The sequence below is a fragment of the Euprymna scolopes genome, chromosome 19 (genome assembly GCF_053919585.1).
Source record: "Euprymna scolopes isolate OS-2025 chromosome 19, ASM5391958v1, whole genome shotgun sequence".
Taxonomy (NCBI): Eukaryota; Metazoa; Mollusca; class Cephalopoda; order Sepiida; family Sepiolidae; genus Euprymna; species Euprymna scolopes.
Window position 1 is genome coordinate 88,017,024 of NC_136500.1, and position 144,179 is coordinate 88,161,202.

The 144,179-nt window shown below is 34.0% G+C and overlaps 2 protein-coding genes and 1 pseudogene across 2 annotated transcripts in view; 2 read left to right on the forward strand and 1 right to left on the reverse strand.

Moving 5' to 3' along the window:
* The window catches only part of LOC145240168 (uncharacterized), a 98,194-nt gene extending 95,475 nt beyond the window's left edge, over positions 1-2,719 (forward strand). Inside the window, exon 9 of the mRNA XM_080103757.1 lies at positions 1,742-2,719. Coding sequence (XP_079959883.1) covers positions 1,742-1,839 — 98 coding nt within the window. The 3' untranslated portion in view covers positions 1,840-2,719. The remainder of the gene's footprint in view (positions 1-1,741) is intronic.
* A 51,251-nt stretch (positions 2,720-53,970) lies between these two features.
* Positions 53,971-107,487, reverse strand: LOC145239824 (uncharacterized). Its single transcript, XM_080103356.1, has 2 exons — positions 107,273-107,487; positions 53,971-54,418 (listed from the first exon to the last, which is right to left on the reverse strand). The coding sequence occupies exons 1-2, from the start codon at positions 107,418-107,420 to the stop codon at positions 54,129-54,131; spliced, it is 438 nt and encodes a 145-aa protein (XP_079959482.1). The 5' UTR covers positions 107,421-107,487; the 3' UTR covers positions 53,971-54,128.
* Positions 107,488-129,490: 22,003 nt separating this feature from the next.
* Positions 129,491-129,644, forward strand: LOC145240462 (U1 spliceosomal RNA; annotated as a pseudogene).
* The last annotated feature ends 14,535 nt before the right edge of the window (positions 129,645-144,179 follow it).

The window sequence follows — 144,179 nt, forward strand, 5'->3', positions numbered from 1 at the left end:
TGAAAGCAGTATTTCATTTTAGGACGCATCTAGCTCTCATACAGGTAGAAGACTTCTTCAGGATTGAAGTACTTTCTGGAGCAATAGAATCGTCCAATCATTTTTCCAATAATATTAGCAATAGATTTGATGTAAATATTTCATTTCATGTTTTGGAGGAAAGTCAATTCTAAAAACTTATCCAAGTCTTCTTACTGAAGGGCAGCATTCATTTTGACTCCAGAGAAGTGAGAATCCGAGCATTGGTGGTAAAAAAAACAGAAGCTTGGTTTTGAAGGCGTTAAAAGTAACAAGAGACGTTTCAGCCGTTTGACTCAGTTTTTTTTCATGGATCCCATAGATTCTCCTCACTCATTTATGCAGAAAGGGTGGTGGCTTAATCACATGGTAGATCATTCCTTTCACCACTTATAGCGGTGAACTTTAGATTGGTTTTCGTCTGTCTCTTCTTTGATCTTTTCATATGTTATTTTATTGGTAGGGATGCCACAATGACAAGTAAAATTTATCTGGTACCACCCACTACTATTGAGATTTTAAAATAGGACGAAGATTTTGTGTTTCTTTGGTTGGTGGAATTGATGGATGAGCTGTTTGGATCTTCTTCATTTGTACTGTGAAGATACCGTCTTCAATCAAGATTTCTTATTCTTTTTCTTTTTTTTTTTACATTCGTTCAATCCAAACAAGGCATATTGTCACTTGGACGTAAGGGGCTACTATTTGAAACCATATTTACTGGGGACTATGTGAGGAGATGAGTGAGATGTTTGTTCACTTACATTTAAACTTCTGCGTGTTAATACAGTCAGAGAAGCATAAACAGAGAAAGAACCCCAAAGTCTAGCAGTTTGAGAGAAGAAGCTATTAGAGTAAATAGTTTTCCGGCATCTAGGGACTTCAACAGTGAAGGAGTGAGATTTTGCTGCTAGATGAGTTTATCAGATGTACGTACATCAAGAGCGTACAAGTGCAATGAGAACACATTCCATTAAAGTACTTGTAGAACAAAAACAGGGATACAACATTTCGGTGATGGGACAGAGGCTGGAGTTTGGTTGATAGTACGGGACCTATTAGTTTAGAAACTCTGGCCCTTCTACAGAATCGGGACGAGATTTTGTAGTCGGTAAATGGAGTTTTCAGATAACAAAAAACAATGGTTTCAACTGAGTTTTTTTGCCAATTCTAATAAGTCACAATGGTAGCTTCCAAATTATGCAGTCGAAATTACCTGAATATTACTGAATTATTAAGCAAAACAACTTTGTGTTAACAGGTGAAAAATTTCCGCCATTTTGTTTAAATCAAAACAGGAAATAACTTCCCTTTCGAATTCTCTGTTTTTACGATCGTTTTTATCAAATTCTATTTTTTATTTTCTTTAATAATTTTCTACCTTGTCGATTTTCGTAATTTTCGGATATAATCATCTTAAAAATATGAGGAATGCGTAGATACCATTGTTTTCATGTAAAATTCAGTATTATCATTTCCGAAATTTCGTCCCAATAGTGTAGAAGCGCCGAAACTCTTTTCTTCTTCTTTTTTTTAATTTTTTTTTTATTTTAGAGGCAGTCTTTTGCAAAGTCTTTTTAATTACTTTAATACAGTTATTATGTTTTGAGAAGGGGATATAATTGATTATATCGCATTGTTTATTAATGAATAATGAATTAAATATATGAGTCTTTTTTTTTTTTTTTTACTAATGGCTTGTTTATTCATTTTATGTTTTTAGAACGAGCAGATTTGACTTTGTGGAAACAGAAAAAAGCAGAAGACAAGAAATTTGGCACCAAACGAAAGAAGAAAACAACAAAGAAAAAGAAGAAATGAGAAAAAGAATCGCAGAAATATAAAAACGATTGTTTTAAAAGAAGAGAAGCAAAGCATGAATCATTTAAATTATATAAAGACAAAAGAGGAATGGAAAGCATCGAAAAACACTTAAAGATGTACTTCAGCTTATGCCTAAATGTGCAAGTGACATAAACCTTATAATAATCAGTTATAAATTATCTCCCTTTATTAGAACTTTTCAATGCTGGCACGCAAGAAATAGAAGCAAGGTTTCATATGTCACATCAGTGTTTAATTCGGATAGTTGTTTATGCATCTGAACGAGTCAAGTATGTGTTCATGTTTATATAATTCTATGTATAGGATTCACTCCTAAATTAATTCACCTATCTTTATGAATTTTGGAACATAGATGCTAAATATAACGTTGGGTATTGTGGGCTGCATTTAGTTTAATAGTGCCAAGAGTGTGTGGAAGCCGACGCTTTGTGAAAAATTCAGATACCTGAAGGTTTCTGAAATTTTAACCACGGGTATTAAGACTGCAACTAATAAATATTCCTAAAATTTCAATTTCTTTGGAGTATTTTAAAAGACCTTTTAGGGATTATAATATAGGCACAGCATGCCATTGGAAAATCCAAATATTTCAGATTTGCATTAAATTTGATCCACAGGCATTAGACACCAATTGAGCAAGATTCCCCGTAATTTCATTTGTTTTTTTCTTAAGACCTCTTGACGTTTAAGCTAACAATTTGAAAAGTTTTCTAGAATAAAAATGATCTAATATATTTTCTGCGAAATAAGAATAAGGATTCTAAACATAAGGTTTAGTGATACTATTTTTAATCTTAATAATGAGATACAAAATTGGTGAAAAGCTGTTCTGTTCGGGGAGTTAATTTTACCCAACAAGAAACAGATATTCTTCTAGTTAGAGTACAAAGTAAACACCACGCTCCCTTGATTTCTAACTTTAGCTTTGTCCCTCGGGCTAAGATCAAAGTGTACTATCTGTTCTGATGCTACACTTAAAGTTTTTCTACTCGGTTAGTGGAGGAGAAATCTTTCATTACTGAGACAATTTGCATTTTTGTTCCTTTTCTCCACATTAAAAAACGACTCTGGTGTCTAACTCTGCCCTCACGGTGAGGCAAAGTAAATAGGAATACTGTGTGCGATTTATAATAATTTTCCATCTGCCCTTTTATCTGATGCGTCATCACATGCAAACTGCTCATCAAAAATTTCTGAAATTTTCTGTGGACTCCAAAGACATATTGATCCCTTAATAGGGGCGTTTGAAGGTAGATTAAAGTCAATAGATAGAAAATGACTCGTGTTTGTATTGTGAAATTACTGGTTTTATTATTTAATAGCAGGCCGTCCGACGTTGTCCAGTCGTAAGGTTTGCTTTAATATGATATTTTAATTCATGCATGTATTTATTATTAAAAAGACTATTTTCTATCGATTATTATATTAAACCTGATATGTAGTAGTGAGATCAAAGCTATCAAAATATATACATATGACTGGGTGCCATCAGCTAGAATCGAAACCAAAATATACAACTTTCCACACTCATTCCTTAGCCTTTTTTTTTTTTTTTTTTTTTTTTTTATTTATATATATATATATATATATATATATATATATATATATATTATTTGAAATTAATGTTGAAAATTCTTCAACGGGTTATTTTAAGGTACAGATGGAGCAAGGATAGGGTTAGCTTCTGTTCTTTTAGTGAAGCAGGTAAAGTCTCGTAAGCATAACGTTTTTTTTTTGGAAACTAACTTGGGGAATGGTAAGTATACACTCAAATTATTATGAAAAAAATGGACCACCCCTTTTCAAATAATGGTTAGAGTGTTCGTTAATGGTCCAGGAGACCAGGGTTCAATCTTTGGTCAAGTCATATCAAAAACTCAAAAAATTTCATTTAATGCCTCCTTGTTTAACACTCAGTAGAACAAGATGTGAATCAGGAGAGCGCAGAGAAATGCAGGAAAAAAATGTGTTACCTTCTCTTACATCTCAGTACCGTAGCCAATGTAAGGGCACTATGATCAGCATACTTATGGGATTTAAAGTAAAAGAAGAGTGCAAAGTGGAACTTCGGTTTGCCTTTGTTGTTTTCTTGCCTTATTCTGTCCTTTAGTCATCACATTCCATGAACGATGTTTCTGACAAAGGGGGAATAATTGCTGCTTTCTATGTCGAGATCTATCTATCAAACATTTATCGTTGACTGGTTTTTGCCCTTGAAGTAACATTTTTTTATTTCATTTTTTTTTTTTTTTTGCTCCTTACATCAAATGGTTTCAAGCTTTGTCTGAAGCGATTTCCATACAAATATATCAGCTTGATGTGGAAACTATTTGACAATTAATTTTGAAAAATCGATTCCACAAGTAAGTTTTTATTAGAAGAAGGGGGCTGTAAAGAGGATACAGTTAAGAGTGGGTTTTATTTTTTATTTATTTTTTTTTTATCTATTTGGGGAGGGGGGTGAATCATCTCCAATCATTGAAAAATCTTTATTTTCTGAAGACTGACTTCCTAAAACTGGTCCCATGCTTACTCATAATATGAAAAAAAGGATATTTTTTTCTTAATTTTTTTTACTATTATGCATGTTAGGGTGGGTGGTACTACTACTACTACTACTACTACTACTAATAATAATAATAATAATAATAATACTGCACAATTTATAATGTCATCTGTTCCTCAGCTGCTGGGGTTGGTTGCTTTCTTGTCGTGTCATTGCTAGTGTTGACGGCTACTCTCCAGACATTACAATCATTGACCAGGTGCTCTTTGATGTCTAGAGCATGGAGGTCAGCCTCGATGTTGTTCAGCCATAGCTTCTTTGGCCAATCACGGTATTTGCCTCTGATATCAAAGAACACCACCTGTATTGCCAAAGGCTGTTATCCATTTTCTTCGCATGGCCAAACATCTCAATCTTCTGTGTCTCAGAATAACTTCCAAAGAGGAGATACCAAGATCTTCTCTCAGATCGGCTATGCGCCACTTTTTCATAATTTTTCAAGAGCAGAAAAATCTCATCATCGCATTGTTGTTTCTTACAAGCTTGTTTGTATCATCAATAGTGGCAGCCCAAGTTTCAGTGCCATGAAGCATGACTCTTTGAACATCACCAATAAAACCTGTTCACGAGACTTCAGGGATATGCCATTGTTGGTCAGAATGGAAAAGAGATCTGTGAACTTTTTCAATGCGGATGATATCCTGGTTGTGGGAGCATTTGTATAGCGGATACTCTGTTTTAATTCCAAATAAAAGCCTAATTGGTATGATCTGTGATATTAACCATTATTTGAACTGTAGACACTCTATAATTGAGCGGGAAACAAATAGATTTCAGAAATCAACCACTACAAAAAAAAAAAAATAAATAAAATAAATAAATAAAAAAAAAAAAAAACAATTACCTCCTTTCCAGGAGGTTAGACACACAAGCAGCGTTTCTGTGGAATGAACTGGATTTGAATTTGGTACACCTACATTTCCTGTCAGTGTTGTTAACCACTTGGCACTATGACCGCCAAAATATCACAGAAAAAAAAAATAATAATAATATATACACTCGTGAGCAAAAAAAAAAAATGGGCCAAACAAATTTTATACATTTTATTGCACTAAAAGCTATATTGAACAAAGAACAATTGAACAAGGTAACATAAACGAAACTAATAACACAGAACAAGACATTTACTTTAATAAATGCTTAGGATGGAATCGCATTCCCTTTTGATTTCTTTAAAAGATCAATCCTTTTAGACATGCTCTCAACCAAAGTGAAACACTGTGAAAAGGAGATGCTATTCCATTCACTTTGCACAGCTTCCCACAGTTTGTCATTATTCGAAAAGATTCTTCCATCCAATGCCCGAAATATTATGGACCAAATATTCTTGATTGGGTTTAAATCGGGGCTTTGACTTGACCAAAATATCATATTAATTGAATTATCAGAAAACCATTTTTTGTGACTTTAGCAGTATGTGCAGGGGCATTATCGTGTTGAAAAATAATGTTCTGAGATATACCCAGCTTCTGGATACTTGGTAACAGTCCTGTTTCTAATATTTGAATGTATTCCTTTGCATTGATTGACTTCTCACATTTAATAAGTTCCCCAACTCCTGCTGCAGTAAAAGTTACCCATACAATTATCTCTCCATTCCAGTGTTTAATTGTCGTTTTTATGCAACTTGGTGAAAATCTTTCTCCAGTTCTTCGATTGCACCATTCCGGAGCATCAGGAGCATCACTAACAAGACAAAATTTTGATTCATCTGACCAGAAAACATTCCTGAACCAGTCTGTATCTTTCTTGCCATAATACAAGAAAAATCTCTTTCTATCATTGATGTTTTTCTTAGATAAAAATGGCTTCTTTGCACACCTTTTAGAAGAAAATCCCATTCCTTTCATTTGTTTAGATATTGTATATCTAGAAAGAGAATTTCCAGCCCCTGCTTTGAATTCTTTGCTATGGTCAACATAAGTTTTCTTTCAATCCTTCAAAACAGTTAATTTAAGCCTGTGGTCATCCTTCAAAGTGGATGCTCTAGGGCGACCAGATCCCGATATCCCTTTTACGAAGCATTCGACTTTGAACCTTTAACCAATTCGTTTCACTACAGAAAGAGATGTTTTCACTTTTTCTTTTCTTAAAATATAAAACATCTGCTTGTAAGTCATTTTGGACTACCTTAATCCTGCAATTCGGTTTTTATCTCCTCGCCCAGATGCGGTCTTACCATTTTTAGGATTAATTTTTCCACTTATTATTATATGCTATAATAATAATGATCTGCAAAATAGAAATTTTCAGTTAAAATTAACAAAAATTCATGGAAAAATATTGAAAAATCGATTTCTTCTTTCTTTCACTCTTGGCCCATTTTTTTTCTTTTTTTTTTTTTTTTTGCTCATGAGCGTATATATATCATTAAAATAAACCAATTTTGTCTTGAAAGAAATGAATAAATGACGTCACATTTTAGCACTGAAACTTTAAAAATTTCATTGACGAAATGTGATTTCGCCTGGGACACACAAACATTCAGTTTTATTAAGAAAATTAGTGAACATTTTCAGTAAAAATTACAGAAAAACATTGTTTTGCCAGTGTCTGCAGTAATATTAATATTCACAAATAACGTCTCAATCACGAAAGTTAAAAAAAATAAGAAAAAAAAGGGAAAACTAATAAAACTGGAAAATGTTTTTAAAAGTAAAAAAAGAAGAAAAACGTGTAAATCTGTATAAAAAGAAGATAAGACAAAAAAAAAAAAGAAGAAAAAAGAGAAAACGACTCATTATAAAAATAAAGTGAAAGGCTTCTTTCCAAATTAATTTCATATGGCAAAGTGGTGGTGGCGGGGGATGTCGAACTTACTTTATTGTCTCCCTTGCTTCTAAGCCTCTAAACACTTACAATTGTTTTGTCCGGCAATTTTTTACTCACTCCCTTTTGTGTGATGGGATATATATATATATATATATATATATATATATATATATATATATATATATATATATATATATGGCTTTTTGTAGCGACCAAATGTAACTGTTTACTTATATATATATATATATATATATATATATATATATATATATATATATGCATATATATATACATATATATATATATAATGTAACTGTTTACTTTTATATATATATATATATTTATACATATATATATATATACATATATATATATACATATATATATATATATACATATATATATTAGAAAGTAAGCAGTTACATTTGGTCGCTACAAACAGCTATCTGTTTCAGTCAATGAGACTTTGTTAGGTAACCCTGAACTATCTAACGTTAAGTTTATTAGTTCCTACTTTTGAATATCTCAAGGCTGGATATATATATATATATATATATATATATATATATATAATTTTTTTCCAAGGTTTAATATATTAAAATCTATTAGTCAATGTACATATATCAATAAGAATTTAAGCCACGTAAATTGACTAAAATATTAAGCAACATGATTGGCATTTCTGTGATCGAGCATTCATATATACTTGCAGCAACCAAAACAACACGGAGAAAGATAACATCATATTATTAATTAACAATATTAAATTGATTCAGTAAAAACACGAGGAGACCGTACACACTGCTTGGTACAGTTAATAACAGAATGAAAATGTGTTAAGATACGTATTAACCCTGTATTCTTTTCAACTTATCTGATAAGGTGTTTACCACGAAAATTTTTAAATCACATAAAAGTTAAAATTGACTGGTTGATATCGAAACAATTGTAAGATTCGAAAAAATACAAATATGATGTTATCTTTCTCCTTGTTTTTGGGTTTTTGCAAGTATGTGTGTATGTATATATATATATATATATATATATATATATATATATATATATATATATATAGTGATCTTTATTATGGAGTGGTGATTAAATTGAAATAATATTAATGAAGCAATAAAATGTAAATAAAATGAAGAAACATATGTATCGAAAGTTCTGTTTGTTTTCAAGGCTCAATAAACCAATAAAAACCACATTTATTAATATTGTTGCCATTCTTTACTACTGTTGCATTATCACCCCCCCTCCAAGGAGAAGTCAAACGCTTTGTGTGTTAGAATATAATAAAAACTCGTCTTAACATTCACAAGCAACATGAATTGGAACAAATATATTGTGGATATTGTCAAGACTGCTGCAAAGCAGGGGTACTCTCTCTACCATACTAGAAAATTACTCACACCTGAGAGTATACTTCTTTTTTTTTTCTTTTTTCTTATACAGGAAACACCACTTATCAAGGCCTGGAGGCCACTCGAGAATAAAGATTAATGGGTATACATTAGTCATTGTGATTATAGCATAGTAAACATAAGTAGTGGGAATTTTGTAGATTAGATTACTTAAGGGGACGGTTCATCAAGAACTTGTTTACGTTGGACTTGAAGACAATCAGATTGTAGTCAGCTGGAAAGCAGGCAATCGGAAGAGAGTTGCACAGGCGTGCATTTCTAAGAAAGAAGCTTTGTTCATGGAGTATACATTAAGGTTTAGGCACAGATAAAGAGGGTGGGAAATTATTGATAGTGGTTTTGGCTAGACGAGTGTTTTTCATGAAAGTTTGGCAAGTGGGGGACCATAGATTGGAGCTCAGACGAGCACTTGCCATGCAAATAACAATAAAGCAGAGACAGGCTCGCAACGTCTCTGTGGGAAAGAGGTTGCAGGGAAGAGAAAGGGGCATCCCCCACTAAGCTATGAAGTCTATTTCGAACTCTGTCAAGGCAGGATAAGCTTTTCTTGCAGCTCATGCCCAGATGTGGCAACAGTACTTCATCGTTGGCTGTACCTGGCTTTTATACAGGTAGAGAATTGCATCAGGCATGAGATATCTACTGGAGTGGTAGAAGGATCCCACCATTTTTCCAGCGACCTTGACAATGGATTTGATATACGTGTTCCATTTCAGGTCAGGAGTAAAGGTCAGGCCCAGAAACTTGTTAAAACATGAAGCCTCCCCAAGACGAGAGCCATTCATTTCAACCCATGCCAAATTGGCATCAGAGCGTAGATGATGTAGAGATAAAAGCTTGGTTTTAGATGCATTAAAAGTAACCAGCCACCTCTTTCCCCATTATACCACATGCTCAAGATCAGAGCAGAGAGAATCAGAGAGAACTTGGGCGTTTACGGTCTTTGATATGCTACCATAGATTTTAGTGTCGTCAGCATAAATGTCTACGAATGATGTAAGGATGTGATTTGGAAGGTCATTATTGTAGATCAGGAAAATAGTTGGGCCCAGGATGGACTCCTGTTGGACTCCAGCATTAATACTGAAAGCTTCTGATTTCTGTCCATCAATTACTACTCTTATGAACCTATCAGAGAGAAATGATTCAATAATTGAGAAGATATTTCCAGCTATACCATAGCTGGAGATCTTATGAAGTAGACCTTTATGCCATACATTATCAAAGGCTTTTGATATGTCAAGAGCAATTGCCCTAGAGAGGCAGCCTCCGTCGAGAGAGTCACTAATCCTATGAGATATAACCGTTAGCACATCTGCTGTAAATCTAGCAGAACGGAAACCATATTGTACATCACTAAGAAGGTTATTTTTGCTGAGATGATTAACTACTTCTCTATTTAACACAGATTCCAGCAACTTACTCATGATGCACAGGAGACTTATTGGTCTGTACTGAGAGAGAGGAGCGATCACCTGAATACTTACTGATGAGGTTTTCCAAGGTGATGGGAAGCATTTCTCGTTAAGACAATGCTTAAATAACTTTGTAAGTATGGGCTCTAGTTCTGGTTGAAGCTTTTTGAGCACTATAATTGGAATGCTGTCAGGACCAGTTGCTTTACTGGAATCAAGGTTTTTGATTAACTTGGTTACATTGTGTACAGATATTTGTATGTCGCATAGCGTGTTTTCTGATACATGAGGAAATATTGGGGATTGGTCATAAAGGGTAGAATTAGCTGCAAAGATCTTGGTAAAGATCTTTGGACTTGACGGACTGAGCATACAACTCTTTCGCATTCTTTATTACTTTTTTACAGAGGTTGCTGGTGGATCTGAAGGTGGCTTTAGTCTCAGTAGATCTATTACGTTGGAAGCAATGGAAAAAGTGATTTCTGTGTGCAATGGCAGCAGCACATTCTGGAGAGAACCAAGGCTGGCTGTTAGGTTTTTGCTGGAACTTTTTCGAGGGTATGAAACGGTCTATACCTACAATTAACCATTCCATCAGGTCTGATACTATAGAAGACACATCTTTTTTAACATGGAATGCAGAGGTGGATCTGATATAAATGTACAGAAGCTCTTTCAGTCAGCCATGGAGTATCGATATACTGTATGATGGAGAGGTACATCTAAGGACCTATTACATTTCGTTTTTATCTTAACTGATACAACAGAATGGTCGGAAGATCCCAGTGGAGACAGAACGGAAGATGAACATAGCTCAGGGGAAGTTGAGAAAAAGGTCTAAGAGACTTGCATACTGGCCATCACTGTCGGGGACACGGGTGGGTTCATGTACAATCTGAGTGAGGTCATAAGCTATAGAGAAAGCGTGACAGAACCTCCCCTCATCATCAGTCTTGTGAACATTGAAGTCTCCACAAATGTGAATGCTTGCTGAGGGTTACGCAGACAGGACGTGGTCAATTTACTCAGATATGCTTTTTAAAGATAGTAACTCCACTGTTGTGGGGGTGATAGAGTGCAAATATGTACATGGTAGTGTGAGCAAGTGCAACCCGGAAGCACATATAGGGTAAATTACGATCTTCTCTGGAGATGTCCCTGCCACATGGAAAGTCGTCTTCTTTAATGTAAATACATACTCTATGCCCATGGTGATCTTGGGGGTCGGGTTTAGAAGTTAAGTTAGAGTATCCTTTAATTACGAACTCATCTAGGGAAGTAGTTGGTCCAATGCCAGTTTCGCTTAGGAGTAATAGGTCAGGTTTAGTCTCCGATAATAGAGTTTGAACCTCTGGAGGGTTGGAACTTAGTTCCCTGATGTTGGAGAAGGAGACATGGTAGTGAGGGTCTATGTTGGAAGTTGGAGATCTGGGTTTGATAGAGTATTTTTTCTGGAAACCTTTCATGATTGGGATTGGGATTTAGTAAGAGAAAAAGAAATGAAGAAATTTTTTTTTTTTTTGTAGCACATGATAAGGTAAAGCCAATTACCCACTAATATGGCATCGAGAGGTCTCACCAGAAGCTACTGCATGGTCCAGAATCCTTTCACTAAATGGCAATACAGCAGCCCCAGTACTTTGCACCTGCTGATAGGACAGCCTCCTCAGTGGTTAATCCAATGTTCGGGTCCCTGACTATCAGGCTGATAATGTCAGCCCAGTTAAAACATTTACCTCCAGCACCCTTACTAGTGACATGGCCACAAGGATAGACAAAAAAAAAAACCAATATAATTTCCAACATCTCTAACAACTGTTCACACAAAATACTGCCAACCTAGTAAACAGCTTTTTCTTCTCCCTTTGTCAGAAAAATTACTCATTGAAAAAGATGAGGACTGAGGGACAAATAAGGAGCAGTGAGAGTAACGAGAACTGCAGATAATGCATCCACAATGTATTGTCTACTCTCCATTATCCTATATCGCCACAAAGCCACCACATGCACATGCATGGATTATTGTTGCCATATCTAGGCTGGTACATCTACCATTTGCCTCCTCCTCTCAGACAGTTAAAAAAATGAGTCTCCAACTTAATAAGTCCCGCACTATCAGCCAAACTTCAACTTCTGTCCCATCGCTGAGCCTGTTTTACAAGTGTTTTAATAGAATGTGCTCCAACAAACGCGAAGCAATTGTACCCCCATGACGTATGTATCCCCGACTAACCTGACTAGCAGCAACATCCTCTCTCCTAATCCACTCTTTACACTGTAGAGATCCCTAGATGCCAGAAAGCCTTCTATTTTAATAGTTTCTTCCCTCAAATTGCTAGACTTTCGAATTCCCTCCCGGTTTCTTGTTCCCTTGACTGTTCTGATATGTAGAAGTTCAAAGTGTAATCTGAATAGACATCTCACTGCTCAACTCCCTATATAGTGCCCCTGTAGATATAGCCCAAAATACTAGCCCCTTATGTTCACGTACCACTGTATGTTGTTTGAGGTGAAAAACTATAAAATAACCAAGTCAAGCATGCATTGTCTCCCGTGAGTGCACAGTGAACGAGGCAGAAAAGAATATGACTAAGTCCAGCATTTGTCCCCCCCCTCCTCACCATTTAGCTCCAAAAGTGCTCAGGGGACGTCATGGAACATGATTATTTTTTGTTAATACTGGTTGTTTCCTAATTTTCAAGCAAGATTTATCTAAAACAGAAACACAACTTTGTATGTGTGAGAGTGAATGAGAAAAGAGATTGATAGAAAACCCATCTCACTACACTTGGCCAGGTTTCGTTTTCTGTCCCTCATTAATCTTTTGCCAGATAAAAGAGTGAGAGTTACGTGACTTCCTCACGTACAGACAGAGGTGGCTACTGACTTTTCTGACCTTTTCACTGAAATAACAACTCACTTTATGTAGCAAATAGACACTTTTATTATCATTAATAACAAAGATGCCTGTCAAATGCCCTTAGTCGATCTGGAAAAGGTGATACTTATTCTTTTCTTTCTCTGATAAATTAGACAATCACTCAATTAACAGTGGCAAGTGTAATCACAAGGTTCGCAGAGATGGATACTAAATAAATCCACATTCATCTTGACCCACAAAATGAACTCCCCTTTCTGAAAATCTGACGATTGAAGGTTCTTAATAAGTTGCAAAAATGTATCTATAATTTGATTGGCTTCATCCTTTTTTCTTCACTGCAACTTCTCTCTCACTGACGTGATGTTGATAGTCTCAATCTTTTTTTTTTATATAAATACTATTATGGCATGTATTCTTCAGAATTGTCTGATCTATTCCCTGCTTCTTTTGTTCCAGCAGTTTGATTCACTGGTCTAGTTGTCTCCATCAATTTACTGTTTTGATACCTCATCATAATACAGCTTCTTATTCCAGTAGCTTGTTTCCAAGAACTGCAAGGTTGTGGAACTCTCTCCCTGCTTACTGTTTTCCTACTGACTACAGTCTTGGTCTTTCTTTTAGGACTAAGATCAATAGGCATCTCCTGTCTTTGCAATAATCATCTTTAGTTCTTGTTAGCTCTTTACATCAAGTGGCTTTATACCTTGTCCCGAATGATTTTTATTATATATATATATATATATATATATATATATATATATATAACTATAATGCTCCTCGTCTTGAGTTGAGCATATTGAGAAGTGATACACGAATTACCATTAGCATATAAGCGACGCTCTTTGTGTAAAAAAATCGAGCAGAGGTAGTTCGGACGATGTCAAAACATCATTAATCTCACTACTCCCTCGGCAGCCGCCAATAGCGTAATGGTTAGGAACCTTGACTGTCGTACAGATGGTCGGGTTTCAATCCTGGCTTGAGGTAGTTGCTTGTCTAGCCGCACTGATGAGCTGTGAAACAGCGAAACAGTACTGTATGTGGATGACTATATATATATATATATATATATATATATATATATATATATATATAAAACTAATCTGTCTATTTACTTTTGTCTTGCTTTTGTATTTATAAAGAGTTTAATCTGTATTGATAAATATGTGTTATAATCAGTATAACCGGTTTAGGATGGGCAAAACTAGTATCAGGAAACAAATGCACATAACAAAGGATACACCTTTTTGTATGGTGCAGTTGAATATGCTGCACCTATCGATGCAATTTTTGATTTGCACTAAACTGAATAGAATACTTTATCAAATTTGCATAGGGCGGTGGTAGTATTAATGCCTTTACTTTTTTTTTTTTAATTAATGAATCACCACTTGTCAAGGCTGAAAGTCACCCAAGGATGAGAAGGATTGTTCCTGCGAATGTGTTCACCAACCACAAATATGTTATTTTGATAAAAACAATTTATAAAAAATTAAAATCTTCAGTTTACTATATCGGTTGTATACAAAATTCATAGATTACAAATATGCTGAATTTTTCTTTTAAACTAATGAACCACTGCTCAAGCATAAGGGAGATGAATAGTTTATCAATTTAAAGATGGAGAATGTTACAGTAGAACCCCGGTATACAGCATTAAAAATTAATAACAATTAGTACAGTATATAATACACATGTATATAATCAAATAACATTATAAATAACACCATAAGATGGGGCAAATACCATAACCAGGTGTCGGAAAAAACATCTTATTCTACACGTAACCTGAAAAAAAAACGTATCCTAGCGCCACCATAGAAGAGTATTGAAAATACTGAACTGAATGAATGAAAGTCGATGACATACAAGCACGGTTTATGACATATACTTGTAGCCATTTGAATTGAAGTCTGCTGGGAAGCAATACTGTAGTAACGTGTTCCACAGATGAGAGGTCGTTGGAAAGAAACTTTGTTCATGGAAATTTCTTTCGATGTTTTGCACACAGAGAAAAGAAGAGTTCTTAGCAGTTGTGGTAAGAAGACGAGTTCTTGCTGTGAATGTTTTCACCAAACACACAAATGTTATTTTATTTATTTTGAAAAACAAGCTTCACTTGTGGCTAGAGTATTTGAAAAATCAATTATAAAAAGTGATATTCTCCTGATGGTTGAAGGTTCAATTCTCAGTGTGAGCAACCAAAAAATACAATTACGAATTACTTAGGACCTCTATTTAATCATGGCTGATGGAACGAGAGCATGCTACCCCCATGAAGTAAATAAAGCGTTCCATTAAAAATTCCATCCAAATTCCCAAGTTCGACAGAAACATTCCCAAGTTTAACAAGATATACCAGAAGAAGGTCGGAGGTTACATTGATTGAAACGTTGTGAAAATGACACTCAAGATGAGAACAGTAATCCAATGAATCCAAATAATATGAATGAGAATGGTTTATGATGTGCAGATAACCATCTGCAAGGAATCAATCTTATAGTAATGTGTTCCACGGATGAAAATTTCTTAGAAAGAATGACCTGCTGCAATGTCATGTATTTGTCTCTGCATCTGAAATCAACCATCTTTTGTCAGTGGCCGGATCATCTTTTATAGGTGTAATAACTATTACACAAATTGTATGGTTTCATTATTTGTTTTATATTTCTGTATTAAGAGATCATGCATGGACCATGATATTTATTGTCTATATTTTTATGTATACTTAAATCCCATATTAGTTGCTATATCTACTAGCTATTACATAATAAAATTATTGCAGATATTCTCATCTGGACTAAAGTTGCAAGAACAGATGCCACATACAAATAGAATACATTCAGAGTATTAGCCACTATCATATGTACTTGTCGCCCAGCATTGCAGACGCATTCAGTCCTTATATTAAATTGTTATATTGCATCTGACGAGCACCACCATCATAATTGCCATATCTATTTTTCTCTCTGCTTATCAAGTCTTACCACCGTTAAAAGTTGACACCGTGTACAATTCTACATTTTCCTACGTTGTTGGTATTGCACTGCTACTTAACTGCTTATTACATACACAGACAAAGCATAATCTTTTCGTTTTCCTATACATAATTGTTAAAGTCTCCCTTGACATCGTCCACTCATTCTGATTCACTGCATTTGAAAGATTCTATTATTCTAGAATCCTATTCTTACCTATATTACCAAATGCTTACTCAAATTGAAATTTGGCTACACTATACGTAACTTGTTACATTAGTATGCTAATATTTTTTATTGCATATATATATATATATATATATATATATATATATATATATATATATATATATATATATATATATATATATATGATTGTTGAGCTGGATTAAATCCGACGATATGAAATAAAATGGAGGTGGAAGGACCTGGATACTCAACGTTTCGCCCGATTTATGCGGGCTTCTTCAAGAGGGATGGTCATTGACGAGAGAGTCGGAGGATTGGGGCTATATATAATGATGGGGGAGAGCAGCGTGTTTTCCTTATGTAAATTAGATGTCATATATACATGTATATACATTTTATGAGAGAAGAACTAATTAGAGTAACTAGTGTAGTGGATTACGTCTAAAAGATAAAATATCGTAGAGATTAAAAATTGTGTTTGGAAATATAGCGGTGATAGATTAAATAAATAAAATGACACGAGATTACGAAAGAATCGTTTTTTTTTTTTTTTTTTTTTTTTAAATTAGAAATAATTGAATTGGGATAAAATAGCGCAGTAACTTAAAAGATGGTATCTAAAAATAAGAATAGGAGGTGATAAAATGGAGTCTAAAAATAGATAATGATAAAATGCAGTAAATAAGTAAAATAAAAATAAAATTAAGTGAAATTACGAATTTTTTTTTTTTTTTTTTTTCGCGTTTAACCGGTGTCTAAGTTGTTTTCTTTGATAATTATTTTCGACAGAAAGGGAGCAACGTGGAAAAAACCTTTTCTTTGCTTAATTATTTTGCTGGAATGGGAGATTATAGCTGACTCAATTAAACGTCGTGTGGATCTGTTATGTATGTGTTTAAGGAAAGTTACTTTGTTAAAATCAAAATGGTGGTCGTTTTCCATGATGTGACAAAATATGGCGTTGAGTGTATTGTTGTTTTTTACATCTCTTTTGTGTTCATATATTCTTTTATTTAAATTACGTTGAGTTTCTCCTACGTATATTTTTCCACAATCAAGGCAGGGTATGGAATATATTCCGGCTTTGGTGTTAATGTTGGTATTAGTTATAATTTTACGTGTTAGATCCCTAATTGTTAAAGAGTTTAGTTTTGTTATTTGAATGCCTGTCTTATTTAGGTTCTTATATATTGTGTCGTTGTTTTTATTAGTTGGTAATGTTAATTGTCTGTTGTGTATCTGGCTATTTAAGGAATGGTCTCGGTTTCGGTTATGGTAAATTTGTAGTGCTTTTCTTTTTGTATTTGCCAAAAAATGTTGAGGGTATTGCAAGTTCATGAATGTACGTTCGATATACTCAAATTCTTCCACGATGTATTCTTCACTACATATTCTCAGGGCCCTAAGAAAAAATCCTATTAGAATACCTCTTTTTACTTTATCATCGTGATGAGAGTAAAAGTGTATGTAATCATTTTTATTCGTGACTTTCCGATGGACTTTAAAACTTAGATGATCATTGTTATTTATGATGTTGATGCCTAGAAAAGGTATGGAGTTGTTATTTTCTCTTTCATACGTATAATTAATAGTGGGTTCAATCTTGTTTAATTTATCAGTGATATTCTCTATTTTGGAAGATATAGGGAGAAAAATTAAAATATCATCAATATATCTATAGTAGGAGGTACCCTTGGGCAATTTATATTTCATGGGTCCGGTTTCGATGAATTCTAAAAATAGACATGCCAAAACCCCACTTAGAGGGTTACCCATGGGCAGTCCAAATTTTTGTTTATAGCAGAGTCCATCGAATGTGAAATATGTCATATCAATGCATATACTTATAATTTTAATTATATTATCTATCGGCAAAGGTAATTTAATTTTTATTTTATTTAAGTGTTTTGAAAGAAGGTTGAGACATTTCTTGGTAGGGATATTGGTGTATAAAGATTCTATATCGAGACTATTCATGGTTTTATTTTTCATATCTATGTTTTTTATCTTATTAAGAAGGTCGCCAGAGTTTCTTATATGGGAATTGCTAATTGTGCCCAATAATGGCGTTAGGAGTTTTGTGATCGCTCGTGCTATCTTATGGGTGGCACTGCCAATGCCAGAGATGATTGGGCGTATTGGATTATTATTTTTATGTGTTTTGGGTAAACCATATAAGGTCGGGATTTTAGGATGGTATTCTATATAGGTAGTCCATATTTTATCATTATGTATTAATTTCTTGTAAGATTTGTTAAATTTGTCTATTTCTTTATGTATTATTTCGGAGGTAGTTTTTTCATATGTGTGTTTATCTTGTAATAGTTGAAGTATTTTATTTTTGTATTCAGTTGTTTCCATTATTACAATCCCCCCACCTTTGTCAGCAGGTGAGACGATAATATTATGGTCGTTAGCCATGTGTGATAATGCATTTATGTATCGTTTTGGTAGGGTAATATCCCTGGTTTGGGCGGTGGTCGTGGATATTATACCCTGGATGAAACCTTTCATAAAGTCGGTATCTTCGTGTTTATAGTTTCGAGCGATTGTGTTGGTTGTTATCTTTGGATAGATTCCCGTTGCAAATTTTAGACCAAGGTTGAGGGCTTCTGTCTCGGTGTTTGATAGTGGCCGGTTTGTAAGATTTTGTATGAGTTTTGGTCGTCCAATAGAACCCCATTTGCTGTTGGAGATTAGATTGGATAGTTTTTTGTTAAGTTTTCTGTTGTGGGTAGAGTTGAAAGATATAATCCGTCGTTTAATTTTAGAGGTTGTATTCCTAGAAATAGAGTGGTTCATGTGTAGATCGTCTGCTAGTGATTTGGCAATAGTTCGTAAATAAGTTGCTTTGTTTCTAAGAGTTTGTGCTGATGTGCTTAGATACTGCTCAATGTGTTCAGGGAAAATATGGTGGGAGGATTGGAAGATCTTATTGGTACATTTGGGAATGACCTTCTCGTCAATGCATCGTTGTAAGAAAGAACTCCTGTTTGTGTTGGAGTGAGCTGCGATCAGTGTGTTAGTATATTTACGCAGCTTTCTTTTGTAAAGTTGTCCTTCCATTCCGACAGTATGATTGTTGAGCTGGATTCCATATATATATATATATATTGATAATTATAAAACACTGCGAACCGTCCGGCCGTCTTTGCTTGCTTGGATCTTATCTTTCCACTATCGGGCGATTCCATCTTTTAAAAAAGTGATGAGAGGTGATATATATATATATATATGTGTGTGTGTGTGTGTGTAAAAATTCACCTGTTATCCCTTTTAAAAGATGGTATCACCCAATAGTTAAAGACAAGATTCAAGCAAGCAAGCTAGGACGGCAGGACGGTCCACAGTGTTTTATAATTATATAGATATACGACAAATTAAGGCACGACAAAGGCACAGAAAGACACAACAACTGACTCCTGATAATCCTCTATTCATGCAATTACATGTAATTTTTAAGGCCGAACATTATGACTAAACCCGTTTTGTTGTATATAGAATCAGCGGCAATCAGTGGTCATCACAGGTTGCTCGAATGATGTCCCTAAATTGCACGAATCAGCAGAAGCCAATTGTCGTACCTTAATTCGTCATTCATAAGTAGTAAATTACTTAACAATCCCTGCAGTTTTCTGTAAATCTGTATTCGGTACTTGTTTTAAGCAAGACTTTACAGAAAGGAGTGTATGCCAGGCTCATTTTTCATCCAGCCGTGGGGAGGTAAGTAAATAGGGGCTTATTTGAAATTAATGTTGAAAATTCTTCAACGGGTTATTTTAAGGTACAGATGGAGCAAGGATAGGGTTAGCTTCTGTTCTTTTAGTGAAGCAGGTAAAGTCTCGTAAGCATAACGTTTTTTTTTTTGGAAACTAACTTGGGGAATGGTAAGTATACACTCAAATTATTATGAAAAAAATGGACCACCCCTTTTCAAATAATGGTTAGAGTGTTCGTTAATGGTCCAGGAGACCAGGGTTCAATCTTTGGTCAAGTCATATCAAAAACTCAAAAAATTTAATTTAATGCCTCCTTGTTTAACACTCAGTAGAACAAGATGTGAATCAGGAGAGCGCAGAGAAATGCAGGAAAAAAATGTGTTACCTTCTCTTACATCTCAGTACCGTAGCCAATGTAAGGGCACTATGATCAGCATACTTATGGGATTTAAAGTAAAAGAAGAGTGCAAAGTGGAACTTCGGTTTGCCTTTGTTGTTTTCTTGCCTTATTCTGTCCTTTAGTCATCACATTCCATGAACGATGTTTCTGACAAAGGGGGGATAATTGCTGCTTTCTATGTCGAGATCTATCTATCAAACATTTATCGTTGACTGGTTTTTGCCCTTGAAGTACCATTTTTTTATTTCATTTTTTTTTTTTTTGCTCCTTACATCAAATGGTTTCAAGCTTTGTCTGAAGCGATTTCCATACAAATATATCAGCTTGATGGGGAAACTATTTGACAATTAATTTTGAAAAATCGATTCCACAAGTAAGTTTTTATTAGAAGAAGGGGGCTGTAAAGAGGATACAGTTAAGAGTGGGTTTTATTTTTTATTTATTTTTTTTTTTATCTATTTGGGGAGGGGGGGTGAATCATCTCCAATCATTGAAAAATCTTTATTTTCTGAAGACTGACTTCCTAAAACTGGTCCCATGCTTACTCATAATATGAAAAAAAGGATATTTTTTTCTTAATTTTTTTTACTATTATGCATGTTAGGGTGGGTGGTACTACTACTACTACTACTACTACTACTACTAATACTAATAATAATAATAATAATAATAATAATAATAATAATAATACTGCACAATTTAATGTCATCTGTTCCTCAGCTGCTGGGGTTGGTTGCTTTCTTGTCGTGTCATTGCTAGTGTTAACGGCTACTCTCCAGACATTACAATCATTGACCAGGTGCTCTTTGATGTCTAGAGCATGGAGGTCAGCCTCGATGTTGTTCATCCATAGCTTCTTTGGCCAATCACAGTATTTGCCTCTGATATCAAAGAACACCACCTGTATTGCCAAAGGCTGTTATCCATTTTCTTCGCATGGCCAAACATCTCGATCTTTTGTGCCTCAGAATAACTTCCAAAGAGGAGATACCAAGATCTTCTCTCAGATCGGCCATGCGCCACTTTTTCATAATTTTTCAAGAGCAGAAAAATCTCACCATCGCATTGTTGTTTCTTACAAGCTTGTTTGTATCATCAACAGTGGCAGCCCAAGTTTCAGTGCCATGAAGCATGACTCTTTGAACATCACCAATAAAGACCTGTTCACGAGACTTCAGGGATATGCCATTGTTGGTCAGAATGGAAAAGAGATCTGTGAACTTTTTCAATGCGGATGATATCCTGGTTGTGGGAGCATTTGTATAGCGGATACTCTGTTTTAATTCCAAATAAAAGCCTAATTGGTATGATCTGTGATATTAACCATTATTTGAACTGTAGACACTCTATAATTGAGCGGGAAACAAATAGATTTCAGAAATCAACCACTACAAAAAAAAAAATAAAATAAAATAAATAAATAAATAAAAAAAAACAATTACCTCCTTTCCAGGAGGTTAGACACACAAGCAGCGTTTCTGTGGAATGAACTGGATTTGAACTTGGTACACCTACATTTCCTGTCAGTGTTGTTAACCACTTGGCACTATGACCGCCAAAATATCACAAAAAAAAAAAAAAATAATAATATATACACTCGTGAGCAAAAAAAAAAAAAAAAAATCGGCCAAACAAATTTTATTGCACTAAAAGCTATATTGAACAAAGAAGAATTGAACAAGGAAACTTAAACGAGACTAATAACACAGAATAAGACATTTACTTTAATAAATGCTTAGGATGGATTTGCATTCCTTTTGACTTCTTTAAAAGATCAATCCTTGTAGACATGCTCTCAACCAAAGTGAAACACTGTGAAGAGGAGATGCTATTCCATTCACTTTGCACAGCTTCCCACAGTTTGTCATTATTCGAAAAGATTCTTCCATCCAATGCCCGAAATATTATGGACCAAATATTCTTGATTGGGTTTAAATCGGGGTTTTGACTTGACGAAAATATATTAATTGAATTATCAGAAAACCATTTTTTGTGACTTTAGCAGTGTGTGCAGGGGCATTATCGTGTTGAAAAATAATGTTCTGAGATATTCCCAGCTTCTGAATACTTAGTAACAGTCCTGTTTCTAATATTCGAATGTATTCCTTTGCATTGATTGACTTCTCACATTTAATAAGTTCCCCAACTCCTGCTGCAGTAAAAGTTACCCATACAATTATCTTTCCATTCCAGTGTTTAATTGTCGTTTTTATGCAACTTGGTGAAAATCTTTCTCCAGTTCTTCGATTGCACCATTCCGGAGCATCAGGAGCATCACTAACAAGACAAAATTTTGATTCATCTGACCAGAAAACATTCCTGAACCAGTCTGTATCTTTCTTGCCATAATACAAGAAAAATCTCTTTCTATCATTGATGTTTTTCTTAGATAAAAATGGCTTCTTTGCACATCTTTTAGAAGAAAATCCCATTTCTTTCATTTGTTTAGATATTGTATATCAAGAAAGAGAATTTCCAGCCCCTGCTTTGAATTCTTTGCTATGGTCAACATAAGTTTTCTTTCAATCCTTCAAAACAGTTAATTTAAGCCTGTGGTCGTCCTTCAAAGGGAATGCTCTAGGGCGACCAGATCCCGATTTCCCTTTTACCAAGCATTCGACTTTGAACCTTTGACCAATTCGCTTCACTACAGAAAGAGATGTTTTCACTTTTTCTTTTTTTAAAATATAAAAAATCTGCTTGTAAGTCATTTTGGACTGCCTTAATCCTGCAATTCGGTTTTTTATATCCTCGCCCAGATGCGGTCTTACCATTTTTAGGATTAATTTTTCCACTTATTATTATATGCTATAATAATAATGATCTGCAAAATAGAAATTTTCAGTTAAAATTAACAAAAATTCATGGAAAAATATCGAAAAATCGATTTCTTCTTTCTTTCACTCTTGGCCCATTTTTTTCTTTTTATTTTTTTTTTTGCTCATGAGCGTATATATATCATTAAAATAAACCAATTTTGTCTTGAAAGAAATGAATAAATGACGTCACATTTTAGCACTGAAACTTTAAAAATTTCATTGACGAAATGTGATTTCGCCTGGGACACACAAACATTCAGTTTTATTAAGAAAATTAGTGAACACTTTCATTAAAAATTACAGAAAAACATGGTTTTGCCAGTGTCTGCAGTAATATTAATATTCACAAATAACATCTCAATCACGAAAGTTAAAAAAAATGAGAAAAAAAAGGAAAACTAATAAAACTGGAAAATGTTTTTAAAAGTAAAAAAAGAAGAAAAACGTGTAAATCTGTATAAAAAGAAGATAAGACAAAAAAAAAGAAGAAAAAAGAGAAAACGACTCATTATAAAAATAAAGTGAAAGGCTTCTTTCCAAATTAATTTCATATGGCAAAGTGGTGGTGGCGGGGGATGTCGAACTTACTTTATTGTCTCCCTTGCTTCTAAGCCTCTAAACACTTAAAATTGTTTTGTCCGGCAATTTTTTACTTGCTCCCTTATGTGTGATGGGATATATATATATATATATATATATATATATATGGCTTTTTGTAGCGACCAAATGTAACTGTTTACTTATATATATATATATATATATATATATATATATATATATTAGAAAGTAAACAGTTACATTTGGTCGCAACAAACAGCTATCTGTTTCAGTCAATGAGACTTTGTTAGGTAACCCTGAACTATCTAACGTTAAGTTTATTAGTTCCTACTTTTGAATATCTCAAGGCTGGATATATATATATATATATATATATATATATATATATATATATATATATATATATATATATATATATAATTTTTTTCCAAGGTTTAATATATTAAAATCTATTAGCCAATGTCAATGTACATATATCAATAAGAATTTAAGCCACGTAAATTGACTAAAATATTAAGCAACATGATTGGCATTTCTGTAATTGAGCATTCATATATACTTGCAGAAACCAAAACAACACGGAGAAAGATAACATCATATTATTAATTAACAATATTAAATTGATTCAGTAAAAACACGAGGAGACCGTACACACTGCTTGGTACAGTTAATAACAGAATGAAAATGTGTTAAGATACGTATTAACCCCGTACTCTTTTCAACTTATCTGATAAGGTGTTTACCACGAAAATTTTTAAATCACATAAAAGTTAAAATTGACTGGTTGATATCGAAACAATTGTAAGATTCGAAAAAATACAAATATGATGTTATCTTTCTCCTTGTTGTTTGGGTTTTTGCAAGTATGTGTGTATGTATATATATATATATATATATATATATATATATATATATATATATATATATATATATATATATATATATATATATATATATATAGTGATCTTTATTATGGAGTGGTGATTAAATTGAAATAATATTAATGAAGCAATAAAATGTAAATAAAATGAAGAAACATATGTATCGAAAGTTCTGTTTGTTTTCAAGGATCAATAAAACAATAAAAACCACATTTATCAATATTGTTGCCATTCTTTACTACTGTTGCATTATCACCCCCCCCTCCAAGGAGAAGTCAAATGCTTTGTGTGTTAGAATATAATAAAAACTCGTCTTAACATTCACAAGCAACATGAATTGGAACAAATATATTGTGGATATTGTCAAGGTTGCTGCAAAGCAGGGGTACTCTCTCTACCATACTAGAAAATTACTCACACCTGAGAGTATACTTCTTTTTTTTTTCTTTTTTCTTATACAGGAAACACCACTTATCAAGGCCTGGAGGCCACTCGAGAATAAAGATTAATGGGTATACATTAGTTATTGTGATTATAGCATAGTAAACATAAGTAGTGGGAATTTTGTAGATTAGATTACTTAAGGGGACGGTTCATCAAGAACTTGTTTACGTTGGACTTGAAGACAATCAGATTGTAGTCAGCTGGAAAGCAGGCAATCGGAAGAGAGTTGCACAGGCGTGCATTTCTAAGAAAGAAGCTTTGTTCATGGAGTATACATTAAGGTTTAGGCACAGATAAAGAGGGTGGGAAATTATTGATAGTGGTTTTGGCTAGACGAGTGTTTTTCATGAAAGTTTGGCGAGGGGGGGGACCATAGATTGGAGCTCAGACGAGCACTTGCCATGCAAATAACAATAAAGCAGAGACAGGCTCGCAACGTCTCTGTGGGAAAGAGGTTGCAGGGAAGAGAAAGGGGCATCCCCCACTAAGCTATGAAGTCTATTTCGAACTCTGTCAAGGCAGGATAAGCTTTTCTTGCAGCTCATGCCCAGATGTGGCAACAGTACTTCATCGTTGGCTGTACCTGGCTTTTATACAGGTAGAGAATTGCATCAGGCATGAGATATCTACTGGAGTGGTAGAAGGATCCCACCATTTTTCCAGCGACCTTGACAATGGATTTGATATACGTGTTCCATTTCAGGTCAGGAGTAAAGGTCAGGCCCAGAAACTTGTTAAAACATGAAGCCTCCCCAAGACGAGAGCCATTCATTTCAACCCATGCCAAATTGGCATCAGAGCGTAGATGATGTAGAGATAAAAGCTTGGTTTTAGATGCATTAAAAGTAACCAGCCACCTCTTTCCCCATTATACCACATGCTCAAGATCAGAGCAGAGAGAATCAGAGAGAACTTGGGCGTTTACGGTCTTTGATATGCTACCATAGATTTTAGTGTCGTCAGCATAAATGTCTACGAATGATGTAAGGATGTGATTTGGAAGGTCATTACTGTAGATCAGGAAAATAGTTGGGCCCAGGATGGACTCCTGTTGGACTCCAGCATTAATACTGAGAGCTTCTGATTTCTGTCCATCAATTACTACTCTTATGAACCTATCAGAGAGAAATGATTCAATAATTGAGAAGATATTTCCAGCTATACCATAGCTGGAGATCTTATGAAGTAGACCTTTATGCCATACATTATCAAAGGCTTTTGATATGTCAAGAGCAATTGCCCTAGAGAGGCAGCCTCCGTCGAGAGAGTCACTAATCCTATGAGATATAACCGTTAGCACATCTGCTGTAAATCTAGCAGAACGGAAACCATATTGTACATCACTAAGAAGGTTATTTTTGCTGAGATGATTAACTACTTCTCTATTTAACACAGATTCCAGCAACTTACTCATGATGCACAGGAGACTTATTGGTATGTACTGAGAGAGAGGAGCGATCACCTGAATACTTACTGATGAGGTTTTCCAAGGTGATGGGAAGCATTTCTCGTTAAGACAATGCTTAAATAACTTTGTAAGTATGGGCTCTAGTTCTGGTTGAAGCTTTTTGAGCACTATAATTGGAATGCTGTCAGGACCAGTTGCTTTACTGGAATCAAGGTTTTTGATTAACTTGGTAACATTGTGTACAGATATTTGTATGTCGCATAGCGTGTTTTCTGATACATGAGGAAATATTGGGGATTGGTCATAAAGGGTAGAATTAGCTGCAAAGATCTTGGCAAAGATCTTTGGACTTGACGGACTGAGCATACAACTCTTTCGCATTCTTTATTACTTTTTTACAGAGGTTGCTGGCAGATCTGAAGGTGGCTTTAGTCTCAGTAGATCTATTACGTTGGAAGCAATGGAAAAAGTGATTTCTGTGTGCAATGGCAGCAGCACATTCTGGAGAGAACCAAGGCTGGCTGTTAGGTTTTTGCTGGAACTTTTTCGAGGGTATGAAACGGTCTATACCTACAATTAACCATTCCATCAGGTCTGATACTATAGAAGACACATCCTTTTTAACATGGAATGCAGAGGTGGATCTGATATAAATGTACAGAAGCTCTTCCAGTCAGCCATGGAGTATCGATATACTGTATGATGGAGAGGTACATCTAAGGACCTATTACATTTCGTTTTTATCTTAACTGATACAACAGAATGGTCGGAAGATCCCAGTGGAGACAGAACGGAAGATGAACATAGCTCAGGGGAAGTTGAGAAAAAGGTCTAAGAGACTTGCATACTGGCCATCACTGTCGGGAACACGGGTGGGTTCATGTACAATCTGAGTGAGGTCATAAGCTATAGAGAAAGCGTGACAGAACCTCCCCTCATCATCAGTCTTGTGAACATTGAAGTCTCCACAAATGTGAATGCTTGCTGAGGGTTACGCAGACAGGACGTGGTCAATTTACTCAGATATGCTTTTAAAGATAGTAACTCCACTGTTGTGAGGGTGATAGAGTGCAAATATGTACGTGGTAGTGTGAGCAAGTGCAACCCGGAAGCACATATAGGGTAAATTACGATCTTCTCTGGAGATGTCCCTGCCACATGGAAAGTCGTCTTCTTTAATGTAAATACATACTCTATGCCCATGGTGATCTTGGGGGTCGGGTTTAGAAGTTAAGTTAGAGTATCCTTTAATTACGAACTCATCTAGGGAAGTAGTTGGTCCAATGCCAGTTTCGCTTAGGAGTAATAGGTCAGGTTTAGTCTCCGATAATAGAGTTTGAACCTCTGGAGGGTTGGAACTTAGTTCCCTGATGTTGGAGAAGGAGACATGGTAGTGAGGGTCTATGTTGGAAGTTGGAGATCTGGGTTTGATAGAGTATTTTTTCTGGAAACCTTTCATGATTGGGATTGGGATTTAGTAAGAGAAAAAGAAATGAAGAAATTTTTTTTTTTTGTAGCACATGATAAGGTAAAGCCAATTACCCACTAATATGGCATCGAGAGGTCTCACCAGAAGCTACTGCATGGTCCAGAATCCTTTCACTAAATGGCAATACAGCAGCCCCAGTACTTTGCACCTGCTGGTAGGACAGCCTCCTTAGTGGTTAATCCAATGTTCGGGTCCCTGACTATCAGGCTGATAATGTCAGCCCAGTTAAAACATTTACCTCCAGCACCCTTATGGCCACAAGGATAGACAAAAAAAACCCCAATATAATTTCCAACATCTCTAACAACTGTTCACACAAAATACTGCCAACCTAGTAAACAGCTTTTTCTTCTCCCTTTGTCAGAAAAATTACTCATTGAAAAAGATGAGGACTGAGGGACAAATAAGGAGCAGTGAGAGTAACGAGAACTGCAGATAACGCATCCACAATGTATTGTCTACTCTCCATTATCCTATATCTCCTATATCTCCACAAAGCCACCACATGCCCATGCATGGATTATTGTTGCCATATCTAGGCTGGTACATGTACCATTTGCCTCCTCCCCTCAGACAGTTAAAAAAAAGAGTCTCCAACTTAATAAGTCCCGCACTATCAGCCAAACTTCAACTTCTGTCCCATCGCTGAGCCTGTTTTACAAGTGTTTTAATAGAATGTGCTCCAACAAACGCGAAGCAATTGTACCCCCATGACGTATATATCCCCGACTAACCTGACTAGCAGCAACATCCTCTCTCCTAATCCACTCTTTACACTGTAGAGATCCCTAGATGCCAGAAAGCCTTCTATTTTAATAGTTTCTTCCCTCAAATTGCTAGACTTTCGAATTCCCTCCCGGTTTCTTGTTCCCTTGACTGTTCTGATATGTAGAAGTTCAAAGTGTAATCTGAATAGACATCTCGCTGCTCAACTCCCTATATAGTGCCCCTGTAGATATAGCCCAAAATAGTAGCCCCTTGTGTTCACGTACCACTGTATGTTGTTTGAGGTGAAAAACTATAAAATAAACAAGTGAAGCATGCATTGTCCCCCGTGAGTGCACAGTGAACGAGGCAGAAAAGAATATGACTAAGTCCAGCATTTGTCCCCCCCCTCCTCACCATTTAGCTCCAAAAGTGCTCAGGGGACGTCATGGAACATGATTATTTTTTGTTAATACTGGTTGTTTCCTAATTTTTAAGCAAGATTTATCTAAAACAGAAACACAACTTTGTATGTGTGAGAGTGAATGAGAAAAGAGATTGATAGAAAACCCATCTCACTACACTTGGCCAGGTTTCGTTTTCTGTCCCTCATTAATCTTTTGCCAGATAAAAGAGTGAGAGTTACGTGACTTCCTCACGTACAGACAGAGGTGGCTACTGACTTTTCTGACCTTTTCACTGAAATAACAACTCACTTTATGTAGCAAATAGACACTTTTATTATCATTAATAACAAAGATGCCTGTCAAATGGCCTTAGTCGATCTGGAAAAGGTGATACTTATTCTTTTCTTTCTCTGATAAATTAGACAATCACTCAATTAACAGTGGCAAGTGTAATCCCAAGGTTCGCAGAGATGGATACTAAATAAATCCACGTTCATCTTGACCCACAAAATGAACTCCCCTTTCTGAAAATCTGACGATTGAAGGTTCTTAATAAGTTGCAAAAATGTATCTATAATTTGATTGGCTTCATCCTTTTTTCTTCACTGCAACTTCTCTCTCACTGACGTGATGTTGATAGTCTCAATCTTTTTTTTATATATAAATACTATTATGGCATGTATTCTTCAGAATTGTCTGATCTATTCCCTGCTTCTTTTGTTCCAGCAGTTTGATTCACTGGTCTAGTTGTCTCCATCAATTTACTGTTTTGATACCTCATCATAATACAGTTTCTTATTCCAGTAGCTTGTTTCCAAGAACTGCAAGGTTGTGGAACTCTCTCCCTGCTTACTGTTTTCCTACTGACTACAGTCTTGGTCTTTCTTTTAGGACTAAGATCAATAGGCATCTCCTGTCTTTGCAATAATCATCTTTAGTTCTTGTTAGCTCTTTACATCAAGTGGCTTTATGCCTTGTCCCGAATGATTTTTATTATATATATATATATATATATAACTATAATGCTCCTCGTCTTGAGTTGAGCATATTGAGAAGTGATACACGAATTACCATTAGCATATAAGCGACGCTCTTTGTGTAAAAAAATCGAGCAGAGGTAGTTCGGACGATGTCAAAACATCATTAAACTCACTACTCCCTCGGCAGCCGCCAATAGCGTAATGGTTAGGAACCTTGACTGTCGTACAGATGGTCGGGTTTCAATCCTGGCTTGAGGTAGTTGCTTGTCTAGCTGCACTGATGAGCTGTGAAACAGCGAAACAGTACTGTATGTGGATGACTATATATATATATATATATATATATATATATATATATATATATATATATAAAACTAATCTGTCTATTTACTTTTGTCTTGCTTTTGTATTTATAAAGAGTTTAATCTGTATTGATAAATATGTGTTATAATCAGTATAACCGGTTTAGGATGGGCAAAACTAGTATCAGGAAACAAATGCACATAACAAAGGATACACCTTTTTGTATGGTGCAGTTGAATATGCTGCACCTATCGATGCAATTTTTGATTTGCACTAAACTGAATAGAATACTTTATCAAATTTGCATAGGGCGGTGGTAGTATTAATGCCTTTACTTTTTTTTTTTTAATTAATGAATCACCACTTGTCAAGGCTGAAAGTCACCCAAGGATGAGAAGGATTGTTCCTGCGAATGTGTTCACCAACCACAAATATGTTATTTTGATAAAAAACAATTTATAAAAAATTAAAATCTTCAGTTTACTATATCGGTTGTATACAAAATTCATAGATTACAAATATGCTGAATTTTTCTTTTAAACTAATGAACCACTGCTCAAGCATAAGGGAGATGAATAGTTTATCAATTTAAAGATGGAGAATGTTACAGTAGAACCCCGGTATACAGCATTAAAAATTAATAACAATTAGTACAGTATATAATACACATGTATATAATCAAATAACATTATAAATAACACCATAAGATGGGGCAAATACCATAACCAGGTGTCGGAAAAAACATCTTATTCTACACGTAACCTGAAAAAAAAACGTATCCTAGCGCCACCATAGAAGAGTATTGAAAATACTGAACTGAATGAATGAAAGGCGATGACATACAAGCACGGTTTATGACATATACTTGTAGCCATTTGAATTGAAGTCTGCTGGGAAGCAATACTGTAGTAACGTGTTCCACAGATGAGAGGTCGTTGGAAAGAAACTTTGTTCATGGAAATTTCTTTCGATGTTTTGCACACAGAGAAAAGAAGAGTTCTTAGCAGTTGTGGTAAGAAGACGAGTTCTTGCTGTGAATGTTTTCACCAAACACACAAATGTTATTTTATTTATTTTGAAAAACAAGCTTCACTTGTGGCTAGAGTATTTGAAAAATCAATTATAAAAAGTGATATTCTCCTGATGGTTGAAGGTTCAATTCTCAGTGTGAGCAACCAAAAAATACAATTACGAATTACTTAGGACCTCTATTTAATCATGGCTGATGGAACGAGAGCATGCTACCCCCATGAAGTAAATAAAGCGTTCCATTAAAAATTCCATCCAAATTCCCAAGTTCGACAGAAACATTCCCAAGTTTAACAAGATATACCAGAAGAAGGTCGGAGGTTACATTGATTGAAACGTTGTGAAAATGACACTCAAGATGAGAACAGTAATCCAATGAATCCAAATAATATGAATGAGAATGGTTTATGATGTGCAGATAACCATCTGCAAGGAATCAATCTTATAGTAATGTGTTCCACGGATGAAAATTTCTTAGAAAAAATGACCTGCTGCAATGTCATGTATTTGTCTCTGCATCTGAAATCAACCATCTTTTGTCAGTGGCCGGATCATCTTTTATAGGTGTAATAACTATTACACAAATTGTATGGTTTCATTATTTGTTTTATATTTCTGTATTAAGAGATCATGCATGGACCATGATATTTATTGTCTATATTTTTATGTATACTTAAATCCCATATTAGTTGCTATATCTACTAGCTATTACATAATAAAATTATTGCAGATATTCTCATCTGGACTAAAGTTGCAAGAACAGATGTCGCATACAAATAGAATACATTCAGAGTATTAGCCACTATCATATGTACTTGTCGCCCAGCATTGCAGACGCATTCAGTCTTTATATTAAATTGTTATATTGAATCTGACGAGCACCACCATCACAATTGCCATATCTATTTTTCTCTCTGCTTATCAAGTCTTACCACCGTTAAAAGTTGACACTGTGTACAATTCTACATTTTCCTACGTTGTTGGTATTGCACTGCTACTTAACTGCTTATTACATACACAGACAAAGCATAATCTTTTCGTTTTCCTATACATAATTGTTAAAGTCTCCCTTGACATCGTCCACTCATTCCGATTCACTACATTTGAAAGATTCTATTATTCTAGAATCCTATTCTTACCTATATTACCAAATGCTTACTCAAATTGAAATTTGGCTACACTATACGTAACTTGTTACATTAGTATGCTAATATTTTTTATTACATATATATATATATATATATATATATATATATATATATATATATATATATATATATATATATATATATATATATTCTCTCCTTTTTTTCTCTCTCCTCTTTCTCTTCCCTGATCTTTTTTATTTATATTTATGTCTCGGAAGTAGAGTGAAAAGCATATCTTATTTTTCTTTTATTAATATTATTGGAATCTTTTCTTTTTTCCTTGTACACATTTTTGTGAATTATTCCATGGATTTCTGCCTTTGGATTATTATGGACCATTTTCTTCCAATTACGGGATTTCCTTGGATTTTACTTGTACAAATGGAAATTCTTTTAACTTTCTTGAAGTTTTACATTTGGATTTTACCGTCACTGGATTTTTTATCTTCCACCAGACTATCCATTCATGTGTAATCACCTTTTTCTTCACCATATTCCCTCTGCTTCACTTTTTTTGTTTTCAAGTAAGATCTTTGACTTACTTGTTGTTTCATCAAATACTTCTGCATGCAAAATCCGATCCCGCATTTTGCTAATTCCTACCCTCTGATGAGAAGGAAAGTATTTCTTCGAAACTCCGCGGATTAAGGACTATCCATTTATCTAGTGTTTCCTTTTCAGATTAAATATGTTTTTAACTCATTTCAAAGTGTTTTTTTAACATATTTTATTAACTGTTTGTTCATATATATATATATATATATATATATATATATATATATATATATATATATATATATATATATATATGAGAGAGCGTATTTTAAATTTTTTTACCTTTTTTATTTCCCCCATTTGTGTGCAAAACTATGTTTGTGTACGTGTGTTGCTGCACGAGTGTCTCAAAACAGAAACACGCCTTATTTGTATGTACATTTGTTTGTGCGCTTGCCTTCGTTTATAAATGCTAACCATATTTCTGTTGTAAAATAAATTGTTCAAAAATAATATAAATAATATTATATAACCATTTCATCTTTTAACTAATCGATCCCCTGAAAATTTTGTCGGTGTGTGTGTGTGTTTGTGTATCATATTTTACGTTATTTTTTCCTTTTTATTTCTCCCATTCGTGCAGGTCCTGCTAATAATACATATTAGTGCAAAAAGAATGTGGATATCGATTTGATGAACATTGACAAAATCATCAGGACGTTGAGATGGTTGATTGTCTACACTCTTCAAACTATTTTTTGTTCCAGAATTATTGAGATGAGGATTGATAATTTGGATTATATAAACTGCTATTCTTGTTTTGATTATTATTTTCATGTTTCGGACAACATAACCACTGCCTTCATCAAGTGCATGTTTTCCAACTTGTGAATTTTTATATTGAACTTCGGAACTTACATGGAATTTTGAACTGAACCAATTATTTAATGCCAGAGGGTAGATTGTTCTCAGTCCATCAACAACAATAACAATGACATGACACTTTAAATAACTTTGCAGCATAATGACAATCTGATACATGTTACAGTGTCTGTGGTATTATGTGACACGTCACATCCTCTTCCAGTGGAACAGGTGATAAGTAAGTCAGGTGGTCTGTTTCTCTCTTGCAAGAACATCAACTATGTTGCATGTTGAAATGTGAGAACCATGCTCTCTTTTGAAACTCAAACTGTGACAATCCATACTCTCACCAAATATGGCGTTGAAATTGCGTGTCTTCCTAAAGTTAAACTCCCTATTTTGGGTCTGTGATAGACATTGAGAGGACCTACCTCAGAAACGGGCGAGAATCTGTCTCGGCAGCAGGCTGAAAGACAGAAAAAGAAAAAAAAGAGGCCCAAGATGGTGGCTGTAGTCTTTTAAAGCCTCCGGTCACATGTAGATCTCTAGCAGTCTCGTGTGGAATATACAAATTGGGTGTTTCTGAAACATTATAAAAGGCGAGTCGCTTGGAGGAGTGGGAGAAGCGTTTAAGACATGTGAATAGAGAACGTCAACGTGTATCTCGTGTTGTGAACAACGAATTGTACTCGACTCAGTTTGTGACTAGCGAACCTCTGCTTGACATTTTAACCAAATGGTTTTGTTGCTTTGCTCATACAGTTATCTAAGTCCCAGACTCTCCCGCATCGTATAATCTCTCTCAAAGTGTGGTTTCTGATAAATCTGGCTATCATGGTGTCGCTAATGCATTAAGTGCTGTGATCTTGGAATGAGATCCAATTTCTGAACACTTTGCTCAAATTCACTTTAAGTTCTCAATCTTCAACATCATTGCGGTATAATATGCACCTATGTTTGAGAATGACTACTCAAGCAAGAATGATTTCTAGAGTGCCCTTTATTGTGCAACATGCCCCTTCATTGTTAATCATAGCTGGTGACTGGAATGCTCAGGCAGGGAAACGAGATGAATTATTGCATGATATCATCAGACCCTATGGATAAGGCAATCAATGCTTAAACTGCAATCAAATGATCAAGTTTGCCTCGTTTGACTGGTAGTTACAAATACATGCTTCCAGCACCCACAATAGTACACAATAATTTGGTATTTGAATGATGGTAAATTATCCAGCCAAATTGTATAAGATGGAGCAGCTGTGTTTTAGACTGCCACGTGTTTAGAAACCTGAATAGTTCATGCTATATGTTTGCACGCACCAAGCTTTGACTGCGATTGAAAGCTGTCTCAATCTTCATTGAGATTAGATGCCAGTAAGCTTCAATGCCATTTTGTCGCTGCACGTTTTCAAGTTGAAATTATAAAACGCTTCAATGGTCTCCCACTGCTTGATCCTGACATATCGCTGAAGATCATTGATCCATTTGTAGAGGCAATGCCCAAGAAGTAGTTCAAAAAGAACTATGTGCTTCTAATCATCTTCAAAAAGAATGGATCTGACAACATACACTTGCTCCGGCTGAAGAAACACTGAATGCAAAAAATGACAATGAATTGATTTTTCCTGTCTTGATAAAGCAAACATCTTGTTCTGTGAAATTTGATGGTAAAAAGTTTTGGAGTGCAATATCATCCCAAATGGGACCAGCAGCAGCAGCAGCTGTAGGTGATTTGCAAAAGCTATATCATCTTCTGAAGTCGGCAACAGAAGGTGTCGTTGTTGTAAATGAAACCTTTGCTCAATAAACAAAGAAGCGTTATAACAAATCTGGCAGAAAGATACCAACATTGGCATCAGCACAATGCGAAGCTGTTAAACCATGACTGTTCTACACAGCGCCTTCCTTTTAATCAAGAAACCATGATTCCTTATGAATGTGATTACGACGTCCGCACAGTCGTCAAACTCGAAGAAGTCATAAAGAAACTGAAAAATAACAAAGCTGCTGGTGACGATAGGTTGCCAGCTGAGACTTATAAGTGTGATCCAGAAACTATGGCAAACTGGCTCCATCCAATTTCCCATTCCATCTGGAACGTCGAAATATTCCCAATAATTGGAGTGACTTGATTCTTCAAAAAAAAAAAAAAAAAAAAGCAACAAGCAAGTATACAATAACTACAGGGATATTAGCCTAATTGATGCTGCATCCAAAATTTTTGCGATTATCCTCCTTGGATACTTTCAGCAGGAGCATGATGAGTACACTAGAACAAACCAATGCGTCTTTTGTCTTTTGCAGGGCAAGGGTTGTACCGACTAAATTTTTATGTGACGTCAGGTACTGGAGCAACGCTGGTGCTATTAAAAGTCAACTATTGTCTGCTTTGTTGATTTTGCAGCTGCATTCAACTCTGTTGATTGTGAATGCCTGTGGGAGATTCTAAGACGTGATGGGTCCCCTACAAAACTGCTCAACCTAATCAAAGCTTACTACAAACATACAAGAAGCATGATCCATTGTTACTGCAAGGATTTTGATTTCTTAAACGTCCAGTCTGGTGTTCGCCAAGGTTGCATTCTTTCTAATTTTATTGACTCGATCAGAGACTAACCGGCATTCTAGGTGTGCAAGTTGAGCAAGATTTTACAGTCACTGATCAAGACTTCGCTGACAACATTACAGTATTAGGTGAGATATATGCAGATATCCAAACTGCACTTGATGGTATCAGTGGAGTAGCGTTGTGGGTTGACATGAAAATTCATACTTCAAAAACGAAGGTTCTCTCAGTCAGCATCATTCTACCCCATCAAGTTACTATAACCTTTAATGGGATATAGTCAAAGAGGTTGACTTCAAATACCTTGGTGCCACTTTCACTGCCAATGGACAGGGGAAAGATGACATCTTAATCTGAATCAGCAGGGCTTGCTCTGCTTTTTGTTGGCTCTAAAATCGCCTTTGTGAAAAGAAATTCAGCTAACGACCAAATGATCTGTCAGACTCTTGTTCTCACGATCCTTCTTTATGGGTGCAAAACCTGTACCCTACGAATAGCTGCCATTCAAAGGTTGGAGGTCTTTGATTGGTAGTGTCTTCGGTGAATTCTCGGGATTTGTATCTCCGACCAAATCTGAAACAGCAGAATCCACAATCTGAATTTCCTAAACTTGGGGAAGCACTTCTTGTCAGGAGATTCTGATGGTTTGGACATACCCTTCATTATTCATTAACTAGCCTGATTTATTTAATAGCACCAACACAGCTGCTGGGATGGTGCAAGACGATGGAATCGTGAATAGCTGATGAGTTGGCAACGGAGAGATCAACAACAGACTACCTTGATTTGTAATGCAGCGAATTCACTTGGGAGCCGACTTAACCCAGTCCGGGTGAATGCCATCATAAGTAAGAAACTTGGTAGAAGTGTCAATTATTATCATGTGTAGTAAGGAATGGACTCTTCCAGCTTTAGAAGACAAACACTTACAACTAATTGTTATTCAATGCCTTTACCATTGCACTATAGATCCATAGGCAACAATAACTAACAATAACACTACAACAGATGTGTTAATGGTTATATCTCATAGGATTAGTGAATCTCTCGACAAAGGCTTCCTTTCTAGGGCAATTGCTCTTGACACATCAATGGCCTTTGATAAGATATGGCATAAAAGCCTACTTCACAAGATTTCCAGCTACGATATAACTGGAAATGTTTTCTCAATTATTAAATCATTTCTCTCTACTAGGCTCATAAGAGTTGTGGTTGATGGGCAGAAATCAGAGGCCCACAGTATTAATGCTGGAGTCCCTCAGGGCTCCATCCTGGGCCCAACTATCTTCCTGATCTCCATCAATGATCTCCCAAAACACATACTTAAATCATTTGTTGACATCTATACTGATGACACGACCATCTATGGCAACATATCAAAGGCTGTAAATGACAAAGTTCTCTCTGATTCTCTCTCCTCTGATCTTGAGCATGTGGTACAATGGGGAAAGAGGTAGATGGTTACTTTTAATGCATCTAAAACCAAGCTTCTATCTCTACATCATCTACGCTCTGATATCAATCTGGCATCAATTGAAATGGATGGCTCTCGTCTAGGGGAGGCTCCATGTTTTGATAAGCTTCTGGGATTGACCTTTACTTCTGACCTGAAATGGAACACGTACATCAAGTCTGTTACCGCTCCAGAAGATATCTCACTGCTGACGCAATTCTCTATCTATATAAAAGCCAAGTACATCCAAGGATGGAGTACTGTTGCCACATCTGGGCAGGAGCTGCTAAAAACAGCCTATCCTACCTTGACAGAGTACAAAATAGACCATGGCTTAGTGGGGGATACCCTTTTCTCTTCCCTGCAACCTCTCTCCCACAGAAGAGACGTTGCGAGCCTGTCTTTGTTTTATCGTTATTTCCATGGCAAGTGCTCGTCTGAGCTCCAATCTCTAGTCCTCCCTTACCAATCTTTCACGAAAAACACCCATCTAGCTGAAACCACTGTCAATAATTTTCCCTATTCTTTATCTGTGCCTAAATCAAAATGTAGATTCCATGAACAAAGCTTCTTTCTTAGATGTGCACGCCTGTGGAACTCTTCCGTTTGCCTGTTTCCCACCTGACTACAACTTGGATGTCTTCAAGTCCAAGATAAACAAATTCCTGATGAACCGCCCCCTTAAGTAAAACACTTTATCAACTCTCCATTACTAACGATTACTACGATATTATCCCATTGATTACTGTACACGCAATAACCCTTATCACTGAGTGGCTTCCGGGCCTTGATAAGTGGTGACTACTATGTAAAAACAGTCATGCCTGAGAGAATGTGAACAATCTATCCAATCTATATTAACTGAGTTCAGTTTAAAATTCTGTATAAGTTCTTAGAGTTCGAAAATATGAACCTGAAGTGTTCCTCTTTCTCGCCAAACGATATCCAGTGAATGATGTCACCAGATTTGTCTGCTCTGGGTCTCATTTGGTCGCCGGGACTGGGCTTTTTCTTTGATATGGGTTCTGTCGAAAAGGATGCCACTTTCGATAGAGTATGCAATCCATTGAGCCCTGATTTCTCAAGTCGACATCACTGGAACGTCGAGGTCATTTCAAGCCAAAAGAAGAAAAGAATAACAAGTCTATAACTGGGCTTGTTGTAAAAAAAACAAAACAAAAATAAACCAGGATAATTATTCACTGAAAGTTACAAAATTTTGATCATTCATAAGTTTTTGACTCAAGATGCAAATGCTTGGGGACTTACAACTTCTATTAGTAAAGTTGGGGCGGTCAACCCTAGGTCTTAGGGCTTGTCTCTTCACAGTGTGGAGTCAGTGGCTTGGAACTAAATGAGACTGGAGTCCAAGGTTTTTTTTCTTTGACTGATGTTGGTACACTGGTGGTCAGGCAGAATAACTTCGACCACCCCGAAGGAATAAGGTTAACTGCTTTTCTTAACAAAGAAGGTAGCATTGAGATGAGACTTGTCAAATTGTCAAAAGGCAACATTTTTTCGAGATATCTTTATAATCCAAGACAAATCTTTTTCAGCTAGTGCGTTTTTAATGGCTTTTTATGCCAACTAAATTACCATGAAATAAAAGATTTCTTCTTTATCAATTCATTATATCCACAAATAATTGTGTGTGTTAAATCAATACTATAACAACCTTTCTTAAAAATGCTTTTCATCATCATCATTATTGTTACATTCAACGACACTGTCACAAAAGAAAATCAGAAGCTCAATTGGCTGAAATCAAAATTAGAACAGTTCAACTAACCCAAAATATACTTAATTTAATGAAACAGTTTAACAAGCGAAGCATTCATGATCCCTTCTGAGTACACAGTGAACGAGGCATAAAAAAAATGACTAAATTCAGCATTGCCCCTCCCTCCCCATTTAGCCCCAAAAGTCCCCAGAGGACGTCAAATCCTGGTGAAAATGAACAAACGGCGCAGTTTTAAGCCTTAACATATGTAAATTTGAGTTCTACACCATGCAAAAAAAAAAAAAAAAAAAAAAAAAAAAAAGAAATAATTAAGTCTATCATTTGCCACCCTCCCCATTTAGCCCCAAGGCCTTAACATATTTAAATTTGAGTTCAGCACTATGCAAAACTGCTAAATAGACATGCACAGAAAATTTTGGACAAATATGGTAAAATAGTCCCAAAAAATTGAGTGTTTTTATTAGCCCTAGAAGAGCCCCTGGGGCACACACACAAGAGTTATCACGAAGTATTGACAAACAAAATTATATAGAAATCAGTTAATTACAACTTTTCAGAAAGTTTTATAAAAATCCGAGGCATCAATTTTTTTAAATAAGCACAAAAGTATCAATTTTAGCCATTTTAGCCCGAAAGGCAGCCCTAGGGGGGCAACTGGAGTTTTCCCCGGAAAATCCGTGCTGTTACTTGTTTACTCATATTATGTTTAATGTTTGTGCAAAATTTTAACAATTTCAAGGTGTAGTTATTGAGAAAAATGCGGACAGACGAACAGATGAGGGTGAATTTACAGGTCCACCCTCCTTTTGTTGGGGGGCACCAAAAGTAGATACAATGTATGTTATTTACTTTAAACCATGAATTCTTGTTAAATAAACAATACAAAGCGTGAACAAAGGAATATCGACTTGAATGGATAAACAATAATAAAAGCAAAAGAAAAAAAAAGAAACCAAAAAAATTATTTTGGAGAGACATTGGAACATTCATGTTGATGTTAGCAGCTATGACAATGTTCTACAATAAATATCTTGGTGCTCAGCCCAGCCAGGATACTGTAAAGGATCTGACAGTGTGATAACATTATCGATATATTAATACGATAGCATGCATTATTTTCCGTGTCACACTTACATCCGGGTTAATTGTTATGTACTTCCATTTCTTGCCATAAATAATTTTACCAAAAACTTCATAAGTTTTGGTTTCAGTTTCGATTATAGCTAATGGCACTCCAATAATCTATTTTTTTAAAAATAATTTTATCAAGAATTCTTCATAAGTTTTGGTTTCGGTTTCGATTATAGCTGAAGGAACTAAAGTTTTATATATATATATATATATATATATATATATATATACTAGCAAAATTACCCGTCGTTGACTGGGTTCAAAAACAGCCTACAGAAAATGGACTCTGATTTATGAAAAGGAAGGGTTGTAAATTTGGGGTATACAAAACCAAAGCAAAATATGATGAAAGTAAAAATAAAATAGATAAACCCCATAATTTATTATACCATACCTGTTCACACTGAAAAACTTATCACAATATTCTGTGGATCTATATTAAAAAACCTTGTTAAACTTTGTGACATATTTCCATTCTATGGAGGTCAGGTGCGAACGAACACCCCATAATTTTATAATACCATATTTCTTCAAACTGAAACATAATTATCAAAGTATACTTATGCAGATAGATATGAAAAGTCTTTATTAAAGTTTGTGCCTATTTCCATTCTATGGAGGCCATGCGCGAACGCAGACCCCACAATTTTATTATACCATCCCTATTGAAGTTAAAACATACTTATCAAAATATTCTTATGTACATCTATATCAAAAACACTTGTAAACGTTTTTTTAAAATTTTTTATTTCCATACTTTGGAGACCAGGCGCGTACGTAGACCCCACAATTTTAATAAACCACCGTTCTGCCAGATCAAACATACCCATTCCTGTGTCTCGATACATCTTCTATCATTATATGTAATCAGTTTTTTAAAATAGTCAACCATATAGGAGCCTATTCGTGATCAGACACACACAAAGCTTTATATTATAGATATAAGTTTGGGATTCGGTTTCAATTCAAGCTGATGAACTAAGTCATATAGATATATTTTTTATTTTTGAAATCACAACTTTATGATATACTAGCGAGGGATACCCGGCGCTGCCCGGGTGCTTGTAGGTGTGTGTGAAAAAAACTGGAAGCCTTCACGCGCATAGTAAAAAAAAAACAGGTGCCCGTGAAAAAAAAAATGAAACCTTGACAACGCGCAGCTGGAAAATAGTGAAGTGTGAAAAAAAAAAAGGTGCGCGTTTTTGATTGACGTGACGCGATAGGTATTCAGCAGTTATGATTTTGTGCGGGACAGTTTTTAAATAAATAAATCGGTTTGTTTGTTTTAACTAAGTTTGGGGAAAACCAGCTTCCTGTTTATTAGGGTGAGTGTCTCGTCTCAAAATGAAAGCTATTGTCTGATATGATGAAGTCGACATTGAACAAACGTTACTTAGCTCTCTAGAGACCACTGGCTCTGGGCCGGTGTTTATTTATTTGCTTCCCCACTTAGGCACAAGGCCGTTTTTTAATGTGGAGAGAAAGGGAGGGGGGACCAGCTCCCGAGAGGTGAGAAATGGGAGATGGATAGTCACCATTGGTATGAAGGGTTGCCCCTTCATTGACCAAGGTCAGATATGTGGGGTTACCCCCACATATTATCTGTGCTGGTCTTTGCTTGCAGCATGTCGGAACAGATACTACACTTTGATCTTGTCGCCCATGGCCACAGAGGGCCGGTGTTTATTTATTTGCTTCTCCACTGAGCAAATTAGGCAGGAGGCCGTTTTTAATGTGGAGATAGGGGGAGGGGGGAGGGAATGGGGATCCAGCTCCCGAGAGGAGGGAAGTGGGAGCTGGATTAGAAACTGTTGGTATGAAGGGTTGCCCCTTCAGTGACCAAGGTCAGATATGTGGGGTTACCCCCACATATGGTCTTTGCTAGTCATAGCTGGTCTTTGCTAGTCATAGCTTTGCAGCATCTGCCGGAACAGATACTACACTTTGGTCTTGTCGCCCGTGGCCACAGAGGGCCAGTGATTAGAGTCGAGTTTCGCTTTTTGTTTATACCGAAAACCGAATGTAACGCGTGCCGATGCGGGAAATGTGAAATAATTAACGTTTGAAAGTCAATAAAATTAAATAGACAGGCGAGCTCCGTGGTTAAGTGTGAGATATTACAATTTATAGATGATATAAAAAGTTTTAAGAAGTTGTGAACCGAGCGAGCGCTTCTCTGACAGAAGCCTTTTGTGGACATCGAGGAGAAGCGTACATACATACATACATACATACATACATACATTTTTGCTTTTATATATATAGATAAAAATCGATCGAACATTAACTCTATAATATACAAAATCTGCAACAATTAAAATATCATATTTAAGTGTATTTTACGACCTGGCTATGCTGGGCATCCTTGGATAAATACTTTTGCAGTTTTAACAAAAGAGCTACAATAATATCAGAGTGTCTCCATTTATGCTGAATATCTACAGAATGCCAACATCAATATATTCTATATGAATCAGTCTCCTGTGGAATTTCCACAAGTTCTGCTAGTTATTATTATTATTGAATACTCAATGGATCTTGGAGAGGAACCACCAGTTGTCTAATAATATGCTGCTTCCTTACAACTATTGCACAATAATCTTTCAAGTTAGATACGCACTTCAAAGTTTGAAATGATTATGAAATGTATGTGGAGGATGGTGCAAATGCTCTATAATTCTTTCAAAGATTTAATGTTGGTGGAATATTGTACAATGCTCATGCGTTCCAAAATGCTTTTCCAAAGAGTTCTTGGAAAAATAAAACTAAACGAACAGGAGTTGAAACAGATATATCGAGAGTATTGCCAAGGCTGCTGTGAAGAAGGTCGGCTCTCTCTACTGTGCTAGAAAGTTACTTACACCTGAAAGTATCCTGTACCTCTACAAGGTAACCATTCGCCCATGTATGGAGTATTATTATCACATTTGGGCTGGTGCATCTGCTACTAGTCTCTCGCTCCTGGACAGGGTTCAAAACAGAGTCACCAGCCTGATAGGTCCTGAACTGTTATATTAGCTTCGACATGTCTCATTGACGAAATGTTGCAGCCCTCTGCCTGTTTTACAATTATTTTAACGGTGAATCCTCTGACAAACTACAAGCCCTTGTATCCCCCCCCCGTTGTAAATACCCCCGACAAACTCAACAAGCAGCAAAGTCCCATCCCTACACAGTAGAGATCCCTAGATGTAAGAAAGCCTTCTACTCTAACAGTTTCTTCCCTAGAACTGCTAGACTTTGAAATTCCCTTCCGGGGTCCTACTTCGCCAACTGTACTGACATGCAGAAGTTCAAGTGTAATGTCAACAAACATTTTGCTGCTCAACTCCATACATAGTATCGCTGATAGTAGCCCCCTACATCAAAGTGGTACTGTGCCTTGTTTGTGGTGAAAATGGAATTTAAAAAAAATTCTTCCTTTGCAGACAATTAAAACAAGTTTTTGATACTAACCCAAAAATATTAAATAAAGCATTAAAATATTTTCAGAGTATTTTTTTTATTCTTTCAGAAGATGATTATGAACCATTTTCATATGACCTGCCTCCATAGATTGTCTGGTATCGTTTTTGCCAAACAAAGAGGTTTTAGCTTGGTCAAACCTTCAGTTAGCACACACCATGTTACAGCAGTGCCAGGTTCGTTGGGAAGGTCATATATACCGAGTGCCTGATTCAAGACTCCCAAAATAGCTCCTGGGCTACAAAGGGGGGGGGGAGAAATTGGAGAAGGACAGTAGAAACAATTCAAGGACAATCTAAAGGTCTCCCTCAAAGTTTGGTTTGTATTCTAACTCATTGGAAAAACTAACCTGACAGATGTTCCTGGTGTGTCACAATTTACAAAGGGGCTACAATTGCTGAATCCGCATGCAATGAATAATGTAAGAGGAAATGTGACACAAGTGTGACCTGATGGGGACCGAGTGATGCAGAGTGACCTTGCTAGTCGACACGAATTCAGAGGAATTCGCACGGCTGAATTCTAATGATGATGATGATGGTTTGATGTTGTTTTAAACAGAAATGTCTATGGGATTTTGTCAGAAAGGAAAAAAAAAACAAATGATAATTGTTTTATCTCATTGCTGTTATATATCTGTTAAGAATAACTCCAAAAAGGGGGAGGGAGGAACGACTGATTTGATAAAAACAAGACACTTGGCGAATCGGCGTCTTTCTTTTTGCTCTGGCAGCTGATCCCTTCCCGTGGACTGACGGTAGATGAAGAACGGAGAACTTGGTAAAGGAAAGAAAACTGCCAGCCCCTTAAGTTGCATGACTAGGCCAGTGTGTAACTATTATTTGTAAAGTCAAGACAATAATCAATTCTATGTTAAGAAAAACCAATTAAGTTTTGACTTTTTTTTCTTTAATTGGAAACGCCGTCGTGAATGCAATATATTTCTCCGATAGCCCAGAAGCTGATTTGAAAGCGGAACCGGAGAGTGACCGACAACGACAAATTCGATCACTAGACGAAAACACAGGTGACACCACAGGTATCGGCTACAGGTGCATCTCAACCACGAGCCTATACACCTGAGCTGTGCCCTGTAGGGGTTACATAAGCATTTTAATAGTGGATGCTCCGATGAACTACAAGCTCTTGTACTCTTTCTATGTAAATACCTCCGACAAACTCAACAAGCAGCAAAGTTTCACCCCTACACAGCAGAGATCCCTAGATGTAAGAAAGCCTTCTATTCTAATAGTTTCTTCCCCGGAACTACTCACTTTTGGAATTCCTTTCCGGGTTTCTGCTTCCCTAATTGTACTGACATGCAAAAGTTCAAGTGTAATGTGAACAGACATATTGCTGCTCAATTCCCTACATAATAGCCCTGCAACTTATGTCCCTGATAATAGCTCCTTACATTAAAGTGGCACTGTGCCTGGGGTGAAAATATGTAAAAAAAAAGAAGACAGAGCAGTCAACAACTCTTCTACAGAATCATCCCACAAATGTCCAACAGATTGGGGCATGAGGTCATACAAAGATCCCGAGGATTGTTTGTTCATTTGTAAAAGAAACTTGTTATCAGTGGGGAATAACTCGTGCTCAGACAAAAAAATAAAAAAAGGTAAATTGAATTACATTCTTAAATCAGAAAGGGCAAGTTAATCGAATTAATGATAAAATTGTTATTGATCACGTTAAATGTATCTATTTCCAAAATGTTCCATTAAATATGTTGGATATTTATAATTCATATTGGTGAGCATAACCGTTCTTGTGCCTCTAAGTTCAGTGTTGATTTATCCTCCATTTCGAGCAAGTCGCACTCATTCTTTCACCTAAAAATCTGAGAAACTATTTACATTAAGTCTTTGAAAGCTTCTCTTTGTAAAAAAAAAAAAAAAAAAAAAAAAATCTCTTAGGACTTAATGTGGTTTCTATTTGATTCTTTTCCTTGTTTTCTTTTTCTCCCTCACACTATTCTCAATAGTTCATATTATTTTTAATCATAATTCTTAACCTCAAATTAGTTTTGTTGAGCGAGGTCTGAAACCAGTTAGCCCTTTCATCCTTTTTTATTTTCATCACATCAAAAAATAGATTTGGTTTTTAGATAGCCATAATTAAATTCTGTAACCCCCTCCCCCAAATATACATACATGAGAGAAAGAAAGAAAGAGAGAGAGAGAGAGAGAGAGAGAGAGAGAGAGAGCAGTTAAACTATTTGAGTAAAAATATTAATAAAAACAACACCAAATTTCTTTTTTAAAAAGTGTATTATTGCAATAAATGTAATAATAAGGTATACATATCTCGTAAAAAGTAAAGTTGATATTAAATATAAGTGCATTTCAACTCTTATAAAAAGAAACATTCAGTAGTTTTTATGTAAACAATTCTCTCGAGGTTAAAGCCAGAAAATGCTGGCAACAAAGATTTTCAATTTTTAAAAAAAAAAACTCTGGTATGACAAAAACAGCTGGAAAAGAACATGGAATCCGTGAAAAGAGTCCAAATCCTAGCTGAAACAGTTCCGTGTTCATGCCGTACTAATGCCCATTAAAGAAAGGCACGGATCCATCTCTTCTAGATATAGGTAAAAATGGGCTCTCCTAGTCTTCGTTGGCAACCAATCTAGAAGACAATTTCTGAATTCAAACCAGGCAGTTGGATGGCAACTTTAGTATATTAAAAAAAAACAAAAAAAAAAAAAAAAAAGCATTTTTTTTTTTTTTTTTAAATCAATCTGTATAGCTAAAAAGTTGGCAATATAGACTGTTTTCAAAATGTACAATTGGACAATAAACAGTCTGGTGAAAGTTTGACAAGCCAAGCAAAAATATTAATTTCTCATCTTAATACACAACTATTTCGTCTTTAAGCTTTATGTCAAAGACAGTAGGACATACAGTTGGCAGCCAGTCTAAGAGAAAGTACTCAGAAAAGGAGTCTTTTCTGGCAGCACCGTTAGATGCCATTGTATATTGGTTCCTGAAATACCTGGTGACAAAGTTTGGTGAAGATTAAACTTGGTGAGCTGAAAGTGAATTTGATTTATTTTTAAAGCTGTTATTTAAAAAAGCAGAACAGGTTGAGCTGTCTTGATTTAATTGATAGCCAGTTCATAAGGACATTTTTGAAGTCTAATTGGAACTGGTGCTCCTTAAAAATGGGTGAATGGTTTATTTCTTCAACGGTTTCAAAGGCAAGATAATGCCGATGTTGATTATTAAAATGTATGGCTTGACTGATGCGAGTTTTATGGTAAAGTTTTAATCGGCTTAGGAAACTGGAAATTAAATGAATTGTTTTCATGGAAATAATACCAGAAGAATTTAAAAATATGATGATTTCTTTTTTTACGAGTAAAATAGTAGAACAGACAGAGTTTTCTAGCCATGGTTGGCAACCAGTCTAGAAGGAGCTTTCTAAATTCAGAACCTCTTGAAGTAATAGGATTGTAATTTTGGCTTTCTTTTTGATATTCCTTGAAGCCGAGAAAATGTAGGTTAGCTCTTGAAATGAATAGCTGACAAAGAACAGGAAAGATTCAGGGATGTTTCAACTTATATCTAGCCAGCCATGAGTGAATTAAATTGCTTGAGATAAGAATGCAAAGGATGTCTTCATGATACTTTGAAGCACAGATATGATTCAGCTGTTTTATAACTTGTTTACCATTTTGAGGATATTTATTGCTGAACGAATACCTATCATAAAAACACTTTATTGTACACAATTTATTGAAGACATGTTGCTTGTTTAGCCATAGCTTGGAGAGGAGGAGTTATACTATTTTCAATGATATTAATGCTTAATTGAATATAATAGATCTAATAGGATTTGAAAACAATATTGCAATATTGGGAGGCCACCTCCCAGCCACCGAGTGGTGGATTGAGAAACATGCTTCAGACAGCTAGCCATAAATCACCAATAAACAGTCCCAAACCAACTGGCAGTTCATTCTAGAGGATGGTGCAGAAGTTGTCCAAATCAGATGTGTCCCCATGAAATGCACAAGATGCCTGTGGCAAAAGAATGAACTTTGGCGAGTGTTATGGATCTGAAAACCTAACTGGCTTACTCCAGTGAGGACTACTGACCTTGCCTGGTAACTCACTCCCACACACAAAGTGGATAAAAAAGAAGAAAAAGTAAACAAAAGAAAAAAAAAAAGAAAAACTCTTATTAAGAGAATCAATTTAAAAAGAGACAATTATTACCCATTTTGGATAATTTTATAGAATCACTCCAGTTTTTAATCTAGCTTTTTTTTTTTTTTTTTTAATCTAAACGTGTGCCCCCTTCCCTATGCTTCAGTGACAATATGTCTTGTTTGGGGTGAGTACAAATATTAAAAAAAAAAAAAAAGAAAAGAATTTAACCAATGGGAAAGAAAAAAGTTTGGAGACAGGAGTAATTCTATAAAATCATCCTACATGAATGTTTTCATTCTTTTTTTTTTTTGCCGTTTTGTTTACAAACACATTTATGATATATAATACAAACACATTTATGATATATAATACAAACACATTTATGATATATAATAATCAATATTGAAAAGACAGGCATTCATTTTTACCTGTTAAAAATTTTGCCTATGCAAGTGAATATTTGGTTCAATGATATATCAGATGTGCAGTTATGAAAAAAAAAAAAGGGGGGGGGATTTTTTTTGGTTTAGGAGCACAAATCAATCATGATACTTCCCTCTAAACTAACTTTAGTCAGAAATTACTCTTTAATTAAAAGCCTATAGTTTTATAATCACTTTTGAATTTCATGTGGCTGCAGAGTAATCATTGTTAATCGCATTAAAGAAATAGCCATGTGAAATTAAAAGATTTCAAAGTCTTTAAATTTAGAAGTTTTGCAAGATTTCAAAAACAAAATGTAACATACAATCAGATTATTTTTTCTATTATGCAGTAATATATCTTTTAAACAAATTGACAATCGGGTTAAAACTAGCTCTAATGTATATCGTTTTATGAATAAACAGGATTAATTCAGATGTAATATTAAAAAAAATTAATCTTTATATTTTTGGAGAGATATATCTAATGAAATATTTAGATTTTTATCTGTACATTAATATATAAAACATAGAGCCAGTTTTTTTTCCTATTTAATTGACCATCATAGTTTTGTCGAAATGTACATACTTAAAACTATTAAATCAGTCAATTCTGGTGAATATTGATCAACATTCTTAGAAACAAATTTCATTTCCAATCGATTTCATATTTAATTACATCAAGAATTTTGCTTTGATTAATAATATCATAAAGAAAGTAACTCTCTCACAACCCAAATTTCTCTTCCTGTCACAATGACACTGAAGAACATTGGAAAAAAAATTTAATTAGAATGATTTTTTTTTCAAATTTCACTGCTAATACTTTTCCTTTCCTTCTTTTTGATAAGTGATATCTCTCAAATGAATGTTATTTAACTTTTTTTTTTTTTTTTTTTTTTTACATGGAGGTCACCTCTTATCAAGGCCTGGAAGCCACTCAGGGATAAGGGTTATTGCGTGTACAGTAATCAATGAGATAGTATTGTAGTAATTGTAAGTATTTGAGATTTGATTAAGGGAACGATTCATCAGGAATTTACTTATGAAATAACATTTTTTATATGTATATTAATAACAGGAATGCAGTGGTCAAAGTGATGTTGAACTTGGTCATTACTAAAATAGGTGACCATTTGGGAATACTAGGTGTTATATGTATTCTTCATTTATCTCAGCATTGTTTCCAGTTATACTGAAGTTTTCCTTTTCACTGGAATCAAGCAATGCTGACTCAAGAGGGGTGTGGTTGGGGATGACACAACTCGTTCCACAATTAAATGTGCACATTTCCAGGGGGTATCCATTGCCTCTTAAAACTGAACGGATGTTATAGTGGTCAAATTTATAACATGCCACCTTGCTAAGATGTGATTCTGAATACAATCTCCATCTGAAGAATACCGCCCCCCCCCCCCTCAATTGTGCTCAACTTTTTACTTAAACAAAGCGGAAAGTATAATAAAAATGAATAGTTGACTTTTTACCAGTTTTTTTTTTAAAGCAGATAAGACACAATATCTTTTTACATTTATTCATAATACAAATAACATCTTTTTGCAGGCAAAGAACCCTATTTCAGTCACATAAATTATTAATGAAAATAAATTGACAACAGCAGGTAGAGACAGTATTATATATTTGGCGAAATGTTTTTACAATTGATATGAGATTGCTAATTAAATCAAGAGATGTTCAAATAGGCACGGTCTATATAATAAAAGTGAACATATATTTGTTGAGCCCAATTCTTGGTATGAAGAAGAAGTGGGAGGATAGGAAAAAAATGTGACAAAAAAAAAAAAAAGTAGTAGACAGAATAGATGCTGCTGCTTCTTTCAAAGCTTGACACCAGTCAACAATTCAGAATTCAGTTTTTAACCTGTTGTCATCGGCTGCTGTTGCTACTACAACTAAATACTCATGAAAGAGAGAGAGAAAGTTTTTAAGTTTAATGAATAGAAATGGAATTTGTGCACCTAAACAAAAAGTATTTTACTGCACGCCTGTCATATTATTGAACAGCCTTTATTTTTAGTGAAATACTTTTTGAAAGAGAATGTGCAAATGTGAGCAAAAAAAATGTAAACAGAATTCTGTCATTTTTTTTTCATAGAAAATGGTCCAGTGATTGTGTGTGTGTGTGTATTAAAGCCAATTACAGAATTGTGGTGTGCTGTCACATCAGACAATCAGATATAGATTTTCATTGCGTTAAATTCTACATTATTTCAAAATATTCAAAGCAGGATAAATAATAAATGAGGAACTCCATACGGAACACACATTTTTAATGGGGATAAAAATAAATAAAATTTATATAATACCATTTTTGTCAAATACAAAAAATATTTGAAGAAATTTGAAAATAAATATAAAATAAAAAACTAAGAAAAAGAATTGCCTCCCCACACACAAAAAAAAAATCTTATTTGCAATATAATAAAAATGAATTGGCAGCAGTTAATTTAATATTGCCATAATATGCACATAAATTATGAAGGATAAATGATATCTATCTCTAAATCTATCTTAACAAAATGAACAGAATAATTTATGTGTATTTCTCCTATAACTTTGATAATTACACATTGAATTATTATTTCTATTTATTATTAATCAAATATTTATTGAAATAAAATAAAATTGTAAAAATCCTATTTAAAAAAATTAAGAAAATTAAATTTACCACAATGCATTTGGGTTTCTTCATAAACAAGTCAGACATTTAATCTTTGGTTCTTAGGTGAAAAAGAAAAACAGAATGAATTAGTTTCTGACCCTTTGAAATTTGCAAAGGAATTTAAAAGCATTTCAACTGTTGAATAGAAAATCATTTCTGGTTTTAAAATTCTTAGCAAATCCTCATGGATTGAAAGCTTTAAAAGTAATTTATATCCAATCATGTTATGAATTTATATTAAAACTACATTACCATAACAACATTAGTTTTACAACAATTTGATTCGATTGATAATCTAACGACCAAGCAACACCATTATTAATTAAATTTAACTATCAAAATCCTATTATAAAAACAAAACAAAGTTGGTGAATAAAAAATAAATAAAAACAGTAGAATTATATAAAAAAATACAAAGTAAAAAAAATCCAGAGTAACGCTAAGTAGGTACTGCATTGCAAGTAATAATTATATAATGATGCCTTTTAATTGTACACACACACACACCAAAAAGGGAGGAAATGAAATCTGAACATTTAAGCCTGTGAAAAGGGTCCATCTTTCTTTAAATCCTGTTCAGATCACGTTTTTGTTGCCAATAATTATTAAAAAAAAAAAAACAAAAAAAAAACTTACATTTACTAATAGTATTATCTATGAAATAGACATGTCCACGAAAAGGCAACATTATCATACCATTATATACCATCAATCGTAAAATGCATCTTCTAAATACTCGGAGATCAGTCATCAGTGATGTTTTACTACCTGTTTCAATTCTAAATCGAATCATAAAAAAGGTACTTAATGTCTCATTGCTAAACACTCGGCGTTATACGGTGAAGATCAAAGATAAGTGGAGTAACCCAAAGAAAGGAACTGGCAACCTCTATTCATCATGGTGTATTAGTGAGTGGAAAGGGAGTCCTTGAGTTGGCCTTAATTACAGTTGATCAATTTATTTATTTATATAAGAATTGTAGGATTTATATCTAATTTTTGTGCAGTAAAAATATAGAATTTTAAACAAAAATTTATTATTTAAAACAAGGAATACAAGAAGTTTTAAGTTAAACTACAAAATTAATTAATCTGTGATTTAACTCATCTCATTTTTTGGATATATATACATATATTTTTTTTTTAAAAACAACATGGAAACACTATCTCACAAAGTTACCTATTTTATAAATTTTTCATGTAAATATGATTCCTAATTTTTACTTAAATCTTATACAATATCGCAAAATTCTATAAAACCAACATTTATGCTTATAGTAATTGTCTGTATTTTTGAGATAAGGTGTTTTCACTGATTGAGATTGTCGGACTGACTTCCTCATCTTGGTTGTTATGGTCACAACGTTTCGGCCGTTTTACCCTCCAGCCTTCATCAGGTGTTTTGTCTCGAACTGGCGAACCGTTTGTTGGGAGTCTCGAACCCAACCCTTTATTATTATTACGGAGGTACCGTGTTCGGACTCTAGCTAAGCTCTGGGACATAGTTGCTGATTCTCTGTTTTGAATGTTACTTCAATCCTGAACGAAGGCAGTAAAAAAGTAACATTCAAAACTGAGAATCAGCAACTATGTTCCAGAGGCTAGCTGGAGTCCGAACACGGTACCCCTGTAATAATAATAAAGGGTTGGGTTCGAGACTCCTAACAAACGGTTCCCCAGTTCGAGACAAAACACCTGATGACGGCCGGAGGGTATTCATGTTTATAGTATAAAATTATAAAATATCATTATTTTTTCCCCTCTTACCAATTAAACATTATTGCAGAACAGTTTAATTATAAAATAACTAACCTAACTGAAAATATATCTAATATAAACAAATGAATTTTTTTTTATAATTTTAGATTTTTTTTTTTCTTTGTTTTTTCTTTATTCTAGATTCAACAACTTTAATAAGCTTGTTAAAAAAATTTTGGTGTCTTCCCCCCATCACCACCACCTTAAATGCTGATGAGGAGACGATATCCAGAAATATTTTAATTATTTCTCGATACTTTTATTTGGTGTAAATACTGAATAAATAAAAGGATGTTGTTTCCGAAATGATTGTACATGAAAAAATTTGATTTTGTAATGTTTCCCCCCTATGTAAAATTATTAATCCTTCACCTTTTATTTTTATATATATATATATATATATATATATATATATATATACACACACACACACACACACACACCTGTACAAAGTTCATGGGAGAGAATCCCAGCAAAGCACTTGATTATAAAGAAAAATATTAAAATAATAATGTAAGTGTGCGATATTTATTTGCATTTGTGTTACAGAAGAAGAGACATATAAACAGAGGTCGAAGAGAGTTTGACATAAACAACCAGAGCTTGGTCCCCTTTGTTTTGGATTTGAAACCGATGGTACCAATGTTTTTTTCTCATCTTCTGTAACACAAATATAAACTATATGTGTGTGTGTGTGTTTAACTTTTAAATATGCACATATGGCAATTTCAATTTAGCTTACTTTTAAAATGATTAAAAATCAAAGAGCTTCATAAAACAAAGATACCAAAAAGAAATGAAAGTATTTAAAATAATATCATAAAAAATACTGAAAGGAAAAAATTATACATATATATATATTATATATACACACAGGAAAAGAAATGTCTGATATTTATCACAGATTAAAAAAAAATAAAAGTTTGGTGCGTCATTCAATAAAAAAGATTTTCTTTCTTAAACTGTTTTTTTCTGTTCATCTCTTTTTTTGAACTGCCTCTGTTTTACATACTTAATAGAGAGGCAAAGAGTCTGCTTTATCTTTTAAGACGGCAATTGATCGAGTCACTTCTGAGCTGAGAGATTGCAGCTCCATCACCTGTTGATGCAGCTCTGGAGGACATTCTTTTAAGGACGTATAAAGCTCCAGGAAGTTGAGCACCTTGGAGTAGTTAGCATTTACCTCCAGACTCTCCTGACCTCCAAAGATCTCGGAGTCTTGGCTCACAAAATCAGCATTATCGAGCACTTCATCTCCGTTAAGGGAATCATCTGTGACCACAGTCGTAGCACTCGATTTTTCTGAAAGAAACAAGCAAAGAAAACATGAAAGATGAGAAGAAAAACTTAACTTTTTGGCAAGAAAAAGTTTTCTAATAAAAAAAAAAAAAAAAAATCAAAGAGTTTAACAAATATTACAAGAAACTAAAATGGAACTTTTAATACACACTCACCCGGCAATAAAAAACTATAAGTAACTTTTAAGAAGCATTTTGTAAAAGCAATTAAATGAAGGCCAATGACTCTATAAGTTCCTACTTCCATTGAAGTAATAATAGACATGTTCACAAGATCTAAAATGCTTAAAAATGAGGGTAGTAATCTACAAAAAAGGGTGGGAAAAAGGAAAGTGAGAAAAAAGGGGGAAGGGGAAAAACGGAAAAAGAAAAATATGAAAAAGGAAAAGACAGGGAAAAAAGAAAAGGAAGAAAAAGGGGGAAGTAAAAAAAGGGAAAATGCAACAAAAGGAAAAAGGTAATAAAAAAAAAGAGAGAACAAAATAAAAAAGGAAAAAATTCTTACTCTAGCATCATTTAAAAATAAAAACAGACTCAATCCTCTTGTAAAATAGCAGACACTCGACTTCCATTCCTCAACCCAATTGCAATGTGTTTGCCTGATATTTTTTTCTTTGAAGACTTCCACAGCGCCAAAGTGTAGAATATGAATGAAAATGTTTTCTCCGCTCACTTTTTTAAAAATAGAAAAGAGATGTGAATCTTTCAGGTCATTTGAGATATTACGTACATGTGTGTGTGTGTGTGTATATATATATATATATATATATATGCTAGTCTATACGTGTTGGCTCTGTAAGAGTAAGATGAAAAATGTTCCAAATAAAAAGTAATTTTGAGATTATATTGTCTTTTATTGTCTTGAGAAAACATGTTTTTATAAGTGATGAGTGAAAAAAATAAAACCCAGGAAGCTTCCAGAGCACTACTGCAAGCACTAATTAAAATTAAGGCCTGAAAAAAAAAAAAAAACGTAAATCAGTAAGGCCTGAAAAAAACAAATCAGAATCTATAGGAGCACTACTTTCAAAGATGCTGACAGTCTATAAAAAGGAGAAAACATCCTTCTCTAAACAAACTTCTGGAAGAAAGTCGTAGCTGTCTGAAAGAGATTGTATAATCCGTATAAGGATTGTGAATAAAGAACACAAAACCCAAAATTACAGAAAAGCTTAACATGCATCTTGATAATCGCATTTCAACAAAAAATATTTGTGAACATAGCCATGGTCATCTCTTTTGTTGTGCCAAGCTAAGACTGCTTGTTAATCCATCCATTCAATGTTGTAACAAAGAATTTGCAAACAAAACACAGATCCAATTTATAACCAATGATAATGTTATCTAAATATATTTCCTCCATATCTGCGTTGCCATAGCAGTATCAGAATTTTTGTAGGAATTTTTGACACCCCTAACACGAAACTGCGAATACAATATAAAAATCTCGTAATTTCTCTGTTAAAAGTGGGTTATTTATTTTCTTTATGGATTATACTTCCAAAATAAACTATTACAGTTGTTTTAAAAGTAATAGAAATATTTTTATTTTTATTTTTTTTTTAAACAGTAATGAATTTTCCGAACTCAATATTTTTCAATTTTTAAACTTTAAAAATCTATCAAAATTTTTCTATTGATTCTATTTTTACGATATTTTCAGGGTCAATGTGAAATTTTATGTTCTTTCCAATAAACCGAATATAATATTTTGGACAAACGTTTTTTTTTAAATTCACGCCCCCCCCCCAAGTGTCACCCATTTTCAACTTTCTCTTAAAAAGTAAATAATTAATTTATGTCAAATAGTTTTATATATCACAAATTGAAGAGAAAAGGTCAATAAATGATATATTCAAATTTAAAACAAAAAAAAAAAAATCCCTTTTTTAGAAATTTACCTGTAAAGTCCGAAGTTTAAAACCTTATTTTATAAGAAGAACACATTGTTTTTTTTTGTCTTTTTTTTTTTTTTAATGAAACCTTGGTCCTTGCTCTTTTAATTGAAAAAACAATTAGGGCTTGAATTACATTTTTCGAGGAGTTATAAGCTTGGAAAGACAGGGGGTCGAATAATTCACGCCTCTCATTTTGAAATGTCTATTAAAAAGTAAATAATTAATTTATGTCAAATAGTTTTATATATCACAAATTGAAGAGAAAAGGTCAATAAATAATATATTCAAATTTAAAACAACAAAAAAAAAATCCCTTTATTAGAAATTTACCTGTAAAGTCCGAAGTTTAAAACCTTTTTTAAAAAAAAAAACACATTGTTTTTTCTTTTTTAATGGAACCTTTGTCCTTGCTCCTTTAATTGAAAAAAAAATTAGGGTTTGAATTACATTTTTCGAGGAGTTATAAGCTTGGAAAGATGGGGTGGAATTATTCACTATTTTCACGAAATTTCTGACACTGCTAGCGTTGCCATGTATCTCCATTGTTTTACACTTCTTATACACAAACTGGTTATCAACTCTCAACCTACCTGTAATTTTACTGCACTGTTGATTAAAAGATTCCATCAAAGTCATCTATATATATATATATAAAAGGCAAAATGTGTGTGACTATTTCATGTATGTCTCGCAAAGGCTTCTTTCGCACGTGCTCCGGGGGGTTACTATCACTTAGAACTGTTTATATACTCCCTATATAATAATTTATTTGCGACGACTTTTACAAAATTATTGCTATTTTGGCTTCTCACGTGTTAATTCGGCTTTTTCGTATAAAAAGCGAAACTAATTCAAAGCTAACAGCATTCTTGGCATCGCGCCGGGGAAACGTCCAGAAGCAATCAGCTTTGATCAATGTTGTATATCAGACAGTTGCTATTCAATCTGGACAATTTGGAGCTGGTTTCCCCCTCCCCAACATCTGTTGGGGGAAAAACAGTCAAATTTGGGTAAACAAACCCAAACTCTGTGTGACTTCTATTTGACCTTCTTAATTAGGTCAAATGGAAGCAACAGAGTTAACTTTTATTGCGGTCACCCGTTTTTAATAGTTAAATAAAGAAATTCAAACCTGTCTCCGTTGTATGTCACGGTGGCCCAATGGTTAACGTCGCACGTTATTTTTTTTTTTCACACTTTAATTTCCAACTTTGCCTCAAGGGTTCGGATTTGATCCTCATACTCACCTACCAAAACATTTTTTTATTATTATTTAAACCCCCCCCCCCCTGAGTTTTGATTTACCTCAAGACACCCGGGCATCGCCGGGTACCCCCGCTAGTCTATAATATAAATCTCACCTGTATGAGGTCGCCTTTTTCGCCAATATTTTCGAAAGTCATCCCCAGTTTTTGATTGACTAGCCTTAATTTAAACTAGTGGGACGATTAATCGGAATCGGAATTGTTAATCGTAAGAATCGTGTATTTTGGGAGGCATCGGAATCGGAATCGCATCGTTAAAAAATACCTTAATTTTCCGATTCCTTCATTACGATTCTTTTAGTCTGATGTTGAAAAAAATAAAAAAAATTCCTGATATTTCTAACTGCAAGAGAGAAATGTAGCATGTTATAAAAAGAAACCAAAGAAATTCATTATTAACAGGGCAATGCTTAGTGCCCCCTCCCTTACAAGGTTCATTCATTCAAATCTATTGTGATCAAAACTACAAAAGAGTCAACTTGAAAAGAAGTATCCAGGGCTCTACATTGCGAGTAAAAAAAAAAAAACGCTTATCTTTTTGGCGACTGTTTTTTTTTACTGACAAATCTTCTAATACTGAATGAAAATGCTTTTTCAACTTATATTTTCTTAAAACGAGCAAACTCAAATTATTTAAACAGTAAAAGATTTAATAGAACAATATACTTTTTTTTTCTTTTTTTTAAAAGAAGGCTTTTGAAAGAAATATCTCTAAAATGAAATTGATCACGTTGTATTATTTAGCAAAATTTGGACAGTAGTCGGCTTCTTTTGAAGTTTCAAAAAAACCGACCCCATACCTATCTCTTCCAAACCTAAAGTTATTAAATAACCCCTTCGTTAATTTAAGGGTAATTAATTCAATTCAGTCAAGTTGGTTTTTTTTTAATTTCATTGAAATAAAATCCATTTTTTAAATTTTTTTCTCCAGAAAGATAAAACTCTGAATTTGATTATATTAAAAGCAGAATAATATAATCTTTTTTCTAGAATTTTAAATTGAAAATTAAAAAAAAGTGTTTGACGCAGTTTTTTGCCGAACGAAAAAGAAATTAATATATATTTTTTAAAAGGTTTTGTAATCAATTAATTTTTATGTCTAAATAATATTTACGATTAATTAAATAATTTCATTTTAAAAAGTATTTATAAATAGAATTTTACTTAAGACTTATAGTTTAGCAATATTGAACCGCATCAACCATGTGTGAATTGAACACAGTCAACCAAAAAAAAAAAAAAATTCAAAAGAAATGCATATTTGCATTTCATTATGTAAACTTTTATACATTGGTTTCAAAAATTAAATTCTATAAGTTTTTTTTTTGTTAACTACTGGTTGGTACAATTTACCGCTCATCCCTTTATATGTTTTTCTTTTTGTCTTTTTTAGCGGATTATTTTCAATTAATTATCCAAATAAGTGACTAGCTTTAAAACAAAATTTAATAGTAATTTATTTATTTACAGATAAACTGAATTTTCTAATATGACCTCAAAGTCCAAAAAAAGTCTTGCATGGAAACTTTTTGAAGTTGATGAAGATCATGAGTTGAAAGCCATTTGCAAAGTCTGTCAAATGAAAATATCGCGAGGAACAAAACCATCTAACATGACCACAACCAACATGTTAAAACATTTAACTATGAAACCTCTAAATGAATTGGAGGAGCCAAATAAAAAAGAAAAGGAACAAAAAATTACCAACTAGTCACTCAGAGCAGTTTTATTAGTGAGGGTCGAAATCGCAGTGTTTTTTTTTTTGCCTAATTCACCAATTTTTTTAACCTTCCTTAACTTCAAATAGTAAATACAATATATACAACTAAAAAAATAATTTTTAAAAATGCTGATTCTATTCATGAAAAATTCTTTTAACTAGAAATTAAAACTTAGGTAAAGATAGCTGACTGACAGCAACAGGAGCACTGGTTAACTACTGAACCACATGGAAAGGTGTGGGGGAGGAAAAAAGGAAATTAAAGGATGATAATAAATTATGATAACCGTCTTTGAAAGGCACTAAACTCCTAAAATTTACTTCTTTAAAATTTTAGGCGGCATTCCCCGGCGATTTTAAAGCACTCTCTCTCCAAAAAAAAAAAAAAAAAAAAAAAAGATTTAATTTTTAAGTTTGGGAAAGATATATTTATTATAACCGAATTCCTGTATGAAGACTGGATCTACTTTATTGGACGTTAATTTGTGAGATAAGTAATTTTTCAATGTTTAATGTTTTTAAAGTTTCAATTATCAATTAAATTTTTTTAATTGCGTTTTTTTTTCAATTTATTTATAAAAAAAAAACAGGGTTTAAAATGTATTTTTCAAGGTAACAAGCTTCGAAATAAGTCTAATTAAAAAAAATCACTTAATTTTTAATTTCGACAACCCTGAGAATTTAATTATTAAAAAAATATTGAAATGTGACATTTTTTTTATTTAACATTTCTATTAGTTCAATTAATTTTCTTTCAATAATTCATTTCACTCAACAAACTTCACCATTTTTTGTTTTGTTTTATCTTTTTCTGTAATTTTGGTAACTATTTTTGCTCAATTTTATCTAGTATTTCATTTGTTTTTTATAGTGGTATCATTTTTATATGTGTTCCTTTGATATACCCTATTTCAAAATTAGTTTGGCTAAACTTATTCTTTACGTTAGAAACAACGTGTAAAAGCAATGAAAAAGTAAGAAAAAATAATAGGTGTTAACTACTCCTTGTGAATTATGGAGGTCTGAAGAACTGCCGTCACAAATACAACCATCAATAGCCAAACAAAAAATTGTTTTTGAAATTCCTTTACTTGTAACTTTTCGCTATACCTACCTTTTGGTATAAAACACAAAAACTTTTGATTAATGGTATTTCTCAAATATAGTCGTTAACTTTGGAAGCGTTATTTTGTATCTACAGCGCCATGTCACGTGGTATATTTTTTTTTCATTACGCACATTCATTTATAAATTATTAAATTAAATATTTATCTTTTTTATATTTAATTAGTATAAATTTTCTTTCTCTTCCGCTATATTTTTTTTATTTAATTCATTAAATCTGTAAATTATGAGGACCAAAATAATGAATTGTGTTAATTTATTCTCGAATTTTCTTGTTTTTGTTCTGTTATATAAATTCTATTTTATTTGTTTTTGCTCTGAAGGATTAATTCCATTTTCTTTGTTTTTTTTTGTATTCCAATTAAGTAAAATAAATTTTCTCTAAAATAAATTTTGCTAATTTTTCCGTTTAGTTTACTATATAATAATTTTATTTAAACCAAAACACGACGGTGTAGACATAAAATATCTCTTCCAAAGTTAGGGAACATATTTGGGAACTACCGACCATAAGTATAAAACTACCTGGTATATTTCAAAACAATAATTCCCTAGGAATCGGAATCGGAATCGTACTTGGTATCGGAATCGTTAATCAATATTTTCCTGGAATCGGAATCGTATAAAAATTAGGAATCGTCCCAACACTAATTTAAACCTTCACTACTTCCGGTTTCGCGATGGATGCAACGGCAAAAACATCACATTATTTTTTTCATGTTCTTTTCCTCCTTCGCGGTATGGGTTCGAGCCTGCCTGCCTACTACTACTTTTTTTCCCCTTTTTTTTTTTTTTGCACAACACACACCTCCAAACACCCAAGCAATGCCGGGCACCCAGGCAATGCCGGGCACCCAGGCTAGTTTTAAATAAATGGCATTCATTTTATCAAGGCTGAATGGCAGACGTGCAGAATAAGATATTTGCCTTACCAAGACGCTAAACCAAAAGTCTCATTTACATTGTCATTTACTGTGAACCCCAAAGAGACCCAACCAACCAAGAGAGTCACACTGTATCCTAGTGTAACTTTCCAATCAAATGAGGCACTTTTTCAAACGATTTTTCTTTATTTGGCCAAGCATATATCACTGCAATGCCTGCATTCATATAAACCAGCAAAACATGCTGCACAGCACACACTTACATGATGACAGCTTCATAAGGCTAGATTTTATGATAGAACTGCTTATCAGAAAACCACTACTTTCAATTATTTTTCATGGTTTTTTTCTAACCCACACACACACACACTAAATAAATCCAGCCAGTGTGGCAGACGACCAAGCTATTTAGTGATGCCAAATACAGTTAAGCTCAATCTAGTACTGACAGGTCAAACTTGAAAAGCTATTGTTCTTTTAGTCTGATCCTTATGAAATAAAAAAAAAAGAAACCAGATAAAATTTGGAATGAAACCAGTTCAGTTAGTTAAAAGCTAAAACCCTTCAAATCAAATTAGATTTTATCCAGGTGCGTATCGATTTAAATGTTTAATCAGTTGTTGGTCAGTCCAACCGATTTTGTCAATCTTACTAAGAATAAAATATGACTCAGAAAAAAGTATTTGAATTTTCTTTGTGTTTGACAAGAACTGAACGTTGTAGTGTGTTCTGTTTGCTTAATAACGGGTTAAAAATACTTACAGCTCAAGATTGATTTATTATCAATATTTGCTAAGACTAGATTTCACACGGCACACAAGGTCAAATGAGAAAGAAGGAAGTAGATAAAACGTGTTGCTCCGTTTCTTTTCTAGTAAAACAATTTGATTTATCTATATATTATATACTGGCATGGGAACCCGGCGTTGCCAGAGTCGACAAAGTTCCATTTGGAATACACCTGCTGATATTGATCACTTTCATTATAGGCAATGTCGATACCCTCACAACAATTTCAAAAATAAAAGAACAGATAAAATCTTGCTGCTATGGTTTCAAATGATCTGAAATAACAGCAAGGGGAGACTTGATTCCAAATATTTCTCTTATGTTATATTTCCCCTCTTTTGGAAATAGGGTACGATTATGAATTATTGAATAATACTGGAAATGTTCATAGTTGGACCCTATTTCAAAATTAAATTATTTCTTTGATTTATTTTCTAAATACTGAACTTCACCCTCAAATTCTAGTTTATTTTTATTGTCTTGATTTTGTGAAGCTTATTTATTGAGTCATTTTATTTTGACTTAAATTTTATTGATATATGAACAATTACCGAATTTTGATGTAGTAACATTTTTGGTTAAAAAATATTAATAAGGTATATATATATATTGGTAGCCAAATCGAATATTGAAATGCTCATATCTTTGGTTCTATGGGATAAAACTATATGAAAATTTGCAGACTTTTAAAAGATTATAATACTATTCTATAAATAAAATTTTATGAAAATTAGTAAAAAAGAATCTATATTTTTCAAACCAATAAAATATGCCCAAATTTGTCGACATTTGTATATATAATGTCCTGGAAGGCCAGCTTCAGCTTTGCTGCGTTGGGATGAATTTTGCTTAGAGTTTTTTTTGCTTGGTTGTCTCCCCTATTGCATTACCAGGCCAGTAATATATATATATATATATATATATATATATATATATATATATATATATATATATATATATATTGCAATTAGGAAGGGAAGACTTTTATGATTCATGATTAAAAGTAAAGTAAATTTGTATATAAATAAATATATATATCTTTTCTCCAAAAAGGTGGGAATGAAGGGGGAACAGGAGAGGAAAGAAAAAGGAATGGGGAGCCAGCTGACCGCTTTCGACCCTCGCTTCTCAAAGCTGTATCGAGGGAATTTTTAAAATAAAGAATGAAAGCGATTAAAAAAGATTAATATATACATATACATACATACACTAGCAGGTTGACTGACGTTGCCAGGTCATAAAATACACTTTTGAATTATGATAGTTTAATAAAAATTTTATATTATAATAGAGACAATTTTCTATTGATTATTATATTGTACCCAATATATCAGTGATTTTAAAAATTAAAAATAAATGACTTGGGTATCATTAGCTAGAATCAAAACCAAAACATAAAGCTCTCCAGCCTTATTCGTTACCATCTGAGATAACAATAGGTGGATATAGGAGCTTTAAAAATTAACTGCATCTTTATGTGTTTATGCCCCATTTATGTTACCTAAGAATGCCAGGCAGAGGAATTTAAATGTTGGACTCTCAGAAGGGTGACAATTAGCCATGACAATCAGCGGTTGGAGTTAGGTTTCTGATATTTGTTAATGAAAAGGAGCTTTGTCTTTATAGTATTAGATGTGGCCATCTATTTTTTGGGCCCCTATTCTACTACCAAGTGAAGTTGATTTTCCAAAGATTCAGTTATTGCCTCATTTGCTCTAACGTCAGGAATAAAACGTGGTTTAGCATTACAAGTTGATTTTTTTCTTTTTAGATAACTAGCATGGGTGCCCGGCGTTGCCCGGGTGTTTGGAGGTGCGTGTTGAGCAAAAAAAAAAAAAAGTGGTAGTAGGAAGCCAGGTTTGAACCCATACTGCGAAGGAGGAAAAGAATGGGAAAAAATGTGACATCTTTGCTGTCAAACCAAAAGTGACATAGGTTTAAATTAAGGCTAGACAATCGAAAAGAGGGGATGACTTTCGAAAATATCGGCGAAAAAAAGCGACCCTTCTCTGCAGAAAAGTGCCCAGTTGAGGGTGAAGAAATTGATGTTTTTAGCTAAATTTTTGGTATTTGTCGTCTGAAGGGTCGAGCTTCAAAACGATACTGATCTTGGGAAAATCTGTCGCCTTTGTCAAAAGTTTTAGGCAGACATGCAAACATACATACATTTATATATTGGTAGCTCAAATTTTCGACCCAAACCGATTAAAAAGCTTGCCCTATCTCTGAATACCCTTTATGTAAAATTTCAAATGTTTAGATCAGAAAGTGTCCGAGTAATTTGGTAGAGACCGCAGAGGTCAAATTTTTAAAAACTTTGACCCCTATTATGACCCCTTAACATTTATTGTTTTGAACTCAAATCAAGTTATTAAGTTAGATCCATGTCCAAGGAACCTATATCTAAAATTTCAATTGTTTATACCCAACATTGGCGGGGGAGTTTGGTAGAGTTCTCAAAGGTCAAATCGTTGAGCTTTAACCCCTTAACAGCCAAATTTCTGGCCGAAAACAGATTACAAAGATTTTCCCAAATCTCAATACCCTGTATATCAAATTTCGAATATGTAAACTGAAAATTGACAGAGTTATTGCGTAGGGAAATGTAGACAGACAGACACTTTCATAGATATATAGATTGTTAGTTTATCAACTTGCATGAAAAGCGCTATGTAAAAGATGCTTAAAACCGTTTGAATTATGCAAATACCATCAGTAGTTCAAAAGTTATGAGAATTTTAAGTGCCAAAATTTAAGCTTTTGCACGGACATTTTTTTTTAGAAAAAGTGGGCTAAATTATGGACCTCAACATTTCAAGAAATTCTGTAATTTCGCCACCATTTATTTATTTTTCAAGCTATTCTCATGAAACTTGGCACTCTTATGTAAAATTGTGTGCTCTTTCTGATTACAGAGTCAAATCTGATGTATCTCTTTACCATAAGCCATGAATTATAAATTCAGATGTACAAATTTCAATTTTTTTAAAAACTGGCGCATGGTATCATACAGTGGGTGTCTCTCATGAACAAAACTAAGCATTATAGTGGTATTTAAATATAGATTTATTGAGAATAGGAATTTTCCTGCCTCCTCACCAAAGGAGAGCTTAATCTTGGGTGTAGCCTAAAGAGCATTCATGGCCGGTATTTTCTACTCCCCTCAAAGAAAAAAAATATTGAGTAGATATGAATTAATCTCAAAAATGAATCAAAGAAAATTTTTCATATAGATTTTGGATTTCTGTAAAAGATGGAAATTCCCATAGTCGACCAGAACTTATGCATTTTGGGACTAGTCCAATTTTCAATTTTGTAAATCCTCTCTATCTGGCCCAAAATATACGCCTATTTCAGAGTTGTAACAATAAATCGTACTCTACATGACCCTCGATGGAACTTTCACAGTACCAGTATACCAGGAATCCTGATAAGCAACAGCTATATATTCACCAGTTGGTTATTTTTGTCATTTCTATTGTTATTTTACTGAAAATTCAGTTATGTAAACAAAGAAATAAAACGGTAATTTTTTATCTTGTTTCCACCTTACCAATTAAAATGATTACTTCTATAGGTTTTAGGGCATGCTGAAAACGAATAGCGCATTTAAATTTTCCACAAATAAGTAGCTTTCCAGATATTAAGCAATGTCATTTCTTATGTTATCACTGGTGGCCATCTTGGTATGTGTAAGCGCGCAAACGCAACCCCGAGAAACTATGCACAAATGTGCACACTAAGATGGCCACCAGCAATAACGTAAGAAATGACATTACTTAATATCTGGAAAGCTACTTATTTGCGGAAAATTTAAATGCGATATTCGTTTTCAGCATACCTGAAAACCTTAAAAGATAGTCATTTTAAAGAAAATTGTTAAGGTGGAAACAAGGTAAAAATTTACAAAATGCATCACAATGAAATTCTTTATCGAACCGCCTAATTATTATTATTTAGATATCCACAGTTAAAAAGAAAACGGGGTTGTTTTACAGATTAAAAAAAAATGGTCTTGACAATGAGTTAAAAATAAATTCAAGTTTCACGGTATCTTTTTTATTTAATTGTTAGGTGAAAGGACAGAATACTTAACAAAAAACACCCTTCCTTTCCCATGTCAAGAATGGGTTTTTAAATAATAACGTTATTATTTCAGCATGGTAGCATAAGTGCACAAGTAGCTTTTATTTGTTATATTTGCTGTTTTTTTTAACCACTAAAAACACAATTCTACCTTAAGTACAAGTTAAACGAATGTACTTAGTACATTTTGCTGTTTTTAACGCTTTTAGTACATGTGTACTAAAAGCGTTAAAAACAACAAAATAGTATTGTTTTAAAATCAAATTTGAAAAACTTAAAAATAATTTTTTTAAATTGACACACTCAGAATAAAAAATGACTAGTAAGACGAAAGCTGAAAAACAGTTTTCTATTTTTAAGAGAATACTTTAGCCAGCTCAGCGCATTAGCGCTTAGCGAGCCGTTTTTCTGTAAGCATATTTGAATTTCTCTAAAAGATAACATTTTAAAGAAATTTCCGCACAATTAATAATTATAAAATATTTACATATACATAAAAATAATTCTGAAACTATTATCTATATGAAAATGGATGATATATGCTGACTTATCTTATCAATTTTGAAATATTCTTCGTCAACTTTGCTCGGTCGTAACTTTGCTTCCTGTGGTCGTAAAAATAAAAATCAAAGTCCAGTAGAGATAGACTTCTATGCTTATATAGCCTGTAAAATTTCAGCCATATCCAATCAAATTCAACCCAGCACATAAGTATCCAAACGTAACGTATAAAATGTAAACATCGAAAAAACAGTTTCCCTTTTTGTCATTTTTTTACCGTTTTTTTTTTTTTTTTCATTTTTAACTTGGAGCATAAAAACATTGAACACATAAAAGAAAAATAAATTAACATCATTGGAATGCTTATTTTATTCTCTTTTCATCAATGTAATTCTTTTAAAAATTGACCAACAAATAAAAATGATATGACCTGTTGAAGCACATTAGGTATGTAATATTGCCGATGTCCACGAAAATACAGCATAAGCTTGTAATGGTTTCATCAGCAAATACACAAATCTCAAATCCGATTGCATCGGAGGAGATTGTTTATGAAATTCACTATCCTGGTTGAATGATCAACTTGGAAGGCAATTTATTAAAATAAAATTGCTTTTATCGGCTTTTTAAACATGTACCATTTACATTTATTAAACAATGTTACAATCAAACAGCTCAACCATAGTTTACCACAAGTTTTAATTTCATATCACAGTTACTTTACATCTTAATAAAATACAACTAATAAGACTTGTAATTTTGGTATGTAGTACAAGTGTACTTAATCAGAGCTTCAATAACATATATAAAACTCATTAAAACACATGATCTTCCAGCCGTGGCGACATTCACCATTTGGAATGATAATAACTTGACACTCAGCTCAAATATCAGACTGATGAATTTTTGTATTACCATGAATGATGGACCGTGACAACAGACTAGAAAGACAGATACAGAACAGAGATACATTTCATACAGAGATTATGCCACCAATGAAGAAGTGCAGAACAGGATATTGTAAGTAATTGCGTCAACAAAGACCTTTTGACAAATATAGAAGACATGTTATACAATCAACATAGCACTGTGAAAGATGGGAGGATATCATCTAGAAATTGGACAGATATGAAAGTGGAGCGACACTGAGGAACAGAGAGGAATGAAGTTGGTTGCCAGACCATTTGTGGCATCTCATAGTCAACTATTAGGTTGGCACAAAATAACGTTATTTATTTATTATATATATATATATATATATATATATATATATATATATATATATATATATATATTACTAGCAATTCAGACCAGTTTTGCTCGGGCCCTATGTGCTGTTCATAACTTTATGTGCATATGTATATATTAAAAAGTGTTAATATGTACGGTAATGCCTTTCTATATAATAGGCTTCCTTAACTACCATAGATGATAGTTGGTAGAGACCGCAGACATCAAGTTTTTTTTTTTAAATTTGACCTCAATTTTGACTCCTTAACATTTGTTTTGAGCTCAAATTAAATTAAAATGTTTGACCCATGTCCAAGTGACCTACATCTAAAATTTCAAGTGTTTAGACCCAAAATTGGGGGAAGAGTTTAGTAAAGTCTGCAAAGGTCAACTCTGTAACCTTTGACCTCTTACCAGCCAAATTTTCGTCCAAAAACTGATTAAAAAGCTTGCTGCATGTCTGAATATCCTTTATGTAAAATTTCAAATGTTTAGACTCCAAATTGACTTAATAGTTTGCTAGAGACCGCAAGGGTAAAATCTTTTGAACTTTGACCCCTTGGAAGCCAAATTTTCAGAAAAAAAAAAAAACACGATTAAAAAGCTTGCTCTATGTCTGAATACACTTTATGTAAAATTTCAAATGTTTAAACCAAAAATTGGCTGAGTAATTTGGTAGAGACCGCAGAGGTCAATTTTTTTTTTTTTTTTTAACTTTGACCCCAATTATGACCCCTTAACTTTTGTTTTGGGCTCAAATTAAAAAGTTTGATCCATGTCCAAGTAAATTATATCTACCATTCCAAAATTGGCGGAGGAGTTTAGTAGAGTTCTCAAAGATCAAATCGTTGAACTTTGACCCCTTAACAGCCAAATTTCTGTCCGAAAACCGATTAAAAAGATTTTCTCAAATCTTAATACCCCCTACGTCAAATCTCGAGTCTGTAGACCGAAAATTGACAGTTATTTAGTAGGGAAATGTACACAGACAGACAGACATTTTTACTTTTATAGATATATAGTTGAATGTAAAAAAAAAGACATTTTTGTACCAACCTAATAGATTATAGGATAGGTGAAGAACAAAGACATCAAAAAAAATCTTAAACTGGTAATGGAATACATATTTTATATGATATAAGATAAGATATAAATAAATATATCTTATATGTATAAGATAAGATATAAATAAACTGGTAATGGAATACATATATCTTATATATTTGTTTTGCTAAATAAAAGATATCGTTAAAAAAATATTAGCTTCAAAAAGATTTTAGCTTGGCTTGACTGATTCCATATTCTACAATAGCATCTATTATATTAGGTTGGTGCAAAAATAATGTTTTTTGACATGAAGTTGAACGTCAGAAAAAAAAACAAAACATTATTTTTGCACCAACCTAACATTTGCACGAATGCTAGTAAGAAATGGTTTGCTTATAAAAAAAAAAAAAAAAAAAAAAAAATGTCTGAAAATGCAGGATTATTGCTTAACATACAATTTTTTTTTTTTTTTTTTCAATTTTTTTATCTTTTAGTTTTTGCTGGAAATGGAACATTCTATCAAATTCTAGTTATTTCAGAGACAAGAGATCTTTTTAGGATTCTAATTATCCCTTTAAGTGCAATTGTTTGTATCTTTCTTGCACTTGGTACATCGAGTAAATTCCCTAGGTACTTTTTGAAATTCTTTTTCATGAGCTCGGTAGCTCCAATGATTACTGAAACGATAGAGATCATCCAAAGACTCTAGTGTATTTTCATACATAAGACCACAGTATTTAATTGTCTTGTCTTTCTCAACTCTGTTTAAGCCAGCATCATTAGGGACACTGACTTTAACTAGGGTTGTTACTTTCTCTTTCAGCTTCTATATGATTATGTCAAGTTTAATATGTTTCCTAGGTACTTAGCTGTGGGAATTGCATAGTCAGTGGATGGTGTATGGCTTATTCTGAATAGTTTTTTCTGATATATGATCCGAGGACATTTTACAGATTGAATCGCACCATGCGATTTTACATGGGTAGTCAAATGACAGTCTCTAAAACAGTAGAGATTTGAAATTCAAGAGGCATCTGTGTAACTTCACAAGTATCAAATTTGATTTATATCTTTCAAGATTTAAGGCTACAGGTCAGATTGTGTGGACCATTTCTGCTTGGTGACAAACAAAAGAAAAAAAAAAAAAACATACACACACTGAAAAGAAATATTTATTACATTTTCTTTTATAAAAATGGTGGTTGATTTTCTGTGACAGCTAGAACATGTTTATTTCTAATTTTATGAACACTTGGGTCAGTTGCTGATTACCGTGACCTTTCAAAAATGTTAATATGTGGCTGTTTTTTTTTTTTTTTAAACTTGTAGTCAGACTTGTTGTCATGATCACAATATTTGGTTGAACACATTCACATGAGACTGTATTCCTGCTGATTACAACATGGTTGTCTTCGAATCCAATTTCAAGAAAAACTTATAATTTGTCCCTATAAGTAACTAAACTTTGTTCATTCCATTCATTATTTTCAGTCCTCTCATAATATTCTGCATCACCCGCTGATAATCCATTCATCTCATTAACTCTTATTGTAAAGTCACTTATGGCATTGATAAGTGATGATGTATTAGTGTGTGTGTGTGTGTATATATCTATTATTATTATTGTGTGTGTGTGTGTGTGTGTGTGTGTGAAATCCTTCGTTATAGGTTCCAAAACAACTGAGCCTATCTTTCGCAAATTTCACACAAAGGTAATTTATATATCTGACAGTGTTCTTAGATATGGTTTGTACAGAAATTCATCTGATAAGTATCGAAAACCTGAAAAAAAAAATCCGATCTTAAAAGTAGTCTTTCTCTCTCATAGATAAAAAAAAGAAAAAGTTTTACAAGGGAATAATTAACATTTTACACCCGCCAAGGAAAATAAAATCTCAGCAAATCATTTCTTCTTAAAGAAACAAAAAACAAAAGAAAAAGCAGATTTATTGTTATCTGGAGATATAGTTTTGGTAGATCATTCAACTACAGGTTGAATGATCTCCTGCTTAAGCCCGGGTGTATCTCACCATTTTATCTTAATTTGTTCTTATTGAGTTCAATTTACGATAAAGTGGCACCATTTAAAAATCACCGCAAATCATTTCTTCATTTGCATATTTAAAAACTAAACATTAATCAGAAATGACTTTTGTCAAGCCCAAATATATTGTAAACAAACACAGACGGAATTTGACGAACGACATTATCATTTTAAATTTTTTGTGTGAATTAGTCCACCAGGCAAATTATTTCTTGTATAATAATCAATAGAGGATTGATTCTATAATACATATGCAATGTGTATAAATTAAAATATCATGTTTAAGCGTATTGTATGATCAGGCAACACTGAGCGGCCAGCTGGTATATATATCTATATATATATAAAAATCAAACATCCGGTTTGTTCAAAATCGATAAACTAGAAATTTACAAGGCTGTTTTCCGTGAAATTTTATAACAGTGAGTGTTTATAATCTAACTGTGTTTTTAAATATTAAAAAGTATAAAATATTACCATATTAAAAAAAAAAAAACTTTTATTCATCGAGAAACGTTTCTGATTTCAGCTGAGCCGATTACCGGAAATACTTTTGGTTTACCATTTTGAAATGATAAAAAATAATGATTCTGATTACACGTGTTTAGCAGTGTTGATGAAACTAGAAATTTACAAGCTTGTTTTCCGTTAAATTTTATAACAGTGAGTGTTTATAATCTGTGTTTTTAAATATTAAAAAGTAAAAAACATTACCATATTAAATAAATAACCTTTTATTCGTTGAGAAAAGTTTCCGATTTCAACCGAGCCGATTACCAGAAATACTTCCGGTTTACCATGTTGAAATGACGAAAAATAACGATTCTGATTACACGTGTTTAGCAGTGTTGATGAAACTAGAAATACAGCATAAGTAAAAAAATGTTTTGTTTCTTTTCAATAGAACTTATTTTAACAAACTTGAAAGTAAACTTTTTTTTTTCAGAGTTGTTTTTGTATAAGAAAATATGAATGCTTTTTCTTTATTAAAATCGTGATACTCAATAGCGTTGTGCTTTAAACTAACACTTTAATTAAAAAAAAAAAAAGGTAAATTTTTACTTTAGGTCCACCGTCACAATTTTTAACATGGGTAGGTAGGGGTTGTTTATTCTGAAAGCCGTTCTTAACATGGGGAGGACGGGGTTATTTATTCCAAAAGCCGTTTTTTACATGGGGAGGTTAAGGGTGTTTATTCTGAAAGCTATTCTTAACATGGGAAGATCGAGGGTGTTTATTCCTAATGCCGTTCTTAACATGGGGAGATTGTGGGTTTTTATTTCAAAAGCCGTTCTTAATATTGGGAGGTTGGGGGTGTTTATTCATGGCCGCCAGTGAATTATAGTGCATAGTACAGGTCTGCAAATTGTAAATAAGATTTTATTATTCAGCATCATCGAAAAGCTTTAAGAGTAGTAATTTCAAAACAAAGAAATAAAGCATAAGTAAAAAAATGCTTTTTTTTTTTCGATAAAACTTATTTTAACAAACTTGAAAGTACATTTTTTGTTTTTTTTTCGGAGTTGTTTTTATATAAGAAAATATGAATGCTTTTTCTTTATTAAAACTCAATAGCGTTGTGCTTTAAACTAACACTTTAATTAAAAAAAAAAAAAAGTAAATTTTTACTTTAGGCCCACCTCCACAATTTTTAACATGGGTAGGTAGCGGTTGTTTATTCTGAAAGAATTCTTAACATGGGGAGGACAGGGGTATTTATTCCAAATCCCTTTTATACATGGGGAAGTTAAGTGTGTTTATTTTGAAAGCCATTCTTAACATGGGAAGATTGAGGGTGTTTATTCCTAATGCCGTTCTTAACATGGGGAGAGTGTCGGTTTTTATTCCAAAAGCCGTTCTTAATATTGGGAGGTTGGGGGTGTTTATTCAGGTGGGTTTCTTACACTGTTTTGTTTAGTTTTTTACTTATTTTCCCAAACTTAACATATTCAACAGAGTCTACGACCATTTGTCTTTTTCCAATACATCAATAAACACGGTGTGCTTTTCCAAACTGATTAAACCTTTTACATTAAATAAAAACACTAAAAAATTATCCAGTTATGTAGAAACGTAACTTACCTTACCTTTGCTTTTGTTTATTTGTTTTTGGACAACTTTTCAAATCTGTGTATAGTAAACCCTCCTCTCACCAACATATTAATTGAAAAGTAACATTTTTGATTACAAAAACCACAAAAAAAACACTCGATTAACCCTTTCAACATTTTAGCAACATTCGTCTTAATCCAATGACTGCTGGTCACGCCCAAGCCATGATTGATGGAAACTCCTAAGGATCCGGATCAGATTCTGCAAGAGTACCGGTTTTTTCATTTTTGTAAGTTTATTTATTTATTTTTTTTTTACACTTTTGGAGTGGATTGCTGTACTAAGAATATAAGAAACATACATTTTCTCTTTTTATTAGATTTTTTCATTACACCAAATTGAGCCACAGCAACGTGTGGCAGGGTACAGTAGGCTTTCGTAAGTGATAACTCTTATTAAAAAAAAATAATGAAACTGCAATTTTAAATTCTGCTTCAATTTAAAAACATGGTATTATCTTAAAAAGATATATATATATATATATATATATATATATATATATATATATATATATATATGATAAATACACATATACTATTTGTTTATAATTTAAGGGTGAATTTCTTCACACCTGACAAAAAATAACCTAATAGAAAAGAATGAATTAGAGTCAGTAAAACTTAAAAAAAAAATTTTTTAAATACCTCAGTGGATATATATTTGCTCTTCACTCATGGGTTGATCTCTAAAGTAAACAAAGTAATGGTTGCCACTTAGTTTAAAGCATTGCTCTTCATAAAAAGAATTGGGCTCTCTCGGCATTACTAATGTAAACAAATATAAAACATCATGTCCTTTACTTTTATGGTGAATTACTGCTGTCCAAAAGATCGGATTTTAAATCTTAACTCAAAACACTCACCATGTCTAGCCACACTGAAGATCCATAATACAGGGAAACAGTAGTAGATAAATGTTAGCAAATAAAAACTCCTCATACTATTCTTGAATAGCAAAATGAAAGTATCGATTCAACTATGTAATTGATTGGAAATATATCTTTTTAAGATATCATATGGTTTTAAATAAAAGAATTAAAAATTGCAGCTTCTTTAAAAAAAAAAAAAAAAAAAAAAAAAAAATCATCACTTGTGAAAAGTCAATGAGTACCAGGTGGGCGGCGAGACAACATTGATGATTGATAATGATGGAAGTTTGACAGAATAACTGAACAAAAATTTGTTCACATTGGACTTGAAAGCTACAATGTTGTAATCAGCTAGGAAGCAGCCCCATGGTATTTTGTTCCACAGACGGGTAGTTCTAGGAAAGAAACTTTGCTCAGAAAGTGTTGTTTAGGCACAGAGAAGGAAAACGGAAAATTATTGACAATTGTAGCAGAGTTTTTGTTGTGAATGTTTTTTTTTTTGGGGGGGGATAGATTAAACTCAGTTGAGCACCTGCATGAACATGATAGACTAGAGAAAGGCTAGCAACATCTTTTTTGCAAAAAAATGTAGTAGGGAGGAGAAGAAGACATCACCCACTAGATTACAAATTTGGTTTTGTACCGTCAAAGCAGGATAGAGTACTCTGAGCAGTACCAGTCCAGATATTGCAACAGTAGTCCATCTTATGATATATGTGCTATTTCATTAATCACAAAAACGGGGAATAGACTAGCTCTACTTTATTTATAAGATGCGCAAATACACACACAATGATCCGATAAGCATTAAAGAGATGCTTCAAGGACAAGTCTTCATTAAATGTAGAAAATCCTTATAAATTGTTTGCGGACTTGTTGGCACCCATTTAATAAGGGCTAATTAGATGGGCTGAATAAGCACGTTCTAAAATCAATGAAACTATTCTTATTATCTTGGAACAGAGATTTACTTGTTAAAAACAACAAAACAAAGTATCCTGTTTCTCACACATCTACATATATTGTCTAGATTTAATCTTCCTCTGAAGTTAGGAGATAGAAACCTATCTTTCTTTAAGACTCGCATTACACATCCATCATATCATTTCTCTCCATGCAACGCATATCCTCAACTTCCATACACTCATTACATTTCATATACATGCCTAATAAACCCTTTCCTTTAGTCAAGAGAGGTAAATGCTCTGCTGGTTAATAATGTAAACGTTTCCTATACTAACTATCCGCTCCTAACTAACAACTGACCCACCCTGTGCTCTAATGGCATCATAATGTTAAAAATACTCCCGGTAACTTCAATAGCTCCAATCTATTGTCCCCCCCCCAAACTTTCATAAAAAGCACTTGTCTAGCTGAAATCACTGCCAATAATTTCACCCACTCTTTACCTGTGCCTAAACCCAAACGTAGATTCCATGAACAAAGTTTCTTTCTTAGAGCTGCAAGCCTGTGGAACTCTCTTCCGTTTGCCTGTTTTCCAGCTGACTACAATTTGGTAGTCTTCAAGTTCAATGTAAACAAATTTTTGATGAACCATCCCCTTAAGTATCCAATACTAAGGATTACTATGATATTATTCCATTCACTACTATACACACAATAACTTATCCTCGAGTGGTCGCAGGACCTTGGTAAGTGATAAGTGGTGATTCTTATATAAAAAAAAAAATCTTCTTCATCCAAATATATTTTCTCCACATCTGAATTCTCATCCCTCTTTATTACACTTCTTACACAAAAGCTGATTATCATCTCTCATTCCAATAATGATTCCTTCACATTTCTTGATACTCAATGTTAATAATACAAAAGATTGAATTGTACCAGACTCCCCCACTTCCACATTAAAGTACGACACTTGATGTCAGTATTTCAACAGTTTCTGACCATCAGAAGTAAAACGATGAAAAAGCTCATAAAATGGATTCTGCATAAGTTTGACGATTTAATAAATGTTTGCTTCTGATGAAGCAAATAGTTTTATAATTTTGAAACTGTACTCTCTCAACAACCAGTCAAGAAACAAAAACCAGAATATCATTACATATTGGGGGAGGGGCTGAGTGCGGGCTAATAACTTGAGGTCCCTGAGACTCGAATGAAAACGTAACTATGAGATCACACTAGAATAACAGGAAACATGTTTTCTTTTTCTAGCCAGAAATTGATAAATGTAGACAGCAAGGATAGATTTAAACTATGACAGAGTCCTTCTTGCTTTTTAGTTAATAAAAATTGCATGTTAAAAAAAAATGTTATTTAAAAAAAAAAAAAAAGAAAAGAAGTTTTTTGATTATTCTTATTCATTTTATTAGATTTATTAGTTCATCTTATAATATTAATGCTGGGTCCATTCTTGGGCATTAAGGTTACAGTTCATCAAATCTGTCAGAACAAGTTGGTGCATCACTGCAGTCATTGAGGACAGTTACTTGTTATTGCTGGTCCCCTACATTTGGAAATTGCTGACTGTCCTTCCAAACTTTTGCTCTTGTTTGATTCATAGTCACCCGGTCCTTTTCTGGGGAAATCTGTTCCATGTAAGAGATACTTTCTGGGCTCTTGGATAGTTTTGTTAAAATAGTCATTCTAATCATTCCGTCTGTTGACGCAGTAATTTTGTGACAGTACAAGGTCAAGAAACTGCTTCTTCGATTCATTTTCCTCCTTGATTTTCCATAGCCAGATAGAAAGTATCTTCTATCAGATTCTGTTTTTTTTTCTTAGACTAAACAATATGATTCTATCCAACATATAACATCCAAGTAGACAGGAAAACTGACATTTTATAGTTCATTGCCATTCCAAGTGACGTTGAACCTTAAGATTGTTAAGATGAAATGTGCTGGCTTGCGTCTTTCCAGATCTGTGCATTATATTTTATGTTAATATTAGTTTTTACAAATAAAGCATCATTTCTTTTTCTTCAAATTTTAAAGAAAAATATCAGAAATCCAAGCAAATAACATGCTATAACATCTAAAGCTTCCCATGTTGTGTATTTGACGTAGGAGAGAATCGATTATAACGTGACCGTATAATGTTAACAGGTGTGTGTGTGTTGGGGGGGGGCGTCAGCTACGTCATCGGAGAAAGTGCATATTAGTTAAGTATAATAAATTATTATGTATTATGCAAAGGAGACACAAGGATTGTGGTTGCTTTATCAGTTTTATAAATAAATCCTTTTGAAATTATTGAATGTAAAAACCGATTTGAAAAAGATCAGAAAATATTGATGTCAAACTAAAAAATCTAGAGAATTTCAAACTGAACACTTTTAACCAACAGAGGTAGATTGTTCTCTTTTCATAAACCATGACTTAGTAGAAATATAAAGTAATTTTTATTTTATTAGTAGTAATAGTATTGCCTGTAGTGAGGATTTAGAAGATTGTCACTCAAGACCTTTATCCATTGCGCCACAATAAGAACACCAGCACTAGTCCGAATAATCAAAGTAATCAATCCTTATCTCAAAAATTCCAAAAACGTATTCTATTATTTAATTTATGATGAAATTGATCTGACTGGATTTGAACTCTGTTTGCCAATTTTATAACTAATCTTTAACCATCATGCATCCTTCTTTTTCTTTGTCATAAAATTGTATATCATTTTCAAGTTAAACATCATTTTCTTGTGGCTTATTGCTAGAGGTTGACCGACTAATTAAGGCCAATTAATGGTATTTTAACATAATCAGTATCAGACGATTCCCAGGCCCACAAGGCCAATGAAAAAAATAAACAAATAATGGAAAGTTAGACATTGCTGATAGTTTAGCAAGGAGTTAACACTATGAGCTGCTATGTTGTTGGTTCAATCATGGATATAAGCACACATGTAGGTCTCAATATTTCAGTTTTGTATCTATTCTTGTTGGGAGCAGCTTTTCTGTCAATGTTTAATAATCACTTTCATGCTACACATATTTTTGAATATAATTTTTTTTTTTTTAATTATTTCGCCCAAAGTTTGGACAAATCTTTATATAAATTAAGGTATATGCATATGTTTATATATACAGTATTCACTACCAAAATAATTAACAAATCATTATGAATTTTGGAATGCAGCTGATAGGCATAAGTGATCGTAATATGGGCTATATTTAGTTCAATTTAGTTTTATGCAAGCAAGAAAAAAAGAGATTAGAAGTCCTTTGTAAGAATTCAGACAGCTGATTTAATTGAAATTTTAACAATAGATATTAGATATCAATAAATATTCTTCAGAATTTTATTTCTTTGTGATATTTTAGAAAGATTTTAGGGGACAAAAACCTTGCATTTGAATATTCAAATATTTCAGATTTGAATTGGATTTGATCCAATTAAAAATGATTTTGCAAATTTCAGTTTCTTCTTAAAACCCCTTAATTTTAGCCATTTCCTAGAATCAAAAGCATATAATTGATTTTGAGCAAAACTGGAATAAGGATTGTGGCCATAAGGTATAGTATTATTATATGTTGATTTTAATCTTCATTATGAAACATAAAAGTGGCACAAAACTGTTCTTTTGGAAAATTAATTTTAACCTCTTCTATATTTTGTATCTTTTCTTTAATACTTAATATTTTATGCAAAGAATTTGTTGTTTAATGATACTATCCCAAATAATACAAATTAACAAAAAAAAAATATTTAGATTTTGAACTTTAATTCAACTGTCTTCTCTCCTGTCTCTAGGCATCATCTTCTTTCTATCTGTTTGCAAGTAGGTGATTGCTACATGGCAAACATAATATTGGTTACGTACATTGGTAAGTATTAATTCATAGATATTAGCAGCGACACGTATTAATATATCCTTGTTGAGTTGTCCTTTTAAAATAGTCACTTTCTGATCAATTACAACAATCATTAGTAATCTCCTTAGTGTTCCATCATCTATCTCTTAAACTCAATAATTCTTATTCTCAAGTGGTCTCTTAACCTTGATAAGCGATGGCCCGATTGTAAAAATATACTGAAGTACCTTTAACTAAATTTCATACACTGTACTTCTTCAGGTCATCAGGTCATCAAGTCTGTTATTGCAGACATCAGTGATCATGGCTCTGCAGTCCTCTCTGAAGTCGACCTTTCTGATCGAATCTATAATTGTTTCCACTGACCCTGTTGAAACTGTCAGTGAACATTGTTCATTATTATCCTCTGCTCTTTTTCCCAGTGATTTTTTTTCTTAACATCAAGTTTTTTCCAAGCTGTTTGCCTGTATTAAATGGCTGAAGAACTTTAACTATCTTGCATGGACGGTATGGAGTTTTAATCTGCCTTACGCGTGAGTTTTCTGAATGAATTTTAGTAGCCTTTGTTATGGTCCAACATTTGCAACTGTAGAAGAGAACTGGCCATATGTACAGCTTCAAAATTCTGATTTTTGTGTTTAGTTTTATATTTCTGTTTTGTAAGATGCTATGGAAGACTGATTTTGCTATAAAGATTCTTTCCTTGATACCCAGGTATTTGAGTGTATCAAATAACTGGATTATACTATTACTGTACTAATACTTGACAACTAATAACATATTTGCATTAGTTTAATTGTTGGCACTACTGTTCTCATGTTGGATGTTATTCGCACAAGGTTTCTACTGATGTCACCAAGCACTTCATGTGCATCATGCTGAACTTAGGAATCTGTGACAAAACGGATAAAAATGTTAAGTAATAATGAGTTCTAAGAGACAGTCTTCCAGAGGTGGGAGGTTCAATCCTCAGTACGGGCACTACTAAGAATGCAATTGAAACCTCTAACTAGTCATGGCTGATGGAATGAGAACAAGCTACTCACATGTACTAATTGAAGAGTTCTGTTTGAAATTCTGTATAGATTTAAAAGTGTGACAAAATGAACTTAAATAAGTTCGGCAGTTATGTTGGCTAAAATGTTGTGAAAATAACATCCAAGATGGGAGCAGTAGTTTGAATAATCCAAATTATCAATTCTCATCTCAAAAAATTCTGAAACATAATAATGAAAATAGATAGTGACAATGGTATTACTATAGAGGTAATTATTTTAAATATAATTCTTTTCCATCTATAATGCCACTAACTAAAATAATTTTGCTATTTATATATTTTTGCTCCTCAAAACTGTGTTGTGATCGAGTCTTATACAACTTCTTGACTTCTCTTGTACAGTGTGTATGATATAATTACAGATCTTGAAAGTATTGATAAAATTGCTGCATTTACTAAATTTAGCACATTCTAATATAGATTTTCTTCTATTATATGGACTACTATTCTCATTGTGGCTCACAGTAACTTACAACTGTTAATCAATACCTTTAACCGTTGCACTAGAGGTTTGTGTTGATAAGTTCCAAATGACTGATCTGTAAGTTGAAAATTCAATCTTTACTACTGGATATAATAACAAAGAATGACAAAAAAAAAAATAGACATGTCATGGCTGACAGAACAAAAACAATCTACCCCCTATATTTTGTATGATTAAAATATACAGCAATAAAGCTTTAAGAAAACAAACTCATCTTTTGTATAATGATAGCAAAGTACAAAAAGTTCAGTTCAAAGTTTGGTATATCAAAAAGATGCACCCGAAAATGGTCAGAATTTAAACCATCTGAAACATGAAAACAATAAACATGAGAATAAAATATTTGGTCTTTTAGCTGGGAGGAAAGTGGAGTATCTGTTGGGGATATCTTAATAAGAATGGCACCCAGTGTGAATGTGGTATTGTGGTAAGCGAGATGATTTTAGTTTAAGAGTAGGGTGGACATTCGGGAGTAAGGATGATTAATGATATCCATTTTCTACCACACTTTTGAATAGCCTTCTGCCTAATTTGTTATGGTCATTTTTTTTTTTTTTTAAATAATTTCACAAATAATTATAAAGTGTAGTATCTGTTCTGATGCTACACTTAGTCTATTCTATTTAAATTGCATGCTCCTCTCACCAAGCAACTTTAAGTACTATTGGTCACTGAAAGAGAAACATTTTGCAACTATGATACTGGTACGTTAGATACTACAGATTGCATGTTCAGGTTATCAGCAACAAAACTGATTCCCTCTAACAGGCTTACAGGTGAGGAATTTAGCCAGACATCCATTAAGACCAAAAATTAAAATCTGTTAAAAAGATGGGCGGGTCATCTTTTAAGGTTAACAGCCATCAATTTTTACCACTTCTTGTCAAATGTGTTTGTACAGTCAGTTTATCACAGTAATAGTCGCTGAAAGAAATAAACATTATACTGTTTGTGGTAGAGATAACTTGCCTAATGAAAAATAAATCTAAAAACATACTTAGACACAATTCCTGGAAGACCAAGTTGCAGCAAAATAGAAATAGCAGCCCTTAAAGGGAGTATCCTGAAGAGCCTTCAGATATAAATTTGATGCACAGCCGAAGCAAGTGTTAGCTACAGAAGGGAAACCCTTGATCTCTTCAAACTAAAATATACTTTTAAAAAATCTGTCAAAAAGAAAAAAAGAAAATAAAAATAAATAAAATAAAATGGAATTCATTCTGTACAGGCTATCATTATACTAAAACTTAGTTAAGCAACGTTTGTTTCCCTAAAATTTTATTCGTTATAAATTTAATCATACAAAATATATGTTAAAATATTTTTCAGTTCTGGAATTGAGTTATATTTTTTAAAAAATCCATTTTAATTGTTTTAATTAGCCACAATTTGTAATTGAATCACTAATTGATCCATCTCTTATTAAGTTTCTGTCTATTTCTCTCACTCTCTCTCATTACACATTGCTTGACCCCACTCCCACACACAGTTTTTCTCTCTCTGATTATCTGTTTGTCAAAGATGATAAAACTAACTATAAAACAAATTTGGAATAGTCTATTATAAAGAAAAGGTAATATTACCAGTTTTAATAGTATAACCCATAGCTGGAGAGGGGGAGAGAGAACTGAAAGACTAATTTTGGATTTTGTCTTTATTTTCTTTAAATTTAACAGGCTTTGAAAACTCACTTTTATCTGATTTGAACAATATAATACAAGCTCAATGGTTGATCCAACGGGTTACATTTTTTTTTTTCTTCTAATATCCACTATGAGTGTTCTTTTTGGCACAAATGCAGCTCTTTTAAGGCAGCGACAACATAACACAAATCATTCACAGCCGAGACTTTCTCTTTAGGGAAATTCATAGTAATTCATAGAAGGTCTGTCCCAAATGACAGCAGCCATTTTGATTAAATTGAGAATTGTGCAGCTTTGATTTTATTTGGCAACAAATCAGATCAGACTTTTTTGGAGGGCAGCACCGTTGCCAATTTGAGCGGGATTGTTCTTTTGCTTGATTCTGAAAATAACTTTCAAATTAAAAAACAATTTTGCTTCAATGACATTTAACAAATGCCAAACTTGGAATTGGAAAAAAAATCTATTCTTTGCTAGGATAAATGGACTTTCTGTAATACTGTCTTTTCTATAAGACGATAACCCCCCCCCCCTCCACACATCAAAAAAAAACTTGTATTCTCTGTTAAAGAGATATATATATATATATATATATATATATATATATGACCTCGTCTGTGCATGTGCTGAATGGTCTCTACCAAATTACTTCGTTATTCTTTGATCTACGGATATGGTTTATTCGATATATAGGGGATTTGGACCTGTGGAACAAATTTGATTTTGGTAAAAGTAGTTGCTAAAGGGTCAAAATTAAAAAAGAAAAAAAAAAAATGGAACTTAGCAGGTGTAAGTCAACTAAAATTTCTCCTTTACGCATGCACAAATATACATTTATACGTTAAAGTTGGTTAATTTTTAAAGTTTTGATATCCATCTGTCATTAGCTCAGATGGTAACGAATAATGCTGGAGCATTAAATGTTTTGGTTTCGATTCTAGCTGATGGCACCCAAATCATAAATGAAAATATATTTAAGCATATTTTATGACCGATTTGTTTTTGTAAGAAATGTGATTTCATTTCTAAATTTAAATTACTTATTTTTTTTTAAATTTATTTTACACTTATTTACCCCAAACATAACTTACTGCCACTTGGACATAAGAAGGTAGTTATTTGGGGCTATATCTACAGGAACACTATGTAGCAAGTTGAGCAGCGACATGTCTGTTCACATTACATTTGAATTTTTGCATGTCAGTACAGATAAGAAACCAGGAGACCGGGCGGAAATTCCAAAATCTAGCAGTCTGAGGGAAGAAACTATTAAAGTAGAAGACTTTTCAGCAGTCAGGGACTTTTACAGTGAAGGGGTGGGATTTTACTGCTCGTCAAGTTAGTCTTTTCATCAAAGAAGGCGCAAGTGCTACAAATTCGTTAGAACATATTCCATTAATATACTTGTAAAACAGGCTATAGGGCAAAGGTTGAAGACGGTTGATATGTGGCACTAATATTCCATGTATGAGCGAATGGTTGCTTTGTAGAGATATATTTTTCGTTTCTGAATTGATATATATTTGAAAAATACTTTTAAACTTCCCTTACAATTCATGATGATTAATAGAACGGTTCGTACAGATTTTCGAAGCCCATTTTCAAAGACTTTTCAAGGCTCTCAAAACAAAATCCAAGTTTTCCAAACAAAATTTGATATATAAACAATATAATAAACCAAAAAAACTTATTTACATAACTGACAACAGGAAAAGTCGTTTTCATTTATCCCTTCATTTCATGAGGTAGTTTTAAAGGTCACACAGTTCTCTAACGCGCAACAAAACAGGTTAACTATTTACAACTTTCGATGGTTTTGTGTTTAGTGCCAGCCATGTGTGATTTCAAAGCACTTTCACCTATTTTGTTAAAAATAAATGCTTCTTTACATATGCAACAATATGCCCATTAACAATCATATTTACATTCCCTGGCCCACTTGTATTTGACCAACCAAGCGTGATTAAATTTTGTTATTTTACCCATTTTGGATTGGTCTGCACTGTTTGTTTTACTTTTAAATTTTACATTTCTGGTATTGTGGATACAAGAGTTACGAGTCTTTATCATGAAACTACCAACTGTTTTATATGGAAAACATCAGGTAATTTTGTGATAAAGGGACGCAACTCTTGTATCCACAATAATACGATGCAATTTTGGAATGGATTTCGATTTTATTTTCAATATTTACAAAATATTTTAACAGTATTTTTATTAATACTAAAAAATAATTTAATAGTATTTATTTTGATTTTATTTTTAATATTTCGACAAAAATTGTTACTGGACATAAATACGATTTTCAAGGTCTTTTCAGGACATTTTCCATATTTTCAAGTCAAAAGGACTTTTTCAAGCCTGTGCAGACCATGTAAAAACGACTGTGAGGAAGAAAATAAATAACTTAAAATTTTTGTTAAGTTTGCCACTGGACATAAGTTGATTTAAATTTCAGAAAATACAACACTTAATGTAAAGAATGCATAGAATCCAAGTTGCTATTTTAACCATAGTTGAAGAAGGATGTTTGTTCATTAATGAGTCACCATTTATCAAGGCCAAAAGTCACTTGAGGATAAGGGTTAATGAAATGGATGATGCTAAAAATATACACAACACTAAAATGTTTTCATGCCAAAATAAAAATGACAACTAAATCCAATTTGGAAATTAAAATAAGGCCAGAAGCCTTTCAAGGATAGGGGTTAATGATATGAATGGATTGTCAGTTAAATGATGAATATTATGAGAAGACTGAAAATAATGAATGGAATGAACAAAAGATAATTACTTATGGTGATGGTGTATGACAAATTATTTGTTGAAATTCGATTTGAAGATGGCTATGCTGTACTTGGCAGGGAAACAATCTAACAATGATGTGTTCCACAAACAAGAAGTCTGAGAAAAGAAACTCTGTTCATGGAAATTCTAAATGATGCCAGGCACATGGAGAAAGAAAAGTTCTTTACAGTTGTATTAAGAAAATGAGTTTTTTGTGTGAATGTTTTACAAGGAGGAATCAAAGATTGGAGCTCAGTAGAGTACTTCCATCCAGAAATGATGATACTTTAACGAATGATATTATGTGATATATCCACTTGGATTTAAAATCTGCTTGGCAGATCCTGTATCCTTTACATCAACCTTGTTCTATTTATCTGTACTATATTCGAGAGAGGGGGGGGAGAGGTGAAATTGATTACAAAACTCTATACCAAGATGAAACAAAACTTCTAGATTATGTTTCTGAATTTTTGAGATAAGGATTGAGAATTCGGATTAATCAGACTTATCTTGTTTTTAGCTTCAGTGCTATTCTCACAACGTTTCAGCCGATGTAACCTCTGACCTTTATGAACATCTTGTTGAGCTTTGGAATCTGTACAGAATTTAATACGGAACTCTTTAATTCACGAGGTTAGCATGCTCATGTTCCATCAGCCATGATTCTTAATATCAACCGCACGGAGGAATCAACCGTCATTCTTGAGAAGATGGTCACTTAGAACTGAAATATTACTCAGCACTTTATCTGTTAAGCCATCGGTCCTTGTGGAAAGATTCCCAAACTCAATAAGACAAGACTTGAAGCAGTTCAGAGGTTACATCGTCAGAAAAGTTGTGAGAATAACACTCAAGACCAGTAGTCCAAAACTTTTAGTAAAACTAGAAGGTTCATTCAACACTGTCCAGTACTCCCGTTTACTCCCAGCCCTGAACTCTACAATTTTTATAAAGAAATCTTCAAGCTTTCCTTTTTATTCATATCATCCTATTACTCTTCTTCTCTTACACACTTTACAAACTTAACAAAAATTCCGAGTTATTTTCTCTTCTGCAAATTATTTCTACAGGGTTCGAGTAGGCTTGAAAAGGTCTTATTTCTATTATTACCTTGAAAATAGGGAAAATGTCTTCAAAAGGCCTTGAAAATCGTATTCGTTATGTCCAATAACAATTTTTGTCAAAATACTACTTCCGCTATTACCTTCTCATTTGTCCTTTCCATCAGGTAAAAAACTCAATGTGCAAACAACCAAGCAAGATTATCAATTTTTGTTTTTTTATTCTATAAATTTATTGAAGAATCCATTGGTCAGATTCATTTTGCATTAGGGCCTTTATAATAATATTGTGGGGTCTGCCTTTGCACTGAACAACCATAAAGAGCAAAGACATTTTATCTTATTTGAAAATTGATGACTACAAAAATTTAAAGAATAAGTATGGGCACACAGGGGTTCTCATTTGTTCCCAAGCAACACCAGGTGTCCTTGCTAGTCTTATAAATTATTTAACTGAGTTGGCATAACAGATTTATTTTATTTGAAGACGTGTTTATGACGTTGTCATACATGTATGAATTCATGCAGAGTCATTTTTTTTGTTTTTACTTTGACTTTGATAATCAAGCAAATCTGTAAACATGGGTAGAGAAAACATCGCTACCTACGCCAATCTGTAAACTGGTGATAACGATTTTCAATTCAAAATGTTTCAATCTTTATTGATCCTTTTGGAACAGCTTCGATTTTACAAGGCATAGAGATTACAATTGTTTTACAATCTGTTTCCACCAAACTTTGTGTGTTTTCTTCTATTATATAAAGGAAAGTTGTCTGCATATGTGCTCAAAAGTCAAAGATTACATAAGCCACACTCACAAAGTCGTTATTTTGTTTTTTATCATTGCCCCGGGAAAAAATGTAGATATTAATTTTTTTTTTTTTTTAAATATTCATTCTTTTTGGGGTAAACAGAACGAAGACTAATCATGAGAGGCAATATTTAAAACGGCGTAACTATTCAGGTTTTAACAAGCTCAGAATATGCTTCACCCCTTTACTGCCGGAACTTTTTTTTTTTATGCAATAAATGTTTTTAATTGTGAAATCCATACGTGACGGAAGTTAGCATGCAACTGACTATGAACATAAACAAACCCCTCATTCACTTGTTGAACCATGCATAGACCTGTACTTTGAAGACCAGAAATATTGTTTTTTTTTTTTTGAAAAGCGACTTGAAAGTGCAATTTGGCAGCAGAGGATTAATATACCATGTTGAATCCAGCCTTTTCGCTAAGATTTGTTTTGTTTCAAGAGACCATCCTCATAGTTAATCAATAGCAGATGCATCTATATATAAGTGACATTTTAAACAGCATACAAATATAAATATTTTGCCATAATTTTTACAACAAACTAATATATATACTAGCTAGACGCCCAGCATTGCCAGGTTATACAATACGCTTAAACATGAGATTATAATTTATGCAGATTGAGTATGTATTATTATAGAATCAATCCTCTATTTATTATATGTTACGAGGAGTAATTTGCCCTGTGGACTAATTTGCAAAAAACTTTTTTTAATAATAATAATGATAATATTATTCATCAAATACAGTCTTTTTGTTTACAATATCACATCAGCTAATATTTGGGCTTGACAATAAATGCTCTGGAAAAGTCACTTCTGATTAATGTTTAATTTTAAAATATGCAAACGAAGAAATGATTTGTGGCAATTGTATAAAAGTTCCCCTGTAAAATTTCTTTTTCATGTATAAGAAAAAACACTTTTTTATGATCGGATTTTTTTCGATACTTAGCAGATGAATTTCTGGACAAAACATTCTAAGAACACTGCAAGATGTATAAATTACATTTGTGTGAAATTTACAAAAGATAGGCTCAGCCGTTTTGGAACCTATAAGGAAGGAATTCACACACACACACACAAAGTGACTTTTATATAATAGTGTATATATATACATGTATATATATATATGCACACACGTACATGGATTTAAAACATTTCCCTACATCAAATTCCAAACAAAGAGCATGCACAAAGGTATTATAACTGCTTACAACTGTTTCAAAGCAGCGTTTATTTTAAGTCTTTGTATGACTTAAAGTAAACGCTGCTTTGAAACAGTTGTAAGCAGTTATAATACCTTTGTGCATGCTCTTTGTTTGAACCATAAAATTGTAAATGCTTATTCTTCTCAGAAATATTCTTTTTTAATCAAACATATCAAGTCCAATAAAAAAGACAACTTACATTCGTTATTCATCTCTCAAAAAGTTCAAAATTCCAACAAGCATTGAACCAAATTACAAGTCTTCTACATAAATACATCAATAATTAGCATCAATTAAAAACTGAATTCTGCATCAAAATTCATAATGAATTCAGAATGACTATCACACACACACACACATGTACGATAGGTGTTTCAAAAGTAATGCCTCTATTTATTTATTCCAATTGAATGGATCAGAGTGGAATGCAAGGTTTCATCTCTTTGATGCAGATACTGATAGTGTGAGACAAAGAAACGGCATACGGCATAATCACGTTTGACACACTGGTTCCCGTCAGTTCACCAAAGTTAAGCAGTGATGAGCCTTGCCAGTACCAGATGGGTGACCATTTGGAACTCCCAGGCACTATATGTGCTCTTCGCTTATCTCACCATTGTTTCCAATCGTCCAGGATTTCTCCTTGCCACTGGACTCAAGCAGTGCCAATTCAAGAGAAGTGTGGGTTAGTGATTGCGCAACACTTGCCACACAATTACATATGCAGCTGCCCCTACAGGGGGTATCCTTTGTCTTTCGAGATTGAACGAAGGTATCGAGACTAAAAAACAACCCCTGTTATGGACGTACATTAAAAGCAGACTAAATAAAATTCCTGGCAAAACTGCATTGAGAATGGTGATGACTAGATAGAAAAATAAATCTTGGAGCATAAAATGTCGCTTGTTTTAATAGTGCCACCTCTGTCTTTTTGAGTTAAAAAATAGGAAGCTTTACTTTTGGAATGACCCTCATATATAAGTTATTTCCATCATAGGCTTGACATATCAAAAAGAAATAGATTTAGAAGGATAATTTATATATTAATATGAGTGTTATCTTATATTTTAACTGTAAAATTACTTTGGGTATAACGTATTATTTTATCAGAAAAAGAAAGAAAACTGAAACGCACAAAAGTGATCTTTTATTAGTGGATGACTCATATACCATAAATAGTTTTGTAGAATCAATCTGTCAAGACTTTACAATCTGTCATAACAATCTTCTGATTTTGGAACACAAATGAACAAGATAGAGCTGAAAATTCTATTTTAAAACCTTCATGAAAGATACTTGGATGTATCTGAAAAAAATGTAACTCAGATCAATGCTTATATTTACAATAGTACTGCCACGAAGAATAAAAAAAAAATAAATTAAAAAATTTTCTAAAAAATGGAGAGAAGTTTTAAAAATGTTTTTTTAAATGTGGAGAAAAAAGTTTTAAAAATGTAGAGACAAAAAGATTTTTAAATGTGAAGAAAAAAGTTTTTAAAAAATGAAGCAAATTTTTTAAAAATTGAAATAGAAAAAAAAGTAAAAAAAAGTGAAAAAAATTTTAAAAAGGAGAAAAAAATTAATTAAAAAGTAATGGAAAACTACTTTAAAAAATAATGGAGCAAAAATAAAAATTAAGTAGAAATGGTGAAAAAGAAAATCTTATTTACTATTACAAGTGCCAACCATCTTGTTTGGTTCTTTATTAACCACAACAACAAAAAACAGTATTTTAACATTTGGTTGCACAAAGCAATGCCAATTATATTCATAAAATAGTCAAACATCAAAATTGTGAACATTTTGTGTTGTACGAGGACTGACACCTGTAACAGAATAATGCATTAATTTTATTTTATTTTTTTGCATTATTTCTTATAGAAATATACCCCAAGATTGTAAGAGTTGATGACTATTGCAATACCAATGCCAAAAATTCAGCATAGTTAAATAATGATAGTAATAATAATATGTACTTTTCGGTATGATTCTAAAAGAAACGTCTCAAATTGCATTACAATTCTAAGAGGATATGATAATAGGAATAGCGATCACAAAAATTGGCATATTTTTGCAAAACTAATAAAGCACTTCTGTCATGGTGTAATTGTAAAGAGGCATGTAAATATCTAATTCAAAAATGTATGTAATCCATGGAGGTAGTTTGTTCCCATTCCATCAACCATGACCAGGTAGAAGCCTTAAGTAATACAAAATTGTATTCTTAGCATCACCCGTACTGAGGATCAATCCTTCAACTTCATGGATTCTGTGGACCTGTGGCACAGCAGATAAAAGTGCTAAGTAAAAATCAGTTCTAAGTTATAATCTTCTGGAATTAAAAGGTTCAATCTTTAATAGGGGTAATATTAAGAATACAATTATTCATTACTTATGACTTCTAGTCGGCCATAAATAACAGAACGAGAGCAAGCTAGCTCTATGGATTAAATAAAAAGTTCTGTTCTAAATTATGTACAGATCCCAGAGTTCAACAATATGCACCTAAAGAAAGTTAACATCCATGAAAACGTTTTGGGAATAACGTTTAAGATGAAAGCAAGTGTCTGAATAATCCCAAATTTCATATTTTTTGATACCCAGTCTTTTAAGACTGATAAGATGAATGATGGATACCGAAATCATATTGTCTTAATTTGCTCCATTTTTTGTTATCTTTCTTTTCTTGGTATGTTCTGTACTTATGCATTTCAGTTGCCCATCCAGCCCTTTGATCTCCCTCAATTTTGTTTTTTGTAGATGTTTGCATATTGATTGATTCCCCCTTCCTTCTGTTGAACTGTGTTCGTTTCATTTTCAATTCTCTTTCTCCCTCTCTGCTCTATTTCTTATTGTTCCAAACGACCCGCTCAGGTTGATACATCATCAAGAAAAACCAAATCAATCTTATCCATTTGCTTTTTACCTGGTTTAAAAGGCAATGTACATGTGCTGGTATTATACTATGGGTTTTATGTGGTACCAAAAATAGTGTTAAGATTTCTGCTATTATTGTATTTAAATGATTTTCTAGCAGCCAATTAAAAAATAAATACATTAAATAAGATTGTACTATTTTTAGCCAATTATGTATGAATATCCTAAATAAAACTTAGTGGAAAAAAAATAAAAGTAATTTAGTGTAGAAGGGTGATCAGTTTCACATATAAATTTAATGTACAATGATCCCCCAATTCTTGGCTATTCTTGCCTTTTAGAGCAGTTAGCACTTTAAATTCTTTTTATATTTTTCAATTTGAAAAGTTAAAATATATGACACTACTACAAAATCTAAGTCTGAGTGACAAGCCCACCTCCTAAAAGTGCCTCCCTCGAACCTGTCATACCATTATCCTTAAATTTGAGTGACAAACCCCAACCCGAAAAATCTCCTTTAATCCTATAACTATCCCTAAGTCTGAATGGTACCCACTTCAAAATAAAACCTTACTACTAACCCTAAATCCGAGTGGCAAGTCCCCATCATACAAACTGTCTTAAAACCACACATAATCGAAGAAAAAAATAAACTCTGCACTCCCTAAAAAGCACACAGGGTTTGTCACTTATATAAAAATAAATTAACTGTCCATAACGCTAGAATGGCCTGGAAAATGGTGGATTGTTTTACATTAAATTTATATGTGAAACTAATCCCTTATTCTAAAATAATTGTTTCTGTTTTTTTTTCCAGACAGGTTTTCAGGTTTAATTGCCCCTAGACTTACCAATAGCACTAAGTCCAAGTGGCAAGCCTCCTCCTATCTAAGATTATATTACATTAAATTTTTGTATTATATATATATATATATATATATATATATATATATAAACAAAAAGTCTACATTCCAAATTCCAAGATGTAGTTCATCTGTTTATTTCTTTATGTCAAAATGTTCAATTCTTGACAGCACCCATTTCATAGCGCTGAAACATTCATATAATTATTATGTCAATTTTTTAATATTTTCCGCCCTCAGTCATCAGAAGAATAAGAACTCATTAAATCTTCAATAGAAAATTAAAAAAAAATATGGACATGATTACATAAATCTGGAAAGGTCGGAAAATTAGTTGCAATTGTGTTTTATATTTCTGCCATATTTGATATATATATATATATATATATATATATATTGGTTTATCTTCCAATTTTCGAATTTTTTAATCATGCCCAAATGCACTTTATTTCCTTTACATGGATTGATTGTTGCTATTTCCTCTGATGAGTTAAGGGCAAAATAGATTCATTGATTGATATAATAATTAAGTGATTGATTTTGTGCTATGAAACAGATACTGTCAAGAACTGTAAATGTCAACTGAATTAAAGGAATAAATTGTAAAATGGTCAACATCATGAACTTTGGAATATAGACTTTTGTCATTTATTCACTATATTGCTCTGTAATTGCATCGAGCTTCTTAAATAAGGATTGGTATATACAAAAAGGAAACATAAGTGAATAAAGACTATTTCCACAGAAATATATATAATTATTACTATAATTATTTTAATACTAACAGACACTAGTGTTTCATCCTTTCAGGAATCATCAGTGCAGGGGGTTATGATTACAGTCGGTTGGGAGATTCAAACCCAGCCACGTTTTTCATTTTGTTCACATATAATTATCTAAGAAAAGGAAAATCATATTTCGGGGAGGCATGAGGGTAAGATTTAGCAGAAGGTATTAATCTACAATACTAGAGTTTGAGTTTTCTAACTTCATTTTTTTTAATGTATACATGGAATGTTTATGGCATTGAAACATATTTATGTGCATTTACTGTGGATTACTTGGAAACCTTTCATTTCTGGAGATTTTTAGTGCCATATTCAAATTCCTCGCACAAAACTACACTTATATGGCAAATTTTATTGCTTCATCTTGTATTGTAACAAAAGTATAGCATTTTTACTGAAAAAGTAGTGTAAAAAATGTGATGGAATGCATACGGTAAGAGGGGAAAAATATCCAACTGTACAAGGCACAAAACGTAATATTTTCCTTATTTTTAGTCAGATTTAAAAAATTTAAAAAGATTCTACCTTAGGTCATTAAGTTGTTTATATGTACGCCATTATTGAGACATTTTAAGCAATTTATAATTTTTTAGGTGTATTGCTATGTCATCATTAATTCTTAAATTATTAATTGTAAACAAATATTTGTTAAGTTAATGTTCTGATTGCTATATATGAAAATTTCTGGATGTAAATAGCTTAAAAAAACTTTCAATTTTTAAATTCAGAAGAATTTTTTAAGAATCTTAAAGCCAGAAATAAATTTCTATTCAACAAAATCAATGCTTCAACATTTTACAGAGTCACAAAGTTAAACATGTTCTTTTTTTTATAACAAAAATTAAAATGGCCGACATATTTATAATTGAACTTAAATGAATCCTGGTATATTTAATTTTGTAATTAGATTGTTTGCTTAAAGGAAATTAATAGGATTATAAAAATGTTAGTTTTATTTTTACATTATTACAGTTTTGATTTCAATAAATATTGCATTATTTATTTTTTTATTATTAATCAAAGTGTAAGTTACATAGTCAAGAGAAACACACACACACACACACGAATTTGTCTTATACCAGTTTGATTCCTTTCCCACGGTTTTATAATAAAAAAAGCTAAAAGAATAAAAATTAAAAGAAAACAATCATTAAAAATCAATTGAATTGTACAAAAAGTAAATACGAAACCAGTTATAATATTTTTGCCTATCCCAACAAATAAATGTTTTAGTTTTCTTTGAGGGAGGGATGTTGGTCAGTAGGTGGGGTAACGTTCACTGAACATTGCTTTAGGTCATTTTCTAATAAACGAACTGTGAAATTTACCCACAACTTTGCTTTCAATACAGTACAAGCCTTTTTTTATTTTTGCTTTTCCTAAATACAAAATGTCACTGCAACCATTTTTTTTTTATTAAATAATAACAAACCGTGAGAAAAATAGATAAATAGTTATCATTGCTACATGATTAAATGACAGTTGTATTTCTTTCTCAAAAATTATAGGTTTGTAGTAGACAAGCAAAATAAATTACTGGCATTTCGAGTCTCTGCTTTTCCTTCTTTTCTTGTTTAACCTTCTCTTTCTTTACTAACAAGTGCCCACTTATCAAGGTTAAATCTACTCAAGGATAAGGGTCAATGCGATGGATAGATTGCTAGTTGAACGACAATGACTTATCATGAATGGAACAAATAAAATTGAAAAAATTTATAAGTGTTTATTAACATTAGATTTGAAGATGACCAGGCTGTCGCCTTCAGGGAAGTAATATCATGGTAACGTGCTTCACAGATGAGAAGTTCTTAAAAACAGACTGTTCGTGGAAGTTCTGTTTGACGTAAAGGAAGAAAGAAAACTTATTTGTAGTGGTGGTAGGAAGTAGAGTCACTGTTCTGAAAGTTTTACAAAGAAGAACCAGAGATTAAAGCTCAGTCGAGCACTTTGCACTTAACACAATGCTTGCAGATAAGTGGAATGGGGGTATATATACAATTGCTTATGACTTAATAGGGTGCTAATAGCATCCTGCCCGAGAATCCAACATTTAAATAGCTTGAATAAACATTCATAGGTAACATGAACAGCAACAAATAGAAGATATTGAAAATGGGCTCCCTCTACTGGGCTAGAAAACTTCTCTCACCTGTCAGCATCTATATTCCGACACAGCCACCATTCGTCCATGCATAGAATACTGTTGCCACATCTGGGTTAGTGCACCAACCACTAGTTTCCTTAGGCAAGGTAAAAAAAAAAAAATCTCTAATCTAATAGGTCCTACATTGTCTATTAAGCTTGAGCCCCTGTCCCATCTCCACAATGTTGCATCTCTGTGCTTGTTACTTCAATGGAATATGTTCTGATGAACTTGCTGTACTTTGTATGTTTTTGGGTGAAATAAAAGAAAATTGATCAAACACTACAGGCCGATCAAGAGGACATAGCACGTTTTAAAGAACAATAATGCAATTACTGTTCCATCAAGACGAGTACAAATGCTTATCTGCATATTTTGGAATTCAATCATCTGAATTTTTGAGGTGAGGACTCATGGCTAGGGCTATGACAACAAAATAATCTTTTCATTGTTTTGACTCTTCGGTGTGTATCTGTTGATGTCTTATATGCTGTTATATAGTGGTTCTCAGTTGATTAACTGTGTCTCACTGTGTTGGATATATACTCGAGAGTCAAAACAATGAAAAGAATATGCTGTTGTCATAGTCCTACTCATGGCGCAGTGGTTAGCATGCGCTAAATTCAATCTATATGTGATGCCAAAAAATAAAAGAACAAAACAAAATAAAAATAAAAATACAAGTGTACTCCCTCGTAGCAAGTTTTTCAAGGTGCTCACACATAAATGCCAGAAAAAGTAGAATCTCATTTTTTCTTTTTGTGTATGTGCATTTTTAGCTGAGAATCCTCATCTACTTCTAAATGTGAATATAATTTGCTTTTTAATTTACAAATTTCTTGATACTTTTAATGTTTTCTCTTTATGTATTCTACCCAATATTTTGATGAATTGTGAAATTTCCATCTATAATTGTCACCAGTGCCATTTCTTATCTAAATTCGTTGCTATGCTCTATAAATTTCAGTTTTGCTAGTAGTTTAAAATTCAATCAATATTTATCATTTTATAATTAGTAGCAGCAATGGAAAATTAAGTTTATAGATAAATAAATAAAAGAATCATATGTGGAATAGAGTTCAATTTTTTTTCTGATTCCAATACAGCTACCGTAAAGTTCTGATTTTTTTTTTTTTTTTATAAATTATCCCAATTACACCTAATGCCCCCCCACTCATCATATACATGCACACACTTTTATAGAGTTTAAATACACCTAAGCATTGCACACAATTTCATTATTTAAATGTTTGATTAATAGTAAATAAAAAAAATAATTCAATGTATATCTCTATTGTTATATATATTTTTTTTTTACATGGAGTTCACCACTTATCAAGGCCCAATGGCCACTCAGGGATAAGGGTTATTGTGTGTACAGTAATCAAAGGGATAGTGTAGCAATAGTATTGGAGAATTGGTAAGGTGTCATTACTTAGCGGGGCGGTTCATCAGGAATTTGTTTGTGTTGGACTTGAAGACATCCAGGTTGAAGTCGGGAGGGAAACAGGCAAGCGGAACAGAGTTCCACAGGCGTGCAGTTCTAAGAAAGAAGCTTTGTTCATAGTATCTACGTTTTGATTTAGGCACAGATAGGGAGTGGGGAAAATTATTGACGGTGGTTTCAGCTAGTCGGGTGTTTTATGAAAAAGAGTGGCGAGGGGGGACCAGAGAATGGAGCTCAGACGAGCACCTGCCATGGAAATAACGATAAAATAAGGATAGGCTCGCAACGTCTCTTCTGTGGGAAAGAGGTTGCAGGTAGAGAAAAGGGCATCCCCCACCAAGCCACGAAGTCTATTTTGTACTCTGTCAAGGCAGGATAGGCTGTTTTTTGCAGCCCCCGCCCACATGTGGCAGCAGTACTCCATCTTTGGACGTACTTGGCTCTTATATAGATAGAGAATTGGGTACTCCTGCAGTATTTTATCCACCGATTTCACGATCTTAGCCGAGCGTTGACGAACGCTTTCGGCGTTAACGCCGACGAAAGCCGAGAATTCGATAGAGTATCGTACCGCTCGCCATGTTCCGGCGTTTTCCGACGGATGTCGATCAACGCTCGGCTAAGATCGTGAAATCGGTGGGTAAAATACTGCAGGAGTATATATATATATATATAGATAGAGAATTGCATCATTAGTGAGATATCTTCTGGAGCGGTAGAAGGATTCCACCATTTTCCCAGCGACCCTGGCCAAAGACTTGATGTATGTGTTCCATTTAAGATCAGGTGTAAAGGTCAAACCCAGGAGCTTATCAAAACCTGGGGCCTCCCCTAGACGAGAGCCATCCATTTCAATTGATGCCAGATGGGGATCAGAGCGTTTATGATGTAGAGATAGGAGCTTGGTCTTATATAAAAGGAACTTTGCCTATGTGTGAGTTCGTTCCCTACAGACTCTGCAATGGCTTGGCCAATTTTTATGAAATTTCACACAAATGTACTTCATGTATCTGGCAGTGTTCTTAGGTTTTGTATCGGAATGCCTTTGATAAGTATCAATAATCGAAAAAGTCCATATATATCAAAGTTACCTATAGATAAAAAAAAAACACATACACATCTCATTTTTATTAATACAGAGATGTAGTAGAAATCCAAGCAAAAATAGGAGCAACATTTCAATGGTACCAATAGTACAATTGAACCATCAAATGTAGAAAATCAAGAGCACATTTCAGAAAAAATATAAATTTCTATTTAATTAGCATGGTGTGAATTTAATGGATTCAATTTTGTTGTTGGCATCGTTTACTCCAGTTTTTTTCTAAAAAAAGCAGGTAATTACAGAAGGGACCACATGAAGGTTTTCAGCATCCATAGTGAATGTCGTTCTTTGCAAGAAAGTGGAGTGCAAGTTTTAACTGGATATGGCTTGGGTTCTGATTTCAACAATAATCCAAAAATATAATGGCTGAATGGACCAAGAACTTAAGTCTCTAACTGACACTTGTTATGAATAACTTTCTGGCAATAAATGATGCGGATGCTAGAAATGTTTAGAGTTTAACTTGAAAAGAAGTGAATCGTCCACCTTATTATATAAAGCTTGAAACAACAACTTATTCGTCGTCTCCCGAAGGTCAATCTGCAATTCAAATCAGCCTTGCTGCATCTCACTTTTTAATATTTAAACATACAGTACATTAGATCTTTTACCATCCATGGCGTTTATGTACAGAACAGGTATGCTTTGTCGTTAAATTCAGAGAAAGAGAAAGAGAGAGGCTTGACTATGCCTATTACAGTAACAAGGATTTGTACTTAGTACGTACATTTCAGTAATTATGATGATGGCAACCTTCTTTCTCATGAAACAATGGCGTTCTGCATCTAGTTTGGTGCACTGAAGCCTATGCTGTGGCTATACAGTCGAAGCTAGAGTTGTCTTTCCAGATGCAAGCCTAGGCGGGTGATAAGGAGACCTAGGTTTGCCCAGTTACTTGGGCCTCCCCTCTCAACATTGCAGACAAAGTCCAACAAAAAGGCAAGCCAATACAGTCGGAGCCAGCATAGCTGCAGGAGTTGCTGGGAAAGTGTTGCAATGTGCCTATCGGGACTCCAAACCAGGTTTTTGTCAGGGCTTACTCCCTTAGCCTTTTACCTTTCCCAAGGCATCCACAGGCAGTGGAGCTATTTGCCCATAGTTGGTGAAAATTTAAAAATAATTCGATAATGAAATACTATTTAAACAATTTGGTTTTTGGTCCTCCCAACAAAAGGAGGGTGGACCTGTAAATTTACCCTCATCCGTTCGTCTGTCCGCACTTTTCTCAATAACTACACCTTGGAATTTTTTTACATTTTGGACAAACATTAAGCATGATACGAGTAAAAAACTTCAGTTGCCCCTCTAAGGGTGCCTTTCAGGTTACAACTGCTACAATTGACACTTGTGCTTATTAAAAAAAATTGATGCCTTGAATTTTTATAAAACTTTGGAAAGTTGTAATTAACTGATTTCTATATAATTTTGTTTGTCTATACTTTACAATAACTCTACGCTGTGCCCCAGGGGCTCTTTTAGGGCTAATAAAAAAACACTCCATTTTTGGGACTATTTTACCATATTTGTTCAAAATTTTTTGTATATGTTTATTTAGCAGTTTTGCATGGTGTTGAACTCAAATTTAAATATGTTAAGGCCTTTTCTGCATGGTGTAGAACTCAAATTTACATATGTTAAGGCCTAAAACTGCACCATTTGTTCATTTTCACCGGGATTTGACGTCCCCTGGTGACTTTTGGGGCTAAATGGCGGGGGTGGGGGAGCAAATGCTGAACGCAGCCTCATTCATTGTGAACTCACAAGAGATCATGCATGCTTCACTTGTTCTTTGCGGTTTTTATTTGTGTACTAGTTATTTTTTTTTTTATGAAAACTCAAATAATCTCGTAACTCTGTTGCATGGGAAGCAGCAAATGTCAATGCTGGGTAAATAATAATAATCTATTTTTCGAGTCGCTGACGAAAATTCTCACACCCAGTGAGAAAAGTTCAAGGGGGGAAAATGCTAATTTTAAATGCCATAAAAAAAATAATTCTTTTGATGCGTGCTGAAAGATACTGAAGAAGAGGATATAAGCATTCATTTGTTGCGAATAGATTGATACGAATAACCAAGGAATATCTGTGCATTTTATTTCAAAAAGAAGCAAAAAGACTTAAGTAGCAACAACATAGTAAAGACATTCTCACTTATATCAGAGTGTAGTATCTGTTTTGCTTGATCTCAAGGTGTACTTCTCACAAGCATTAGCAATTTCTTTCAGAGTTTCTTCTTTTCAGGTAGCTGGATTCCACTATAAACAGACCAAATAGTCTACTATTATTGCTGTGGGAAACCTTATGAGTTTATGGGACCATCTTTCTAAGCATTATCTCCTCCTTTCAAGTCGGGGTGGATTTGATGCCTGTCATTGAAACACCCATTTCTGTTCTAAAATGCCCGATTTTGGGAAACTATATTCTCCTCGTAAAAACTGAATTCTATTCAAATTTACCCACGTGGAGAGACAACTACAAGAGGAGGAGGAGGAGGAGGAGGAGGAGGAGATGTATACCGCATGTTGATTAAACACTAGATTTTTTTATGACTATTTTTTAGATGCTTAGTCTTTGGAAATACTCTACATAATAAAAAAAACGACCTTGTGTCTAACTTTACCATCGTGGGGAGGTAATTAAATAGAGAGGAGATGAATCTATTTTTTATGGAAGATTGTGTTAACGTAAGATGCCCTATAATAAATATTTCCAGATTATCCTTCATTCACCTATGAATTTATTCATGGAAAATATACAAAAAATCTCCGGATTCTAAAAAGCATGAGAAAGGAAAGGGAGTGTGGGGGGAGCATTAAAAAAAAAGGCAAGCTGAAAAAAAAAAAAAAAATGAACATTCTTATTTTACAGATAATCAGACAATTTGGTGTTCCTCGATTTTATAAATAAATGCGATTATTTTGGTTAAAGACAAAAAGCAATCAGGTAGATCATATTAAATTTAAAAAGACATCCAGTGGTAAGGGCCCCCATTCACGTGCTTTGGGGAATGTGAAGTTGCCATTGTTCTCAGGTCCACTTTGGCCCAGAGTGGTAATACTTGTTAGGGCATCTCGTGCTACCAGATCAGGCTGTCTGAAGATACTGCCTTCCTGACATAAAAAATGCACTGAACATTTACAGGCGACTGGAGACTGCCTGTGAATTTATTTTCCCTCGACACTTCCTCCTTTGGAGGAAGCTGGTTCAACCCACCTGGAGTGAATTGTACAACAACAATATTAAACTGAATCCACTACTAGAAATTGAACAATATTTTTAAAGTAATCTTTTGATTTTTGGTTTACTGAACTGACTCCTCTCAGATTCCAAAAAGGTAATCCGGCATATTTCGAGGCATTTCATTAATAGCTTACTTCTAGCGTTTTCTAGACGGTGATAGCTGATTTGGCATCCCCGATGAAACATTTTCCAATAGATATTTTAAGTGAAGGAATTTATCACATATTTAATTACTGAGACATTCTTAGACGACTTATTATTAGTATTAGTAGTAGTTTGGCATAAGAATGACACTTTTCTGTAAAAAAAAATGTTTATTTACTTTTAAGAATGCTTCACATAAAAAAAGTTAGCAATTACAAGAAATAAATATTACACATTTTTTAAATAAAAGTAAGAATTGTTCACATTGTTTCATTTATTTTGATATGAAATGTTTTTTTTATATGAAATACATAATGACCAAAAATAATAGGGTACTTATGCACTTTTATTACCGTGCTGAAATAAAATCATTATTTAGAAAGCCATTCTTAATATGAGGAGGGAGAGAGTGTTTTCTAACTATTCTCTACTTTCACTTAACAATTTAATAAAAAAAAGATATTGTAAAACTTGAATTTAACTTGAAAATACTATTAAAAAAAAAAAAAAAAAAAAAAAAAAAAAAATAGTGCGGTAAAAAGTGGGCATAAGAACCAATAATAGTAACTTATGTATTATAATACATAAGTACGAATCCAGTACATCATATTGCTAAAGTATTTTAATAATATTCATTATAAATTCATGTGTTTTGGAACGTCTTTTTATATGACACATTTTTAAAACTAATTAAACATTTAAAAAAAAAAAAAAAAAAAAAGAAAAAAGTATTTTTTATGCCAAAAAAATTACTACTACTAATAATAATAATAATAATACAAATACTATTACTAACAATAATTCGTCTAATAATGTCTCCGTAATTAAATCTATATATTTATAAAAGTGAGAATCTGTGTGTGCACAAGGATAACTCTCAACCTATATACTCAATGAATTTTTTATCTAGACTCTAAATTTTGTATGTAGGGTCTTCAGACATGTGAAAAACTTTAATTGGTTTTCATCTGGAAAAAAAGGGCTACTAAGGGGTCAAAATTTAAAAATTGGTGCTTGGGGGGGGGTAACTGGATTTTATCTGTTTGTCAACTATTTCAAGATTGCGCATCTGCGAATCATTCACTTCCTCATGCTAAGAATAAGTAGGTTTGCAAACACTTTTTAAAGATCGTAGCAAGCTGGCCTAATGGTTATCATACTTGACTCACTGTGTTTAGGTTTTGATTTCGATCTCAGCTCGGGTATTTTCTTTTTGTTGTTGTTGTTTTTTTTTTTACTTATAAGAAGTGAACAGTTTAGAAAAAACATAATACTTGCATGCACATGTCTCAGTTATTTTTCTTCATTTTTTAAAAGGAATTTAACGCTACATTTAATAGCGGGCAACGCCGGATACATGTGCCAGTATGTGAAAAATTCCTTCAATTAAAATATCCGTTGGAACATGTTTTGTTAGGGACGCCAAATCAGCTTTCACCGTCTAGAAAAGGTCGGAAATAAGCTAACAATGAAATGTCTCGAGAAATATGCCAGATAGGCAGAATCTGTCTCGCATCACAATCTTGGAAAAAAATAAAATAAAAACTAAGGCAGATATGTCCATAATAATTCAACGTTGCGAAATCAGCCTTATAATGCTACCGATTTCATATTAATCATTTTAATTAGTTTAAAAATTATTTTTATTTATATAAAAAAAAAAAAACCTATTTGATCAATTTATGTGATTTTTGGAATAAGACATTTCCATTCCGTGACGGGTATTGTACATCATAAAATTTTTTTTGTAGTTTTGTTTTTATAATTAGTTTGAATGCTAAATAAGAAACCCTTTATATTAATAAAATAGACTTGTTAATGATATATAAACAAGTCTAAACGAAATCACATCCGCTAAAAAACATTTTTGTTTCTTCGTAAACAAGTCGGAACATAACATTTTCATACAATTGGTGACATCATTTATTAGATATATTTATACCAGTATTTTGTTTAAGTTTCGATTTTTGAGCGATTATCGACGGTCCATATGGCTGACCGCCATTTTTTTATTTTTGGCTCTAACTCGACAGTCAATAGACTTGACACTATTTTTGTTTTTACAAAAAAAAAAAAAAAAAAAATGCTTTATTTTAAAGCATTTTTTTTTTTTTTTTTAAATAAAGTTAGTTAAAATAAAAGGTAAATATTCAGATTATTTACAACAGAACACCGACTACTCTAATTTGTTTTTTTAGGGGTAATCGAGGTTGCTGAGAACGAATCTGATAATCAAACCCGGGGCAAATTTACTGTTTGCATGGTATTAACCCCTGAACCCACGAACTACTTTCCACCATTTTACAGCTTCTGTTTACGCTACATGCGTGCACGGCAGCATAAACGACTGTTGTTGAATGTGCCTTCATGTAAAGAACTGCCTTTTCACATGGCATACGAATCTTTTGTGGAACATTTAAACATATACGAAAAAGAAGAAAAGCACACCAAGTGTGTGTGGGGGGTAATGTCGGAAAGACTTTTTTTGTCTTACATAGTTTTTAATGCGGTTTACAAAAAAATTATAGAACTTGTGTGGCTTAACAGGTGCTTCTGCAGTTTAATTAATTAACCGTTTTTCCGTAAGTAATGCACACACATTTACCGATTAGAACACCATTTAACATTTTTCGGAAATTTTACTGTTTATATTCGACAGAAGGTGGGAGGAGGGCGCTAGTTTTAGATTTAATTCAACAAAATCGCTGTATTAATTTATTTGCTGCGGACTATTATCCTCATCTTTCTTAGATGTTATTTCATGACGTTTCGGCCAACTATTCTTCTGGCCTTCGTCAGGTGGTAACTATGACGGGATAGGAACTCTGAATCTCCTAACTGCATTCTCAACAATTAATGCCATCCATAGTTGTTGTCCTCTCACCACTTTTTGGCCAAGTAAATCTCTGGCCGGCTTTGGGTAGGATTGAAACCACTATCTTCAGACAATTCTTACCTGGAACCGTAGAAATTCAACATCTATCCACTGCACCACGGGCCCTGAAGGGCCATCAGGGTTGGATTATTTGGTCTTATAAATCCACGTTTAATATCTGATCTTCCATGGTCGATTCCAGGTGAGAATTGTCTGAAGATAGCGGTTTCAATCCTACCCAAAGCCAGCCAGAGGTTTACTTGGTCCAAAAGTGGTGAGCCAACAACTATGGATGGCAGTAATTGCAGAGAGTGCAGTTAGGAGATTCAGAGTTCCTATCCCATCGCGATTACCACCTGACGAAGGCCAGAAGAATAGTTGGCCGAAATGTTGTGAAACAACAATAAAAAAAAGATGAGGATAATAGTCCGCAAATAAATAAATTGATAAATAATACTCATTTCAATAATGAATTTCAATTAAATATATATAAAATCGGTGCAGTTCAATTCAAATTCTATTGGAGCATCCTATATATATATATATATATATAAATAAATCAGTATTTCCGGTCTATAAAGTGGCATTTGGAATTCATTTAAGAGAGAACGTGTAATAGCGTGGATGTGTTTTTGGGCGGGGCTGGGCGGTTCTCCCAATATATATATATATATATATATATATATATATATATATATATATATATATATATATCTTTTAAAGATATTTTGGGAAATGTTTGTTTACTTTCCACTTTAACAATCACCTTTAAAATTACGACTTTTCTAAGTTTTCGGGTATGCAGAAAACGAATATCACATTTAAATTTGCCGCAAATAAATAGTTTTTCGGATATTAAGCAATCTAATTCCTTATGTTATTACTGGTGGCCACTTTTGTACTCGCAAGCGAGCGCATATTTTTGATGTGTTACTATTGTCGCAGTGATAGCAAAAAAACGTTTTTTGGTATCACTGTGACAATAGTTTTTGCAAAAAGAAGAACTTAAAAATAAATAAAAGCAAATTATTTAAATAGATTCAAAACAAAAATCGGTATTTATGCACTTATTGTACCGCGCTGGAATAATATTGTTATTATTTAGAAAGCGATTCTTAACATGGGGGAGGGTATTTTGTAACTATTCTGTATTCACCTAACAATTTAGTAAAAAAAAATAAAATAAATAAATATTAATTATATTTGTTGTCTATAGTGATGATAGACTTTTTTTTTTTTTTTTTTTTTTTTACTAAAAACACAATAGCAGTTGTTCTGCTTGATGAATTGTCCTAATTTTTAGATATGTTATTATTTTCGACATGGCAATTAAGTACGTAATGTTGTTTTTGCTTAAAAAGATATTTAAAAAATTGATTTGTCGATTAATAGGCACCCTTTTTGTTTGTTTGTTTTTTAAACTGCTTTTAGTAAAATAGAGTTATCTCACTTCGATAAACGAGTTAAGCTTCCGCGAATTGCCTTAAAAGTTAAAATAATAACGTAGGATTATGTTCACATTCTTTCGATGACGATTCCTATTTACTTGGACCCCCCACGAAGGCAGAGTTAGACACAATATCGATTTTTAATCTGGGGGAAAATCCAGCTCCCCACAAAGGGCTGGCTAGGAACAAAAATAAAATTGTCTCAGTCATGAAGTTTTCTCCTCCACTGACCGAGAACAGAAATTCAGAAGATGACGGTTGATTTTAATTATTTGAACTACGATTATAGTCTTAGTCCAGGTCAAAATTTCGTCCAGATTCATAAGTTCGATGTAAAAGATGCAACTGAAAAAAGACAGCAGCACTTTTTTGCACTGCATAACGTGATACAAATTAACAAACCAATCGCAATATTTTTTTTTAAAAAACATGAAAATTCGTCTGCTTTGAAAAAAAAATCAACGGTGCAAGTGCACTTATTGTGATCTGCGGCTGCGTTATTTTTTTAAAATAGTATTTTCAAGTTTAAGTTTTACGATATTTCTATTTATTAAATTGTAAAGTACAGAATAGGCACAAAACACCCTCCTCATGTTAAGAATGTTTTTTCTAAATTACAATAAGTGAAAGTGCATTAATACCCAAAAAAAATAAAAAAATACAACAAATCGGTGGTGACTGGTGCACTGGTGCAGTGGTGCACTCAGTGGTACTGGTGAGTGGTGCACTGGTGCACTGGTGCAGTGCACTCTTGAATATTGGGCGACTTTACTATATATTTTTTCTTTTCAATTTATTTCTATTTTTCAAAATGAAATTAACGTTAAAGTGTAGTATCTGTTCTGATACTATATATTATCTTTCTATTCTCGGTCAGCGAAGGAGAAATCCTTCCAGACGTGTCACGTAGGACAAATCCTGGCGTGCAGAGGCAGCCGTGCCACCCGTCGGAGCTTACATCGATTGAAACGTTATGGATAAAACAATTACGACAATTTATTTATTTTCATTTTTTTACCATTCGGTCACCATAACTCAATAGGAAGAAGTCAGTCGAGAATAAGGGTTAATGAGATGGACGGATTATCATCCGAAAGATGGAGAACACTATGGGAATATGGTGCTTAACCGTGCTATTTTTATTTTAAATAGAAGTTTTACGATCTTTTTATTAGATTGTAAGGTGAAAGTACAGAATAATTACAAAAAACCCCTCCCTCTCTCCGTGTTAAGAATAGTTTTCTAAATAATAACGTTATTATTTCAATACGGTAACAAAATTGTATCAGTACCGGGAATATTAAGTTTATTAAACTTATGGGACAATAATTTGATAACATTTATAAGGTATGTTGTACAATCCACAGACAGCGATTCGAAAAAAATGGTCAAAAATCAAATATATAACAAATAAAGATACTACTACAGTTTATCGCGGAAAATGGAGATGCCATTTTTTTTCGGACACCTGTCGTCAGAATCAGAGAGAGAGATCAGTACTGATGCAATATACACTCCCATATCGGATCCGTTCTTAACATAAGGGGGGGGGTCTGGGGCAGGTCGTCAATAGTTCTTTCGTTAAGTTAATTAATATCTAGTTTATTTTTATTTTTTGTTATTTATTTCATGCTTCGGTCATAGTTTTTAAAATACTGATTTCGCTTCCTGATTCTGACGACAGGTGCCCGAAAAAAATGGCGTCTCAATTTTCGGCGATAAACTGTAGAAGAACTCAAATAAATGTTACCAAAGACAAAATAGGCTGCTCTTCTACCTAGCTGGATAAATTTTTAAGCACAAGGCGAAATGGCCTCAGTATATTTGTTACGCAGCCATTTTTTTATTATTATTATTGTGCTCGTGTGTACCGCTCGACATTACGGGGTTTTCGAGCTGAATAAACATTTTATATTTTTGTAATAACACTAAAGACTTATCCAGCTAGTTAGAAGAGTATATTATTGCCTTTGGTAACATGTTATATATTTGATTTTTTTTTTTTTTTCGTATTTTTTTACGACTTGCCCCAGCATAGTATAAACACTCCCAAAACCACCCCATGTTAATAACGGTTTTCAAGGTTGGGGAGGTGTTTATTCCGAAAGCCGTTCTTAACATGGAGAGGTTGAGGTGTTTATAATACACTGGGGTGGGGCACGTCGTAAAAATTTACCGATTTTTTTACCACTTTTTCATACCAACTGAATTAGAAAACAAACCCCAATAATCTGTTGATAGTTGGATTTGAAAAAAAAAAAATAATAATAATAATAGCAAGTTCTCTTTGAAAAAATATAAAATAATAGATATTAAATTAAATATTCTGAATAGATTTACTTTATTAAAACACTTCAAGTCGCAATGCAATTCTAAAATCTTAAATCAAAGAATCATATTAGAATGACCGTCTTTAGGAGAGAGAATTCGGGACGCTAAAAATATACACAACACGACAACGTTGTTGTACCAAAATAAAAATGACAAGTCAACCTGATTGGAAAAAAGATATCAAATACCTCCTAAATGTTCGGAATTATCCCGTGGTTTTCCAAAAACCACGTCATCAATTGATGCCGATTCCAAATCCGCAATAATTTCGGAAATTTGTGGTCGTGGAGGTCTCTCTTCGATAACTAGCGACTTCATCTTGTCCTTTGCCGACATTGTAATGAAAGTAAAGCAGTACTGCCCTCTATCGGTGGCAGCGGGGAAATACAACAAAGGCGCGTCACTCCCGACGAAGAAAACGAAAGAAAAACCGTTTCAGCGACGGGTGGTGATTTTTAATAAAACAAGTCATATATTGATGAAAATTATTATTAATATTATGTATTAGTCTGAATCAAAAAATTTTAAAAAGTGCACTTACTGATCCGCGCTATTTTTTTAAATCGTATTTCCAAGTTTAATTAAAGTTTTATGATATGTTTTTTTATTCAATTGTACCTATTTACTATGCCTCCCCACGGGACAGAGTTAGACACCAGGGTCGTTTTTTAACGTGGAGAAAAGGTACAAAAATAAAAATTGTCTCAGTCGTGAAGGATTTTTCCTCCACCGAAAGAGAACAAGAAATAGAAGTTGCAGCATCTGAAGAACAGATACTACACTTTGATCTTGTCCCGAAGGCCCAATTGTAAGGTTAAAGTATAGAATAGGTACAAAACACCCTCCCCTCCCCATGTTAAGAACGGCTTTTTAAATAATAACGTTATTATTTCAGCACGGATCACTAAGTGCACTAGTAGCAAAATTATTATTGAACAACGACAAAATAAAACAACGTTTATTACCAATCTTGTCTACTTTCTTTTTAATAAATTAAAAATAGCTCCACCCACCACATTGTCCCAAACATTACCTTCTCACTTTTAGGGAAGGTCGGTTTATTGCCGATAGTCTAAGGTGTACCTACTGGGGAATGCCGATGCTCATGGCTATTTTTGCAGAGTTAGAGTATGCGTCAGGAGCGTTGGCTTCTCTCCACCCTCATCTTCCAGTTTTGTGCCAAAACTTCCAACTGTGAGAAGAGATTAAATACCAGTAGTAGACATTGAATACTTAGCTGCAATAGAGACTATCAGGCTTATGGTCCTGTTCGATCCTAGGCAATCGTATTCCCAAGCATTACCTCTTTTTCGAGAACAAAGATTCGTTTATTATTGGTTGCATTGTGAAACTCTCCCTGACGATGGTTTTGATCATTGCAAATTTTCACATGTCTAAAGCGATCCCCTTTTGAGGAGCTAGTTTCTTCACAATAAACAAACCTCATATCTAACTTTTGCAATGGAAGGCAGATAAATATAGTGATGCAGCACAGGTCATCCAACCAGGTATTACCTCCTCCTTCAAGAAAGGAGATTTGTTTATTAATGGTTGCATGATATACCTCTACCAGAGAATGATGATGTGTTTAATCATGGCAAATTTTGTACAAATCCAGAATGATCCTTTTTAGGGAGTGAGCTAGGGGAGCTGGATTCCTCACTATAAACAAATCTAATGTTTAACTTTGCTGCAATGAGAGGCAGGTACATATACTTACCTTGTATAGGCCCTCGGGTTCCTGTCAAAGTAAAGTACGGTGCTATTCAGTATCAGGGGGATATCCTTCTAAACAGTATCTTTGCCTTTTGTGGGTGTAATTGGTTTGTTGTCAATCGAAACGTTATGAAAATCATACTCCAGATGAGAAAAGTAGTCTGATGAATCCAAATAATACGAATAAATTGTTTTATTTCTATAGAAAATGGTGATAAGGCCGATTGTGATACGATCAACATCTCCCCCCACCCCAGGGTTAGGAAAAAAAAAGAGGAAATAAGTTGATCAGCAGAACAAAAGTTATAGGAAGTGAACTAAGTAGAAAAGAGAACGGGGAGGAAGTTGTTCACTGTGGAACACAAAGGAAAGTTGAAATAGGATTGTTAATCTTGGTGTAACAGGTGATGGGGGAAAAAAAGGAGCAGACGTACACGTCCATATATTTAGAGTTACTTTATGGACAACTTTAGGAATGCAAGTGAATTTTGTGACAATTAGCTAAAGTTGGAGATATAACTTCACAAAGAAAGAGAGATGGAACCCTCCTTCCAAATATATATATATCGTTATCACTAGTATACCTGCGATAACCGGCGAGTCAATTAAACAACAAACATAAACTGAATGTTTTCATTTACATGACTCAACATGAACAATACCATCGATGCGACCCGATATGGTACCAAACAATTCTGTTGACATGACTCAGCATAGTCTCAAACAATTCTGTCAACATGACTTGGTACGATCTCCAAACAATTCCGTCGATATGACCTGACATGATCCTTTTTTGGGAGCTAGTTGCTTCACAATACACAAACCTCATGTCTTACTTTTGTAGTTACTCGTTTGCGAAAGTAGAATTTTTGACTTTACATAATCAAAAAATGAAACTTAATACATCAAAAATTCTACGTTCACAAAGGAGCATTGCCTTTCACTCTGGATACTTGACTGAACATAATTGGATTTTACCTTCAATATGGCAATCTTCAAACAATCTGGAACTTAAAAACAGAACTACCATTCTAATTGGATACCTGCATCCCTAAACCTTTTTTTTTTCGATCCTTTTTTTCCTTTTCTATGTCCCTTTAAAAGATGTTAATCTTTAACATATTTTCAATGTAGGTGCTAAATAGCAAAATTATATCAAAACAGAATAAATATTTTGTCAAAGACTTTCTTTTGAGGAGATAAGCCTACATCGAAAATCTATGGATTACTTTAAATGTTGTATTCTTTGTTCAAACAATAAATTTGGCTGACAGAACAAGAGCACACTACCCCCCTGAAATAGATAAAAGGTTACGCTCAAAATTCTGTCCAAATTCCCGAGTTCAGCAGAAACATTCCCAAGTTCGACAAGATACATATGAAGAAGGTCGGAGTGAAAATCACACTCAAGATGAGAAAAGTAGTCTGATGAATCCAAATAATATGAATAATTTTTTATTTGAAAAATCATATTTTCTGAAAGAAATTTAAATATAGAACCTGTAATTTTTAATTTGCTTTATCTGGTATATTGAGCAATTTTATTTGGCTGGGATTGTCTTATGTAAAAATATTACCCCCCCCCAAAAAAAAAATATTTTGTAAGGCTTGAAACCATGAGATTGATTAATCTGTGATCTAATTCATCTTGTTATTGGGTATATATATATATATATATATATATATATATATATATATATATATATGAACAAATGATTAATAAACATGTTAAAAAAACATCTTGAAAAAGAGTTAAAAACATATTTAATTTTAAAAAGGAAGCACAAGATAAGTGGATAGTCCTTAATCTGCGGAGTTTCGAAGAAATACTCTCCTTCTCATCAGAGGGTAGGAATTAGAAAAATGCGGGATCGGATTTTGCATGTAAAAGTATTTAATGAAACCACAAGTAAGTCACAGATCTTACTTGGTTAAAAAAAAAAAGGTGAGGTAAGGGGAATAGGAGGTAAAAGAAAAATGATAAAAAATATTTCACATGAATGGATAGTCCGGTGAAGGGTAAAAAATCAAAGAATGGTAAAATCCAAACACGGTTGAATTAAAAACTTCCAATCCAACAGGTAAGTTCATTTGTTCATATTATAAGCTCTATTTCCTTTTCGGTTTTATTGAGCTTTTACATCTGGTTGAAATTACTTTACTTGTAAATATTAACTCTTTAATATTTATAATATATTTTAAGTTACCATTTTGATTACCTTGGTAAACTTTGTAATTTTTATTTCTTATATATATATATATATATATATATATATAGAATAAATGACAAAAAGTTATATTCCAAAATTCATGATGTTGACCATCTTATAATTTATTCCTTTAATTCAGTTGACTTATACAATTCTTGACAATCAACTGAATTAAAGAAATAAATTATAAGATGGCCAGCATCATGGATTTTGGAATATAACTTTTTGTCATTTATTCTCTATATTGCTCTGTAATTACATTGAGCTTCTTAAATAAGGATTGACATATTAAGAAAATATATATGTGTGTGTTAATTTTCTTATCACTTTGTTTTTCCTGGAGACGGGGCATTCTACCAGATGCCAAACATTCTCCCATTAGTTTAGTTACTCCAACCGAGAGATCTTTTTAAGATTCTAACCGTCCCTTTAAATGGTATTGTTTGCATTTCTTTTGCACTTAGTTCACCGTTTTTGAAATTCTTTTTCATTAGCTTGGTTGCTCCTATAATGACTTGTATGATTGATACCTTCTTAAGATTCCAGTTTCTTTTCATGTACATAAGTCCTTGGTAGTTTGTTATCTTCTCCCTCTCTGCTCTGTTAAGGCCAGCATCATTAGGGACGCTGGGTGTGGTGTGTGTGTGTAATAAAACAGGTGCAATTTTTCGTTTAAGAAAACTTTCGTATTTTATTAGTGTAATAAATTGATTATAATGTTGTAAGTTATTCTGAAGTCAACACAAGAACTTTCAATAAAAACGACTCCAAAAAGTGTTATGTGAAATCGTCTTTTTAACTGAAAATCAAATAAACTGGTGCATATGATGCAAGGGAGATAAGTGTGTGTCGGTACGCACGCACACGCAAACATACCCTCACTCTCCTTCTCATCCTTCCTCTTTCTTTCTTTCTTTATTTATTTGCCTCTTCCCAAAGGAAAAAATAGACAAAAGTCCAGCTCCTCAAAATGACGAATGCTGGATTGAGAAAAAAAAAAAAAAAATTGATTGAGTCTAAAAGAATGTCTCCTCTTCTACTTGAGAAGAGAACAAAAACTACATTTTAAAAAAATTTATTTGCAAAAATAGATAAACAATTTTTACAAATAAAGTCTTCACAAATGACTAAGTTGGTGAGGGAGTGGAATGGAGTGGCTTATTATCCTCCGCTTTATCTTAAATACACATTCTGACTTATTCATTCAAGCATTGCTCCTTTCATTTTTTTTTCACCATTTGTCCATCACTTTCATTTCACAAATCACCACAATACCACATACTACTCTATGCAGCATTTGAATTTATTATATAATGTTATAAATTGAATTTTAAAAAAATTCTTAATGCTGCAATATTTTAAGTTATAAATTCATTTTATTATTTATTTTATTATTTATTTTATTGTTTACTAGAATATCTTGTCCTTTTCTTTTCCAGTTTTAACAACTAGTCCTTTATTTTTCCATGTTTAAGCTTAACCATATTACTGTTCATGCTCTCATTTTTCTATTGTAATCTATGATTTTTTCCAGGCTTCCAGTAAATTCCCTTGTTATTTGTTTAATTTCAGTCTTATTTTTTGCCCCCTTAAACATAATATACACATATGTAATTACAATGTATGGCACTCGTCTGCTTTCAATAAAATCCCCCCAATTATCTCCCTTTTATTCTTTCATTCTCTCTGTTTCACATATTACTTCTCTTTTCGATAGAGCGGTGAATTATTAGCAACAGTAGTCGCTGAAGAGACGTGGTTGCTATGGAAACCAGTTATAAAAAAAACTCGCACACCTCCTTTTGTTTTTTTGTTTTACGATTTTGAACACCAGTAAATTCATCATAACTTTTGTTTTACTGAACGAAAATTTAATTTTAATTTTTCACAATATAGTTGAGAAGGTGATCTATAAATTGTAATAATTGTTTGAAATTTGGTCGAAAAATAAGTGAGCGGTGAAGCTTTAAAGCAGTTCTAAATGACTAAACCTGTCACAAATAGCCATATATTCAAATACTATTGTGTTTGAATGATATATATATTTGTTAAATGCTGATCAATAGTCGCTGAGATTTTTTAAATTACTAAAAATGGTAGCATGTATATCTCTGTCTGTCTGTCTGTCTATCTATCTGTCTGTCTGTCTGTCTGTCTGTCTCTCTCTCTCTCTCTCTCTCTCTCTCTCTATATATATATATATATATATATATATATATATATATATATATATGAAGGAGGTTAGAACAGCAGCCTAAAGAGCAGAGTGTATTTTAATGTGATAGTAAAATCACTAATTTAATTAAAAAAACAAGAAAAGAACAGTGCTCGTTGTAATGCAGATATATAATAAGCTTGATAGGCAAATATCCTAGAACTACTTTAATATTTAGTAAGATGATTGATAATTAAAAATTCAAATATTATCAATCATCTTACTATATATATATATATATATATATATATATATATATATAAGTGAAAGTATCTGTCTATCTGTGTGTATGTGTGTGTCTGTGTGTGTCTGTGTGTGTACATTCCCTACGCAATAACACTGTCAATTTTTAGTCTACAGACTCGAAATTTGATATACAGGGTATTGAGAGTTGGGAAAATCGATTTGATCGGTTTTTGGCCAGAAATTTGGCGACTAAAGGGTCAAAGTTCAACGATTTGAGCTTTGAGAACTCTACCAAACTCCTCCGACAATTTTGGGTCTATACACTTGAAATTTTGAATATAGGTTCCTTGGACATGGATCTAACTTAATAACTTGAGTTGAGCTAAAAACAATAAATTTTAAGGAGTCATAATCGGGGTCAAAATTTTAAAAAATTGATCGCTGTTTTTTTTTTTGTTTTTTTGCTCAACATACACCTCCAAATACCCGGGCAACGCCGGGCAACCATGCTAGTATATCTATAAAAGTGAACGTGTCTGTGTATCTGTCTGTGTGTGTACATTTCCCAACACAATAATTCTGTTAATTTTAAGTCTACAGACTCGAAATTTGATATACAGGGTACTGAAATTTGGGAAAATTGATGCGATCAGTTTTTGACCAGAAATTTTGCGATTAAGATGTCAATGTTAAACGATTTGACCTTTAAAAACTCTACCAAACTCCTCCAAAAATTTTGGGTCTAAACAATTGAACTTTTAAACATAGGTTCCTTGGACATGGATCTAACTTAATAACTTGAGTTGAGCCAAAAAACAATAAATTTTAAGGAGTCACAATAGGGATCAAAGTAAAAAAGAATTGACCGCTTTTTTTTTTGCTCAACATACCCGGGCAACGCCGGGAACCAATGCTAGTATATATATATATATATATATATATATATATATATATATATATATATATATATATATATATATATAATATTTATATATATACACACTCATAGCCAAATTGAATATTGAAATGCTCATATCTTTGGTTCTATGGGATGAAACTACATGAAAATTTGCAGGCTTTTAAAGATTATTCTATGATTAAAATTTTATGACAGTTGGTAAAAAAGAACCTGTATTTTCACACTAATAAAATATGCCCACATTTACCTACATTTTTTGTATTTTGTGTCCTAGCAGGCCAGTTTCAGTTTCGCCGCTTTGGGATGAATTTTTCTCAGGCTTTCTTTTGCTTGGTTGTCTCCCTTGTGGCCTTGCTAGGCTATTGATATATATATATATATATATATATATATATATATATATATATATATATATATATATATGAGAGAGAGAGGGAGAGAGAGAAACGCAAAGCATTAGGTAAGTGTAGAAGATTATTGCATATTATTATTATTATTATTATTATTATTTAAACATATAACCATAATTAATTTATGATGTTTTCTTTCAGATTATTAATGCGCCATTCATATTTTTCTGCAATATCCATTTTGACCCCAAAACGACCTTCTTCAGTTAAAAGGAAGGGAGTCATCTTCCATCATAATAATGATCGTCCTCATATAGCATTACTGACCAAAGATTTCCTAGGAGAGTTTAGTTGGGAAATCTTGCCCGATCTTTCATATTCTCCTGATCCAGCTCTCTTGAATCATCACGTATTTCGATGATTATAAAACCATTTAGATTGCCTTAGGTTAATGTCACGAAAGGTGATTGAACACGAGTTAGGTTCATATTTCACATCAAAACCTAAAGAATTTTATAGGCAAGGATTTTATAAGCTCGGTGTCAGATGGAATCTATGTATACAGAGTAGTAGCATTTGTGGATGTGGGTGTGTGTGTCTGTATGTACGACTCTCCTACAGCCCACACCACAAGACCGATCATGACCAAACCTGGCATGATGATGGTTCCTTACCTAGGGATGGTGCACACTATTTTTCAAGGTAAATATCGGATGTCAAGGTCATTGCCTATGTCTATACAAGTTAGAAAAGCATTTCATCCAAGGCATGAAAATTGTTAAACAAAATGTTTTTACTATAGGCTTTAAAAATAAAGATACAAGAAATTTGAAATTTATTTATCTTCAAAGTGCACTTTTATAAATTTTACAAAGTAAGGTATAAAAATTTAATTTAAATTGAATCAAAAAATTACCTTGGATTTATTTTATGTAATGTACATTCAGTTGCACTTTTTAAAAAATATCATTGACAATTTTATATCTATATCATTAATTGCTAGATGAAAGATAATGTTTTTAAAGTGCACCAAAATGTACATTACATAAAATAAATTCAAGTTAATTTTTTTTTATACCTTACTTCGTAAAATTTATAAAAGTGCACTTTGAAGATAAATAAATTTCAAATTGAATCTTGTACCTTTATTTTTAAAGCCTATAGTAAAAAAAATTTTGTTTAACAATTTTCATGCCTTAGATGAAATGCTTTTCTAACTTGTATGTTATCTTTTTAAGATTATATTTTTAGACTCTCCTTTTCTCTATTTCAGTTTGCATTTCTCCTCACACCACTACTCATTTTTGCAACCCCCTCTTTGTATTATTACAAGTCTAAATATTCTCTGTTTCAGTTTGTATTTCTCCTCACACGACAACTCATTTTTGCAACCCCCTCTTTGTAATACAGGTCTGAATAATGAGAAAATCTTAACTTTGTTTTAACAAAAACTTTAAAATAACTTTTTTAGATTAAATTTTTTTAAACTTCTTCCAGAATAGAAAATCTTTTAAATTTAATAAGGAACATATTTCATATAGGTTTCATTAACAAATATTCAGTACATAACAAGAAAAATAGAGATGAAAATTTCAAAAGGACTGAATAACTGGTTACTGTCAATAGTAGTCCTCGCCAGCGAAAGTCTTTGTTATTGTTATTCTATTATTTTATTATTATTATTTAAAACATTTTCTGTCCTGCTCTTTCGCGCGAGGACTAATACTCTCCTACAGCCCACACCACAGAACCGATCATGATTAAAACTGACATGATGATGGTCTCCGACCTAGGAATGGTGCACACTATTTTTCAAAGTCAAATGTTATGGCTGAGATGCTGCTAGTCAAGTTATAAAATGCAAAGGTTATTATTGTTATGAAAAATACTTTCAAAAATATACTTGTTTTCATTTTCAAGATGAAATTTTAAATTGGCAAATCTTTTGCACTGACCTAATACTAAAAAGTGCATTTTCGACCTTTACTTCACTGTAGCAAAAAATATCATTAAAATCGTCAATTAAACGTCATTAAATATCATTAAAATCGTCAATTAAACGTCTTACATCTATTCATTTCTTCCACTTTCTGTGTTTCCCACATGTTGTAATTAATCTATCTGACCATGACGGACAGCTTTGTTCATTAATTGTTGTTTACTTTCTGACTCAGTTTAAGTTTGGCACAAGGCCATGGTGCACGACTGGACGTCATCTTGTTTGTTTATTGTTTGATCTTTGCTTTGCTCTATTAAAATGAAATTCCATGTTTTTCTTTCATTATTTGTGCTTGAAAATTTGGCTCTTTTTTTTTTTCACTCAAGATGCACACATGCAAACTGATTTTTGTTTTTTACAAAATATATTTTAGCTTTTTTTTTTTTGGCTTTTAATTTTTCGTAGCTGCAAATGATAGGCTTTAATGTTTACATATATGTTATATCGGCATCAACATCATTTGCAGGATGATCATCTGCTCGTTAATTCTTAGATCAAAAAATCAATGTATTTCTTTCCGTCCATAATTTGAGCCCCTGGAGGGGCATAGGCCATCCACAACTTTGTAAATGCTTTTGTAGCAAGGAGTTCATTTTTATGGGTGAGGGTGCTGGCCCCATGCCCAACCTTCCCAGAAGATACATACAACACCTAGCCTTTCCAAATGGTCACCCATCTAGTAATGGCCAGGCTCAACATTGCTTAACTTCGGCGATCTGACAAGAACCGGTGTGTCAACGTGATTGTGCCATACAATGTATTTCTTTATTCAGTATCTATATATTAATATGACAGCGTGTGTGTTATTTTTTGTGTCATGCTTACATCCGGGTCGTTTAGTTGTTATTGACTTCCATTTCTTGTAATAATAATTTTACCAAGAATTCTTCATAAGTTTTGGTTTTGGTTTCAATTATAGCTGATGGTACTCAAGTCATTTAATTTTTTTATAAATAATTTTACTTAGAATTCTTCATAATTTTAATTTTAGTTTCAATTATAGCTGATGACACTTAAGTAATTATTTCTTTTATAAATAATTCTACCAAGAATTCCTCATAAGTTTTGGTTTCAGTTTCGATTATAGCTAATGGCACTCCAATAATCTTTTTTTTTTTTTTATAATTTTATCAAGAATTCTTCATAAGTTTTGGTTTCGATTATACCAGAAGGAATTCAAGTTATATATATTCATAAGTTTGGGATTCAGTTTCGATTCAAGCTGATGAACCCAAGTACTATAGATATATTTTTGAAATCATGACTTTGTAATATATAAAAATCGATAGAACATGAACTCTATAATAATATATACGAAATCTGCAAGAATTAAAATATCATATTTAAGCGTACTTTACGACTAGGCTTTGTCTGTGTTCGTGCTAGCTTAGATAAATACTTTTGCAGTTTTAACAAAAAAGCTACAATAATATCAGGGCGTCTCCATTTACACTAAATATCTATAGAATGCCAACATCAATATAGTACATATGAATGAGTCCCTGTGGAATTTCCACAGGTCCCACTAGTTAAAATTGACCACAAAAAGTTGCATATTTTGACATGTAATTTTTTTTTTTTTGAAGAATAAAAATAATTTTTGAAGATGAAGACTAGATTAGCTTGTGTTATGCTACCTCTCCTCTCAGGGGAGGTCAGAATGTCTCGCAAATTACAATCAATTAGAATATACAACTTCTTTACATACCTTGTTATCAAATGCAAATCGAAGGCATAACTTCACAGTCTGATCCACTCTCATGTTGTCCACTCCTCCGTGACCAGGGCACCTGTAATTAATGTTTTATAACAGCACTAGAAAACAAAGAAATCATCAATTTGAAGAAAGAACCTTTTATTAGGATGTTGGCATGGCCTTCTCTCCTGCCAGTGGTGGGAGGACATATTCCTGACTACAATTTTAGGTCCTTTGCTTATTAACTTATCATCGATATTCAGACATTCTCCACACACTGTGCTCCTATTTACTTGCCTCCTCACGAGGGCAGAGTTAGACACAAAGTCGGGTTTTGATGTGGAGAAAATCCAGCTCCCCCCAAAAAGGGGTACTCTATATAGGAACAAAAATTTAAATTGTCTCAGTCTAGAAGAATTTCTCCCACACTGACCGAGGACAGAAAAAGTGAAGTGTAGTATAAGAACAGATACAACACTTTGCGCTTAGCAAAAAAAAAAACCAAAAAAACAAACATAGTTTGCCTCATAAGCTTCCAAGTGACTGCCTACCCTCATTACCCTTCTTCCTTCCAACCATGTGACGTCATGTCCGTTTTCTGTACACGGTAGGATCGAGATGACATTGACTGTACACACTGAACCGATAACCCTGTGTCCATGTCAATGTTAACCTGCAAATCAAAATCAGAAGACAAGGCAAACGTATTCACTTGATATTGCATCAGTCTTTTTATGCTACTAGCAGAGAGACCCGACGTTACCCGGGATTGAATGAAGATCAATAAATGCTCCATATTTTTAATACTTTTATTATCATTGAAATCAACCATTTTTCAATCAAATCGATTCATTGCCTGCTCTAAGTGGCAATCGGGAGGAAACTTCACATGCCTTCTTGCAGTGACTTAGTCCACAATACATTGTAGTCTACATTGCACTGTAGAGAGCATACTGTTGATTTTATGAAATTATTTTTTTATATAATGATTTGAATTACAGTTTAAAATTCAAAAGTCAAGTGTCATGGTTCAATTGTGCTCTAAGCAGGAACATTCATTTCGAACACGCCTCTGTCTTATCAAAGAACCTACTGTTGATTTTATACTGTGAGCTCTTCTGCTTGTGCGGTGATAAAACTTATCAAATGAACTTGTGATGTTAGGCTGTATAAAGGTGCTAATTTTGGTCAAAATTGGACTGTTCTTTAATAACTTTGGTCAAAATTGGACTGTTCTTTCTTTAATCAGATTTTTTTATTATTATTATTAATAATCTTTGATACTTATTGGAAGCATTCCAATATAAAACTTATGTAAAAATACTCCCAAACTCATGAAGTACATTTGTGTAAATTTTTTAAAAACTGACTCAGCAGTTTTAGAGTTCATAGGGAACGAACTCAGACACACAGACACACAAAGTGCTTTTTTATATATAAGCATGTATTCATATAGATTTTAAGGATGACATAATTAACCTATCTGATGAGAATCCCTGACTCTTCACTAAAATTTCAACCATGTGGGATCCTGTTCGGCATGGTGAACACCCTTCTCTCTCATCCAGTATTCTGGGTCTCTTTGCCCAAAGGGATAAATATCCCTACTGATATCCTTAGCAACTGGTGTCATCCTCCCTTGTCCCCCCTACATCATCTTGGTTGTTATTTTTACAATGTTTTGTATTTGACATTATCCTTGACCTTCTTCAGATGCATCTTTTCAAACTTGGGAATCTTTATGTTGAATTTGGAAACCTATATGGAATTTCGAACTGAACCATTAATCAATTCAACATTTAAGATTTCTGGCGGTTGAAGGTACAATCCTTAATACAGGCAATAATAATTAAGAATAGCATAATAGTTAACACTTCTATATGGTCGTAGTTTACAGAACGAGAACAATCTACTTCTGTGGATTAAATAAAAGGTTTAGTTCGAAATTCTGTATGGATTTTTGAATTTGACATAAAAGATTCTCAAATTCGAAAGTGATGAACCAGAAAATCTGAGAGTACATTGGCCGAAACATTGTGAAAACAACAATCTAGATGAGAATATTGATTTAAATGTATCTGTGATTTGATTGGTCCCATCCTTTCTTCTCTGCAAACTTTCTCTCACAGTCGTGATTTTGCTAGTCTCAGACTTTTTTTTATAAATACTCTATGACATGTGTTCTTAAAAATTGTCTAGTCTATTCCTGTGTTCCAGCTCATTTGACTTGTTAGCTTAGTAATCTTCATCAATTTACTGCTTCAATACCTGATTGTAATACAGCTTCCTACTCCAAGAACTGCAAGTTTGTTGGACTATCTTCATATTGACAATTTTCCTCCTACCTATAGCCTTTTCAAAACTAAGGCCAGTAGGTGTGGATATGAAAGTGAGACTAACCTTAGCTCTTGATGTAAAAGGGTTCGTTTGTGTCTGGCGTGCATGGCAGTAATTGATCCGAAGGAAGAAACACTGCCATTACGGTGAGTCAGTCTTATGGGAAATGTGATCTTGTAGCTGCGAGGATTGGTGAGGTGAGAGGTGAACTTGACCGTATGCAAATTGGTTGACGCTTGTTGGCATAAAGGTGGTGGTGAAAGACCACTTGGCGGATGGTGTGTAGCAAACTATGAGGCAGTGTTGTTATTGAGTGCAAATATCAGTGGAGTTTTGAGACGATTGTTTCTGTAACGAACTAACGAATTTGTGAGGAGTGGGTTTTCCTTCGTCTTTTTTACGGAAGCTTGAACTTTGAGGTGTAGCTGTCTTCACCGGAAACTGTGCCCTTCTTATTAAGAACTAAGACTTTTCATATCTGATACAAAGTGATTCCATTGAATTCCATTGAATTCCACTGAACTGCTCAACACTCAATTTGTTGAAACTAAATTGTTTTGAGCCAACACGTTACATTCCTATTGTTTGTTCCTGATTTTACATACAGCGGACAACTCTTTTTTTGCAATCATCATAGTTACTTCTTGTTAGCTCCTTGCATAAAGTGGCTTCATACCGTGTCTTGAGCGATTAATATATATATTGTTAAGATATGCATCAAAATATATCCGGGGAGAAATTGTTCCATGCCGCTTAATTATATTTTTGTAATAAGGAATTTTTTTTTTTTTTTTACACAGTGATCACCACTTATCAAGGCCCGGAAGCCACTCAGGGATAAGGGTTATTGCAAGTACATTACGTTAGTGAGGAGATTTGTTGAAGTGTTTACTTAAGGGGGCGATTCATTAGGAATTTGTTAACATTGGACTTGAAGACATCCAAGTTGTAGTCCGGAGGGAAGCAGGCAGACGGAACAGAGTTCCACAGGCGTGCAGTTCTAAGAAAGAAGCTTTGTTCATGATTATTATTTATTAATAATAATAATATTAATTAGATTAAATAAAAGCTGATCAAAAATCCAAGACAATATTTAAATGAATTATGTGCTAAAGTAGCAATAAAAAAATATATATATATATATATATATATATATATATATATATATATATATATATACGTTTTATTTTTTTATTATCATATTTTTCTGTTAAATTACATTATTGTTTCAGCTACCCGGCCGTTTTTTGGCAGATGAAAAAGAAAACGCATATTTGCTCTACAACAGTATTGAGCACTCTCTTCAGGTTTTTATTAATTACCATTTCTACTAAATATATATATATATATATATATATATATATATATATATATATATATATATATATATATATAATTTATACAATCAGAAAAAACAACACCTTTTTTTTTTTAAAAAAAAAAAAAAAAAAAAAAAAAAAAAGGTGTTGTTTTTTCTGATTGTATAAATTATATTGCTCTGAATTCTCATCGAGCTAAACCGAGGTTAATATTGGTACAATAATCAATATAATACCATTTAAAAGGTATTAAAATTGATTGTTAAAAAAATCCACATATATATATATATATATATATATATATATATATATATATATATATATATATATATATATATATATATTAAAAAATAGTTTTATTTAACACAATAATTTTTTTATTAGTAGTGTGGAGTATTAATTCTATTTTGTCTGGTAATTCATTACAAAATAAGGAAGGTTAATGCACATCAATATGAAATTAAAATCCATTATAATTTTCTATAGAGCAGGCTTAGAAATGTTTTGATGTAGACAGCTATGTATAAATGCATATGTCTTGATAAAAAAGAAAGTAATTCATCACTACTTGTGTAAGTAGAAATCTCTTGGTAAGGTATTCATCCATTGGCAAGAATCATTAGCATGCATATTTCCTGGTAAATAATTCTTACATATTTTTGATGGAATTAAGAGGCTGGTGTTTCACTAAAACAATTTCATTTTTCCCGTGTGCTTTATTTATAATCAAAATTACAATGGTCCCAGCCTTTTTTACTGTACTCATGCATGAAAAAACAAAAATTAGTCCCTGTAGAATTTACATGACTTTAGGATGCAGCACGCAGTGAACATCCCACCATTTGATTGCATGGGTGAATCGGTGTTTCCCCAATCTAGCATCTCTTTAAAAACTTTAACAAATTTCAATTGAGTTATTTCCCTTTGAATCTGCTTTCGAAATAATGATTCGCTACACTAGGTGTATCAGAATTTTTGTAGGAATTTTTGACACCCCTAACACAAAACTGCGAATAAAATATAAAAAACTCGTAATTTCTTTTTAAAAGTGGGTTGTTTATTTTCTTTATGGATTATACTTCCAAAATAAACTATTAAAGTTGTATAAAAAGTAATAGAAATATTATTTTTTTTATTTAAAAAAAAAAAACAGTAATGAAATTAATTGAATTTTACGAGTTCAGTATTTTTCAACTTTTAAACTTTAGAAATCTATTGATTCTATTTTTACAATATTTTCAGGGTCAATGTGAAATTTTATGCTCTTTCCAATAAACTGAATATAATATTTTAGACAAACGGGTTTTTTTTAATTCACGTCCCCCCCCCATTTTAAAATGTCTATTAAAAAGTAAATAATTAATTTACTCACCATAGTTTTATATATCACAAATTGAAGATAAAAGATCAATAAATAATATATTCAAATTTAAAACAAAAAAAAAATGTAGTGTTTTTTTAGAAATGTACCCGTAAATTCCGAAGTTTAAAACCTTTTTTTTTTTAAATCACGGTTTGTGTGTTTTTTTTTTGTTTTTTTTTTTATTCTTTTTTTTTTAATGAAACCTTGATCCTTGCTCCTTTAATTGAAAAAAAAAGAAATTAGGGTTTGAATTACATTTTTTCGAGTAGTTATAAGCTTGGAAAGACAGGGGTCGGATTAATTCACCCCCCCCTCCCCAATTTTGAAATGTCTATTAAAAAGTATTAATTTAGTCACCAAAGTTTTATATATCACAAATTGAAGATAAAAGATCAATAAATAATATATTCAAATTTAAAACAAAAAAAAGAGTGTTTTTTAGAAATTTACCTGTAAAGTTCGAAGTTTAAAACCATTTTATTTTTAAATCACGTTTTATACCGGCTCTTTTCGTGCATATACTGTTCAGAAAAATTATAAATTCTTTGCTTTGTTTGATAGAAAGCATGAAAAATAAATATTTGGATATTGGAATGTAACTATACTGTTATTCTTTTATATATATATATATATATATATATATATATATATATATATATATATATATATATATATATGTGTGCTGAAAAAAAGAACTCTAACTTCTGCTTATGCTCTCTGGAAGTGATTAACTTCCTTTGAGCTTTCTTTCTTTCATTAAATCAATTGCAGTAGTCGTAGTGGCTCGTTCCTGCATAGTTCTCAGTAAAATAAGGCTTCTTTAAAGCATCCTCAGACTTGGACTTTTTCAGTACATTTCATTAATTTATTTTACTGAGAGTAGAGAAATACTTGAAACCCAAATGTCTGTATTTGAACCGCACGAAAATGGATGTTGTAGACATGTGGCAACACCGGAAAAGGTCGTTCACTATATTCCTCAAGGCTGTTGGCAATGCACAGCTAATGGACGAGTTAAAACTCAATTGTCTCCGGCAATATTCAAAGTTCTAACATTAATGACTGCCAGACACCCATGAACGCCCTCATAGAAGTTTTTGATCAGCCTAAAAACAGCATCTTCTGCAGGCATTTATTGGCAACATGTTGCCAATAAACAAATGAAAGAACTTGCGAAGGACTGTGATTTCCAGGCCGTGATGGCGATACAAGCAAGGGATGAGTACAGCATGTAAAAACTGTAAGAAGGGTCATTTCACACATATCTGCAGATCAGCTGCTGTTATAAATTATGGTGAGTCTCTTTTGGCTTCATCAGTTCCGTCTTTAAATTTCTTGGAGAATCTATCTCATTTATGGGGGAAAATTAAACGTGAACCTATGAGGATATTCGTTGATACTGGGAGCTCTGAAAATTTCATCCATCCTGCTAAAGTTAAGATACTGAGTTAGCAGTCTCGCCAAGTTCTGAGAGAATTTTGATGGCAAACAGTTCCCATCCGTCTGTTACTCTCGGACATTGTGTTGTATCTCTGACTCTGAATGGAAAGGCATGCAATATTATTCTTGGGCCTAACTTTCTAAACCAACATTCTTCAGTAGGAATACTTTTCGGAGGACTCCTTCCTCCTCTCATTTTTTGTGGACTGACCACCATTAAAAATGTCCCTTACCCTTCTCTCTTTACAAACCTAACACCAGACTGTCGCCCAATAACAGTTAAGTTCAGGAGGCATACCCTACCAGATGCGGAATTTATTAAATCAGAAATAATCTGTATGCTAAAGGAAGGCATTGTAGAGCCCTCTCAATCTTCATGGTGAGCCCAAACGCTTTAGTGTCTCCTGAGAATCACAAGAAAAGATTTGTTGTGGATTATTCTCAAACAATAAATCGTTTCACTCTCCTAGATGCTTATCCTCTTCCTTGAATGGAGGACATGGTAAATGAGATTGCCACTTACCAAGTGTTTAGCACTCTTGATTTAACCAGTGCTTATCATCAAGTTGCCATCAAGCTGGAAGAACGAAAATACACCACCTTAGAAGCTTCTGGATCCTTCTACTAGTTTTGTTGAATTCCATTTGGAGTAACAAATAAAGTAGCAAGCTTCCAATGAGTCATCGATGATATCATCAAACGAGAAGACCTCCGAGGAACCTTCGCCTACTTCGACAATGTTACAGTCTGTGGAGAAAATCAGGCTGAGCATGATACCAATTTTAAAAGTTTTATGAAGGCAGTAGCAAAGTATGGACTAACACTGAATGAAAGCACTGACCATTGAACAGCTTTCATGTTGGATGAACTAGAGGAATTCTTGCTTTCTCAGGGCTTTGCTACTAGTCGAATGGCTGCCTTCAATCCTCAAAGTAATCGACAAGTGGTAAGATACAACAGTATCATCTGGCAAACAGTGAACTTGGCACTATGGCTGAGAAACCTCCATATTAAAAATTGGGAAAGAGTACTAGATGTAGCCCTCCACAGCTTTCACTCATTGCTTTCCACCTCCACTAATTATACTCCCCATGAATGTCTCTTTCTAAAGGAAATCGACCACTGAAGATTCCATGCCCACCTAGCTAACAATTACCAAGTCTGTCCTTTTAAAGCAACATGTTCGCAGAAGCAAATACGAGCTCCTAGTCAAGACTGTAAAACAGTGCTTTACAACCTTTTTGCTGGAGTGGAAGCCCATGGAAATATTCCACTGGCCATATGGAACCCCTATACAATAATTTAGTTGTCTTATGCAAAAAAAACAGCATTGAAAAAATAAAATGAAATGAAAACATTCATATGAGGTTGATAAGAATATATAAAAGCAAGCCTATTAGTAGCAAGGGAAATTAGTTTAAATTATGTAAAATTTATTAAATTTAAATAATAAATTTTAAGAAAATGTGCACATAATGATATAATAAATTTTTAAAAATGTACATATAATGATGAAATAGATTTTCAAAATTGAATTTAACATTCTGTGAATTTGTTCCTTGTTCGAATTTCCAAATTGCGAAACCCCTGGAATGTACTGGCAGAATCATAAGGTTTCATGGAACCCTGGTTGAAAAGCACTGCTGTAGACCTACTTGAAGTCAATCCTATGCTCATGTTCATTTCAATAATGGACGAGAGACGAAAGTGTCCCTACGCCACTTATCTCCATTGGGCAGTTTGGAGGCAGAACTAGAACGTGTGCCAGAGAACCAACAGCTACAGAATGCATCTCTTCAGTCCAATAATTCAGATCGTCTGCCAAGCGTGCTTGAAAACTCCATCCTCGAGAATTCGACTCCTACTCCTCCCCACTCAGATGATCAGCAGAGAAGATTATCAGAGAATGATGAAGTGCTGAATATTCGACACTCTACTAGAGTTTGTTGAAGACCTCCATATTTAGCTTAAAACTATCAGCTTTGAACTTTTGTTTCTTTTCTCTTTCTTTTTTAAGTTTAAACAGAGATCCACTCTAAGATTCCATGTAGTCCCAAGACAATCATATGGCCTTGAACTTCATTGAGTGGCAGAGAATGTGCTGAAAAAGTAGTTTATATTTATTTATTTATTTATTTTGATTTAAGAAAATCAAATTTTATGATGAGCTGAATGGAACAGGTGGTACATGCTATATTTTTTTTGGATGTATTAAAATCAAGGGCGAACAACTCAATTCGACTACTGAGATTTATTTATTTCTCCAGAAGTAAGAGTTCATCAATGGCCACCAAACAAACTTAATCGCTAAAAACCGTATAATTTTATTTTCTCCACTAAAAAAAAACTACTTGACTAATTTACATGATTTTAAAAATATAACATCTTTGTTTCGTGACGAGTAAGTACACCATATATATATATACACACACAATTAGATGAGTATTGGCTGGAGAGAGCTTGTGTTGAAATTTTAATAAAGAAATAATTTTTATTTATTTTTTTATTCATACATATTCAACATCTCGACATTTAGCGAGAGAAACGCACTCTTTGACCGGCTTTTTGCAAGTCACTTCCATCATCATCATCATTATAATTCCCTTCCAGTAGTCTGCTGCTCTCCCACCCTCTGGAGAGGGAGGGGGAGGAAGAAAGGGCCTTTGCCCATTTTCATCAGTTCGAAGATCCCCTGCCTGCGAGGAGGAGATTTTATTTTGTGCTCCGTCAATTTCCCATTTCCGAGAAATTTGCTTTAAATTCTTTTTTTTTTCTTTCATTTTTGTTACCATGGAAAACGGATTTTGGTAACGAATCCGAAATTCCATTACTTGATATGGGTATCTAAAACGGTGTTGGAATTTTTTTGTACCAATAATCATGCATTCCCTGTTTATTATATTTTTATTCTGGTTCTTATATTTGATTTTCTGTATTTCGTATCTTTTATGATTCTTAGTTTTGTATATTTTGGGTTCGTACGAAACCTCTTTAATTTGAATGCGAGGGTGGTGCTAGCTCCTTGATGATGACGTCACGAGTCTCAACGCAAAAATCGTCCTCTTTTGAATTCCAGCGACATGGATATTGGACGTGGTTTCATTGCCCGGTGCTGATACGGAACTTCCAGAGCCCTCCTTCAAAGAAGTAAACCTGGCAAAGAATACCCCGGACATGACGAAAGCAAACTTCTGAAGACTTTATTTACGTGGCTACGGTTTGCACATATTTGGAAGGAGTGTAATTTTTAAAGACTTTAAATTGAGAAAAGAAAAAGGCACATGCCTGATCGCCATCAATTTGTGAGTATGTTCCTAAAATTTATTGCATATGAGCGAGTGATTAGGAACTACTATTTGAATCATAATATTGTATTCGTTCATTGATGCGACATTTTCAATATAAGAACCAGCGTTTTTTTTTTTTGTATTATATGTTGTTACTTTGGCGTTCTCTGTTTTTAAATTTAATGCCCACAAAGGGAAAAATTTGCACCTAATTTTATTGCAAATAAAATCTCTTCTTCGTTTTAAAACAAGACCTTTATATTTTATTCTTTACCCCCACCCCTTTATTTCATCCTTATATTTTTTCCAGGCCGTTATTTTTGCGTCGAATTTATCTGAAAGAGGATAAATTTCCAACAACGGTTCTAATTATTGAGTTTGAAACCGACGGTACCAATGACTTATCTCATCTAAAAATTTCTGTAAACAATATATATATATATATATATATATATATATATATATATATATATATATATATATATATATATATGTGTGTAATTCTAAATATACACCTACAAATCTTAGTACGATCTGTAAACTACAGAACAGAAGTACAAAAATGATAAATAAGCAACAAACTTTAAAATGTCAGCCGATGCAAAAAGGGAGGCAACTCTTCAAATCGAAGTTTTTTTTTGTGTAATTCGTGATTGGAAATAAAAAGACAACAAAAAAAAAAAACAAAAAAAAACGAATATTTAGTATATTTACTATACTTTGATCCAATTAAATGAAAATCTTTTTTTCTTTTTTTTTTTGTAATTAAGTAATTTTTTGTTGGTTTGTTTCTGTTGAAAAGATGCTGAATTTATTATTTGTTGTTGACGTGTAAACGACCTTGACATTCGCAATGAAGACAAAATGTAAGTTTCTTTAAAACATGTCGTATTTTATGTAAATGTTTGTAAGTTTAAATGAGACAAAATTATTTGTTATGAATAGTTATTTTTTAATATAAAAATTGTGATGTGTCAATGTTGTTTACATTTTATTTTGTGTTATTTTATTGGTTTTAAAGCAAAGTGGTGAGTATGTGGAGTTGTGTAATATAAAAATAGCAGGTGGCGCCCAAATAAATTCCATACCGACCTGGTCCGGGCTCTTCGGGGTCGAGGCAACAAGTGTCAAGCAAAGACCATATGTGGGGGCAACCTCACATATAAGACCAATTGTCACTATCCAGCTCCACTACTCTCTGGGGAGTTGGTCCCCATTTCCCCTTCACTCCTCACATAAAAAATCGGCCTTGTGCCTAATTTGCTCGGTGGGGGAGCAAATAAATACCCTTACCTGGCACAGAGGTAAATGGTGACCATCCAGGCCGTTCAATATTATTATTGTTTGATTTGGAATTTTGTTTGCAATAAAATATATATAAAACGGTGACCATCCAGGCTGTTCTCCCAGAGCGAGGCCCTTCCATTGCACTACGGCTGGGTTGACCTTTGCGATTGTCCCAAATGTGGACGACTCGGTTGCGCTATGTCTAAGTGTGGGGTCTGCGTTCACGCTCACCCCGATGATTAAACCAAAATCAGACCATTCTCTTACACTGTGACTTTTATGATAAACAATATTGACAGTTGCTTATAAAATATTCTACTGCTTATGAACTCAAATTTATTCATATAATTTCATAAAATATAACATTTTTTCAGCAAAGAATCTTAATTATTCACGGCCAAAACGGAAGGAGGGAGCAAGTATTTTTTGACGGAGTCTCTCTTTAAAAATCAAATAATTATGGAATTTTCACCAATTAATAAGTGATGAATGAACTTTATAATGGTATAGTTTTTTTCTTAATCGATATTTATGCATATATTTTTTTGCCTACCCCCCCCCCTCTTCTTTATTTATGGGTACAAATATGCTTAAAATAATCAGTCGAAACTGAAAAAAATATATTGTATTGTGGGGAGGGTGAGGATTGTAGATAAAACAAACAAACAAAAAACAACAACTGCGCACGTATCAGATTACAAGGTTGAAAATCCGAATATTGAATTCATTGTGTTTTGAAGTGTGAAATTCGTTGAATATGTTAATAATAATTATTATCGTTCAGATTAGCAGAAAAAAATATATATTTTCATTATTTTTGCGAAAAACACTACTTTTAAATCTTTGAAAAATAAATTAATAATTTTCTTTTAGTGAGCCCAATATTGCTAATATACCATTAAATAGGTAATACCAAAAAAGGAAAAAAAATCGATAAATAACTGCGCATTTTGCTAAAAATACGATAATTTCTCTCTGTAATTTCTTGTTAATTCACCTATGATAGACCAAGTGTGATACTAGATGTTGTTTTCAACACATATGACGCCTAGCATTCCCAAAATGATCACCCATCTGGTACTGGCCAGCCTCATCGATGCTTAACCTCGGGAGTTATGTATGCAACAAATATAGTTAAGCTATTAAGTGAAGCCCACTATTAATTTGTTTGTAAACAACCTGATGGTTAGAACACTGTTGCGACGGGCAACACATTTGAGGAAAAATATTTATGGCACTGATTCATGGTTCAATAATGAGAGCTGCCAACTGTCAATGCAATGGTTGTAGGTTCGATCCATTGCTTGGGAAAGGTGCATGTCTAGCTGCACTGATGAGTTGTGATACAACGAAACAGTACTGTATGTGGTTAACAATTAAAGTCCCCCTCTTTGGGTTGAGCACTTTGTAAATATATTTTCGCCCGATGCTTATTTAAGCTATTAAGCGAAGCCCACTATTAATTTATTTGTAAACAAGCTGATGGGTAGAGCACTGTTGCGGCGGGCGGATGTGAATTTAATATGGTAGACCAAGCGTGATACTAGATGCAGTAGTTGTTTTTAACAAATACAACGCCTAGCATTCCCAAAATGATCACCCATATGTTACTGGCCAGCCTCATTGTTGCTTAACTTCGGGGTTTATGTATGTAACAAATATATATATTGCTTATGAAAAAAAAAAAAAAAAAAAATTAAACCCTTCACTTAATCTTCAAATCAAACGTTAAAAATTCATGGTTAAATGAAGTTTATTTAGTCCTATCAAGGCCTCCGTAGTTTATTTTAAACTATCATTAATTTTTTTTTTTTTTTTTTACTTCATCACGCGAAACCGCTAGAGTGATATAAAAAGTTGGATTTTTTTTTTAAATTCAGGTACTTATATTATAATATTTTTGCAAATTCTTTTAGAAAATCATCTTAAATCTTTTGTAGACAAAAAAAAAAAAAAAAAAAAAAATTGGTTCAAAAACCTTTTTAAAAAATATTTAAATGTTTTATCCATCGAGACAAAAATGGCAGTGAGTGGTGTGGTGTGGTTTTGGAAAATTCAAAATTCTATTAAAAATAATAGAAAACGTTTTGGCGCTTATACAGTTTAGTCAAGACATTAAAAAAAATGAAAATATTGAAAAAAAGTTATATTGTACGTACTCGTTATAATCTGAAGTTCTCTGAAAAAAATTTCACTTAATTTCATCAAGTAGTTTTTAATTTTACAGCGAAAAAGCAATTTGTTTTGATACCGAGCAAAAGGTTCGATTTTTAGGAAGAAAAGCTAATAATAAAGATGGGGAAAGAGTGCCGGCGCGTTAACTGGAGTTATTTCCCTTTGGCGTGTTCAACAAATTTCATAATGGCTGCCTTCAACGCGCTCTAATAAAAACTTGTTTTTCTGCTGTAAAATAAAAACTACTTGATCAAATTAAATGAATTTTTTTTCCGGAGATCTTCAGTCCAAAACAGATACATACAATATAACCTTTTTTTCGATATTTTCATTTTTTTAATGTCTTGACTAAACTGTACAAGTACCAAAGTTTTATACTATTCTGATTTTCAAAAATTACGGTTTTTATCTTTCTGGAAAAAGAAGTTGCTCAAGAATAATGGATTTAATTCGTTAAAAAAAAAAAACAACATTTTTTTGTAGTGCCTAATCTTAATCGAACATTGGGGATATCATCATTTTCTATCTATCTATAATGGTTCATACATTTACAAAAACTGTTAGTCGTTTTAATTGAATCAGAGAAGCAGCATTTTTTTTTTTTTTTTTTTTTGCTATTGTTTAAGTTAATTTTATTAATTAGAGACCTGCATACATTTTTTGGAAAATAGGGGCTAAAATCAAGTTCACCCCATCCCACAACACAGAAATAGACATCTTTTAACAATTAAAATAATTTCAAGTTGTAGTTGAATTTACTACTTTATAATTGCCAATAGTCATTTTTTTCTGAAAATATTTTTTTAAATCGGAAAATCTTACTCAAAAATCTGTTTAAAACTTCATATCAAGGAATATTGGAATTTTATTCGATTTAAATCTTTTAAAAGTTAATTATTTTTTAGAATTCTGTTTTTATATTGGAATTTAACTAATAATATATATTACTGAGAAAAAAGGTTCATTTTTTTTTTTTTACTTAATAATGATTTTATGTTCATTCTTTTTTTTTATTTACAACTCCAAGGTAAGTGAAATAAATAATGGATTCATTTATATAAAAATAACTATTTTTTTAATTATTTAAACTCTTCAGCTTTATAAAATCTTACAATGGACTTAAATTTATTTTGTTTAGTTTCCGTAACATGAAATATGGGTGGGTAGGGGTTAGAACACCTAAAAAAAATATTTCCCCTCACATATTTAACGAAAACTGCTTTTAAAATATAAGTTAATTCAAAAATTGAATACGTATCGAAAATTTCATGAAAATCTGACCATTAGTTGATCTTTGCTAGACTTTCTAAACACAGGTATGTTTATGGCTTCAAAATGATCACTACATAGGAACGTTGTTTTAAAGCGTTGATAATGTAAACACAATTTTGGTCTCGCATTTTCATTATTTTCGTATGCAGTAAAAGATTTTTTTTTAAATATTACTAGTTTATTTGAAGCTTCTTTTAAATTGTATAAAAGTTATGATGATAATATTTAATTACAGTTGCATCGTGTAACATATAGGGGAGATTAAATCTGTGTCTCGTGTTGGCGGTACCTATCGAACATCTTTGGTAATTTTAATCTATATAATTATAAAACTTAAATGATCTTGTAACGATGTATGTAACCCACTTTCCGGTTTACAACATCCGGTTGCGCATGCGGCATGACCTACGCACTAAAATATTAACGTTATTATTTCGAAATTATTATTTAACATGGAAAGAGTGGGGTTTAAAATAACTTAAACGTAATACAGAAATGAACGATGTAAAAAAGAAAGCAGACAGTAATAACAATTGTTTATTTGGATAATTTAAACGCGAAAACAAAAAAACAAAAAAAACAAACAAGAACCATTCGGACGCTGAAATATTAACGTTATTATTTCGAAATTATTATTTAACATGGGAAGAGTGGGGTTTAAAATAAACAAAAAATAAAAAAACAATTGGGACGCTGAAATATTAACGTTATTATTTCTAAATTATTATTTAACATGGGAAGAGTGGGGTTTAAAATAATTTAATCGTAATACAGAAATGAACGAAGTAAAAAAAAAAAAGCAGATATATCAAAATTTGAATTTAACTATAATAAGTATTACTTACTTAGCCTTTTGGCCAGGATCAAAGTGTAGTATCTGTTCTCTGATACATACACAGCGATAGGCAGTGTTGTTCTGGCGACACATTCTCGTGGCCGGCGAGCTTGTTGGGTAGCGTTCTGTCCGCACCCCCACTTTGTCTGTCTTTCTCTGCTCTCCCCCCTCCCCAACGGGGGGGGGATCCGAGCTGATAATTTACGACCTTCCCGCGAGGGAGGGTCGGAAACACTTTCTCTCTTCCCTCCACTAACTTCCCACTCCCTCTCTCAGTTCTATCTCCCCTCTTGCCGCCTTTGGCGCCACTTCTTTTTGGCGCCAAAGTCGGCTCCCAATTTGGACGTCGACTCCACGTCACTCATTTTGGTGAATTTATACAGGGAAGAGAGAGCTTTTATTCAAAAATGGACACCCCCAGCCCGGGGACCACCAATACAGATACCCCCAGCCAGGAGGCTACCACAAGAAAAACTGCTCCCCAAGAGGACGGCTCCCCAACAGGGGAAGCAAAAAGCAACGAGGCATACCGCCCGGACACTAAACCAAAGGACGCCCCTCAGAAGGGAGAAAACTCACCAGCAGCTCCCCAAGAGGGCGACTCTCCAAAAAGGGGAGAAAAAACAATGTTGGACGGGGCATCCCGTTCCGGCAACAAAAATCAAGAGGCAGTAGCCCCAAAGGACGATAAGGGAGACAGTGCTCCTCAAGAGGGCGACTCCCCACAAAGGGGAGAAAAAACAATGTTGGACAGGGCATCCCGCTCTGACTACAAAAATCAAGAGGCAGTAGCCCCAAAGGACGATAAGAGAGACAGTGCTTCCCAGGAGGGCTACTGCCCCAAAAGGGGAGCAAATCAAGAAAACGAGGGGGCATACAGCCTAGACCTCCCCAAAACAAAAGGGGCAAAAGCTCCCAAGGACAATAAAGAGGACAACGCTCCCCAGGAGGCCGACTCCCCAAAAAGGGAAGTATTTCCTGGAAGAAGTATAGAGCAGGGAGAGTCGGTCCCAAAGGAAAGCGGAAAGGGAAATGCGCCTCAAAATAGCAACCCTTCCGCCAAGGAACAGCAAAAACAGTCCAACCTCACCAAAGATCCAACACCAACAAGAGGGTCGGCATGGGGGAAGACTGTAGAGAAGCAACTGTCCCCTCAAGAGTATAGAGACTTGTACTTGACCAAGTACAGACAATACATAGAGGGGGCAGAAATTAAACCAGTGCCAGGCGCTTGGGAGGCAATCGAAGACAGAGTGCTCTCCCTCATCATCTCGGATATGCCGGAAAACCGCCTCCTAGGGATGAAAAAGGAAGACATGGCAGGGCTCCTACACAAGCTAAACATCCCGGTATTATACCTGTACCAGAGGAGCTACGCCATGTGGGACATCCTCCTACCCACCAAGGAAGATGCGGAGAGACTCTCCCTACAGGAAATTAAGTATGGGAGAACAAAACTAAAGCCCGAATACCAGGGCAGGACAAGGACCCGGGTGCAGGTATTCAATGTACCTATGCAAATATCAGCAGAAATCCTGGGATCCTTCTTCACACAGTTCGGCGAGGTGGAAAAAATAACCCCAGTGCGGTCGAAAACCGGCATGCACTTGGGCAGCTACACTGTGGCCATGAGGCTAAAGAAAGAAGGCTTCCAGGCGATACCAGCACAGCTGACATTTAAGGAGGCAACTATGACAGTAGTAGTGGAGGGGCGTCGTCCGCACTGCTGGTTTTGCCAAAAACAGGGTCACATGGCCAAGAGCTGCCCTCAAAGGTCAAATCCTACTCAAGTGACACTAAAGGCGGTCCCAACCTCTGAGACAGCACCAGTGTCCAAACAGGCTGTCACAACTCCTGCAACCAGAGCACCAACCCCAGCACCGAGGAAACCCAAAACTGTGCAGGAGCCCAAAGGGGAGGAATGGATCACGGTAATGAGGCGGAAACGGAAGCCCACAATCCCATCTGCCACCGTCCCACAACCAACCCAACAACCGAGGCAGCAACAACAACAGCAGCCTCCACAACAGCCGCAGCAACAGCCATGGCAGCAGACACAGCAGCAGCAGCCAAACCAGCCGTTGAACCAGCCGCAGCAACAACATCAGCTGCCGCGGCCAATTCCACAACCAATGCCACGAAAACAGCAGCAACAACAAAAACAGCAGCAGCAGCAACAGCCAGAACAGCAGCAACAAAAACGGCTGCAGCAACCAGAAAAGCAACAGCATCAACCGGAGAAACAACAATTAGAGGAGCAGCAACAACCAACGGTCCCCACACCAATTGAGACGGGGATCAAGCGAAGAAAACACTGCTCCTCTGAGGATGAATCTGCTAGTGAGAGGGAGAGGAACTCAACCTCACCACTCCCCGGTTCATTCAAAAGAATAAAAAAGAAAAGGAAAGGGGAAGAAAAGGCAGCCCCCACTCCCTGTGAGCATACACCACCTCTAACAACAACACAACCCACTTCCACCCCCATACCACATACTGCACCAACACTAGACACCGCACTAACACCAACACCAACATCAGACACCGCACCAACACCAACACCAACATCAGACACCGCACCAACACCAGACACTGCACCAACACCAGACACTGCACCAACACCAGACACTGCACCAACACCAACACCAGACACCGCACCAACACCAGACATCACACCAACACCAGACACCGCACCAACACCAACACCAGACACCACACAGACACTCGTCCCCACACCAATGCAAATTGAGCCGCCATCCCAGAAAGAAAAGAATGAACCCGGGAGGGGGAGAGACCCTTCAGATTCTCCCACTTACGGACTCACTCCAACAGGGACTCTCGCCCTCGAAACGAGAGAGGAACTTTGTTCTGTAGACCCCCTGTCTGTGGCAATGGGCGTACCACACCGGCAGAGAAAAAATTTAAAACCTCTGCTGGACTGCCAACAGATAGGGGGAAAAGACGTTAATGTCCCCTCTAATTTCCCGGACGCCCCACGGCTAACAACTTTCGTCAGGCTTCCTGAGGCCTGCAAAACCAACGTGTGGACAATGCTGGAAGCCGCTGAAGGGGCTGGTCCGGGAATTGAACTGATTAGGAAAAATGACCCTTCCCTTGAGGAACTCGCAAAACAATGCAAGGGAAGGGTCCCAGTGTTGGTCCATCCGTCACTCTATAGGGCCCTTAAATTGACTTACCCTTTGGATGTCGGCGGCATTGTGAGAGAAGGTCAGGACATGAAAAACCTGACCACCTTGAGCATTGCACACAACGTCGGTGTCCTTTCCCCGGCTGACTTCGGAGCTGAGTGTAACACACCTTAAGGTAGGTACCATGGCTTTGAATTTGGCTAGTCTGAATGCGAGGGGCTTGAGATCATCGGGCCGGGCGGCTCGCCTCCGGCACGACCTCTTGTCCCTGGGAGTGGATGTCGCTGCGATTCAGGAGACGCATTTCGTTTCCTCTGTGGACTGTCAGGTGCTGGCCCGAGACTTTGAGGTTTTCTCAGCATATGGCAGCCCGCGGGGGAAGGGAGTTTCCGTGCTGGTTAAACGTACCCTGTCGGCGACGGTCGACGTTGTCCATAGAGATGCAGTGGGTAGGCTGGTTGTGGCCGATGTTGCCGTAAAAGATTCTGTGTTTCGGGTGATTGCGGTTCATGCGCCCAGCACCGCTCGTGAGAGGGTCTCATTCTTCAGTCAGCTTGACGCGTTTGTAGATTGTCGGAAGCGGGTAGTGCTAATGGGGGATTGGAATTCCATCTTAGACCCCGACATAGATAAGGTAGGAGGCGGAGCTAGAGGATCGGAGAGGTGCGAGTCCAGCCTGGCTGATCTGATGGCTAGATGCGGTCTGGTCGACAGGTTTCGGGTCGAGCATCCAGGGCGGGAGATGTGGACGTAGACCAATAGTGTTTCCTCCTATCCAAATACTTATTTGGACAGGATGTTAGTTAGGAGAGGCGAAGTAGACTTCTTATCTTGTCCCACGTTCACTTGGCTAGGCCAGACGGACCATAAATTAGTTATGGCCCGGCTGAAGCTAGGAAATAGGCCTAAGTTAGCGGGGTACTGGAAGTTAAACACCTCCCTTCTGGAGATACAAGACTTCCAAGATCAGTTAAGAGAATTGATTAAAAAGGCACTAGTGGGGGCGGTTACCGGGAGTAAGTGGTGGTTAGGTCTCAAAGCCAAGATCAGAAGCTTCTCCGTCAAGTATGCCCAGCGCCTCGCACTAGATAAGGCCAAGACGAAGAAGAAGCTAGAGCAGAAACTAGCCCAGGCTACGGGGGAGGGTGATAGGGTTAGTCAGGAACTAGCTAAGCAGGACCTTCTACGCGAGACTAGCGAGCGTTACGAAGGCCAAGTAGTTAGAGCTAGGCTTAGAAAGATAGGCAACGAAGCAGTCAATTCTGATGCAGACGTGCGCCGTGAGGTTTCTAGGCGTGGCTCGGACAAATACATTGCAAAAATCAAACATCCGAATGGACGCACCCTGGAATCGACTTGGGAGATCTGCGAGGGGTTTCGAGAACATTTCGAGGAGCGTTTTACGCAGCAGCCCGATCTTCCGGTCCTTGAGTTAAGCGACTATTTGGCCGACTCTCCCCGCCTCGAGGCGGCTAGAGCGGCTAGTTGCGAGGGCCGGGTGACGGAGCGGGAGGTCTTTACTGCGCTGAAGCAGGTCAGCTGTGACAGATCGCCAGGACTTGATGGTCTGCCATACGAACTGTACTTGAGGCTGTCGCCCATGTTTCTGCCTCTTCTGACGGATATGTTCAACCATTGGTTTGCTCAGGGATCCATCCCAGGGCAGGTGACCAAGGGAGTGATCACATTGCTGAAGAAAGGTGACGGGCATGAAGGGGAAGAGTTAGACGACTACAGGCCCATAACTCTGCTAAACACAGAGTTGAAGATTTTGGCCAAGGTCCTGTCGAATCGGCTGCAGGTTGTTATCGACGAGTTGGTTGAACCGGAACAGAACTATGCTGTGAAGGGGAGATCGATTCAGAACAACTTGCACCTGATCCGCATGATCCTAGAGGGGGGAATAGATGACGACACGGAAGCCGCGCTGATAAACTTAGATCAGTCCAAAGCTTTCGATAGGGTCGACCATCGTTTCCTGGCATCTGTCTTAGAGGCCGCCGGTTTTAAACCGGACTTTTGCAAGTGGATCTCCATAATGTATCGACAGCCCATGGCTGTCGTGCAAGTGAACGGAAAGCGCTCGAAACCCTTTGTTATCTCTCGGTCGGTTCGTCAGGGTTGTCCGCTGTCGCCCCTGCTTTATGTCCTGGCTTTGGAGCCTCTTCTCCGCAAGCTGAGACATGGGGAGGCAAATTCGGCCCTGCGCGGAATGGCTCTGCCTGGCGGCTCAGCTGCTAAGGTATCCGCGTGCGCCGATGATGTCACGATCTTCGTGTCGGGCTTCAGAGACATTGAGGTCGTGTCGGAGGCACTCACACAGTACGAAAGAATTACAGGGGCCAAGATAAACCGCAACAAGTCGGTAGGACTGCGGTTGGGCGCATGGAGTGGCAACGCAAACCTCCCTGCGCCCTTCAGCTGGACAGATGGCCCGGTCCGGATCCTCGGCGTGTGGTTCGGACCGGGTCTCCAGCTTGACAAGAATTGGTTGGAGGTACGGTCAAAGGTGGAGGCTGCAGTCAATTCGTGGCTTCCTAGGAAACTTTCCTTAAAGGGTAGAGCTGAGGCGTGCGCCACTTACGTCTTTCCTCTCATCCTTTACCGACTGGCCGTACTTCCCCTGCCTGCACAACACCTAAAAGCTCTTGTCGAACTCTTGTCCTCGCTCCTTTGGGACAGAGGAAGACACTGGGTGAGCAGACAGGTCTGTATTCAACGTCCGTGTGAGGGAGGCTTGGGAATGCCGGACTTGAAGTGTCATCGAGATGCTGAGAGGCTGGCCTTCCTGAGCCACTATATGCAGGAGGACCAACCGTGGCACCCCGTGGTTACTGCCGCCTTCCCCGACCTCGTTCTCGACCCTTCCATCGAGAGCCGTCGCAGGCCGCGGGGAGAATCTGCCTACATGAAAGAGTGCCGAGCCGCGCTAAAACGACTACCAAGGTCCAGTGACCTTGTGACTGCTACCCGTAGGGAACTCCACAGGGATCTAGTGAAGGAGGCCGCTGACGACCCGCTATGCGCGCGTTTGGGGTGGCAGCAGAGTGAGATCCGCTCCGCGTGGAGCTGGGCGCCAGGTTCGAGTCATCTGAACAATTCGGAGTTCTCACTGACCTGGCGATTGGCCCGAAATGCACTTCCACTCAACAACATACAATGCAGTTCTGGGTTTCTGGAGTCGCCTGATTGTCCCCGTTGTGGGACAACGGCTGTGGAAACTACGGATCACGCTTTCTTCGATTGCCGCGAACTCCGCCAGTACTGGTCGTATGTCAGTGGGGTGACGGCTCGCATCGATCCTGAGCATCCTCGCCCAATTACTGTATCCAATGTTGTGGACAACGTGAGGCCGCCGTGGGACCGGGAAAGACAAATGGTCTACGTTACGATTCTGGCCGTGGCGAGAATGGTGATTTGGACGTCGCGTCTGCAAGGTTGCCGGGGGGTGTTGTCTTTTTCTGATCAAGATCTGATCGCGTTCTTTAAACACCAACTACGGGTGAAGATCAGATGTGATAGAAGAAGGCTGCATCGCGCGGCATTTGACAGAAGATGGATACATGTGGCAAGTCTGTGTGTACGAAGAGGAGCCAAATTTGAATACGTGTTCCCCGCCTAGGTGGGGAACGCGCAGTTCTGTAAAGTTAAATTAAACAAGTAGTCTCTCAGCTAGCTGAGTGTGTGTTCCATCCCTCCCCGATTAGGAAGCCTCCAAGATCCCCATCCCCTCTTACCTGCAATTTTTGTTTTCACCCCTTCCTCTAAATTTTACCCATCTTGGAGAAAAAGAAATACAAACTAACCTCCATCCCTTACCCACAAAATTTTCTTTTCTCCATTCACCCCCATCTAGAGGGCATCCCCACCTAGAGACTGACCCGCAGAAGCGAGGTTCCTTTTACAAACCTAGTGGAACGGGCAGTCTATCAACTAGACGGGGTTGGGAGGGTCCTACTAATCACCTTTTGTTTTGTTTTTCTTCCCCCTCCCTCGACACAAATGAATTATTGTTACCATTTTATTGTTATCTTTTTTGTTTTTACACGTCAATAAAAAATGTTTTAAAAAAAATTGGGAGTTACTAGGACGTCCCCCAATATGAAAGGGTGAATGCGGTATTATGGTGAAAGAAGATACTAGCTGGGAGAAACTTTTGACTTTGTTTAGTTCTGGAGTGACAAGGATGACCAACGACCCCCAAAATCCCCCCTTTTGAGTTGGCCATGTGCCTAAGTTTTTTGTTCATCGTTGATTTTTTTTTTCTGTATTTTTTAACATGAATAAAAGATTTAATATCTCAAAGTGTAGTATCTGTTCTTTAGGTGCGGTACTTCCATTTCTCGTTCTCTTTCAGTGGAGGAGAGGTCCTTCACGACCATTTTTATTTTTGTACCTTATCTCCACGTTAAAAAATCGACCCTGGTGTCTAACTCTGCCCTGTGGGGAGGCATTGTAAATAGGTATAATAAGTATTATGGTATCTGTTCAGTGCACATTTACCTATAAGTATGGCCAACCACTTATAATTCAGTAACTCTAATTTTTTTTTTGCAAAAATAATCAATTATAATAAACAGAACGACTCATAGAAATCTATCTATATTCTTTTTTCATTTTAATATACTTTCATAGAAATGTTTCTGTTATGTCAAAAAAACCCAACTATTTTCTTTACGTCACAAGTGTCACGTTCATACATGAATTCCATAGCTAATATAACATACTGACCCAACGGGTCACGGGTCGTCTAGTTTAATAATAAAATTATGAAACAACTTCCCACGTGTTTTGTTTCTCACCTCTACATTAGGTGTATCAGAATTTTGGGAATTTTTGACACCCCTAACACGAAACTGCGAATAATATATAAAACCTCGTAATTTCTCTTTTAAAAGTGGGTTGTTTATTCTCTTTATGGAATATACTTTTTAAAAAAAAAAAAAAGAAAAATTATTAAAGTTGTTTAAAAAATAATAGAAATATTATTATTATTATTTTTTTTAACAGCGTTTACAAAGTGCCGGTGCGGTGCGGTGCGGTGCGCCTTCATGCAGCCATTTTTTTTTACGTAATGGAATCGGTAATACTTTTTTGGCACGGCAGGACGCCAGCTTCGCCAAAATGTACGCCACGCGTCAAATTTCATTCCGTCATAAAAACAACTTTCTACAGAAAAAAAAACTTATTTTTATATTTTTATCTCGTGAATAAACATGAAATAATATATTAAAAACTGCGTTTATTATTTTTAATATCCAACAACGGAGTTGAAGTTAATGTTTTCAATTTTAAAACAAAACTAATTTTTTTGATAAATCTCTGTTTGGCGTACTCATGAATTTTTTTTTTTTAAAGAATAAAATTGAATAAAGTTTACTTTTACAAGAATTTTTAGACATTTACCTAGCAAATAAGTATAAAAATATATATATGAAAAAAAAACAATTTAAGTGTTTTTTTTTGTTTTTTGTTTTTTGCAGCGAAAAAACAATTTGTTATGATACCGAGCAAAAGGTTCAATTTTTTTAGGAAGAAAGGCTAGTATTAAAGATGGGGAGGGAGTGTCGGCACTTTAAACTGAGTTATCTCCCCGTGACATGTTAAAAAAAATTCAAGATGGCTACCTTCAACGTGCTGTCATAAAAATGTGTTTTTCCGCTGTAGAAAGGGGAAAGCTGCTCGATCAAATTGGGTAAAGTTTTTTTTTTTTGGGGGGGGGGGGAGATCTTCGGTCCAGAACGGATACGTGCGATATAGCCTTTTGTCACTGTTTTCATTTTTTGGTGCCTTGATTAAACTGTACAAGTACCTAAAATTTTGTTTATGAGTCACCAATTATATAGGTTAAAAGCCACTTAACGATAATAATTGGAAAGATTGTCAGTTGAATGATCAAGAATAATACAAGAGATGGAGAGGATTAAGAAGAATGAACAGAATTTTAATATCAATATAGGTGTGTCAGCAATTTCGCAGGGTCCAGGGGTTCATACCATGCAAATGGTAGGTGTGTCAGCAATTTCGTGAAAAATAGTGAATAATTCCACCCCGTCTTTCCAAGCTTATAACTACTCGAAAAATGTAATTCAAGCCCTAATTTTTATTTTCAATTAAAGGAGCAAGGACTAAGGTTTCATTAAAAAAAACAAAAACAAAAGAAAAAACAAACAACGTGGTTAAAAAAAAAGGTTTTAAACTTCGAACTTTACAGGTAAATTTCTAAAAAACACCACTTTTTTTTGTTTTAAATTTGAATATATTATTTATTGAACTTTTCTCTTCAATTTATGATATATAAAACTTTGGTGAGTAAATTAATTATTTACTTTTTAATAGACACTTGAAAATGGAGGGGGGCGTGAATTTAAAAAAAAACGTTTGTCTAAAATATTATATTTGGTTTATTGGAAAGAGCATAAAATTTCACATTGACCCCGAAAATATCGTAAAAATAAAATCAATAGAAAAATTTTGATAGATTTTTAAAGTTTAAAAATTGAAAAATATTGAGTTCGTAAAATTCATTACTGTTTTTTAAAAAATAAAAAAAATATTTCTATTACTTTTAAAACAACTTTAATAGTTTATTTTGGAAGTATAATCCATAAAGAAAATAAACAACCCACTTTTAAAAGAGAAATTACGAGTTTTTTATATTTTATTCGCAGTTTCATGTTAGGGGTGTCAAAAATTCCTACAAAAATTCTGATACACCTAGAGAATTTATACTAAATATTTGCTGGACGTTGTAACCTGCTGGCATAGCATGTTCTGCGATTGCTTATCTGCCTCCTCATATCAAACTATTTTTTCCTTCATGAATTTTTCGTTTGTTTTTTTTTTTTAATCGCAAATGAAACAAACGTCCATTTGAATTAAAAATCTGTTTTAATGTATTGCATAAAATACTTTCTTTTTTTTTTTTTTTAATTCTGATACCCCCCCCCCCTTCCCTAATCTCATAAAAACAAGGTTACTGACATTTTGTTTTAGGACCTTAAAATTAGTTAAGTAAAATAAATTAAATCAATTATAACGTGAATTAATTATTTTAAGAACATTTTTGTAAAGAAAAATATAGAAATCAATAATAATGCTAAATTTCAAATTTAATTCAGCAAAAAACAACAAAAAAAAAACGAAATCTTCAAGTACAGATAAAACATTGATAAATAAATGGTTGTTTTTATTAAATTTTCATTTAATGAAAGCAAATCATTTAAGTTTTTAAATTGCATCAAATCAGTGAGTGAACAAAAACAAAACCCTAGTCTAAAGAGTTGCCTCCCCTATATGAACTTAAATTTGTAAAACAAATTTTCATTATTTTTCATCATTTA

Excerpts from the sequence above, each read along its gene's own strand:
- LOC145239824 (XM_080103356.1), bottom strand. The coding sequence starts at position 107,420 with ATGTCGGCAAAGGACAAGATGAAGTCGCTAGTTATCGAAGAGAGACCT. Across the intron at positions 54,419-107,272 it reads TAATTCCGAACATTTAGGAG|AAAAATCGAGTGCTACGACT; the intron begins GTATTTGATATC and ends TGTTTCTTTCAG.